This window comes from Lontra canadensis, unplaced genomic scaffold, assembly GCF_010015895.1.
Source record: "Lontra canadensis isolate GAN:19392208 unplaced genomic scaffold, GSC_riverotter_1.0 scaffold24, whole genome shotgun sequence".
NCBI classification, from domain to species: Eukaryota; Metazoa; Chordata; class Mammalia; order Carnivora; family Mustelidae; genus Lontra; species Lontra canadensis.
Window position 1 is genome coordinate 3,483,435 of NW_022631018.1, and position 134,548 is coordinate 3,617,982.

Below are 134,548 nucleotides of genomic sequence, written 5' to 3' on the forward strand. Positions count from 1 at the left end.
CAACACTGTGGGGTCCTTTGGCAACCCAAAGAAGGTGCTAAAATTAAGTGCAAGCCTCCAAAGGTAGGGCTGGGGGACTCTGGAGTTAGTATTTGCTTAAGAGCTAGTTCTTTTAAAAAATATATTTTATTTTTTTATTTGAGTGAGAGAGAGAGTGAGAGCGTGCTGCCACAAGTCGGGAGAAAGGTGGGGGAGAGGGACAGAGGGAGAAACAGACTCTCCACTGAGTGTGGAGCCCCCCTTGGGGTGGGTCCCAGGACCCTGAGACCATGACCTGAGCTGACGTCAGATGCTTAACCAACTGAGTCACCCAGGTGTTCCCAAGAGCTCTAAATAATAATAATAAGGTCTATTAACCATTAGCAGTGGACTAACAATAACACATTTCCATTCACAATGCAGATGTGCTTGCCTTGTTGTCTGGTGCCATGAAAAACGTGGTCAAGAGGATAGTGGTATCTAAAACCACATCTCTCAAAGTTTTAAGTACAATCATGTGTACTGGAGATTGTATAGTGATTTTAAAACACCATAAGGAAATTGATCTCCAAAGGAAGAGTTTATTCCATTTCTCATCCATGACAAATTTTCCCTTCCCTTGGCTTATCTCCTAAAATAGTAAACACTCTGCTTATACAAAAAAAAAAAAGAAAAGAAAAATCAAGAACAAAAACACAACGAAAAAAAGTACAAAAATCTTTCAATACATTTGGAGAAGAACCAAATAAAGTACTATTTTTATACAACTTTAAGCTGGAGAAGAAAGCCAGGAAGTAGCTAATTTTAAATATTTAAGAACTGTCAACATTTATTTCAATGGAAAGCACACCTCTGAGGTTAACAAATGATGAGGTTTCTCAAATTTGGACCACTCTGTCTAAGGATTATGGGATAAGAGGAAGAAAAGACAGTATTAGGTGTGTACAAATTTTCTACATGTATGTCGATATATACAATTGGGTTTCTAGAAAATAAGAATGTCACAGTTGAATAATGACTAAAATCGGCATCACTACAGAAATAGCGAATTTTTAAAAAAAGATTTTATTTATTTGTCAGAGAGAGAAAGCGCTCAAGCAGGGGGAGTAGCAGGCAGAGGGAGAAGCAGGCTCCCTGCTGAGCCAGGAGCCGGATGCGGGACTCAATTCCAGGACCCTGGGATCATGACCTGAGCCTGAGGCAGACCCTGAACCAACTGAGCCACCCAGGCTTTCCAGAAACAGCTAATTTTTAACCCTTGAGTGTCAGAATCCCGAGATGCTTTTTGACCTATTCAAAGAGCCTGGGCCTCTTTCACTTTGATCCTCAATTTCATATATAATTAAATCAGCCTGTACGATTGAGTATGTTTTAAGTCCCATGGAGATTGGAGGTAAAATGCACCTTCATGAAAACAAAGTAAAAAACTGAGCTAAGTCACACAAGAGACTGAAAAGATTTCCGACAAGTCGATTCCACCTATGTAACTCCAATGGCTTTCAGATGAGGCCACTTTTAATTTTAAGAGGGGAGAAAAGTACCTTGTGTTTGTATGTGTGTTTACTCCAAAACATGGATGAAGCTCTCCAGCTTATGCAAGGTCCCTGTGGCAGAAACCAGGCATGCATTCAAGTCTCTTGGGTTGCAGGTCTCGAGAGGTAGATTTTTGGATGGTGAGCCTGCAGTATCAGGACGTGGCCAGGAAGCCAAGGAAGAGGACAAGACTCAGGGCTGAGCAGAATCATGATCCTGTGGGACCAGCGGTACCTACCCCTGAATCCAACGTTCTCAACAATGGTGACTTTTCCTGGACATTCCAGAATGACCAGAATATCAATAGCTACTATTTATTGAGCTCTTTCGAACTGTGCTAAATATTTTACACCCATCATCTCACCACTTTCACAACATCCCTAAGGAGGAAGGTTTTAAAACAAGTAAACCAAATTCTGTTATGCTGGAAAGAAATAAAAAAAAAAAATTAAACCATTTAATCTTTCTTCTTCTTCTTTTTTAAGATTTTACTTATTTGAAAGAGAGAGAGAGCACAGGCGAGAGAGCGCGAGAGAGTGAGAGAGCAGCAGAGGGAGAGGGAGAAGCAGAGGGTCCAATGTAGCTGATCGGAGAACCCAGAATCATGACCTGAGCTGAAGGCAGACACTAAACTTACTGAGCCACCCAGGCACTGCAACCATTTAATCCTCTTAATAAATGCTGGGAGAGGGGGCTGCCTGGGTGGCCCAGTGGGTTAAAGCCTCTACCTTCAGCTCAGGTCATGATCTCAGGGTCCTGGGATCAAGCCCTGCATCAGGCTCTCTGCTCAGCAGGGAACCTGCTCCCCTCCCCAACCGCTGTCTCTGCCTGCCTCTCTGCCTACTTGTGATCTCTGTCAAATAAATAAATAAAATTAAAAAAATAAACAAATGCTGAGAGGCATTCTCATTTTCTAAATGAGAAAACTAAGGCACGAAGAAATTTGGTGATTTGCTTAAGATAACATGGCAAGTAAGTGGCAGAGCTGGCTCAGAACCATTGTTCTTGGTCACCATGTGAAGACAACGCCCTTGAGACACGGAGTGGTGCAGACTTAAACCCCTGTGGCCAGACTAAAATACAAAGTGGGGACTGGGTTGGTAATGCAAAGTGGGGATTTAGGAGAGAGGCCAGAGCAAAATGCACTTGCCTGGAAAGAGCCGTGTGCCTTGGCTTGCTTTGTGATACAGGGGAGTAAGTGGGAAATGGCTATAAAATGAGACACTCAACCACAAGAGTGAGCTTAACATGAAACATGACTCAGGAACAAAATCTCTTATCTAAGACAGCAGGTGTAGGTGTCACGGAGAGAAGTAAGATAATAATCTGAAGCTGAAGTGATTTTTAAGATCTTGAATCATGACTGAGAGGTGGGAAGCCCTGGGGACATCTTAAGCAGCTGTGAATCTTCTGTATTTTCCATCTCTTTCTTGGAATTTGGGTAAGTCAGCCAAGCCTGAAGTCAGCCGCCACATTCACTATCTTCTTCATGGAATCGCCTTTCTAAGGCCTGAAAGTCCCTGGCTGTGAATGTAGACTGAGTATCGTCTCTATTTAATGTTTCTAAGACTGGGTTCTCATGAAGTGTTCTGCAAATTCCACCCGCTATCAAATAATGGGGAAAGCAATTTGAAGAATGACAAAATCACTACTCTCAAATTCCACACTACAGTTTTAGGAGTAATTAGATCTGTTATACTAAAGAATTCAAGTCATTTAGGGGTAATTGCTCCTGTAATGGTCAGTCTCACACAGCTGCGTGTGGCCTCCTGGGACTATTTCCCAGGTGGGATATGGAAGGGGGACCCTTCCTTGTGTTTGCAAATCCACATGATTCTGACCAGGACTTCTCCCACTCCCTAAGTCCTGATCCATCCAAGGAAAAAAGTAAAGAGGACACCAGGTGAGCATACATATTTACATAAGCTACAAGGTTGTGCAAACAAACTCTTAACTGGTAAAAGGGCATTTACAAATGACTCTTACTTCTAACCATTTGCTTTGACAACTTTATTTTCCTAATTCAAGTGCAATTAACACGGTGGTTTTTTTTTTAAGATTTTATTTATTTGAGAGAGAGCAAGCACACTTGCACAAGCAGGAGGAGGGGCAGAGGGAGAGAGAGAAGCAGATTCCCTTCCAAGCAGGGAGCCTGATGTGGGGCTCGATCCCAGGACCCCGGGATCATGACCTAAGGGGAATGCAGACACCCAACCCACTGAGCCACCCAGGTGCCCCAACACAGTATTATATATGAGTTTCAGGTATACATTTTAATGATTCATCGATTCCATGCATTACTCAGTGCTCATCAAGGTAAGTGTGCTCTTAATCCCTTTCACCTATTTTATCCATCCCCCTACCCACCCCACCTGTGGTAACCCCAGTTCTCTATATTTCAGAATCTGGCTTTTTGCTTTTTTTTCCTTGTTCATTTGTTAGCTTCTTAAATTTCATGTGAGTGAAATCATATGGTATTTGTCTTTCTCTGACTTATTTCACTTAGTATGAAACCCTGTAGATCTATCCACATTGTTCCAAATGGCAATGTTTCATTCTATTTTATGGCTGAGTAATATTCCATTATATCTGTATGAGTATATGTGTGTGTGTGTGAGTGTGTGTGTGCGCGTGTGTGTGTGTGTGTGCGTGTCTGTATGCTGCATTTTCTTTATCCATTTCTCTATGGATGGACACTTGAGCTTCCATATTTTGGCTACTGTAAATAATATTGCAATAAGCATAGGGGTGCACATAGTTTTTTGAATTAGTGTTTTCATTTTCTTTGGATAAATGTCATATGATCTTTTTAATTTTTTGAGAAACCTCCATGCTGTTTTCCATAGTGACTGCAGTATCTTTCATTTTCACCAACAGCTCCTTTTTCTCCCTATCTTTTCCATAACTTGTTATTTGCTATCCTTTTTGAGTCTAGCCATTCTGATTGGTATGAGGTGATAGCTCATCATGGTTTTGATTTGCATTTCCCTGTTGCCTGCTGACGTTGAGCACCTCTTCATGTACCTGTTGGCCATCTGTATGTCTTTTTTGGAAAAATGTCAATTCATGTCCCCTGCTCATTTTTATTTGGATTATTTGGTGTTGAGTTGTATAAGTTCTTTATATATTTTGGGTATTAACCCCTTATCAGACACATCAGTTACAAATGTTTCTTCCATTCACCAGGTTGTCTTTTGTTTTGTTGATGGTCTCCTTTGCTATGCAAAACCTTTTTATTTCTGTAGTGTAGTGATTTATAATTTTTTAAAAAAGATTTTACTTATTTATTTGACAGAGTGAGAGAGCGCAAACAGGCAGAGCAGTAGAGGGAGAGGGAGAAGCAGGCTCCCCACTGAGTCAGGAGACTAATGTGGGGCTTGATCCCAGGACTCTGGGATCATGACCTGAGCTGAAGGCAGATGCTCAACCGACCAAGCTACCCAGGCACCCCATGATTTCTTACAATTTTTAATAGTCTTTATACATCTAAAATCTTTTCCATATTGTTTAAAAGTCCTTATCCTTATTCTCCTTAATATTTTCCACCAGCGTGTTTTCCCCCTTTATAACACACCAATTTTCTCTTGTCTAACTCTTATATCCTTTTTAATCACTAAGTGTATAGATTCTAAAATAATGTGTATAGGTTTTAAAACACTGAATGTAAATTATTCCTGGTGTTCCTAACTGGCCAATTAGCTAAGAATTTTTATTATTTCCATCATGGGGTTAAAAATAGAATCTCTTTTGAAATGTACTTCGTGAATATATTTTTCTTTCACTTCCACGGGGTTCCACCTTACCTATGATAACTTGCAATGCTTTTTAGGTCACACAAGATTTTCTACTCAGAGTTTTGCAGAGATTAGTGGCAAATGGACTCAACAACTGGCTAGAAATTGAATTTCAGTAAAAGAGTAAAAAAATGCTTATTACTTAGCAAATCAACAAAAATATGTTCCATGTTCTCATCAGACACTTTTTAAATGTAGTGTTAGCTTGAAAACAAATATATAAGCCAAAGTGGGGGATAGAAAATGCCAAACATTAAAAGCCAGAACTCCTTCTTGAGAACATTGTTTGTTAATGATAGTTACTAGTCAGTTTTTGACTTCTTAAAAAGGCTTGGAACATCATGAAGATAAAGAAAACTTGAGTTACTGCCAATAATCTACTACAAACAATTGATTTGACTAAATTTCAATAAAATCGAAGGTCATTGGCTATGTTTCTCCTCCCCTTTCTCTTCCTCCTCCTCCTCCCCGCTCCTTCTTCTTCTTTTTTAGATTTTGTTTATTTATTTGAGAGAGAAACAGAGAGTGCCCAAGCAGGGGGAGGGGCAGAAGGAGAGTGACAAGCTGACTCCCTGCAGAGCAAGGAGCCCCACATGATATGACTGGGGTGGAGGGGCAAACGTGGCTTATGTCAGCTGACCAGGACCAACATGAGGCCCCATCTGGCTTGATCCCAGGACCCTGAGATCATGGCCTGAGTCAAAGTCAGACACTTAACCGACTGAGCCACCCAAGCATCCTTATTTTTCTATTTTCTTTGTTCCTAGTTTTCAAATACTGGATAGTTGGTATTGACCTTTACCTTGTCATGTTCTCTATGCCAGAGCCAAGAACAATGCACAGGTGTTATTTAGCTAACTTCATCCTTAAAGCTGCCAAAGAGGATCTCGGATGGAATAGATTTGCAAGTGCATAAAAAGAATAAAATTAAATGTTGTACAGAAATGACCTCATGTGTTTTCATAGCCTTCATCTAAGTAGATCAAGGGACTATATTAGTCCTTATTTTATAGATAAAGAAACTGAAGGAAAAAGGAAACAAGTATATTTAACATTTATTAAGCATCTGTAACAGCAGAGGCACAGTGCAGTGTTTTGGAACATACACATAATTAAGCTGAATTCCATACCCTCCAAACAGTCACAATCTAGTGGACATAGGTGACTGTGAAAAATGCCATCATAAACATAGAATACAATGAAAGAACAGGGGGGAATGACTTCTGATGGCTGTAAGCTTTTGAAAGGGTTTTGTAGAGATGGAATCTGAGCTATGATTTAGTGGGTAGAGTGTTCTACAGGCAAAGATGGTGGGATAGCAGAGGTAAGAGCAAAGGCATAAAAGGTAGGACATGTGAATTTGTTAGCTATCACTTGAATCTGAGGGCAGGGCAGGGATAGAAGGGAGATGACATGTTCGGAAGGTCTGTAGCTGTCCTTAATGGCAACTCTGGTAACAATGGGGTAAAAAGTAGGGTGGCAGGGAGATAATTAGGAGACAACAGCAATGGTTCAGGAAAGAGGTAATGAAGCTTGAACGGATCAGAAGTAGGAGTGATGACAGCAGGTAGTGATAGCAGAAGTAAAATCTATATAATTTGGCAACTGAGTGGGCGTGGACCATGAAGGAGGAGGAGGAGTTGTTGAAGATGATTCTAATCCATTAACCTGAACCAGTGAACATACTACATTTGGGCTACGCTGGGCCAGAGAGAAGGGAATTTCTATTAGGAAAGTGGAAATGGGGGTCTAGAGATCAGGACAGATACGGATTAAGAAATCAACCACAAGCATACGCTGGCTGAATCCGTATGAGTGGAAGAAATCACCAAAGAATAACGCACAAAGAGGAAAAACACAAAAAGAAAACCTTAAAATGCAGGGAACACCAGCGTTCTAAGCAAGAGGAGAGTGGGGGGAGTGAAGGAAGAGTTATTGGTGTCACATGAACGGTAGGTCTGAGAGGGAAGTGGATGATGCAAGGTGATAGAAATCAAGGGAGAAAAGTTTCCAGAAATAGAACTGACTGAAACTGAGGGGATCAGTAGGCGATTTCCTGTGGTCACAGAGATCACATCTGCCCGCACCTATCTACCGAATTATCTCTCTCTCTCTCTCTCACACACATACACACACACACACACACACACACAATGTGTTTTTTTTTCTTTCAAGAGGAAACTACTTGTCATTTTATCAATAGTTAATGTGAGACTCCGTGATCAAAATAAATCACAAGTTCAAATTTCCTTCATTAATCTTCTTTGCAGCTCACTCTACTCTCCTTACACTGAGTTTTTAGAGAACTTTTATTAATCAGGTACGTGTCCTTTTTAAGCCTTGCGGATGCGGTTCCATTCAAGGACTCCTCAGTCATTAGAGGTCGGCTGCGCATCTAACCCAGCAGCGGGATGAGGACTTGTTCCCCAACCTCTTCAGCCTCAGTTTCCTCATTTGCAAAATGGGAATGGCGGTACTTACTTCTTAAGAGTCGAGAAGCTTGCATGAGAGAGCGCAAGTAAAACTCTCAGCACATTGCGTCAAAGGTCGTCATTTTTGCTGTGACCGTTTGGTAATCCCCCTGAGAGCAAAAGACAACCCCAATACTAGTCTCTAAAGAGTGTAACACCGAGCTGGGGACGTGTAAGCCTCATTCTGCCAGCCCTCCGGGAAGCGTCAAACACAGGAAGAGTGATACATGGTTGACAGGTTCCCCAGACTCCGCAGCTGACAGCTTGGGAGGAAGGACTGGCCGCAAGACGCAGCGAGAATCAGGGTCTCAGGCACCGCCCGTGACCCTCGGATGACCACATGTCCCAGGGTGCAGCGCGCCCACCCTGGGTGGAAATTTGGGCAGGCGGAGTCGGATTGAGAGCCGCGCCGGAGGAAGCAGTGCACGCTGGGACTTGTAGTCTTCGGGTCACAAGTTCACGGGTCCGAGGAGGGTCGAAGTCAGAGGTCCCGCCCCAGTCCCGCCTTTTGTCCACGTCTCACTTCTCCCGGCCAATGCCCTCTCCTATTCCCGGAGCCTGCCCCTCTCCGATCCGGTTCCCATTGGTCCTGAGCCTCAACGCCTTGTGCCCTACCCGGAAGTAGCGTTGGGGGAGGCGGTTTCCTAGACTACGACACCGGAAAGCTGGGGGAGGTGCTCGGGGCTGCTGAGGGCGGAGGGCGGTGGCAGCGCTGGCGCTAGGGACCGGCTCTGTGGTTTCGGGAAGCAGATCGGCGACGGCTGCCGCTCGCGTAGCTCCGCATCCCGCCCTCGGCACGGCTCGCAGCCCCCTTGCCACCGGCGTCCGGCAATGTGTCCCACCGGCCGGGCGTAGCCGCTGCGCGTGCGCGGAACCGTGGGGCCATGAGCGAAGCCGGCGGCGGCCGGGGCTGTGGGTCCTCGGTCCCCCAGCGAGCGCCATGGAGCCTGGTGGCGGCGACGGCCGCGTTCTGCCTGGTGTCGGCCACGTCCGTTTGGACGGCGGGGGCCGCGCCCATGAGTAGGGAGGAGAGACAGAAGCTTGGGTAAGGGTGCCTGGCAGCCTCGGGTGGGTTTCCTCAGGAGGCGGACCACAGGCGAGGTGCCTGTCATTGCGACCCGGGCGCGCAGTGGCCTCTCTTTTCGCGATTGGGATGGTTCTTGCCCCACGAGGGAAGGACAGGGTCCGGGGAGGTGGGGGCCGTCGCCTGCAGTGCGACCTCGAGGGGCCGTCGGGGTGTCTGTCGCCTGGGCCGTCGGTGACATGTGCAGGCTGCTTGAGGCCATCCGCCGTTTGTCAACGCAGCTGCCTTGTCAGTGGCCCGTGAAGGGGGCTACAGCCCGTGTTACTACGCGACAGAGTCCTGCGGTTGTCTTTAGTCGGAGACATGGTTGATATTTCTCGCACAAGTGAGCTCCCAGCTTGGAAAATGTTGCTGATCTCACAGTAGTTAAGGAAATAGTCTTTACACCTGTTACGGAAAAAGGGGGCGTTCATTGGAATTTGAACTTTACACATTTACCATTTCCTTGCAGTGTTTTCTTGCACTACGTTTTCTAGTAGAACAGTATTTAATGGTATTATTCAGAAGTCTCAATTAAATATACCTGTTCACTTTACTCAAAGTAATTTTTACCAGTTTCGAAAGTGTCATAAAATTATCAGTTATATTTACAGCATTTAGTTGGGAGTCAATATTCCTAATATATGCTGGGTCCCACAAAGGAATAAGAAAAAAATCCAAGAACCAGTAAGAAAATGAGCAAGGAGCATGAAGAGTTCATTTCCTCCACATGGGAGGAAATGCAAATGGTCAATAAACATGAAAAGTTACTCAACCTCTTAAATGTGAGAGATGCAGATTAAAACAATGAGATAGCTGTTTTTCCCATTAGATTAATAAGTACAGGGGGTGCCTGTCTGGTTCAGTCAGTAAAGCCTGTGACTCTTTTTTTTTTTTTTAAGATTTTATTTATTTATTTGACAGACAGAGATCACAAGTAGGCAGAGAGGCAGGCAGAGAGAGAGGGGGAAGCGGGCTCCCCGCTGAGCAGAGAGCGGGATGCGGGATGCAATCCCAGGACCCTGAGATCATGACCTGAGTGGAAGGCAGAGGCTTAACCCACTGAGCCACCCAGGTGTCCAAAGCCTGTGACTCTTGATCTCAGGGTTATAAGTTGGAGTTCCATGTTGGGTGCAGAGATGAATTAATTTTTTTTTTTAATTAAAAAAATTTTTTTAAATTCAGAGATGAATGAAAAATAAAATCTTTTAAAAAAAGGATTAGTAAGTACAAAACACAGAGTACTGACTAGTTGAAATGTGAGAAGAGAGTTGGTGGGAGTGTAAATTGCTGTAACTTATTGACAGTATCTCCTAAAATTTAAATTGTGTGTACTCTTTGATTCAATAATCCCGACTCAGGGAATCAATTTTACAGAAATAAAAGCACTATTGATGTATAGATAGGTGTACAAAGATGTGCGTTTTGAAAGAATGGAACTGTTACTTGGAGCATCCGTATTGTGAAATAATATTCAGACATTAGGGAAGAGGTAGATCATTGGAAGGCTATCCAGGATACATTCCCAAGACCCCCCCCCCCAAAAAAAATGTAAACTGTAGAATAATATGTATAGTGCCATTCTATATCTTTTTTTCTTTTTAAAAGGTTATATTTGTTTGAGAGAGAGGCCAGTGAGAGAGCAGGAACGGGGGTAGGGCAAAGGGAGAAGCAGGCTCCCTACTGATGAGGGAGTGAGATGTGGTGGCTAGATCCCAGGACTCCCGGGATCATGAACATGACCTGAGCCCAAGGCAAACACGTGGCCAACTGAACCACCCAGGTGCCCCACCATCCCATGTTCTTTTAGAAGCAGAAAAGAAATTGTCTAAGCTCGGAAAAACATGGAAGGATGATTACCCCCTGGGTTAGGATGGAGGTGAGATGGAACCATCAGATTTCGTTTTATATATTTCCTTATTGTTTAAATCATTGCAAGAGTATTGTATTAACTTTTAAATAAGGTAACAATAAAAGATGCCTGATGGGAAAAAAAAAGTCAGCTACCCAAAGAAAATGATCAGTAAACTCTTAATTAGTATCTTAAATTTTCTCTCTTTATGAATTTAATGTGTCATTGATAACTGTTTTAATGAATGCCCTGCTCTGTGCCAGGCACTTTATATATGTTATCTCTCTAATCCTCCCTGTTAATGAGGTGGAGGTGATCCCCATTATGCAGAGGAGGAAATTGAGACTCAAGTCAACTTGTGCAAACTCAGAGCTAAATGGTAGACTCAGTGTTCAAGGTTAGGTCTGTATGACCCCAGAGCTGATGTTCTCTCCACTGTGTTGCGCTTCTTAAGACTTGGAAAGAGGAGCTTCAGGTCTGTTAAGGATAGAAAGTATCTTATTTGACTACCACTCTTCTCTCTCTCTTTTTTGTATTAAACAAAAATTTTTATTTGGAGAAAAGTCATTAGTTAAGTCATTTTTGTCCAAAATTAATTTTTAACTGGGAAAGTTTAACGAAAATGACTTGAAGTGTCAGTTTAAATTTTGAGAGTAAGAGTCTGGAACTATAAACCACAAATACACAATTGCTTGACTGCTTTCCCCTTTGGGAATTTTCCTTCCGGAACCTGAACCTGTGTGATTCTTTTAAAAGCCCAAGTGATTTATGATTAAAAAAACCTCAAAAAATGCCTCATCCCTTTTCTTGTCCCCCCAAACCAATGATGATAAAGACTGGAATTATCACAAGTTGGAAGCAGTTGCTCAACTGCTTCCAGTTTGTGGAATTTTTTACTTGATCATATGTAGTCTTACCCTTTCTGGAATGCATTGTTTTTTGCTTTTGTGGTTTAAATGTTACAGCAGTTGTTAATGTTATCTTTTCATTTTAAAACAAGGGAAGTATAAAGTTATCCAATTTCTGTAGGACATTGACAGGCAATGTAGTTTTAGAAAAAGCTGACTTATAAAAATTATTTTAACATAATTAAAAAGACATAATTTTTGAACTGTGGATCTGATTCCCAATACATTTCTGTTCACTGGCTGAATAGAAATAAAACCATCACAGAGACATTTTTTCTGTTAATAGAGTAAGCTACCATTCTGTATTTAAAGATGACTGTGGGGACTTACAGGTTTAGGAGAGAGAGTGTTCAACTGAGTATTAAATATCTCCACTTTGAAGTATGTGTTGTGAAATTTGATGGCCATGTGCTACAGAAATGTAAGGATTGGAAAATAATGTGTCCTCATTTGTAGTTGTGATTTATTCATAATCATGTAAGCTGAATGCTTATGAAGTTTGGGTTAACCAGTTAAAGCTTATGTTATCTGTAATGCGCATGTCTAGGCACTGCCGTTACCAGTTAAAAGAGGTTCTATTTCTTGGCCATACTCTTGTGTTGATTCCATTTCAGTGAAAGGAAGAAGAATTTCCATATTCCATTTATTGATACCAGTGCTTGAAAGGAAAATTTTAACATTGTTTTTGGTGGTTCATTAGCTAATTTGAGAGATCTTTATCATCTGCAATATAATAAATGTGTGGAAGAATTCTTTAAGATACTTCATAGTTTTCTGAGATAACTTGGTCCGTATTCTATCATATATGTACAGATGTAAGAACTCATGTTTTAGCAAAGTGATAAGATCTTGTTTATAAAGATTATTTTAAAATGATTATTCATAAAACGTTTGTCAGGACTTAATATATTCAGTTTACAAGTTTGAGTGTACTTGATTTTGCTGGTCATTATAGCTAGGATCTGGAAATTAATTCTTTTCTGTCTGCTAGCTTTATTATTACCAATATTTCATCATCCATGATTACAGTTTTTATAAAATGACAATTGCAATGTAACAGGAAGTAAAATAGAATTATACCCAGCCATATTCTCTAACACTTTCTTCAGTTCTTGCTATTAGTGACTGGAGCTTTGGGAACAATAGTAAGTGTTAATAGAAGATTACTGAAATACTTTTCCCTTGCTAATTATTGAGATATTTGGCCTTGTCTAACCATAACATTAACTTTGTAGTTTTTCGTGTAGTCCTCAAGCCCCCAAACTTGAGAGTGTTGAACTGAAAGACTGATTTATTGGTCCAGATAATACAGATTTTGACTTAGTAAATCTGGTGTGGGGATCAGAAATCTACATTTTAAATAGTTGTCTTGGGGATTTTAAGAAAGACAGATAGCCAAAACACACAAATCTCTTCTCATTTGAGACATGAATATTATTTATTTGACTTCTGACAGTTTTTTAAAGGAGAAGAGAGTATATCATAAAATCATAAAGTGTATCTTTTGAAAGTGTGAACAAATATATGTTAATAAGTATGTATTAAACTAGGCATTAGTGACTTGATTTAAAATGAAAGAAGCTTGTTAGAGTACTGTTATTTCAAATCATTACATACCCACCCTTGAGAGAATATCCAGCTATATTCTTCCATTTAAGACAGACATATTGAATAGTTTTTTAAGAGGTAATTGTTTTTTAGCATCAGATTTCCTTCTTTCTGCATGGCGTGCATCATTTATCAATTTTTCTTGGGAAACATAAGGTGAATTTTACATAAATTGCTAGGAATAGTAAAAGTTTGGACCAGCTCTATGTGGTTCATGAAAGCTTGTCTACTAACACTGGTGTATTTCTTGACTCTGTTTATTCTTTTCTAATTTTTTCTTTTTTTTTTTTAATGGGTGTATGTTTATGAAGGAGCATTAACTTTTTTAGAAAAACTTCTAGAATGTACTTAACTTTTTTCCGTTTCTGCTCTTTTAAAATTAGGAATCAAGTGCTGGAAATGTTTGATCATGCTTATGGTAACTATATGGTAAGTAGAAGTCTTATCTTAATACATCATTTATGTGAGTGGGTTATATAAAAATAGCTGCAGATTTTGAAACCTGTATTAATAGCACATTCTTTTTAACGGAAGTTTAAAAAAAAAACAATGCAAGCATAAGCTAACAGTGTTTTTGGTAATTGGTTATTAGAGGAGTTTAATTGGATAGCTACGAAACTGCATTAGATTATGTAACTTTGTATTTAAGTAGTTTCCTTTGATGATATCAGCAATGTGAGTGATTAATATGGTTAGATATTGTGGATGTACATGAATAAGATGTTGTCTCCAGCCTTTGGGGAAATTATTCTCTTATTTAAAAATACTGTTTACAATATTGCTTCATATACTCTACGAAGAAAACTGTTGTTGAAAAGAGAAAAAATATGACTTAGTTTCTGTCCAAGTTATGTCTTAATAGTGGGCTTTGATTTGAATATATTCTACTTTCTAAATACACTGATCTGTACTGTTTTAAAATGTCTTAGTGTTCACTTGGGATGAAATTGCAGCTTTAGTTTTGCAAGATGAAAAAGTTATGGAGCTCTCTTGCTCAACGGTGAATATACTTAATGTTGCTGAACTTGAAAATGTTAAAAATGGTAAATTTTATGTTTTTTTTAACCACAATTAAAAATTTAATCCTCCCATAGTACAGGGAGCCGCTTGGGGGATGGCAAGGCTGGGGGTTGTAGGTGCCCCCTATTTCTCCCTGCCTCATGCCCCTTAATAAAATGATCTTAGACTTCAGGAAAAAAAATGTTTAATTTCTAAAAAGATGAACTAGCAACAAATTTTAGAATTCAAAGAAGATTCTCTGTGAATTTCTATAATTTTGAAAAGATTAATCAAATTATTCTGAGAATTCTTATGAATTTTAAAATATGTTTTTAGTTTTTTACATTTTAAAATGTTTGTACATTTTAAAATGTGTCAGATTTTCTTTTATGATGAAAGCCTACAAAATATACTTGGGAAAAGTTTGACAGAGAACTAACTTTAATTGATTCTGCTTTAAGTATATTTCAACTGATTCTGTGAATCCATTTTTCATTATATATAATGCAAATATCTTCATATATTAACATCTTTATAAACATCTAAGTATACGTACTTTGTGTTCTTGTACCTTTTTTTTAGCTTTTTATTTTATCTTATTTTTTAAAAGATGTGTTTGTTTATTTATTTGACAGAGATCACAAGTAGGCAGAGAGGCAGGCAGAGAGCGAGGGGGAAGCAGGCTCCCCACCAAGCAGAGCGCCCAACGTGGGGCTTGATCCCAGGACCCTGGGAATCACGATCTGAGCCGAAGGCAGAGGCTTTAACCCACTGAGCCACCCAGGCACCCCGTTTTTTTAGCTTTTCAAAAAATTTATTTGACACTGAGCAGAGTGAGTGAGAGAACACGGGGGTGGGGGCAAAGGGAGAGGGAGAAGCAGAAAGCAGACTCTCATTTGAGCAGGGAGCTAGACTTAACTCAGGGCTCCATCCCAGGACTCTGAGATCATGACCCGAGCAGAAGGCAGACACTTAACTGACTGAGCCATCCAGGCGCCCTGCATTTTTGTATTGTTTGAACATGTTTTATATTTGATAATTCTTATTCCTTCTTATATTTTGTTTTTCTAGGAGTCTATATTGAGTTCTTAATAAATGTTTTTTGAAAATAATGGTAATGTAACTTGGGGTATTTTTAACCATATTGAAAACACAGTTTTAAATTAATTTCTAAAGACCTTGGCCATTCTCCTAATAATTCCCTTAATCATTCTTTCAAAATTATTTATCTCTGGTTAGTTCATTCCATTTGGGCCAAGCAAAATTGAAAAAATCTAGGCCAATAGTTTTGTGGTGGCCAAGTGGATCCATGCTATATCCTCAAACATTAGCCATCTCATAAATGCATACTTTTACTTCCAAAGTTGAATGAAAGGGTATACAGCTGGATCAGTTCAGTATATTTCACTGTGAATAGGATCCTCTCTTTGTAAAGCACAGTATTTTATTTAATTAATTATTTTTTTTACAAAGATTTTACTTATTCATTAGAGAGAGAAAGCAGTGGGGGACAAAGAGAGACAGAGAAGAAACAGACTCCCTACCAAGCAGGGAACCCAGTGTGGGGCTCGATCCCAGGACACTGGGATTGTGACCTGAGCCGAAGGCAGATGCTTAATCAACTGAGCCACCCAGGTGCCCCTAAAGCACAGTATTTTTAAAATCCCTGTCCCTTTTTAGGTAAACATCAGAACTTTCTATCAATACATTTTTTCCTGTTACAGAGTTCACTTAGTAAATGGATTTATGACAGAGCTCTCTGACAACAGAGTACTGACAACAGCTCTTGGAGGACTTCCTGGGCCAGTTTCTATTTTTTGGACCCTAATTGGGAAGCTTTGTATTACACCTCCCTACCTATATGATTGAAAGGGGAGGGATTTCAACCCCAAAAACTGGGAACTCCTGGAATTAACACGCCCCTTCATTTTTCAGTGGATCCACACCATCTGCATTCCTCTGCAATACATATTTTTAAATGTTCAACTGTTTTACAACACAAGTGACCCTTGCAATGTACTTGTGCTCTGCTTAGTTTATGTGAAGTTTGTAACCCAAGATTTAGTCTGGAATTCTCATTTCCCTTTTTCAAGTTCAGAACTAACCTGAAACAGTTCTAAAATATTAAGCAGAGACCAGGTGCTCTGTATTTGTTATTTGAAGTCACTTGAAAATTTTTTCCAGTTGTAATACTCAGAAACAGTATTAGCTTGCTGTATAGCAAAAGCGTATAGGTTTTGGAGTTAGATGGGTTTGAGTTCAAATTTTGTTTTGTTTATTTAATAGCTTGGACGCTAAACAGTTCATTTAACCCCTCTGAGCACTATCTTATGTAAAATGCGCATAATTGTAAAGGGCTATTGTAGCTTGTAAGATTGTTGAGAACGGGGATCATTTTATTTATTTTTTATTTAGTTTTTAAAAGATTTTATTTATTTATTTTCATAGAGAGAGAGAGAACAAGGAGGGGGAGCAGCAGGCAGATGGAGAAGCAGGCTCTCTGCTGAGCAAGGAGCCTGATGCAGGAGGGACTGGATCCCAAGACCCTGCGATCATGACCTAAGGCAAAGGTAGACGCTTAACTGACTGAGCCACACAGGTGTCCTGAGAACAGGGATCATTTTATTTAATTTTTAATAAATTCATCTTTTATATGTCTTGTGCCTGAAATCATTTGTGGTACACAGACGCTTATTGAATTTTTTTAAAGAGGGGCACCTGGGTGGCTCCATTAAGTGTCCGACTCTTGGTTTCAGCTCAGGTCATGAGATGGAGCCTTGAGTGGGGCTCCATGCTGAGTGTGGGGTCTGCTTAAGATTCTTTCTCTTTCCTTCTGTCTTTGCCCCTCCCCTGCTTGTGCTTGCTCTCTCTGTCTCTTGAAATAAATAAAATATTTAAAAAAAATAAATTTTTTTGAAGCTGAATTGAATTCTTGTGAAGATGTAATCAAATAGTGATTTTTTGCATTTGATTATTATGATATATCTTTACCTTTTAAATTAAAAGAAATCATTTAACAAACTTCATGAAAGATACAAGTTTATGGTGAGTTTTGGGATCTATAAGTCTGCTTGTTTTGTTGTAGTCAGTTGCCTACTATGCTGAAATGTAAGTACCTGGCACATGGTGGGCTTTTAATAAGTGCTGAAAGCTTTTCATTTCTCACTAGTCCTTTTTAATATTATTCTCCATTCTAGTGAGCATTCAGAGCAATTCCTTTTTAACTTTCTTGGTTCCTAGGAGACCAGTGGCTTTCCAAAAATGCAGTATAATATTAAAAGTGAGCAAGAAGTCTAGAAATGGAACAGGGCACCGTGAGCTAGCTGTGTTGCAATGAGAAAGTTACCTAATCTCCCTGAGTCTGTTTCCTCACTGCTGTTGTAAGGATTGAACAAGTTAATATAATTCAAGTATGTGGATCTAGTGTCTGGCAAATAAGAAGCACTATATAAGAGTTTATTGCTTCTGTCATTATTCATTCTCTGCTTGAGATTGAAATTGCCCTTCTAAACTTCATCCAGGCTTTTAACTGAGAACTTATTCTTCCCATTGTACATAGAAACTTCTTAAAACACATTCTTTTCTGTTCTAGGCTTGTACCCTTTGAGCTTATTTTCTCCCTTACCTTTTTTTTTTTGATTCTCCAAAGTTCTGTAAATACTATTTTTCAGTAACAGTGCCCTGTAGGGTACTACAATACTGCCATCCTTTGTTATATCCAGGAATTTTCTGGTTTTATCAATTATTGGCTTAAATATTAACATAACAACTATGTTTGGCAAATCTCTAGCCTTGATCCAACTGCAATTTATCCACAGTAAATTGCACAGATGGCTTTCTTTTTCCCTCAAATAACATGAAATTAAATGTTTGTTTTGGCAGTTCTTGTGTGGCCTTGTTTAACCTCAGACCATAGCCACTTTAGCGCTTTTGTTAGTATGTTTTTAGTACTTATGTTGAGGTTACTTTTCAGATTAATTTAGATGACAAAATGACATGTATTTAGGCCACCAAATGCAGAACCGTTTTAGATCTGCGCTTCCTGACCTGATACTTGTCTCCCAACGTTTTTCCTGTTACTTTAAGCTACCCAAACTGTTATAAGTAAAAACTGTTAAGGTAGAGCCTTAAACATTACAAATAAACTTTAAAAGAGTTGGTAAGCACAGTTTCTTTTACCTAGTAGAATCATACCCAATAACCACTTTTAAGCTTGATTTCATGAGAGCACAGTTCAAAAAACACAGTAGATTAGTCCTTATCGTTCAAACCAAGGGAAAATGTAACTTCCTTATAGATTTCTTGATTTATGTAAGATTTCTTAGAATAACTTTTTTCCCCCCAATGTTACTTTCTTTGAACATTTTTTATTGTGGTAAAAATATATATACACATATATATTTTTTCTTACCATTTCAACCATTTTTAATTTTTTAAAAAAGATTTTATTTGTTTATTTGACAGAGAGAGACACAGTGAGAGAGGGAACTCAAGCAGGGGGAGTGGGAGAGGGAGAAGCAGGCTTCCTGATGAACAGGGAGCCCGATGCTGGGCTCAATCCCATGACCCTGGGATCATGACCTGAGCCGAAGGCAGACGCTTAATGACTGAGCCACCCAGGTGCCCCCATTTTAACCATTTTTAAGTGGACATTTCTGTGGTATTAAGTATATTCACCATGTTGTACAACCATTACCATCTCCAGAACTTTTTCATATTCCCCATTTGATACTCTGTACCTAATGTTTTCTTTTTGCTTGTTCATCAGGAAGTAATTCTGGGGGTTTCTGGTGGCTCAGTGGGTTAAGCCTCTGCCTTCTCTCTCTCTCAAATAAATAAATAAAATCTTTTAAAAAAGAAGAGAGAGTAATTTTGTAAATAAAGTACTTAAAAAGTGGTACTAATCACTGGAAGGAGGGAAGTTATAAATTTATGTCATTTTTTATGTGAATGAGTGTGGGACTATCTTTTCTTAACTGGTGTTCCTTGGCCTGTACTTTTAGAGCATCCTAAACTTTGTACAAATGGTATAAATTCTGTAGTATCCTCTTGTAATATTTTATTATCACACTCTGATACTCTGTATAGGATTTTAACTCAATAGAATAAAGTTTTTGTTTGATTAGGTATAACTTACAGATGAAAAAATTATTTTTTTTTAAAGATTTTTATTTATTTATTTATTTGACAGAGGGAGATCACAAGTAGGCAGAGAGGCAGGCAGAGAGAAAGGGGGAAGCAGGCTCCCTGCTGAGCAGAGAGCCCCATGTGAGGCTCGGTCCTAGGACCCCGAGACCATGACCCAAGCCGAAGGCAGCGGCCCAACCCACTGAGCCACCCAGGTGTCCTGAAAAAATTTTAAAATTTTAAGTGCTTGATTCTGAGTTTTGACAATTGTTTCTATTTGTTTAACTACCACCACAGTCATGACATACTTTTCCATCCAAATGCTTCCTCATGCTCCATAGCAGTCAGTTCCTTTTCCCTACCTCTGACCCCTGGCAACCACTGTAATCTGCTTTTGGCACTAGTTTTTCCTTTTTAGGGTTTCATATAAATGGCATCATACAGTATGTAGTCTTCTAATTCAGATTCTTTAACATGATGGTTTTGGATGTTGTTGGATATATTGTAGTTACTATTAATTGCTTAGTAGTATTCAGTTGGTTTGATAGAACACACTTTATCTGTTCACCAACTGATAAATATTTGGCTTGTTTCTGGTCGTTGCCTATCATTAAAAAGACTTCTGTGAAAATTTGCTGCGAATGCAAATTTTTATGTGGACATACATTTTCATATATTTCCCAACTAGGAACAGGATTGTTAGGTTATATGAGAAGGATAAATTTAACTTTATAAGAAACTGAAAAACTTCCCTCAAGTGTCTGTAATATTTTGTGTTCCCCACCAGCAATGTATGAGTTTTATTTTATTTTTTTTTTTTAAAGATTTTATTTATTTATTTGACAGAGAGAGATCACAAGTAGACAGAGAGGCAGGCAGAGAGAGAGAGAGAGGGAAGCAGGCCCCCTGCTGAGCAGAGATCCCGATGTGGGACTCGATCCCAGGACCCTGAGATCATGACCTGAGCCGAAGGCAGCGGCTTAACCCACTGAGCCACCCAGGCGCCCCAATGTATGAGTTTTAGTTATGCCACATCTTCTCCAGTACTTGGTATTTTTGGTCTTTTTAATTTTAGCTATTCTAATAGGTATGTAGTGGCATTTTGTTGTGACTTTGACTTTTCCCAATAACCAATGATGTTGAAAATCTGTGTGCTTAGTATATCTCTTTTTTAGTGATGCCTGCTCCACATCTCTTGTCTATTTTAAAATCAGGTCATTTATCCTGATTACTGAGTCATAAGAGTTAAATACTCTGGATATCAGTCCTTTATCACATATATCACATAGCACAGATACTTTCTCCCCGTCTGTGCTTTGCCTTTTAATTAACAATGTCTTATGAAGGCAAATGTTTCAAATTGTGATCAAATCCAGTTTATCCTTTTTTATGATTCCTATCTTTTATATTCTACCTAAAAAATATTTCCCTAGCCCCGGCCACAAAGATTTTCTTCTAGGTGTTTTACAATTTTAGCCTGTTTATTTAGGTCTGTCACTCATTTTGTGTTAATCTTTGTATATAGAATGAGGTAAAGATTGATTTATATTTTTTTCTATGTAGATATCCATCTCTATCCAACACTATTTGTTGAAAAGAATATCCTTTTACCACTGAATTACTTTGGTATCTGTGTAAAATTAGTCAACCATCTATGTGTGGGTCTGTTTCTAGACTATTTTTTCCCCATTGATCTGAATATCTATATGTATACTAATATCACACTGTCTTTAGTGTGATATTAAGTTGTGAAATCAGGCAGTGTAAGTCTTTCATTGTTGTTCTTTTTCAAAATTGTTTTGGATATTCTGGGTTATTTGCATTTCTTTTTTTTAAGATTTTATTAGAGAATGCAGGTGTGCACATGGGACATGTGCACATGAGTGGGGGGTGGGGCATGGGGAGAGGAAGAGAGGGAGAAGTGGACTCTCCACTGAGTAGGGACTCCAACATGGGGTTCCAAACAGGATCCTGAGATCATGACCCGAGGCAAAAGTAGATACTTAACCTACTGAGCCATCCAGGTGCCCCGGTTTGCATTTCTCTGTAAATTTTAGAATCGTGGTGTCAGTTTCTACCAGAAAGAGGAGTCTGCTTGGTTTTGTTTTATGCAATTGTTCTTGCTTTTAGGTAGGCACCTGTTCTACTTAATTTGTATAGGACTCTTTTTATTACCTGAGTTTTGTTTCTGAGTAATAATTATTGTGCTTTGGGGTTCTGAGTCATAGCAATATGAATTACTTGTCCCTCATTCTGGCAATGTATTGTGAAGAGACGGTATTACTGTATTACTCTATTACCTCAAGTAGACAGGATATTTGAAGTGTAATATGGGTGTTTATTTGCCACGTAGGCATTGCTCCGGATTTACGCAAACCAGCTGTAGTTCACTTTGTGGTTAGCCCAAAGAAGATGCTGTGGTTTTTGTTTTTATCTGTAATCTTGAATTAGCAGGGCATAAAGTATTTTTATGTCTTGTTCAAAGCTCCCTTATTTGATTATTCTGTTTGTAATTGCTCCGAATATTTTTCTTATCTAGACAAGCCTAGGGTTTGAGTTTCATATTTAATTTCAGACAGAAGTGTTTTTGCATGTGTATATTTTTGCAAAACCCTAGGAATAGTATAAAGTATTCTAAGCGGTGGTGGTTTAAATAGTAAAGAACTCCTTGCAGTCAAATTAACATTTGAATGATACCTTACGAAGTTTCAAAATTCATCAGCAGGCTGAAAATATATCACTTTTCAATTACTTCAGAGTGTTATTTAGATGTGTTAAATACGAAACTTAAGCAATAAAAAATCGTATGCATTCTGGGAAATCACAGTTCTTTTGGAATTAACACAGAAAAAGAAGTTAGGAACTTAAAATGTTAAAAGACAAAATTATTAGGAATTTATGCTAAAAATTGTATATAACATTAAAATCACAGTATGTTCAATTCAGAATTTGATAGCTGCATGTGGATTCTAATTATAGTACAAACAGTTGTCTGGGATCCTTTCCTCAGGAAATGAATCATTTTGGAGCACTGAACTTTTTTAAATATCTGAAGGGTTGTAGGCTTCGGTGCTTTTTGTATTCTTTAGCCTACTTTATTATTATTTTTTTGTCTTTCCTTTTCTGTTTGACCATGTGTTTAGTGTTCCTGTCCTCTATTCTGTTTTTCTGCTGCTGATGTGCTATGGATTTGGCATACAGATCATTGAGCTTAGTGAGAGGCAGTAGGATAGAGCTGGGTATGGATTGGGAGTATTTCTGCTGAACTTCAAGAATTAAGAATCATAGGAACGTACAGGCATAGGTGGTACAAGTCGTTCAAGGTACGAGGGATCAGACTAGTCTTAGAAACTTTGCCATAGTGATTCTCAGTGGATGTAAGGTTGTGGAACAGTATCCTCAAATTTCGGAAGGAAAGAAAATATTGCTCTCAAGCATTTTATAACATTCATTTTATTTTTCAAGTGTAAGACAATAGACACCCTAACCCAGAGATACCAGAGAAATAACAATACTGATGACACTCTAAAAAACCGAGAAACAAAAACATACCTGAGGACAAGTCCAGGCAACCAACAGCTGAATCAAAATAAAAAGTCAGAAATGGAGAAGCCATTAGAAAAATGGTGTGAGTTGACTCTACTTAAGTAAAATTCTGTACTAGCAACTGTGGGAATTAGGGTTCCAGACCAGAATACAAATGTTACAAACCTTTTAAAATCTTTGTCAAAATATTGAAAATTCTCTTTTGGATGGTTATAAATGTACAGAGATTTTAAAATAGCAAAACTAATATTCAAAATATTAGGGACTTTGAAAATTAAAGTGTTATTTCTTTCCAAAAATTCATTAAGATTGGATAGTCTTGTCTCCTTTGCCTTCATTTCAGTTGTGTAACCTAAGATAACAGCACACATCTTTTCTATGCATCTGTGAATTGTCCTCCTGCTTTCAAAATTTGGATCAGCTGAAAAAATGTTACCCTTTTTCCTCTCCTGAAATACCTCTGGGAATTCCTTTAATGGAAAGTGTTTTGCAGGTATCCTTTCCTTTGTGACCTGGTCACTCTATGTTGCAACCACTTTCTTCATCTATGTGGATAATTAGGCCCTCACTCAGTTCCTGTAGATGCGCATCTGCTAGTCTCTGGAGTGTCATTGTGACCAACTGTCCCTGGCCAGCTGCTCTATACAGTGTTTATGTTCAGTTCAAATTGCACTTTCAGTGTCCTCATTTTTCTTTTCTTCACTGAACTTTCATCCTTGTTGGCTAATTTCCTTTTTTGATTATCCATCCTCATAAACTGTCACATTGTCATGTCTGATTATCACTGGCTGACAAGGGGATAACCACACACTTGCTATGTATGAGTTAAAAACTAGACACACGGTAATCAAGACGCTGACTTTGAAAGAAGTGATGCAAGTGATCACTGACCATGATGAGTGTTGGTTATTTATGTAGTGACTTGTGGGTTGAGGAACTGGCACCAAAGTTTGTATTTTATGCGCTCACTTGCAGTTAATACACAGTGGTAACTGAATTTAAGTCGTGTTGTTGAGGATTTATTTAACTAGATTGTAGAAACTCGTATGTAGCGAGACCAGGCAGGTTGAAGACTGTCTGTAGTAGCATAATTGGCAAAAATCTTAAGTTGAATGGGAAATGTTGTGAGTGTATTAATCTTCTTCTTATTATTATTTTTTAAAGGATTTTATTTATTTATTTGACAGAGAGAGACACAGAGGGAGAAGCAGGCTTCCCGCAGAGCAGAGAGCCTGATGCGGGTCTCAATTCCAGGACCCTGGGATCATGACCTGAGCCGAAGGCAGACTTTTAAGGACTGAGCCACCCAAGCGCCCCTAATCTTACCATTATTGACAGGGAATCAGTGAATATTGTCTGAAGTTGAAATATATAAGCACAGTGATTCTAATCTTTAATCATATTCATGTAATTAATTTTAGAGGAATCTTTTAGGGACTGTCCCCTAGTGAAAAAAAATACAAAGTTCAGCAGGACTTTCTTGTTTCTGTCCTTTTCCGCCAGTAGGTGGGGATCCAGTCTAGTTTTACTGAAGCAACTATCCAACTTAAAGAACCTACTTCTCTGGCTTATGGCCATGTATACAAGACAAGTAGCATTAGCTCTTCTACCCTTTGGGCATTAGCATAATTCTCCTGAAGTCTATCTTTATTTCTAACGCCCATACCATTGTCACTGCAGTTTCATCTTCTGTACTCCATTATTCACTTTTGGTACTTAAGAATTTTTTCTTGTTCTTAAGCTCAGCTATGTTTTAAAAATAATTTAATACTGATACAGCAATTCTGTGTATTTGTAATGAATAAGAGGGAAGATTTTTGCATGTGTTTCATTATTATCTGGATTAGAAGTACTCTCTCATGGTCATTCTTAAAAAAAAAAAAAAAAAGAATTCCAGGGGACCCTGGTGACCCAGTCAGTTAAGCATCTGACTCTTGGTTTCACTCAGGTCATGATCTCCGGGTCCTTAGATTGAGCCACATTGAGCCTGGCAGAGGGCTCTGTGCTCAACAGGAAGTCTGCTTCCCCTCTCCTTCTCCCTCTACCCCTACCCCGACGTGTGCATACACACACACTCTCTGTCTCTCTCAAATAAATAAATCTATCTTTAACAGAAAATTCTGCTCAAGATAGTATCCCAAATGATAAAATTCCTATTAATAAATATTAAGAAATTTGTGAGACCTAGAGAAGAAAACCAAATTCATAAAAGAAGATCTGAATTAATGTAGTGATATAGTACATTCCTATATGGGAAGAACCAGTTGGTAATGATGTCATTTCTCCCCAAAGTAGGCTCTTCCAATTAAAATTGCAGTGGAGTTCTAAAGAATATCTAAAGTTATCCAGAGAGCTAAATTTGAAAAAGTAGTTTAAAAATTTTTGAAGAAAAATAATTGGGGGGAGTGAGTTGCTGTCCTAAGTAGGAAGGTATAGTGCAAAGGTAGAATAATTAAGATAATGGTTTGGAGCAGTAACTAGATCTGTAGGGCAGTAGGAATAGGAAATAAGTCTGTCAAGCAGATCGATCTGCAGAACAAAAATGAGGCTACAGGGCGCCTGGGTGGTTCAGTGGGTTAAGCCTCTGCCTTCGGCTCAGGTCATGATCTCAGGGTCCTGGGATCGAGTCCCGCATCGGGCTCTCTGCTCGGCAGGGAGCCTGCTTCCCTCTCTCTCTCTGCCTGCCTCTCTGTCTACTTGTGATCTCTGTCTGTCAAATAAATAAATAAAATCTTAAAAAAAAAATGAGGCTACAGGAATGTGTAGACAATTTTGAACTAATAAAGCTGCATTTCAAGCAATTAGGGAGTGGATGGGTTGTTTACAAAGTGGAATTTAGAAAATTGGCTGTTTTGGGGGCCAAACACAGCTATATCCCTATTTTACATCATAAAGGAAATTAGATTCCAGATGGAGTAAATCTCTAGACAAAATAAGGGTGCTCTTTTCAGAGGCTCAAGGTAGCCTTCTTAACCGTGCCTGAAATCTAGAAACCATAAAGGAAGGGACTCATAGACTTAACTACATATTTAAAGTAAAAAGCACCAAAACAAAGTTATAAGATAAACAAAAGACAGGAGAAATATTTTTACTGTATATAACAAACACAATGTATAGAGAATGTCTTGGCCAATAAGACAACCAATAGAGAATGGACAAAATATATAAACAGACATTTCAAAAAAAAATAGCAATGATGAATAAAAAAAAATGTTTATCCTCATTAATAAAACTTGAGTTACCATTTTTTATGCAAGAGATCGGCAAAATATAAATCATTGGTCATCTCCTGTGTTCGAGTATTGTTGGGATGTAAATTAGTGTCTTCAGTTTGATAGCTATCAGAAATTAAATATCCATACCTGGGACCCACTGGGTGTATTTCTAGGGATTTAATCTGTAGAAATACAAGTGTATGTGCAAAAGATGTAGGCCTATAGATGTCTGTATAGTGAAAAACTGAGTTCAATCTACATATTCCTCAAGAGAGGAGTAAGTGAATTGTAGTGTATCCATACTGTGCAATACTGTGAAGGGCGGGCACCGTGAAGGATAATATGCTCTAGAGTCAGGTCGCCAGGCTTAAATTCTGGATTCGTCATTTACTAGTTAGTTGCATGTCTGGGCTTACTTACCTTCTGTGGGCCTCAGTTTTCTCCTCTGTAAAATAGGGATAATTGAATCTGTTTCAAAGGTGTGATAATGAAATGAACTAAGTACTCGGTAATATTAGCTAGTGTTAAATGACCACTTTGTGGTTAAAAAACACATTTATAAAATTCTAGCGTGGAAAAACCCCATGGTGATTTAAGTAAACGAATTTTAGAGCAATGTGTGCATATGGCATGAGCACCTATTTGTAAATAAAATGTAAATTACGTATGTGCCTGTATTTTAATGTATGTGGATAAATTTGGAAGCATAAATGCCAGTCTTAACAGTAGTTACCTTTGAAGAGTGAGATTTGGTGGAATGGAAGCAGATTATCAGATTTTTAAAGAAATATTTTTTAGCATTTTTTTCTTAGGCACGTATTACTTTATAACTAAATTTTTGAAAAGGTTCCCATAGACTTAAGAGTAGTAGAACTTCTGACTAACTTGCATCTTCCTTTTTTAAAAATAACTGCAAGAAGGTTGTGTCCTCTAGATGATGTTTGCTTTCTCTTATTTTCCTCAGTGACTCACTATAATTTCCCTTGCAGGAACATGCTTACCCAGCTGATGAACTCATGCCTTTAACCTGTAGAGGTCGTGTTAGAGGCCAGGAGCCAAGTCGGGGTGATGTTGATGATGCCTTGGGGAAGTGAGTATTATTAACACGGTGGATGGTGTGGCAGCTCAGGGTTCTGAAGTCATAGACATCCGAGATGCAGCTTACAGTTGTATTTCTGGGGGTTGGTTAAATTTCAAGGACTGCTTTAAGTGAGACTTGAAACTCTTTTATTTCCTTCTGTTATTTTTTATAAAAAATCAGTTTACCTCTTAGATCAGTGAAAAGTTGCTAAGATGAATATAACTTTCGAAATGTATATAAAGTCATTGACACATTATAAAGTGTTCATAGTTTAATATTTTTTATTTTTTAATTATTTGAGAGAGAGAGAGAGTATAAGTGGTGGGAGGGTGGGCAGAGGGAGAGGGAGAAGCAGACTCCCTGCTGAACAGGGAGCCCAACGTAGGACTTGATCGCAGGATCCCAGGATCATGACCTGAGCTGAAGGCAGATGCTTAACTGACTGAGCCACCCAGGCACATTGATGGTTTAATATTTTGATGGTTTAATATTTTTATTTGCTTTAAAAGAGAGTTAATGAACATTTCTATTCATTTTGAAAGATACGTAGATACACTGAATATTAAATATAATGTTTAAGCCTTTTCGGGTGCCTTCGGTGCTTTATAGGTAACATCGTACTATAGATGGCTGGAAGTACTAGCTAATAGAAACTGCCAGTCGATAAGGCATGGATATATCTGCTTATACATTCATGGATAAAATATTCAGACTTCTAATGGTTTGTATCTCATTATACTTGTTTCTTAGATTTTCCCTGACACTGATTGATTCTTTGGACACTCTTGTGGTAGGTTTCAATCCTCTTGAATTTACTTATTTTATAAATTTCATAATTTGCACACTCAGAATATTACGAACACAGTCATGATGCATTAAGTCTGAAGTAGAAGTTTTCAGAATTTAAGGTGTTCTGAGCTTTGCTTCTAAATAGCTCTTTCACAGTATTGAGTTGATTATGTCATGTAAATATCAAGTGAAAGTATGTAGAAGTCATGGAGGTATTAAAATAATTTATAGGTATGTTAGCTTGTGTGATGGCACTTTTAATCAGGAAGGTTGTTTCCCCATTATACAAGGAGGTTGAAGCTATTGGAAGAAATTAATCCTAGAAAATGCCACTGATATTCTTGATCCAGAATGGCATGCCACAATGATACTGAAGTTGTTAAACTAGAATTCTTATGTTCATAAAAATATTTAATTTTTTTTCCCACCAGTGATTTTTAGCACCAAGTGTTCACTTCTTGGCAACCCTTTTTGACCTCATGGGATAAAAATCATTTTAATTAATTCTGGTTGGGATGGTTTGTAATGGCAGAGGAGAAAGATTGAGTTCCAGATGTCATAATTTCTAAATACAGTATCTAATTTTCTACTTTGAGATCACTTACAATATAACAGTAGGCTTGTTTCAGGATTTTCCTTAAGACCTAATTCTCAACTTTGAGTAAATGTCTTGAGGATTGATTAATATTTTAAAAAACAAAACAAAAAAATCTTTGGGATGGCAGGAACTTTTCAGAACCAAGCTTTTCTTTCCAATATTGTTTGTACATTCTTTTTTCACTGGGCATTCTCTTTTTCTTTTCTTTTCCTTTCCTATTCTCTTCTCCCTTTCACTTCCCTTCTCATCGCTCCTTCCTTCTATACCAGCACCTTAGGAGGCTGGCCTATGAAGTTTTATTAAAGAATATCCCCTTCTCGTGAATTACTCTGATTTAATTATTCTGGAGCAGGGCTTTATTACTATTTACGCTCCTAAAGCTTCTCTTCGTTTATAAAATGCAGCCGTGGTTGAGAAGATTTTTGTTGTGAAGCCTGCATTGTTTACAACTTTTACAGTTGGGTCAGGGTTTCAAAAGTTGTGACTTTATTTCTCAGAGATTAAAGAAATGTGGGACCTGTATTATCATGACTATGAGAATGAGAATATTTATATGCCTTATTTTTGGATTAGTGGTCCTATGTGTTCTGCTGTAACAGGGCTTCCTCTACAAATAAAAGGCAAAGGTAAACAAGATATCCCTGGCGGCACAGATTGCCACCCTGGAAGAAGCCAAGTGGTGTCCTTGTAACTGTAGCTAGGTCATACTTCTCAGGTCTACCTTGATGTGGGCGAAGTAAGTGAGGAGCAGTAGCTGTGTGTTAGGAAGGATCACAGCTGAACTTTGTCTCTCATTCTGTCAGCTTGGCTTTATCTTTCCATATAGCACATTCTCCATCATTTCTCTGTAAGTGGATTTTCTTGAACATGGATCTCAGATATCATGTGCTTTCAAAAATCTTAACAGAAATGAAGGTGAAAAGGTAGTATCAGGCTGCATAACTTTCCTAAATTTAGAAATCTGTTGGCTTCTAATTGAGGAGCCATTCATTATTACAAAGGTTCTGTCTTTCATGTTATACCACTTGTATACTTTGGCTTTAATTTGCAAAATATCCCAGGACCGGCAGCAGCAGCAGCACCTCACAACTTGTTAGAAATGGAAAATTCTAGCACTTCATCCCAGACATACTATATCAGACAGTCTGGGAGTGAGGCCCAGCAGTCTGTTTTTTAACAAGCTTCCAGATGATTCTGATATATGCTAAAGTTTGAGAAATACTGTATAATGATGCAGTACTTTTTAAACTTCAATGTATTACAAGTCACCTAGGGATCTTGCTAAAATGCAGATTCTGATTCAATAGACTGAAGGTAGGGTCCAAGAATCTGTGTTTCTAATAAGCTGCCACTTGGTGGTGCTGTTCCTGCTGGTTAGCAGGCCATACTCTCAGTACTGTGTGGTGTAGACTTGAGTTCTGGCTCCTTGTGGCAGGTAGTAATAAGAAGTGATCACATAATACCGATGTGTGCAACCTCGGTCAAATCATTTAACTTGTCTGGGCTCCTGTTTTCACCTTCGAAGGGCCTAAATTAGGTATCTAAGTTTCCTATTAACTATAACATGTTATTTCTTACTTATCTTTGGTTCAGATTCAGATAAATAACTCCTCTATTTGTTGAAATTACCCTCAGGAGGAGTTAAGAAAGATAGATAAAAATCTTACATTTAAAAAATGATACTTAAAAGTGAATTGGGGTAAATGGGAGGGGAAAAAGAAGCACGAGAGACTGTGGACTATGAGAAACAAACTGAGGGTTTGGGAGGAGAGGGGTGTGGGGAGATGGGTGAGCCTGCTGCTAGGTATTGAGGAGGGCACTTATTGCATGGAGCACTGGGTGTGGTACATAAACAATGAATCTTGGAACACTGAAAAAAGAATACTTTATAAACTCTTTAAATTTTAGTCTCTTCAAGTAGGAATAACCTAAGTAATTTACTACATACCATCATAACTTTGAAAGATAAGAATTCATTTTGAATTTTTATTACTATTTGAAACATTTTTTTAAATTGAATTTTCTGTCTAGTTTAAACAGAAAATTAGTTTAGAAAATTTTCCTACATTTAAAAGGAATTGTTTTGGTACATTTTAGTAACACACTTAATAATATTTCTGATTTACCTTACCTTTACATTGTGATTATTTTATTTGACTTATTTGAAAATATTAATAGAACATATCATGTGTGATCCTTATAGTCTATGTTACCATGTAATCTGTAGAAAGATAGATACCAATACAAATTAAGGATGATGAGGAAAGGAAGAGACCTGAATTCCTCTTTGTTATCAGCTAAGAGCTTAAAGAGTTCATTAAGTAATAGAGCAGTTGGAATGAATTTTCTAACTAATTATGGACAAAGAGAATTCTTTCCACTTTTAATCTCCTTTGAAACAAATAACATTGGTATAATTCTTGGGAGTAATTCTCAGGAGATAGACCTAGGAAGAAGAGTAAGATTAACAAAATGATTCTAAAAAGTGTATGTGTGGATGAGTGGGGAGTAGCACAGTTTTGTTTCATTCTAAAAGTGATTCAGGGCTATTTGCATCTGCACTTGTTGCTACAGAATTTACGTGGATTTAGAAGTTGATAAGGAGGAGTTTTTTTTAAATTATTTTTAATTTTTTTTACAATTTTATTTATTTATCAGAGAGAGAGAGAGAGCGTGCACAAGCAGGGGGAGTGGCAGGCAGAGGGAGAAGCAGGCTCCCCCTGAGCAAGGAGCCCAGTGTGGGACTGGATCCCAGGACCTGGGATCATGACCTGAGCCGAAGGCAGATGCTTAACTGATAGAGCCACCCAGGTGTCCCAAGCAGTTTAAGGGCAGGCTTGATAGTATATTTTACTCAGAACTTATCCTGACTTTTACTTTTATTTGAATTTTTATCAAATATTCTTTTTTTTTATTAAAAAATTTTATTTATTTGATAGACCGAGATCACAAGTAGGCAGAGAGGCAGGCAGAGAGAGAGAGAGAGAGGGAAGCAGGCTCCCCGCTGAGCAGAGAGCCCGATGTGGGGCTCAAACCCAGGACCCTGGGATCATGACCTGAGCCGAAGGCAGAGGCTTTAACCCACTGAGCCACCCAGGTGCCCCTTAGTCAAATATTCTTATGGAATGTTTTATACCTAAATTAGAATTTTTAATGAAAGAAATCAAGTGAAAGGCACTCTGAAATATTATCAAATAGAAAGATTAAACAAGCAAGGAAAAGGAGAACTACTTTTAATGGATCTGGGGTCTAAATACCGGGTAATTGTGTAGTTGTTATCGAACAACCTATCATAGCCGCTAACCCAGGAAATGAGCAGGTAAGGCCCGGCACACTGCCTCAGCCAGATGCTCTTTCCCTGGGAATGCCGAGGGAGCTGGACAAATCAGAAGCAGAGCTCCTGGCTGGTTGTGCCAACACTGTTGTTGAAGAGACTCATAAACTTGTGGCAAGAGAAGCCAATAACTCAAGAGAGGAAGGTTTGGAAAAGAGAAGGGGAGAGATTTCTTTTGGGGCCTGGCAGCTGGGGAGGTCGCAGGCATAGGCCTTAATACAGACCTCTCCACAGACAAGGTGGATACCTAGAGTTTTATAAGGCGAGATTGAGGGTGGGGGTACATGCAAGAGAGCAGGCAGGGCACGTGTGATTGGGGGCGGAGGTTGGTAGGTGTTCATCCCATGATCAGGGGCAGGGAAGGGACGTGTAGGCTGTGGTCTTCCAGGCATTCCATTGATATCAGGACTTTTCTGGTCTGGCGGTTGGAATGTTCTGGTCACTGCATAATGTCTTGTCAGTGACTCAGGAAAGTGTGATGAGCAATAGCACAATGGGTTGTAGCTAGAGCATGAGTTAAGTGGCCTTGTCTATTTCTGGTTTTAACTGTTGGGCTTAATCGTTGAGCAAGAAAGCTCTCTGACACAACCTTGATTTTGACTGAAAAATCAAAGCAACTGTGTAATGCATTGACCCCTTCACAGAACTGATCACAAGATTCCACAGAATTTTAACATAGTTAGGATTCTAGACCCTCATGGTGATAATGATAATAGTAATGATGTTAAGCACTTACTAAGTCAGGCACTCGACTGAAAATACTTTACATATATTACCTCATTTAAGAGGGCAATCCTGTAGGAGTAGATATTTCTTTTTAAAAATTTTTTTTAATTTTTTTTGATATTTCTTCTTTTTATGGTCGAAGGAAGAGGCTTAGAGATGGAAGTCACTTGACCAAGATTACTCAGGTAGTGAGTTCAAAACAGGGCTTGCTCTTGATTATAACATTAAACTCCTTTTTAGTTAGGGGTCAGGGTATCCACACGTGAGGATTGCGGGTGGTATGTAGTTTAGGATTAGTCAGTCATTCTCTGAAGGGTGCGCTCTCTTTTGAAAACAAGTAACCTTTAAAATGATGTTTGGTGAGTAGGATGGTTTTTGTGTTATTTTGACTTGGAAACCAAATCCTGGTAGAGCTCATCTCATGTAGCTCTAAGTCATGGGTAATATATTAAGAAACCAGTTAACAGTTCTGATGATGTTTGTTTTAAAGTCTTAATGATTTCTGTGTATCTAAAAGAGAAATACATAAAGATTTCTTATAATGTAGGCATTTAATTTTGGTGGGTTTTAGATACCACGTTTTTATCATTGACTTAAGGGAAACATTTTGTATGTGTCACTTTTTAGAGTCTTACTGTATTAACTTTTAGCATTTCATTCTAATGCTATTTCTCTTTGACTTGATAGAACTTTATTTTCATAATTTTCTTCTCCTAGGTATTAAATAAAACTAAAGAATTTGAAGATGCGGTGAGAAAAGTTTTAAGAGATGTTAATTTAGATAATGATGTAGTTGTATCAGTCTTTGAAACAAACATCAGAGTTCTTGGGTAAGTATGTAAGACACTAAAGCTATAATTTTAATAACAGAAAAGCCAAGGTCTACTGTGTATTTCTTGATGGTAATAAAGCAAGATATTTCTAATGTTTAAAAGATAAAAGTTGGGATATGATGAAACAGGCTCTGGGATGACTGCATTATATTAGGCACAGACAGCTGCAGACATTGGAAATAGTTGCAGACTCTTCCCCTCCCCCCATGTTAAAAAAGGATTAGAGGTTGAACATTTGCATGTCAGCTATAGCTCAGGTTTTTCACTAGTTACCGTAGTTTGCTAATCTTAGCCAGCACCCCTTCAGGCCAAATGAAATTAAATGTATAATACTACCACTCAACAGTTTGAAATGTTTTTAGAACATTTAAAAATATTGAATTACAGGGTTTATTAATTCAAGTTTCAGCATTATTAAATTTTTATATTTAATGGTTAGTTTTATGTTGTAACACATTTCCTTTTGACAGGTAAAGTGAGTCTCTCAGTTTAGGAAATATTTATGTAGCTTTTTACAGACTTTGTTAGTCTTTTTCAGTTTAGAAAGTATTTATGTAGCTTTTCACAGAGTTTGTTAATCTATTTAATACAGAATTGGGGAGGGTTTTTTAGTGCTGTACTGTAAGAGTTAAAGGTTACATGATGATATCATTAAGTTAAATTTTAAAGTTGGTAGAATCAAAAGTTGTCAAGTCTTTTGTTTTTAAGGGTCTTCTTTATTTTAAGAAATTTTAAGGTATTTGAGAATGCCAAATATTTCACAGCAGATAGAACATTTAAAACTTTTTTGTATTGCCTGTGTTTTGTCATAAAATGAGTGGCCAGAGTTAGGTGTAAAAAAGATGATGTTCTGAGGTCTTTCCTTACGTGTGCTAAATTGTCGATAACAAGATACCCACATCTTTTTAGGTGGCGACTTTTAAGTATCTGTAAGAAGTGGATAATATTTCATCTCTGTGCTTGTAGGGGTCTTTTGGGTGGACACTCATTGGCAATCATGCTGAAAGAAAAAGGGGAGTACATGCAGTGGTACAATGATGAACTTCTCCAAATGGCCAAGCAATTGGGTTACAAACTTTTACCAGCTTTCAATACTACCAGTGGCCTTCCTTATCCAAGAGTAAGTAATTCTGAAAAATATGGCAGCCTTTATATTCTTCCTTTGTGGTCTTAAAAAAATGAATTTTTGTAATTGGAGCCATTGTTCATCACGTGCTTAAGGCTGAAGAAAAATACTTCATAGCTATAAAAAACATTTATATTGACATTTCAGTTTTGCATTTGAGTGATATGAGAGTTTAGATTCGTTTAAGGCTTTTATGTGTCACTGTGTAACAGATTAGATTATGCTGCAGAAGGAAGAAACAGATGCCAGACTAGAATTTGGGCACAGAATTACTTGTGCGGAAGATACATTTGAAACAGTGAGAGTGGGTGTTGGCTCTCCAGAAGAGAGGATATGGAGAGAACATAGGACAGAGGGAAATGAGGAGGGGTGCCTGCGTGGCTCAGTGGGTTAAACCCTCAGCCTTCTGCTCAGGTCATGATCCTAGGGTCCTGGGATAGAGCCCTGCATCGCATCGGGCTTTCTGCTCAGCAGGGAACCTGCTTCCTTTCCTTTCTCTCTGCCTGCCTCTCTGCCTACCTGGGATCTCTGTCTGTCAAATAAATAAATAAAATCTTAAAAAATAAATAAATAAAATTAAATTTAAAAAAAGAAGGGAATGAGGAAGTAGAGCAATGGAAAGGAGGGGGTTCAGAGACTCTGGAGGAACCACACAGTGGTAGCCTTATTTTGATGAGATTTAGGTACTTAAGAAAACACCTAAGACAAAAAAGGAGGTGTTTTAGAAAACTATTGGAGAATTAGATGCAAACAGACCCTTAAAGGGTGTAATGTGAGAGAATAGAGGGGAGGGAAGGGTTCAAACTAGGTGAAAACACAGGAATCATTCATTTTGAGATTTTTTTTTTAAGATTTTATTTATTTATTTGACAGAGATCACAAGTAGGCAGAGAGGCAGGCAGAGTGAGAGGGGGGAAGCAGGCTTGCTGCTGAGCAGAGAGCCCGAAGTGGGGCTCGATCCCAGGACCCTGGGATCATGACCTGAGCTGAAGGCAGAGGCTTTAACCTAGGCACCCAGTAAGATTAATTTTTTAAGTTTCTAAAGAATAAGCCAGAGGGAAAAGAGTAAGATAGGAGTACGATAGGTATTTACAGTAGTTTAGGAATTATACACAACTTAGTAATGGCTGAGGTGTCTAACTTGGACAAGAGGGAGAGACCAATAGCATTAATAAATAAGTCAGGGGGGCCTGGGTGGCTTGGTTAATTAAGCAGCTGCTTTTGGCTAAGGTCATGATCCCGAAATCCTGGAGTCCAGGGATGAAGCCCTGCTCCCTGCTCAGCGGGGAGTCTGCTTCTTCCTCTGCCCCTCACCCTGCTCATGCTCTCTATCTCTCTTGCTGTCTCTCTCAAATAAATAAATAAAATTTAAAAAAATAATAAAGAAATAAACCAGCATATAAAGTTCTTTTCATATTCAATGGCTTTTTCCCCTTTGCTTTAAATATAACATTTTCTCTGGGGGAAAACAAAACTCCCTCAATTGACTCTGCAGCCAGCTTTCTTGTACTACCAACCCAGAATCTCAAAATGGGGGCGTCTGGGTGGCTCAGTGGGTTGGGCCTCTGCCTTCAGCCCGGGTGATGATCTCAGAGTCCTGGGATGAAGCCCCGCATCGGGCTCTCTGCTCATCGGGGAGCCTGCTTCCCCCTCTCTCTGTCTGCTGCTCTGCCTACTTGTGATTGTACAGAGTATCTTTTTTTTTTTTTTAAGATTTTATTTATTTATTTGACAGAGATCACAAGTAGGCAGAGAGGCAGGCAGAGAGAGAGGAAGGGAAGCAGGTACTCCCTGCTGAGCAGAGAGCCTGATGCGGGGCTCAATCCCAGGACCCCGGGATCATGACCTGAGCCAAAGGCAGAGGCTTTAACCCCCTGAGCCACCCAGGTGCCCCTGTACAGAGTATCTTTTAACTTTCAGAATTTATTATGGTTTGGCAATAGACTTTCTGCCGTGCTCTCAGAACCTCACATCCCAATACAATGAGTGTTCCATTTCAGCCAGAAGAATCTAATAGTGTCCCCCCCCCACAAACACCTAAGGTCATCTTTTCCTTTGTTTTTTTCTATTTCCATGCTGTTAGGCCTTTCATCTCTCTTACCTGGAATAACTTTTTTCTCTCCCAATATAAATCAAGTAAGACTCACTTTCACCATCAAGAAACCTTTGACTAGAGAGCATAATGTAGAGCAGTGCTTTTCAAACTGGAGGCATAATGCTTTACCCACCAATTTAATGGATCGTGACCAACACTTCTTTTGTTTGTTTAGAGAAACAGACTATTAAATCTCTTATCTAAATTTCTCACTTTTGATATTTTGAATAGCTCTTCTGCAAACATCTTTGTACAGATCTCTTTACTTCTTCCATAGGGTAAGTTACTAGGAGAGGAAATAGTAAGTCCCAGAAATAGGGAATTTTTTTTTTTAAGATTTATTTATTTATTTGACAGAGCGAGAGAGATCACAAGTAGGCAGAGAGGCAGGAAGAGAGAGAGGGGGAAGCAGGCTCCCCGCTGAGCAGAGCCCGACACGGGGCTCGATCCCAGGACTCCGAGATCACGACCTGAGCTGAAGGCAGAGGTTTAACATGCTGAGCCACCCAGGCGCCCCAAATAGGGAATGTTTTTTAAGGCTTTGGGTACTTATTGCCCAGTTGTTCTGCAGGAGGGTTCCACTTTTATAGTTACTCAGTGTTTTATAAAAGTGTATGTGTCGTTGTACTGTTGCCAACAGTGTGTATTGTTATTATTTTCCCAATTGGATGAGAAAAAATGCAGTCTTGTTTTAATTGGAATTTCTTTGCTTTTTGGTGTGGTTAAACTTGTTTGTTGATCTTTTTATTTTCTTAGCATATTAAAATTAAAAACAAAGTTATTTCAAATAACCCAGGTGTTTTTTTAATTGAATTTACCTTTTTTTTTTTTTTCTCTGAGCCACCCAGGCGCCCCCCACCCTTGAATTTACTTTTAGTAAATACTTTTAGTTTTTGTTATAATTGGAGGTGCCACATTTGGGGGAATCTAGCATTTCTTCACTTTTGTCATAACACGAGAAATAGAGGAGGAATTAAAACAATAGCTACTAAGAGTATTAGAGTAAAATAAAGAAAATGTATTGTTTTCTTATTCTCTGAAGTGTCAAGAAAATTATAAAAAATGCTTTTTAGAAAAGGACTGCTGATAGAAACTGTCTTCCTTGCCTTCTTCAGACTTATGAGCTTTTACTCATGAAAATGTGTACAGTGTTTCTTAGGTATGCATACATAATTAAGAGTATAGCATTATTGCTTTTAACTCAAGAATTTGCTGGACAGAAATTATATTTTAGTGGTTTATGGCCATTTGTTACATCTACCTATAAACCCTAGAGGCAGTCCACACTTTGTGATGCCATTTCCTCAAAGTTAATTAAAAGCATTTTGCCAGTTTTTCATTTAAGACCTCATTTCTAGGGGCACCTGGGTGGCTCAGTGGGTTAAAGCCTCTGCCTTTGGCTCAGGTCATGATCCCAGGGTCCTGGGATCGAGCCCCACATCGGGCTCTCTGCTAGGCAGGGAGCCTGCTTCCCTTCCTCTCTCTCTGCCTCTCTCTCTCTGCCTACTTGTGATCTCTCTCTCTCTCTGTCAAATAAATAAATAAATAAAAATTTAAAAAAAACCACCTCATTTCTAAGGTCAGGTAGATGATTATATTCATAAAACATAGGGTTAATGGCAGTTCCATTTTGATTTTGTACATACTTTAGGGGTCTTTAGGGTATAGCAAATATATAACCTAGATAAATTTAGTGTAGGTAATTTAAACTTCTACCTTTCAATAAAAAAAATGTTCCTTTCAAGGACTACTTTGTGATTCCCAGGAACATAGGACGAGGAGGGAGAAAGCAGCTTCCAAATTTCCTTCTAAGTAAAAAACCTTTATTATACTTTTAACCCTTTTTGTCTGAAGCCTTTCAAGTAAAGGGCAATAACCTCCTTGTTTCTAACTTGTACATGACTAAACAGATGCTCCTACCAGTGCCCTCTCTACACTGGTCTTCTGAGATCTAGTCAGGAGGACTGCAGCTTATCTCAACAGCCTCTAGAGCAAAACTCAACCGAGAGGATTAACATAAGCAAAAAACATAAGCACTCAACCCTTTTTCCTTGTCTTATAAAAACCATGATGCCCTCTGGAGGTTTTGCATTTGGAAGTTGTTTAATAATGCGGATCTTCAGCATAGGAGATGGAAATGATATGATACTATAGATAGTTGTATTAAGAAATAAACCTTTTATATCATTAGTACCGACCATCTTGGGATAGTAATGACTATAATGCAGTATACAACCATCTTAAATATTTTTGATGTACAGAACTTCAGTGTGTCAAAGTATTTCCTTTTTTGTGTTAAGAGATACTAAAAATGGAATATAAATGTTTTCTGTCTTGCCTTTGCTTGCTTATGACCACTTCCCTGGACTTTGCCATTGTTAGCTCTCAGCTACTCCTAATCCAGTGATATTTTATCAAATATCTGTGATATTTCTTCTGAGTTTTAGATCTTAGCATTTGTTGTTAGTTCCATTTGTACGGCATTTATATGCCTCAAGTGACATTTTGGAAAGTGAGGTGAACGGCCAGTGCAACAATCCACTCCTCATGTCTCACCTACATTTCACTTTTGTTATTTGTCTATTGGTGGTGAGTGGATATTATCCCTGTCTCCTTGCTTCCTAGAGTGTCAGTTGGACGCTGTTAAGGTAATAGGCTTACCCAGCAGTTGATTTCTGCAGATAAGTTGAAATATGAATTTATTTGAACTTCTCCTAACAGAGTCTGTATTTGTATTTGATGTTTTTGTTTATTGTTATATGAAATCCTTGGTGTATGCTTGCTCTTTTTTATATTTATTTAGACTGCAGAAAACCATTCGAGTTTTAATCAGTTTCTGGTCAGTTTGTTTCTGGTTAATCTAGGTTTATAATGTAATTTGGCTGTCTTTGAATTATTAAGAAAATATTCCTTCGAAAAAATTTTCTTTGTGTTGCTTGATAGCCTGTCAGCAAGGCAATATACTCTACATTTTAAAACTTTTAAAAGCTGTAAACAAAATTTTAATCTCCTTTTGAATACATACCATAACTTAATCAGGTTTTTTTTTTTTTTTTTTTTTTTTTTTTTGGCTGTGAAGGATTAATATAGTATTTTTTTTTTATAAATTTTCAAATTAATTTCTTTTAGAGCTAGTCTAGTTTCATACTGTTCAGAGAATAAAATTGTTATAGAACTGGGTATTTTCCCTATGTAATTCTTTTTTTTTTTTTTAAGATTTTATTTATTTATTTGACAGATAGAGATCACAAGTAGGCAGAGAGGCAGGCAGAGAGAGAGAGAGAAGAGGAAGCAATCTCCCTGCTGAGGAGAGAGCCCGATGTGGGGCTCGATCCCAGGACACTGGGATCATGACCCGAGCCGAAGACAGAGGCTTTAACCCACTGAGCCACCCAGGCGCCCCCCTATGTAATTCTTATATGGGTACTGAATTTTGGTCTCATTAAGGAAGGAAATCAATGAAAACTTTCTTACCCCATGAATATTATATATGTAGAATATTCTTCTCTAGATGTTAAATTGGAAAGTCACAAAGATCATCAAATTTCAGTGTTGAGATATTTTATGATGATTTGATGAAGAATCTTGATTGAAAAGTAATCTCTTATCCAGAAGCCATTTTCTGTTCATAGTTGCTAATGATAATCTTCTGGTTTTATTTAGATTAATTTAAAGTTTGGTATCAGAAAACCAGAAGCTCGGACTGGAACTGAGACAGATACCTGTACAGCTTGTGCAGGTACCTTGATCCTTGAGTTTGCGGCTTTAAGTCGATTCACAGGAGCAACAATATTTGAGGTTTGCTTTTCATAGTCTTTGATCTCTTGGGTATTGGGTGTAACTAACTTTATATCTTTTTTTTCATTGTTCAAGTATGAGGATTATTAGTTGGAGGATTGCTATCATTTTAGTGCACTTTTGTTTAGATTCCATTATACGGTTTTTGTCAAAAACCTAGAAGTCATTGTGAGGTAGATATATATTAATACAACTGCATTTTTCACAAACTATAAATGTTTAGGTTTATTCTTAGGAGATTTCTAGTCATATTATATGAATTTGATATCACAGGTGTCTTACATGGAAAACTATTTGTTATACTTCTAGATGGTCTGTTGCATTTCTGAGAACCTCGCTGAAACAGTGTAAATTTTTGCACTTGTCTTGATAGTCATATCTGTAAGTTTGTTTACCCCCAAGGTTAATGTTATTTTTTATCCAAAAGACTTAATATTCCCCAAGTAATTTGTTGTAGCTATGTCTCACACTTTAATTTTATCTATATGTTTAAGCATGTTATTGTGTGGAGTAGTATCACAAAACACCCTCTTTTTAAAAATATGACTTGGGAAATTTTTTTAAAATTCAGCAAATGACACACATAAAGCAAGCAAAACAAGGGAATATATATTAGCATTAGAGACATTGGATCTGAGTGTAAGTAAAACAAGTCAAGTGGTCTTTGTGTATCTGTATGTTCAGAGTGTCAAGGACAGATTTATCACGTTTGGTTTGATTTTATTCTGTACTTTGCTGATGTATTTTCCTTTCATTGAAAAGTATAGTCACTTTTGCACAGTCTAATTTGAACTACAAACTCTGAGATACTGATGCATTTATAGGTTAGGAAAGTGAGACTCAAAGAGTTTAAGATGCACAGCTATGGATGAATGAGTAGAATTGAAATTAGAATCCAAGCCTTTCTAAATTCAAAGCCCATACTCTTTCCACTGGTCTATTTTGTACTTATGAATAAAGCTATTTGGAAATTATGATGTTTTTAACTTCATGAATATACAGTAATTTATTTTAAGAGAAGCGACATGATGCAGTTGACAGCATCGATCGAATACAGGGTTGGCAAACAACAGCCGCGGGGCCATAGTCAATGCCTATTTTTGTGAATAAAGTTTTATTGAAACACATCCGTGCTTATTTATTTATTTGTATCTATGACTGCATCTGTGCTAAAGTGACAAGAGTTGAGTAATTGTGACAGTGACTATATGGATTCATAATGCCTGAAATACTATCTGGCAAAATGACTTTTGGTCTAACATATAAAGAGCTCTGAATTCTCATATCGTTCTGTAATTCAGTTTTAAACTTCGGTTAAGTCTTTGATTTCACTGGGCCTGTTTTCTTAGCTGTAAGATAGGAACAGGGAAATATAATCTTTATGAAACTTTCTGGCTCTGAAATTAATAGCATTTAATTAAAGCCATAATCTGCTTTGTTTAAAAAAATCAGCATAAATTAATTGACTTAAGAGCAAAGACTATTATTTTATACTCTGTTCTTAAATCTGCAAAGTAGCAAATTGGTTTAATGATTTTTTTTTTCTTTTGTAGAAGTGCTTCTCTGTAGACGTACTTCTCCAGTGCTAAGTAGATTCACGTTCTGAAATTAAGTTTAACTTAGAAACTCTGCTGTACATGTCTTACGCTTTTATGTTTTATAACCACTTTTTATCCAGAGCTAAGAATTTGATCAGAAACTATTTTAATTTAGTGGCCAATGGATAAAAATAAGTGAAAAAGAGAAATGGTGTCATAAGGTTATGTTTGGTATTGTCAAATGAATACTAGTGAATTTATTTACTCTTCACTAACAAACTTGTATGCTGTGTAAAAAGTGGGTTCTTGAAATGCCTGTTTGTGTTTCAGAGATGACATACCAACTTTGGAATTCTCTAAGTAAGAGTCTGTGAGGAGATTTTCACTTTGTATTTAAGTGATAGAAATTATTTTAAGAAGTGCATTTAATTATGGCCGCAATTAATATAATTTTCTAATACATGTATATGAATGTGAACTTGTACTACTAATATAGACGAACATGAAGGTCTCAAACTGAGATCACTGCCACTAAATAGTATTTTTAGACTTATTCTTTTTAACTAGGCTTGATTGGCTGAAAAAGAGCCAAGATTTGACTTGTAAAGAAATTTAATGTATATTATAAATGATTATCATAGGAATTTTATGTAATCCTTAAAATATTCTATGAGCCTTTGACTTTTGTTTCCTGTTTGCCAGAGACATGCAGTTCTTCTAGTATCCTTTTTTCTTTTTTTTAATTATAGGAATACGCAAGAAAAGCTCTTGATTTTCTCTGGGAAAAAAGACAACGAAGTAGTAATTTAGTGGGTGTGACTATAAATATTCATACTGGAGATTGGGTAAGAAAAGGTATGTAAGTTGGGCACTTTCTTTTTTTTTTCATGTAAGTTGGGCTTTTTAAATCAAGCCTTCACATCCTCTGAATGGGGAAGAAATGATTTTCATTTGTTAAAATAATCTTTGGGACAGTATAAAGCATAGTTTTTCACCAGATTGCTGGAATTTTAATTTAACCTGATTTTCTTCTTTGGGACCCAAAAAAAGTACATTTATTCTAGATGGACTTACTGTTTTATTTCATACCTTAATTGATATAGCATTATAGATGTGATATGGATGAAATACTAAAACTAGTTTTCTTAAGAACTAAAGAATCAGAATACCTCAGTTGTCTCACATTAAGTAGAAATCTATATTTAATAATGTTATCACTAGATGTTATCACCAGAATTCTGGTTTCAGAATTTTACCGTTTCTTTTCTGTTTTTTAATCTGCTTGGAACTCAGGTACAAATTAATTAGGCAGAATTAATTTTAAATTAATCCTAATCCTTGTCCTAATCCTAATCCTAATCAAAGATGATGACACACTCATCATTGGTCTATGCATGGCCCATTTTACTTAATTCTTTTTTTTTTTTTTTTTTAAGATTTTATTTGACAGACAGATCACAGGTAGGCAGAGAGGCAGGCAGAGAGAGAGGGGGAGAAGCAGGCTCCCCGTTGAGCAGAGAGCTCAATGCAGGGCTCAATCGTAGGACCCTGAGATCATGACCTGTGCTGAAGGCAGAGGCTTAACCCACTGAGCCGCTCAGACACCCCTACTTAATCATTTCTGCCCAGGTGCCCCTATTTAATCATTTTTAATAATGTAATAAGGACCCACAAGTGGACCATTACTTGATGACAAACACTTGTGCATATGATCCTTGACTCCACTTTTGCAGTCCTATACCTCTGCCTTCTCTAACTGAAATAGCATTCTTATCTTCTACTGATCATTTGCTTTTAATAAAGTTTTATTGCATCAGTATGTATTCTTAAAAAGTATATTTTTTTGTTTTGTTTTAAACCTTATAAAATCATATCACATCATGCATTTGAGACCTTTTTCACATAATATATTGCTAATATTCGTGTATATTGTTGCATGAAGGTGTAGTTGGGTTTTTTTTTTTGACTGCTGTATAATATTTTATTGGATGAATCAATCACAATCTGGGCATTTAGATTGTTTCCTGGATTTTCTCTAATGAAAAGTAGTGCCATGAATATTTGTATATTTCTCCAAGAGTTTTTCTTGGTTATGTATGGAAGAGTAGAATTTTTCTATAGGTTTCCCTTTTTTTATTGATGTTTTTGTATTTTTTCCATTTTCTGTTCAGTTGTACTTTTAAAAAAATACTGTTGATACCTATATGATATTGATTTATATGATAACTATCCATTAAAATTTATTGACGTTTTCTTTTTGGCCTAGAACATGGCCAGGTTTTTTTGTTTTTTTTTCCTTTCCCCAGATTGAGAGAGAGAGAGAGAGAGAAAGGTTGCATGAATGGGGTAGGGGAGGGGCAAAAGGAGGGGAAAAGGGAGAGTGAGACTCTGGCAGACTTCCATGCTCATTGCGGGACCTAGTGCAGGGGCCGATCTCAGGACGTGACCTGAGCTAAAACCAGAGTTGGATGTGCCTAACCAACTGAGCTACCCAGGTGCCCCAAATATGGCTGTTTTTTTTTTTTTTTTTAAAGATTTTATTTATTTATTTGACAGAGAGAGATCACAAGTAGGCAGGGAGGCAGGCAGAGAGAGAGGGGGAAGCAGGCTCCCTGCTCAGCAGGGAGCCCAATGCGGGACTCGATCCCAGGACCCTGAGATCATGACTCGAGCCCAAGGCAGTGGCCCAACCCACTGAGCCACCCAGGCACCATGGCTGGTTTTTATGAACATTTTGCATGTACTTTAAAAAGTATGTATATTCTCATTCTTGGGTATAGATTTCTGTATATGTCAATTTGCTGATTTTCTGTTTGCTTGTCCTACCAAGAATTAAGAAAGGTAGATAAAATTTCTGACAGTGGTAGTGGACTTAATTAATATCTCCCTGTAGTTTTGTTTTGCTTTGTATATATTTTTGGGTGCAATAGTCTGTTTTATTAGGTGCATTCATTTAAAATACCTCTTTCTCCTTAGTTGAGAGAAATATTTTTGTGTCTTTTGTTTTAAACATACAAATGATTTAAAGTATTTCTTCATTATGTAGTGATCATCTCTAATAATGTTCTTTGTCTTACAGTCTATTTAATCTGATAGTAATACAGCTACATCAGCTTTATTTTGCTTAATTGCCTGATAAATTTTCTGTCCTTTTACTTTCAGTCTTTGCAGGTGCCCATGCTCTGAGTGTAACTCTTATGAAATTTACAGATTATTTTAAAAAGCCAATTTGTCAGTCTTTGTCTTTTAATTGGTGATTTCAGTCCATTTACATTTACTTCTATTTTTACTTCTTTTTTTTATGTTTTTCTATTTACTTCTATTTTTAATATATTTGGACTTATACTATCTTAATTGTAATTTCAGTGTGTTCCACCTTTCCTGTTTTCTCTTTAATCCTTTTGTTATTAAATGAAACCTATATTTACCTCCTAGTAAGACATGAACTTTAGCATCTTCTACCTCTTGTCACCCCAACCTCCACCCCTCGTTTTGTTAATATTATGTAGTTATTTAGTTCTTATTCACTGTGAATTTGTTCTTTTTCCTTTTTGGTCTTAGCACAGCCCTCTTTTCCTTTCTTTAAAGGTAACAAACCAAACTGTCAAGGTATTTGGTCACTTGTACCTTGTGTATTTATTGCTAACAACATCTGGTAGATTTGTCTCCCTTCTTACTTATTTATCCCTGTTTTCAGTAGCTTTTAATAGTTTCTGAGGCCTTTTATGCCTAACAACTTTATTTTGCTTTCATATTTGAGTGTTCATTTGGATATATATAATTTTCTATTTAATTTCTTTTCCTTCAAGTCTTTGAAAATACAATTCTGTTGTCTTCATACATCATATTAAAAAATGAGAAATATTCTGATTTTTATGCCCTTATGTGTGTGATCTAGTCTTCCTCTGTGGAAGACTAGGAATATTAAAAGCAAAGAGAAATTTCTAAAAATGTCTCTCTAATTTTAGGTATAGACTTTTCTTTAGCTCTCCTTTTGATAGTCTATGGGTCCTTTCTCCTTAAAATCTTTGTTTTTAATTGCTGAAAACTGGTCTTATTTTTAAAAAAAATTTTTTAAAGATTTTATTTATTTATTTGACAGAGATGACAAGCACGCCGAGAGGCAGGCAGAGAGAGAGGGGGGAAGCAGGCTCCCTGCTGAGGAGAGAGCCCCATGTGGGGCTCGATCCCAGGACCCTGGGATCATGACCTGAGCTGAAGGCAGAGGCTTTAACCCACTGAGCCACCCAGGCGCCCCTGGTCTTATTTTTTAGATATTCTTTTCATTTTTATTAATCTCTCTTTTTGCACTTCCTGTTATCTAAATCAATTCTGTTTCTCTGCTCCATATATCTTATCTTTATATATTTTTTTTTTCCTTCTGCCTTTCTTTCTTCTAGAAAATTGCCACATGTGATCTTCCAATTTGCTGATCTCTGCCTCAGCCTCATCCTTTCTGCTATATGTCCCATCTGCTTTATTGTTTTAACTGTTTCATTTTTTATTCTGTATATTTCTGCCTGGTTAAAACATTTTTCTTGTGTGGCACCTGGCTGGCTCAGTTGATAGAGCGTGAGTTCAATCCCCATGTAAGATGGAGAGCTTACTTGAAATTTTTTTTCTTATTATTTTATATTGTTAGTATCTTCCCTATCTTTAGTATGTCTACTAGGCTAATTTTAAAATTAAATAATTTAAAGTAAGTGTGCCTGTTTTATTATTTCTTCTTCTGATAAATTCTTATTCCAGCACCTTCTTTTTATTTTTAGAAAGTCATGCTGCTTAAATGTTTTTGGCATATAAGTTTATGTTCCTTTTTCACCTATTCTGTGAGAAGGTCAGATTCCAATCCCTGTCATCCCCAGTGATCTTAGGGATGAATTCTAAGAATTTTTTTTAAAAAATATCAATGCTTGGACCCCAGGAGAGTCTGATTTAATTGATGCTGCATGGTCCCTGGGTATAGGGATTTCTAAGATTGTAATTGTAGTTGTAATTTAAATTGTAAACTCACCAACCTCAGGAATTACTGGGAAAGGTAGGGGAAAGAATGTCTAAAATTAGTTCCCACCTCTTTTGTTCAATTCCTTATGCAGGGTTTCAGTGCTGTCCTGATTTTACTCCTGAGGAGACCTGGAGCACAGATCTGAGTTGTAGCAAGTGTAGGAGGAGGTGTGTCTTAAGATAGTGGTTTGGGAGAAGTAAGAGCAAAGCTCTAGCAGTTTCCCTCCTATTTGATTCTTTCTTAGTCATGTCGGGCTGCCTTCTGCTCCAGGCCAAAACCACCCTCTCCCCTACCTGCCCTGCCCATGCTGCCAGGCTTCTTACGGTTTCCTTTGGTCCTCAGTGATGATCTTGGAGGGAAGTTGCAGCAATTAAAATTGGACCCTCCAAACAGCAGCAGTCTTGATTTCATCTCTACTGTAACTTAAAGATTGATGTCTTACTGATTAAGGATCTAAATGTTTTTAAAAACGTCTAATGGTCCTCTCTAAGGTTTCCTTTTTGGAGTTTCTCACTGAGAAAATGAGCTTTAAAAAACTTCTTAGAACTATTATCTCCTGCTTTTAAATAAGACTTATGTAACGAGTTTTGCAAAGTAAGATTCTTTTTTTGTAAATATACAAACATCAGCAAGGAACCATTGTTATTCATCTAGTAGGGTTAATATTTCTATAAATGTTGAACTTTTACTTTAAACAGTTTCATGTTTAGACTGACATTTCATTCTATTTTTTTTTAATTTATTTATTTGATAGAGATCACAAGTAGGCAGAGAGGCAGGCAGAGAGAGAGGGGGAAGCAGGCTCCCCGCTGAGCAGAGAGCTTGACGCAGGGCTCGATCCCACGACTCTGAGATCATGACCCAAGCTGAAGGCAGAGGCTTAACCCACTGAGCCACCCAGGCGCCGCTGAGCTTTCATTCTTAATGTACTCCTACCCTCACTTATACTCTGTCAGGAGGTTTTAAGACTTGTTTAATAAAGAACCATGTTTATATGTATTTTTTTCATAGATAGTGGAGTTGGAGCAGGGATTGATTCATATTATGAATATCTATTGAAAGCCTATGTCTTGCTTGGAGATGACAGTTTTCTGGAAAGATTTAATACAGTAAGTTGATCTAATTTTATAGTAACTTTAGAGCCAATTTTATTTGAGTGCCAGATTTTGATAGAAACTGAACTGAGTGAAAGTTGGAGAAATAATCTTTTTTAAATGTGTATTGGTTTTTTTGTCAGTATTCCTTGATGATGTTGGACAAGGGCAGGACAAAGGCTACATACATTCCAAAAATTAGTTTACAAAGTAATTTTATTTTCATCTCTTTTCAGAAGTTTTTGAGTTCTGCCAGTAAGTCATAAAATAAGTAGATTTGAGTTTACCTAATCTTTTATACAAGGAAGTGAATTTATTGGAATAAATTACTAGTTATCTTTCTCCTTTGGACTCCAATTCTTGTTGAAATCTTGGAAATTTGGCCTAGTCCTTGATCACACCAAGCATGCAGGGCTTTGGAGATTTAGGGAAACTAGTGAGTATTCATTTCAAAAGCAGGTCAATAACTCTTTTTTAAGTCTGGGTCAGAACCACAGGCATATTTTTAGGGGAAAAGGGAAGGGATTACTGAACCTGATCGGTTTGCCTTTGTAACTGAAGCAAATTGAAATCAGTACAGTAAACTCATCAGCTATATCACTGTATTCTTTTCAACATCATTTACAATTTCTTTGTGCACCCATCAGTTCACCCACATTACTGTGAGACAGTATGGTATAGTGGCTAAAGTAGGGGAGTTTGTCCCGCTTGGGTTTAAATCCTGGTGTACCACTGGTTTTGTGACTTTGGGCAAGTAACTTTACACTATTTAATTCTGTTCCTTATCCACAAAATGGGAATATTAGTATTATCATAGAGTTATTGGAAGCATTAAATAAGCTAGTGCATGTGAAGTGTTAGAATAATGCCTTAGCATCTAGCAGATACTCAATAATACTTATTAAATAATAGATGAGCTAGGAAAAACCAGTAAGAGACCTAATAAGTTGCCAGTTGAATACTTAAAAAAAAAAACATGATCACATATTATTAGATTATAACAAGATTTTTTTGAGGTGAACCAGGACAGGTTTTTTTTAATTGGCTCATGGATTGACTAACAGCTCAACCTGTTTTTGTCAAATCTGAGAAATACCTAGAAGGTAAAAGAAGGGGAAAAAGAGTTTTTTTAAGAATATAAAAGATGTAGCAGACTGTAAGAGTGGTAACAGTAACTAGATGCATTAATTTAAGTAGTGGTGAGCTCCACCAGAGTATTACATTAGCTAAGAAGGGACCAAACTTCCTATACACAGGAGAAAAATGCAACTAATTCTGTAATACAGAAGCCTATAACTATATTTCAAGAGGACATAAGAGCATCCTTTGGCCACAGCCATGGGCCATTCCCACAAGACAGCAATAGGATCTCCCCTCAGAAGATTCTATATTAACTATAGTCTTTAATATTCTGCATCAGAATTAACACAGGGGAGTATATATACTATATTTTAGAAAGATTTCCATATAGAATAATTTAAATATTTACATAGTTAATAAGTAAATGTATTTATATATAAATTCAGGTTAACTTTCTTCACAGTGAGATTTAATTACTGTTTTTAGAATAATACATCTTTTTTCATCTACTTTCATGAACACATATTGTGATCTTCTAGCACTACGATGCCATAATGAGGTACATTAGCCAGCCACCTCTTCTGCTTGATGTACACATCCACAAGCCAATGCTGAATGCTCGAACTTGGATGGATGCTTTGCTTGCCTTTTTTCCAGGTTTGCAGGTAAAAAACAAACCAAAAAAAAAACAAACAAAAACCCCACACCAAAATACCTGTGCTTTTTAAGTATTAACATAGAATAATTAAATGCATATGTGATCTCTAAAATTGAGTTACCAAAATGGAGTTACATTTTAAAATTAATATACATTTTTCTGTTTATATAATGACTCTAAAGTCAACTCATATTTTGTTAGGTAATTTTGTTGTTATTATTGACTTCTAGGTCTTAAAGGGGGATATTAGACCTGCTATTGAAACTCATGAAATGTTATATCAGGTGATAAAAAAACATAATTTCCTACCAGAGGTAAGCACATCATCTTGGGAATTCTAATTTACATATATTATAAATTGCTAATTTAAAGATAGCAAATGTTATCTTCAGGATTAGTTTATTCTTTCCTATTTGTTTTTTTCCTGGTTAAATAGTTTATTTAATTAAGTAGTTTTTGGTTTATACAGTACTATGTATGTTTTTCCTTTTTCTCATGTATTAAGAGAAGTCTAATTTAAGGTAATGCTGACCTCTGTGTGAAAAGAAAACAACCCAAATTAGTATTTCTCAGCCTTTCCTAATCTATGCCATTACATACATATTTTCTCATTCTAACTTTTACATATACCCACCAACTAGAGAGATTTTTTTTTTTTAAGATTTTATTTATTTATTGGACAGACAGAGATCACAAGTAGGCAGAGAGGCAGGCAGAGAGAGAGAGAGGAGGAAGCATGCTCCCTGCCAAGCAGAGAGCCCAGTGCGGGGCTCCATCCTAGGACCCTGGGATCATGACCCGAGCCAAAGGCAGAGGCTTTAACCCACTGAGCCACCCAAGCGCCCCTAGAGAGACTTTTTTACTCTTTATTTTCTAAAGATTATTTGATGAAAATGATATGCATTGAACATATACTCTTGCTGATCACATAGACTGCCTAGTTTTTATATATTAGTAATAAATATTCTTGCTAGCTTGATAGGCCAAATCTTAATAGCACACATTTTGGCTTTCCAGAAATGTACCATTAAAAATTCCCAAATTCATGTATGTGTTCTGTCCCTGCTTATTCATTATACTCTGCGAGATACCTAAGCATTTCACCAATTTAGATTGCTTTTTTTTTTTTTTTAAAGATTTTATTTATATATTTGACAGACAGAGATCACAAATAGGCAGAGAGGGAAGCAGAGAGAGATGGGGGAAAACAGGTTCCCCGCCAAGCAGAGAGCCTGATGCGGGGCTCGATTCCAGGACCCTGGGATCATGACCTGAGCCAGAAGCAGAGGCTTTAACCCACTGAGCCACCCAGGTGCCGCTAGATTGCTTCCTTAAGTGTTTGTTTGAGAAAGTATAGTTTTATTAGACTACAGGTAAGTAGGACTGTGCATTGTAGAAAATTCATATTCACTGAGAATAAACCAAGGTTCAACTAAATACATCTTATCACAGATTAAGTTTTATTTGGTTCCCATAAAGGTTTTGGTTTTATTTTAATCTTTTTCTTAAAACCAGTTGGCTCTGTTAGTGAATAATTTCAAGTGAGACTAGTTTTATTTTTAAATAATGCCTTGTCTCACTCTGCAGAGGATTTGAGGTTGTTACAAAAGAAAGAATATACTCAAATGCTAAAATAGAAATAGAACAAGGGACTTAATAATTAAGAGGGAAAAATGGAGATAAGGAAAAAGAAGAAAACACAAAGACCCATTTAGTAGCATTACTGAGTTTCATAGTTTTCTCTAAGCTTCCTAATAGCCAAAATGATCATTTACAAAAATAATTACTTTAATTGCTAAAAATAGCACTAGCAAAAATGAATTATGATTTTAAACAATGAATATTTTCATTTTATTGATGAAAATTGTTACCAATATTTTAATTTTTTACTTTCTTATGGTCTAACTTATGTACTATATACTCTAGAACCGGTTGTTTATTTTTTAATCACATTTCTGTACCTATTTATATGTTGTTTTGTCTAGGCATTTACCACAGATTTCAGGGTACATTGGGCTCAACATCCTTTAAGACCAGAATTTGCAGAAAGTACCTACTTCTTGTATAAAGTAAGCTCTTTTACCTCTCTTTTTGCTGTTTAGTCCCCATTCTCTGTTGGATATCTCACTACCTTATAATAGTTATTGGGTTTTCAAAGTCCTTGCTTAATGTTACCATGATTGGATATGTTACGGTTTTCATTCATCTAGACCATAATTATTGAAAGATAGAAGAATTGACACCCAAGTTTTGTGTCTTTTCAAAATATTTACATAAACATTTCTAAAAAGAGAAATGTTATATTCTAGAGTTGCTTTCTAAAGCATGTCTCTTACCTTTTTGGGCTTTGAAAATTTTATCAAAAGGGCTGAGAGACGTAGTTGGACAGCTTTCCAGTTGTGTGTTTAAGATATTCCATAAAGCAGATCCCTGGCTTATTTTCAGAGCTAAGTTCTGTGTAACATGTACTCCAGTGTCTGATACAATGCCTAAGCACCTAGTAGGTACTCAATAAATCCCTGATAAATGAGTGGGTATATGGTAATATATAAGCTATATATATGTATACATATATTCTCCTTTTTAATAGGCTACAGGAGATCCTTACTACCTTGAAGTAGGGAAAACACTTATTGAAAATTTAAATAAATATGCTAGAGTGCCTTGCGGATTTGCTGCCATGAAGGATGTTCGTACTGGAAGTCATGAGGACAGGTAAAACATTCCTAACATCCCCTTTCCTCAGGGTAACTCTGAAACAACACAAAATACAACTCTTAGAATTCAGATACGCTTAATGCTTTTACAAAAGGTTCTTGAAGATGCAAAAGGTAGTTCATTGTGTTTATATTTTAAACTCTTGAATCGGCTTATTTAAAGTTTGTATTTTTATCATAGTGCCTGGCATATAGTAGGTGCTTAAATGATTTTTAAGTAGATGAATAAACAAATGTTAAATATCAGAACCTTGGTATTAGGAGTATTAGGAATGCGGGGAGGGGGTCCTGTGTTAATAGTTTTTATATTGTGCACAATGTTAGAAATTATCAAGATGATGATGAATGATCTGCATTATGATTTTTGCTGAGTCAAAAATTCCTCAAAGCATATCTTGGTTAATGTGTGTATTCTTTCTTATTCTGTTGCCGATTTGAAGGGCTGGGGAAGACCATTGTCAATTTCTCTTTCGTCGCATATTGGATAGATGTGGATGGCATGAAATACTCAAGCTGTAAAAAGCACACTTTGGTTAATGTGATATTCACTAACATTACAGTTATTCCAGGATTACTTATCTGGTTATTTTAACCATCCAGAACCTAGCAGCACATCTCTAATGAACACTAACGTTTGTTGATTTGGTTACCAAATGTTCATTCCACAGGTGTTTATGAAGTGTTTTATGTGCCAGAGTTATACTAGTTTCTGAGGATTTAAGATAGAAGACATGTCTTTTCCATCTTTGAATCACTGAGAATAGGCAGATAAAGAGATGCTAGCTACTACATTGTATGTGTGCCATGAAACGTATTAAAGATTGGGATATGACAGTCCCTGGAAGGTTTCTGGAGGCTTCTGTATCATCCTTCAAGATAAGGATGAGAAAACAGTAGTAAAAGGAATTTCAGGCAGAGGGGTAGAGGCAGGTGAGATACAGCCCTCATCATCTACTCAGAGCTGTCCTTAGTCCTTCACTCGAGAGTATTTAGATAATAGTTAATGAGGCTTGAGACCTACTTCCCTGATCGTAGCTGATGAGAAATGGATAGGTTTTTGGAAGTAGCCATGTAGATACCAATAAGAAATGAAAGCAGATAGGCTGTGTATTTATTTTTAATATTTATTTACTGCTGTCTACATTTTGGGCATTCTTCTGATTAAGCCCCTTCTTTGTTTAATTCCTTTGATCTTGACAACAACCCTCTGAAGTGTAATTTCTGTTATAATCTTCATTGTATAGGTGAAGAAGCCAAGGCACAGAAAGGTTGGGGAACTTACCGAAGGTCGCACAATTAGTAATTAGAATTCTTATCAAGGCAGATTGGCTCTTGAATGCAATGCTATTCTGGCAACTCATGCAAGGAACAAAATAATTAAGCACCTGCTGTATGCCAGGCACTGCACTTACGTGTGGGGATGGGAAGAGAAATTAGAACCCATTCCTGCCCTCCCTTGACTTGTAGTTAGTGAAGATAAGTATGTAAAGATACAATTAAAACCACGTGATTTATGCTATAGTAGAAAAAAAGAGTAACAGGTTGAGGAATTATAGAGCAAGGCATGATTTACTCTATGTAGAGAGTTCCAGTTTTGTAAATTTAGCAATCTCCTATTTTTCCCTATAAATATTCCTTGTATGACATTGTTTCTAGACCATTCACCGCTGCCTTTGTCCCAGTCTGATTATATTCCAGTATGTAGAGTGTATCTTAAAATGTCATGTCCAGAATTAGCCATCCTCAGGATGTGCCTGGCAAAACATCACTGTTCGAGAACAGTTGTGAGATTGCTAATTTTCCAAGCAGCTGATGGGCTTGCGCCCTCCATCCAGCTGAGGATAGCGGCTTCATCAACTCACTGTTCCTCATGGCAACATCGTATCTCTCCTGCATTTGGCCCAGCCAAAGGTCGAGAACTAGTAATCATCATTCTGTGTTACCAGATAAGCTTTAGATTTTTAGCAGCTTTATTATATTCAGCTCACAGTGAGCTTGTGGCCAGTTCACTTCAGTTACTTAACTGTGGCCTGACAAATGGGTATTCTCCAACCTGCTTTTAAGCAAGTGATTTTTTTTTTTTTTTTGGTGTAAACTTAGAACTTTATCCTTAGCTTAGCAAAATTTGATTTTGTTGGGTTGTGTGTGTGTGTGTGTGTGTGTGTTTAGACCTAAAAGAGAGTTTGAATCTCATCTCAGTCATCTAACATACTACCTAAATTACCTGTTTTCAGTGATCTGCGGTTTAGATAGGCATACCTTAAAAAGTTTCCATCTAAATTGTTGGGGAAGTATTCTGGTTTGGACCATGACTAGTATACCTTGTGGTGTAACATTTGAGGGCTTTCAGGTTGCAAGCTTTTTGCATCTGGTTCCTTATTCCCTTACAGATCTGTCAGTGCTGTCCCCTGGCTCACCAGCATACACACATAAAATTTTCAAAACGGGAATATCTGTATCTTCCTTAATGATCAGTGAAAGAATATAAATGGCAAAAAGAATATCAAAAATCTTTCCTAAGACACTTCCCTGCTTGCCCACCCTAAGATAATCACTGTTGGCAATTTGATAAACAGTCTTCCAGATAGTTTTATTACATATATGTTTGCATTCGTGTATATATTTATGGTTTTATAATACAAATCAGATTATATGATATGATACCCAGTTTGCTAGCCTTACCCAATTTGTACTGTAGTGATTTTACCGTTTCTCTATTCTAAGTGTTTGCTAACCATCTCTTTCATAGTAAGTTCTAGAATTCGCCCAAAAATCAACACCCTGCTCATCAGTCTACGGTTCTCAAGGTAGCATTTGCTCATGATAATAACTATCCCCCAGAGAAGGTTAAATTATCATAAGTATATTGCAGATTGACAGGAAGTGTTTTATCTATTCTGAAAAGATTAACATATAAAATGTTCAAAAAATTTTTGAAAGATTACAGGTGAGTTGTTCTAAAACAAACATCATTGTTGTATAGGAAAAATAATGATAGCTCTGTTTTTGAGCTCCTACATATGCCGGGTGCTGTGCTAAATAATAAATGTGTAGTATCTCATTTAGTCTTTACCCCAGTGTTAGACATAGACATGCATTATTATATACTTTCCAGAAAAATAAACTGAAGCTCACAGTCCTTCTATAATATCCTCATGATTCTACAGCTAGTCAGTGGAAAGTCTTCTCTTTCCAAAGCCCATTTCTTTACCTCTGTGTTCCATTGCCTCTCTAGTTCATTCTTTAGTAATACTGTTAAAACTTGCTTTTGATTTAGTAAATGTTTATTGAGTGCCTACTGTGTGCCAGGACTTGTGCTTGGCTGGAGGTGTGAAACTATGCTGTCTGTCCAGTAAATTACGAGTTATTACTGCCAAAACCTAGGATGCTTTGGGAGGTAGTAAATGTGATAAATTCTATCTTACTATAACTCTATCTAACAGCTATGCTCTTTTTCTGCCACTTTTAATTTTATTAAACATTTTAAATGTTAAAACATTATAACATTAAATAATTTATAAAGTCGCATATATTTTTATCCCCTTTGTTTCTTCTGTATTCCCTTTTTGACAAGTATTTAAATATTTACAAAGTTACAATTGTAGTCCCTGTGATTTATGCTGTACTTTTTTCATGTAATTTTTTGTAAGTGATTTCCTTTACCTTTAAAGCCTTCTTGCTTATCACTTAAATGGCTACATAATGAACTCCATCAAAATTGTTTTACTTTATCCAGCTTAATATTAATTGAATTCTTGTATGGCTCTCAGTGGTAAAGTTTATCTGCATTACCTCCCTGCTGTTGGTTCTCTGTAGAAGAAATGGAAAACTCTCCTTCATTGGAAGGCCAATGGGAAAAATTTTGTCTGTACTATTGACAAGATTTAGTGTACCTGTGTGGTAGGCAGCCCCTCTGGTGTTTTTCATTCCCTTGGAATATGCTTCGAGTCAAGACTGTTCCATTGGGGAACAGATAGATACAATAGTACTTTGGACTTCGGAATTGATATCGACTTGTTTATTGACCTTGACTCTGTCTGTTTCAGATAGTTGGCATTGGATATTTTTATGTTCTTAGATTTATTTGTGACTTTTTATCTCAGGATGGATTCTTTCTTCTTGGCTGAGATGTTTAAGTATCTTTACCTGTTATTTGCTGATAAAGAAGACATTATTTTTGATATAGAAGATTACATCTTTACAACAGAAGCTCATCTGTTACCTCTTTGGCTCTCTACTACAAATCAAAGTATCTCTAAGAAGAATACAGTAGGTTATGTTTTTTAATTAAATGTCTTATTTTCTTTTATGTGGTTATTTTTCCAAGTGAAAAATAATTCATGAATAGAATTCAATAAATATATGTATGGCAGGAGGAAAAGTACACTTGATACTTTATTTTGTTTTCTTACAGTTTTATCTTATATACACTTATTGTATTCTTGTTTTGTTTTATTATATTGTTTATCCTATACATGCTTAGATTTCACTTAATGTTTCATATGAACACGCTATAATGTTTAGTAAAATAATGATTTTTATTTATGTAACATTCTTTTATATTGTAGACTTCAGAATATACAGAACTGGATGACAGTAATTTTGACTGGACTTGTCCAAACACTCAGATTCTCTTTCCTAATGACCCACTGTATGCTCAGAGTATTCGTGAACCCTTGAAAAATGTGGTGGATAAGAGCTGTCCTAGAGGCATCATCAGAGTGTAAGATGTTTTATTTCGTACTTGTTAATAACCAAGTTAATTGTTAGTAAATGACAGAGAGTGTAAGGAACATATAACGGCCAAGAAGATGTTCACTTAGACCAAAAACATACTGAAGTATGTAGTTATCACTAATGAAAAATTATTCATTGGTAAAGTTAGATGGCAAAGTTTATTCTGAAGTAATGTCTTTTTTATTATGGAAATTTATTATGGTGATTATTTTGTTTAATGAACTGTTAATAGTCAGTGGGTGTTATGTAATAGTTAACTTCTGTAGTTCATTTTTACACAAAATAGTTTCTTCAAATACTTCCACATATCTTATTTATGTAGAAAGTATTTTTCCTTTAATCTATAGTTTCTGTGTAGTGAAAATATAGTTTCTTGTTTCATTTGATTTTGTTTTTTGATGAAGTACTGATTCTTAGTTTTTAAATAAAATTTTTTGGCTTAATGAGTTCATTTTTTTCCTAAATAGTTACATTAGAAAGGCCATCAATAAGAAATTAAAAAAAAATTTTTTTTAAGTGAGTGTTATTATGCACAGATAGAAACACTGTTTTGCTTCCTTGAAAAACCCTGTTTTTCAAGGAAGAAGTCAATAATAACAAATCCCCAAGCCAACCTTTTCTGTGCTTTCAGATAGTTTTAAGGCTGTCGACTAATGCAGACTTGTAGATAATATACATGCTTTGGTAACTGTAAAATATATTTGACTATGCCACTTAATAAACTAAGTTATATATGAGAAAATAGCTGTTTCCAGTTTTTCCAGTTCCACTAGTTCTAAAACTAGCAATTTTGCAAGTATCTAAAATTATTTTTATTTGTCTTAGGTTTTCCCCAGTTCTGATTTGTAGTTTTTTAAGCCTTGCCTATAATTACTTTTAGCAGAGAGGAGAGTTTCAGAAGTGGAGCTAAACCCCCTCTGAGAGCCAGAGATTTCATGGCCACTAACCCTGAACATTTAGAAATCTTGAAGAAGATGGGGGTGAGTTTGATTCACCTCAAAGATGGGAGAGTCCAGTTGGTTCAACATGCAATCCAAGTAAGCCATTGCTGTACTAATTAGATACCATCTCTGCCCTTTTTGATCTCGTCAGCTTTCATAAGATAATGACATTTGGCTTTCTAAAAACTTTTAATATGTGATTTAAAGTTAGAGAATCAGAATTTTAGGACGTGAAAGTATCTTGGAAAGCCATGTAATTCGGCCCCTTCCTAGTGTAAATCAAATGAACAATGAATCTCGGAACACCGAAAAAATAAAACTAAATTTAAAAAAATAAAACATCAAAAAAAAATCACGAATAGGTTGGGTAATTTGCTTAAATCAGTAGAGTCAAATGTAGGGCTCAAGTTCAGAGTTTTCTGTTTCTCAGCACCTTGTCTTTCCACCCTTTACAGCAGATCTTAAAAGCTAGTAATTCATTTCAATAACTCTGTAGTTTACAGTATTTTAGTTTCCAAAAATCTTCTGAATCTAAGTATTTTATTCGTTGTGAAAATCAAAATTTGCACGTATTTGTCTATGCCTAGGAAAAATAACATGCCTTTTTGAGAAAATTCTATTGTTTTTTGCTTTAAAAGCTTTCATAATATGAGACCTTTTAATTTTTCAGTTTATTTGCCTTGTTAGTATATTGATTGTGAGAAAAAACACAGTTTGCTAAAGAATTTCAACATGGTATCCCTTAATCTCAAATCCAGCCTTCCCACAACCTTAGTTTTCCCTCTGATTTCTTTTCTCATCTCTGTTGTCATACTGATCCTTTCTTAAAGAGTCTTCTGTCTGCTCCCTTATGTTTCACTTACTGTCACTTCTCAGTAGAGAGAGCAGCATCTGTAGTAACATTATGTTCACTTATGCCACCAATGGCCTAATTACCACCCAGTGACCTCTTAATCCTTATTTTTTTGTAACTGTTGACTGACCCCTTTTTAAAATATACCCCTTTCTTGGCTTTCAGGGCATTCCAGCAACATAGATCTTTTCTACTTTTCTGTCCATTCCTTTGTCCATTCCTTTGGAACTTTCCTTTTTTGCCACAGCCACTCAGTGTAGGCACTACCAGAGAGTCTGGATCGTACCCCTTTCTCTCTGTATTCTTCTTCCGCAGTCACATCTGTTTCTACAAGTTCAGCTGTCGTCTTTGTACATGTGATTTCTTAGATGTACGTAGGTAACCCTGATTCCTACCTATACTCTTAAATTCAGCTTTAATCTGCCGGTCATATGTATGACATGTGTCTGCATCTCAGTCTCTGTCTAAACCTGGATTATCTGTTTGTGCCCCCACCTCAGTCCATTTCTCTTCCTTTTTGTTTGCCATCTCAATAGCCCCTAACATCCTCTCTTAAGTCACCAAACCTGGATATATCTAGATAGGCTTGAACTTGTCTCTGTCTCCAAACTCCTCTCTGTTCTGTCTTATCCTCTAACTCTGTCAAGTACAATTAACTTTTCCTGTTAAGTGTCAGGAATCCACCTTTTTTTTCCACTACAGTAGGCATTCTTCAGCTTTTCCTCTGTTACGACTCAATTCAAATATCATTCTCTAAATATTTTCCAGATCCACACTGGCAGAATCAAACATTCCTTTGTGCTGCTAGTCTAATTTCCCACATGAGAATTTTATTATAGGTAAATTTATATGTCTGTATCCTCTAGATACAAACTTCTTCAAGTGAAAGAATCTGTCCCCAGTTCCTAGTCCATTGCTGGGATCTTAAAAGAAGGCTGATACATATATTTTGAATTTAGTGTGATTATTGGCTCATAATTCCAAAGAAGGGAAATATGGATCAGTATGAGGTTTATTTCTTATAAGGGGAAGCAGTGGAAAAATCAAGCAAAGTAAACATTTCAGCATTTGGTGGAAGTCCTGTTCTCAATTTGTATCAGAAGTGGTTTGTAGAACAGTGAAGGAGATGTTGAAAAAATTACAAATGTACTTTCAGAAAATATTTCCAGAAGTAGTATTTTTAGGACAAATCAGGCCATAAGTATTTGATAGGGACTGAAACCGAAAGGGGAGATTTTAGAGTAGGTTATATAGTGCATTAGTATTTAAGACATCAAAAAGTTGAAAGTTTTCATTTCAAAAGGATAAAATTAATCTGTTTTTTCCGTAGGCTGCTAGTTCAATTGATGCTGAAGATGGGTTGAGGTTTATGCAGGAGATGATTGAACTGTCAAGTCAGCAACAAAAAGAACAGCAGCTTCCTCCACGGGCTGTACAGATTGTTTCCCACCCATTTTTTGGCAGGGTAGTGTTAACTGCTGGACCAGCTCAGTTTGGGCTAGATCTGTCTAAACACAAAGAGGTGTGTACACTTACAATATGCTTGTTGAAATTGAATGTGTTGTGTAAGTATTGCCTCATTGCTTAAGTCTAATTTAGCAGTTTCAGTTTGTTAAACCTAAATATTTAATCTACTAAAACCCAAACATTCATTCTCCCAGATTAAAGCAGATTAAAGTTAAAAGCGTATCTTGAAAATTTTGAGTCATAATTTATGTATACAACATGCTTAAAAAATTTTACTTAAAATGTTTTTCACATATTGTCCGGTTCTTGGCCTGTTCTGTAATTTGGTATCTTTAATTTATCTAAAAACGGTTTTTTGGACTTTCTAGCAACTACTAGAACCTTTCGTTGAACAGAAATCTAACTTGGAGCTTTAAGGTAGAACACAACTAAAAGCAGAGATGCTCTAGCTCAGGTGGCCATAGAGAGCATGACACTGTGGTTCCACCAAGCCAACTTGGAAGGCCACTAAGCTAGCCCAGCCCCTTAGTTTTAACGTAGGAAACAAAGACCTACATTGTTAAACAGTTCACACATTCATCTAACTGGTTGCTGAGTTGGGACCAGACCCAAGTTGCCTGATAATCTAAAGCCAGTGCTCTTTGAACTCCATTCCCCCTAATGGAAACCTTTTTTGTGTGTGTTTTTTAAAGCTCTAAGCCTTTATAGATTGACTCATCCAGTCAGCAGATCTTTTTTGAGTCCAGTACTACTGTATTCTAGGCCCTGTTTTAGATGTTGGCTGTGTATGATGTTTATGAAGCTTGTGCAGATCATGTCCATGTGGAGTTTGCATTCTAGGAGAGAGGGGGATATTAAAGTATCTTTATGTTGGTATCTTTAAAATCAGTTCTCTGATGGATTAATCATTCTAGGAAGAGAACTGCTTGCAGATTCATGTAGATTAAATCCATTTTTCCCCTCTTTCAAAAAATTTTTCTGCCTATAAGTGATGGTTTAAAAGTGGTTCCCAGCTATTTTAAGTGTGGATGTGGGTATGAGGTGAATCTGACTATGAATTCCAACTTTACCACTTACTAACATTGTGTCTTTGAGCAAATTATGTAACCCAAGTCTTAGTTTCCCCATATGTAAAATGGAGATATTCTATGTTTTTTTCTTAGAGTCATTATAAAGATCAGCTTTAGTAATTTATGTTTTATAAACTGTATTTATGCTTTATATACAAATATATATATGCTTTATATGCTTTAAAAAGTATGTTTTAGAAACTGCAGAACGCAGTACAGTGTTGGTTGGGTACTATGATTTGCAAAAGTGTTCAAAACAAAAACTTTTTGCTAAGTTTATACTGGATATGTTATCATTAGAAATGAAGTAAAGCTCTAGACGGTAAATTGTATTGACTAGAGAGTGATTTGAGAAGACAAAAGGATATTTAACTTCCTTATATTTCTGACAGACAAGAGGATTTGTTGCAAGCAGTAAACCATACAATGGTTGTTCAGAGCTTACGAACCCCGAGGCAGTGATGGGAAAAATCGCTTTGATACAAAGAGGACAGTGCATGTTTGCAGAAAAGGCTCGCAACATTCAGAATGCTGGTGCCATTGGTGGCATTGTTATTGGTGAGTATTCCTCTGTGCCATTGGGTTGACTGGGAGGAGATCATTTTTAGAATTTTTCCTTGTGTTTGTCAAAATTTTAGCAGAATTCATCACTTTATTTTTAGTTCACTAGACAGCTTAATGGGTGGGTAATCCAGTGACTCTCTTAAATAATTTCTGTGTCTTGTATATCTTTTTTGAAAGTCTAGATTTGGGTTTCTGTATATTAAGGCCAGTAAAAGTACTTGGGGACAGATAAGAACGTGGGGGTACCCCAAAGCACCCAACAGTATGGATAAGAAAATGTACTTTCAGATCCAAAGCCCTCTAAAGGCAAGAATTACACTCTGCCACCTCCAGTGGGAAGCCATTAAAAATACCCATTCCTCCACAAAGATGCAGGCTTTGGAGTCAAATACATTGGGGTGCAGTTCCTGGCTCTGCCACGAGATCATGTTGTGACCTTGGCCTAGCTTTAGTTTATTGGTTTATTCAGTAGAATATTTTTTGAGCTCTAGTAAAAGTGGTAATAAATATCTTTCAGGTGGTTTTAAGGTTTGACGATAATATATACAAAATTTCTTAGTATAATAGTTTACATATCACAGGTATAAGCACTAGTTCCTAGCAAATTTTTACCTCCTTGGGTCTTTTTCCACTGAAATTACAAACTCAAATCATTTTACCTCCATATTTCAACCAGTGTGTTCTGCTCTTTTATTTTTCATAGAAAATCACTTATAACAAGCAGACCTTGACTGCCAGGGAAAATAGAAATTTTTCTTTCCTTTTTAAAGATGTATTTACTTATTTTTAGAGAGAAGGAGCGGGGTGGAGGGCGCAGAGAGGCAGAGGGCGAGAAAGTGAGTCTCAAGCAGGCTCTCCCCACCAACCAGGGAGCCCCATGCCGTGCTTGATTTCACAACCCTGATACTATGACCTGAGCAGAAATCAAGAGTCAAGACACTTAACTGACTGAGCCACCCAGGTGCCCCAAATTTTTCTTTGCTTTAAGTATATAGTTTATATTCAGAACTACAAGACCTGAGATCACATCCTAATTATGAAGTTAAGTTTTTATAGCTTCTCACACAGGGGAAATTTATTTTGAATTTTTTCCTTCTTTCTGGGATAGATTTCCTTTTCCAATTCAAGGTAAGTAAAAATTAAGGCATTTGAAATAAAATACTAGGATTTATTTCAGTGAAAATAATTATTTACTCTTCCTTTTGCTTATCCTCTACGGGCACTTCAGGGCTGATTTATTGAGTGCAGAGATTTCATTAGTTCATTGAGTATTAGGAGAACTTCTGCTTAATAACTTAAATCAGCAATTGGCACACCACAGCCTATAGGCCAAGTTCACATCACTGCCTGTTTTTGTAAATAAAAGTTTTACTGGAACACAGCCATGCCAGTTTGTTCCATATTGTGTATGCTTACTTCCGAGCAACAGTAAGAGTGGAGAACTGCGTAGCCTAAAATATTCACTCTCCGGCCAATTACAGAAAAAGGCTGCTGCTGCCCAACTTAAATGATCTCTCCATCCTTGGTGATTTTCCACACTGTTAGGTTTCTTTTATTGAAGAATGTAATAACTTGTCATCACTATCATTTTGAACACCTCTTTACCAAGACTTAAAAAATATAAAATATAAAAAATAAGGGCTGGAACACACATGGAGTAGTTTAGGTTTTCACTGTAAGTCTCATTCTCATGGTATTCTATACTCTGCAAGGTTGGTCAAGTTTGTTTTCTTTAATAGCTGTTAATAGCAGAATCTTCTGCTGAGTTCAGTGGGTAAACAAGTAAGAGGCAATGATCCTTACTCTCAGGAAATTTTTTTTTTTAAGATTTTATTTATTCATTTGACAGAGATCACAAATAAGCAGAGAGGCAGGCAGAGAGAGAGGGGAAGCAGGCTCCCCGCTGAGCAGAGAGCCTGATGCGGGGCTCGATCCCAGGATCCCGGAATCATGACCTGAGCCAAAGGCAGGCTTTAACCCACTGAGCCACCCAGGCACCCCAATCTTTTGTATATTTTTTAAAGATTTTATTTATTTATTTGACAGAGAGAGAGATCACAAGTAGGCAGAGAGGCAGGCAGGGAGAGAGAAGAGGAAGCAGGCCCCCCGCTAAGCAGAGAGCCTGATGCGGGGCTCGATCCTAGGACCCTGGGGTCATGACCTGAGCCGAAGGCAGAGGCTTTAACCCACTGAGCCACCCAGGTGCCCCTGGAACTGGATTATTTTAATTGAATGTGAGAGTAAGAAATTCGGCTGAGTAAAAGTCATCAGGAACCGTGATAGCTCCTAGAGTTTTTCACATCTCTCTCTCTTATCTCTGGGTCTTCCTAGACTCTCTTCGCTGCATCTCTTTGCAGTTCTGCTTCATTCTCCAGCTTCTCACCAGCTTGCTCCCTCTTTGTTCATTAGTTCAAAAAAGGTCATTCTAAAATTAGAGCCTCAGCCCTGAGCCTGTGCCCGCTTACTAGATCCCTGTCCATTGCTAACTGAAACCGTCTTGCCGTGTGCCACTTCCGGGGCCTCCTGAGAGCCAGGTGGCCATGCTTTGTCCAATCAGTTATCACTAAGGAGGAGAGTCCTACATGGTTTTCTGCACGTATCAGGGCCTATCACAGCAAGCTGAGAAGGGACAGGCAGGCTTCTCATCTGGCGTGCAATTAGAGGGGGGCGTGACCGCCTCACCAGTAAAACAGTATTTAGCAGTCCTACTGCAGTTACCTCACCCGTGTGAAACAACAGTAGTGTTCACCTCAACTTACAGAGGAAGAACCACGGTCATCATTCTTCTTTGTGAACAGTGTAGAGATAGGAGCTATCATTTAATAGTTTGGTAAATGCCATTAAAGGAAATCTTAAACAGCAATGAAATTTCATTCATAATTCTATCATTGCAAGCCAAGGCTTTGAATATTTCTATTTCTAGGCTTTCTCATAAGCATATGGAAGTTTTTAGTCATAATTATGGATTATTGTGTTCTACTTTTTTTATGTAATAATAATATTCTCTTTTTCTGTGTGTTCCATTAAGTAATTAATTATAATGTGCTTATAATAGGGGTGCTTGGGTGGCTTAGTGGGTTAAAGCCTCTGCCTTTGGCTCAGGTCATGATCTCAGGGTCCTGGGATCGAGCCCCGCATCGGGCGCTCTGCTCTGCAGGGAGCCTGCTTCCCTCTCTCTCTGCCTGCCTCTCTGCCTACTTGTGATCTCTGTCTGTCAAATAAATAAAATCTTTAAAAAAATAATAATTCACAGTTGTTCACAATTACAAATAGTACTCCAGTAAACTACTTTAGGCCTAGATCATTTTGCTTGTTCTGAGTTCTTCCTCAGAATAAATTTCTAGGAATGGAATTAGTGAGCTCTAAAAGTATGTTCATTTTTATGATTCTTGATGCATAAAATAAATGCCTCCAACAGGCAAAAAAAATAATAAAGATTGGTCTATAGATCTTTTTAATGGACAGATGTTTTGATGTTTGCTGTATTCATTTCCTGGCTAGATGACAATGAGGGGAGCAGCAGTGATACTGCCCCTCTGTTCCAGATGGCGGGTGATGGAAAAGACACAGATGACATCAAGATCCCCATGCTGTTCTTATTCAGTAAAGAAGGAAGTATCATACTGGATGCCATCCGGGAGTATGAGGAGGTGGAAGTGCTTCTTTCTGACAAAGCAAAAGATAGAGGTAAGGGTAAAAAATCATGTGTTTTTTAAACAGCTTAGCATTGATATTACTAGTTAGATAATAAAAATGAGTTATAAAAAGTTACTTTTGGTTAACTGGTAAAATAGAAGATGGTTTCGAAAAATATTTTTGGAAATAAGAGTTGTAAAACATTTATTTTGCTTTGTTTGCTGACTTAGGATGTTTTTCGAATTTTATTTTTTATATGACATTTATCACTTCTGCTGTGGTTCTGCCCAGTGATAAAAATATAGCTGATATATCAAGAGAGTCAATTTAAACAGTCTCAAATGTTCACCGTTCAATTATACTGATACTACATCTTACATTTCTTTTATAAGGAATAAAAAGATTGTATGGAATGACATTACATACAATATAATAGTAGTTGAGTTTCAGCAGGCCACCAATAATCAGATGACCACTGTCTTGGTGAAGGCAGCAAAAATCTAGCAGGTTCTGTCCACCGAGCTGTACGTTTATCACATAGGGATTTATAAGTTACAAGAGTTACAACTGGCTGGTGTCTGAAGGACAGGGTAGCATGCCTTAAATCGTGACAATATGTAGTCCTCTCTAGGCCAAAATGTTTGTTAGTAACTTGAAAGCTGTTTGAAACCCAAATAATTGTATAAATGCAAGGTCTCACTAGTACTCTTTTTTAGTTTGATGCCCAGGGATGAGTGAGGGAGTAGAGGAATGAGGGAAAGTGACCCATCAGACATAGACTGCCATCCTGCTTATGGGAGCAGTCTTCCTTATCCACTGGAGGCATCTGCAGAGAGAACTGTATTTCTCTCATTCCCTGTAAATGACTAACTTTGTGGGATTTGTGCAGGGTTCTTGAATCCCTAGGGATGTTTGTCCAACAGCTAGGTAGGTAATTGATTCAATTCAGTGTAACTTCCAAGTGAAACAGTGGGGAAAAAAAAAAAGTTCAGCGGTACTCTGGTACTAGCCAGATCAGTGTTTTATCTTGTCTCCTTGTGTTACTTTATTCTTCTTTGAGGGTCTTCCACGTGTCCACTATTTAAGAACAATGAAGTGAATAGGATAAATATTTGTAAAGATGTATAAATAAAAATAGAACAGAATAGGATTTCTAATCTTCTTAAATCCTCCTGTGTTCCTGACTTTTTTTTTTCTGAGTCTTTTTTCTCAACTCAGATCCTCTCTCCTACATATACGCGTGTAGGCACATCAAACACAGGCAAATTATTATTCCATATAACTCTTTAATGCCTTTGCTTTTCTCCCCCCATTTGTGCTACCATTGGAATTTCAGCAGCAATATTAAAAGGTAAAATGATTCCAAGCTACATTATTAATAGTAGTAAGTATCTTGCATTACTAAGCTTGAAATTATGTATATGTATATATGTATGCGTGTATGTGTATATATACACACACATGCATGTGCAAATATATATATACATATAATTTGTTTCAGTGGATACCATGATAATATCTGGATTAATGTAATTAGATTTTCATGTCTAGTAAGCTCTCCCACAATAATAATTCTTTATTGATCCTGTCCTAACGAATCCTATGAATTACATATCCATATAGTATAGATGAACTCACTAGTCCACGTAAGAGTCAGTCTAACGCAGACGCTGTTGTTTTGGCGTGTATTACTTTTAATCACTTTTATTTGAACATAATGTAAAGTATTTAAAATATCAGCTTGTTTTAAAAATTCATATATGTGTAGGGGTGCATGGGATTAGGACTACGAGGTCATAGTAAAGCATATGCTTTTCATACCAGAGAAAGAATAAGAGAAAAAGATAAATTCTACTATAGATCCTACCCTGCCCCCACATCTTTGGGGGGGTATATTCCAAGATCCCCCAGTAGGTGCCTGGAACTATGGATGATACAGTGTTCTGTATATATACCATGTTTTCCTATACATACATACCTGTGATAAAGTCTAATTTATAAATTAGGCACAATAAAAGGCTGATAACAATAACTACTAATAAAATAGAAACAGTTATAACAATATACTGTAATGAGATTTATGTAAACCTTTCTTAAAATATCTTATGGTACTATACCCATCCTTCTTGTGGTGATATGAGATGATAAAATGCTACTTGATGAGACGAAGCGAGGGGAATTACATGGGCAGTGTGACCCTAGCATTAGGCTACTGTTCACCTTCTGATGCTGGGTCAGGAGGCGGAAGATCATCTGCTTCCTGACCATGGCTGACGGTGGGTAACTGAAATGTCACAAAGGAAAACTGGTGGGGGGTGGGGGGGTGTGCTACTATACAAAAAATACTATCTGAACAGTATTCTCTCTCTTTTTTTAAGATTTTATTTATCTGATGAGAGAGAGAGATCACAAGTAGGCAGAGTTGCAGGCAGAGGGAGAGGGAGCCCAATGTGGGGCTCGATCCCAGAACCCTAGGATCAAGGCCTGAGCTAAAGGCAGCTGTGTAACTGACTGAGCCACTCCTGAAAAGTATTCTTTTAAGGACCGTGCAGTTCAAAGGGCTTTATATAAATGATTTATTTTTAAAGTTTTGCTGGGCTCTAAAGTTAGTGAGCTGTGATTCTGTTACAGAATGATCGTTTGATAAAAAGTCTTTAAAAAAAACCTCCCCTTTTTATGTAGCTCTTTCAAGAACTGTACAACTATGTTAACAAAATCAATATAACAAAATTATTGGTATAACAGAAACTCAGTAATAGTTTTATTAAATCAACTACTTTATTCACTTAGGAAAATATCCTAAGAAGCTGATGTCTCTAGTGTCATTAATTTGTCCTGCGCTATTACCGCATGCCCGCGTTTCTCTTCTGCATCAGTGGATGCTGATGCTACTGTTACAGGTGTAGATTCCTAAGTCTTACTCCAGAATATTGAATCAGACTCTCTGAAGGCAGGGGACTAGAATCTGAAATTGTAAACAAGCATCCCAGGTAATTCCACTCAGCTACACTTTGAGAAGCATTGAACAACACTAAGAAGGCACCTTTTTTTCCTTTTTTTTTTTTTTAGTCTCCCAGTTATGTATGAACCATATTATACCATCAAGGGGGCTAGGTAGGATTATACAAGCACCCCCAGTAATTAGCATCCTTAAAAATCTGCGCGTTAACATGTCCTCCAGATTGCTCTTTAAAAATCTCATTCCACAAATTCATACTTCCTTTATAAAGTCGCACAGTTTTAATTGAGCAGTTCATCCCACATGTTGATACAGAAAATAGAAGCCCAAAGCCCCAGAACAGCCCCTACTCCCACTCTCGCTTTCTTATTCTGATGAGAAGTTCCAGCGATTAATACAGAAATATCTGCAATAGTCTTGTCTGTTAGCAAAAAGATATCTTATTACACGCTCTTCTTCGGAAGTAAAGCATTAATAATTTATGAAGTGGAAATATTGCTTCCTCAGGTCAGACCAGTCCTACTTCTAATAGTTGAGCTCGCCACGGAAGTTCTAATATCTTGTCTCTCATGTGTCCCACCTTTCCAAATTTTAAGAATTATTCCAACCCTGTGCTCACCAACAAATGACACTGTGCTGTTACATTTAGATCCAAATTGATAGTTTATAATTAAGAATCCATTTCCTTTTCTCAATATTATTTTAAAGGGGAAATGAATCAGCATTTTGAAGGTTCCATACATCATCATGCTTTCAGTTTACAGTGTAGGTCTATGGTGCCTTGAGAGCAGTAGACTGATGTTTTCAGTCCTGCTCCTATATGTATATCTACCTGATACAGAGGCGGACAGAGAAAATGGGGGAAAGAAAAGAAAGGTCCCGTGGTTCGAACTGCTCAAGATTTAAGTCTAGCAGTGTTACTTTTCCTAAGATTATCACGCATTGAACTTGATTGGGGTGAATCTACCCTAAAGTTGAACTGCAAAATTTAATATGTACGCAGAAGACCTCTGCCTGGAAAGGAGCTTCTGAAGCATTCTTGTTAAGCCGAATTGATACTTACCTGAACCCTTCTATAGCCAGACATGTTTTCTCATGCATTTTTGCATTTGTACATCTCTTCCTTTTTCTGAGATGCTTATCCATCCTTATCCGCACGCCCATGGCCCATTTCTTCTTGAGGACATTTAGCATCCTGCACACCCATTTAAATACCACCTTCTTAATGGAATTTTCTCTTATTCTCATAGGTGAAATGTAAGGGTGTCTTTTTTTTTTTTAAGATTTATTTACTTGAGAGAGAGAGAATGGGGAGGGGCAGCGGGAGAGGGAGAGAGAGTCTTTTTTTTTTTTTTAAGATTTTATTTATTTATTTGACAGAGATCACAGGTAGGCAGAGAGGCAGGCAGAGAGAAGGAAAGCAGGCTCCCTGCTGAGCAGAGAGCCTGATGTGGGGCTCGATCCCAGTACCCTAAGATCATGAACTGAGCTGAAGGCAGAGGCTTTAACCCACTGAGCCACCCAGGCACCCCAGGGAGAGAGAGTCTTAAGCAGATTCCTTGCTGAGTGCAGAGCTGGACATGGGGCTTGATCTCAGGACCCCGAGATCATGACCTGAGCCGAAACCAAGAGTCAGACACTTAAAGGACTATGCCACCGAGGCGCTCCAAGGGTCTTTTTAATATCGTTCTACTTTGACATTCATATTAAATCCTGCTGCTTTACCTGCTCTCATCTCTATAATCGTGCTTGCAGCAAATGTTGGCCAGACAGACGTATCAATGATTGTAGAACATCCAGTCTCAAGTCTTTGCCAAGGCTCCCTTGTTCTTTTATTATTAAAACTTAATCATTTTCTTGTCGTTGTATCTTGAGATTTTCTTCATTTTTTTGTGTGTGTTTCTGATGCACCATTCCGGAATTTAATGATGTAGTTGTTAATGCTCTGAGGACTCAGCTGCTCCCTACAGGATCCTGACCCGCCCCGTAGAATAAGGCCGTGAGACAGTGCGACACCGACACTAACTCCTTCCTTGCCTTTTCTGTTTCTTCAGCTGCCATCTTTACTTTCCTGATTGCTGCTGCTTTGCTATCTGTCAGATAGTCTTATATATTTTCTCTGTCTGGAAAGTCTGGAAAGACTTGCTCTTCTTTTCAACTAATCTGTTTGTTTACTCCTCTGCCAATAAAAAAGTTTGCTGTTTTGAATGTATTTTGATACCTGATAAGGCAACTCCCTTCTCACTAATTCTTTTCAAAATTTCTTGACTTCTTTTCGATGTATATTCTTCCATAAGAACTTCCAAATAATTCTATCTGGTCCCAAAAGAAAACAAAAAAACAGTAGAAATGGGGTTCATTTTGGAATTGTATAGTTGTATGCTTTACATATAAGTAGAAAGTTTTACTATCTGTAAATGTAATCAGGTCTTATTGTATGTTTTTATTAACATTTTATGTTATTAAGTAATGTAGGTCTCATACCTTTCATAGTAAATTTAATTATTTTATAGTTTTATTTTTATTATGAAAAGGGTACTTAACTTTATTTCTAACTAGTTTTTACTATAGAGAGGTTATTTGCCTATTTTATTTTTACCCTCCTTTTCAAGTTCTTATATTATCTTAATGTTATTTTTAAAAATTTAGAGTTGCTTTGAGTTTAAATATACAACACAGTCTAAAAATACAATTTGATCTATTCTTTTCCTATATTTATACCGACTTCTGTTTTCTTATCCTATTGTTTTAGCTAGATTTCCATAATGTATTGCGTAATCTGTATCCATAGGGTAATTTTTTGCCAAAAGCACAATTTTTATTACTAGACCAGACAGTACTACATCTTTTCCTGTACTTCTAAACCAGATTAATTGATAAGTGCTGTTCTAGAAAAAACCCTGAAAGTTTTTCTTTTTGTTTTCCCTTGAACTTAGGGTGGCCTATTGTAAGTGAGCGGCCAGCTCCTGTTTTCTCTTCTTTGGTCCCCACCGTGATTTTCCTAATTGTTGAATTAAAGTATACCTTTTCCACAGCTTTGAAGAGAGAGAGTGTGGGGACTCCCCAGCCCCCAAGAACTTAAACTTCCTAGTCAGGGAATCCTTCATCAGGGTATACATAAACACACCTGTCTGTACCTTCCCGAATGCCTGTTTCCTTTAGTTTTTCTGGCTTTATAGTATGTCCCTCTTCCCTTCCTTCCTTGACTCATTAACTCTACTTACCTTTTAAATCTCAGCTCAGTGTCACTTTCTGAAGGAAACCCTCAGCTCTCCTTACTCTTTCCTATTCTCTGTAAGCTTTCCTAGCAACATAAAACATGTCATAGTTACGCTTTTCTGTTGATTTTGTGTAATTATTTGTAAATGTTTTCCCCACCTGGACTAAAAGATCTATTAGGGCTTTTGCCTCACGTTATCACCTTGCACAGTGCCTGCCGCACTGAGAGGGGCCCCTCAGGACCCACGAACTCACTGCCTGCAGAGACGGGGAGCACACGGCAGGGGCTATCAGTGTGAGTCACACACTGTCTTGTGGGAGCCCTGAACAGAAGGCCTCTAGAGGTTTCACTGTATCTTCAGTACACGAGGTTTAACCTCCTCTTCAGCCTGCCAGTGGATTTTTAAATGATACCTTCTAATTCATAGACCTGCAATAATGAAATACAATAAATAATCTCAGTTCTTGCTTGTCTTTGTGAAAATACTTTATCTAACCACATTAGCACCCTCAAATCCATAGTTTTGAATTATCTGCATTTTCATGGCTTACTGAGTGGAATTTCACTTTTCAAAAGAATATTATCTTAAAACATAGTGATAAGTGCTATTCAAAATATTTTCTGTTTCATGTGTTCTCATGTACAAGCTTTTCTGAATTTAGATATTTAATAATAAGTTTTAGACATCTAGTGCAAATTTGTATGCATTTTAGCAGTATTATTTAGTGTATTTCTTGGCATAACTGATCCCCATTGAAGGCAGTCTAGATGGATGACTAGAGTCATCCATTAAGTTTGGGAGAATATTAATTTGTACTGTCAAATTTTGCAAAATGCATATAAAGGAAAAATGTGATTACATTATTATTCGAAGGCAGTACTTTTACCCTTCAATGTTAATATTCACTGTTTTAATGCAAAATTTGCTTTAAAATTTTATGATTTTTTAAAATAAAAAAATATGCTTTTCTTTTTCTTTTATTTCTTCATTTTATTGTGAAAACCAGTATGCTCTTAAAACTGCCATAGTAAATATTTTGAGTGGGAAAGTAGCATGAAGCTTGTTTCTTTCACATACAGATCCTGAAATGGAAAGTGAAGAACAACCATCCTCTGAAAACGATTCTCAGGATCAGAGTGCCGAAGAGATTACGCCAAGTTCTCAGGAGGTTGGCTTGGTTGATCAAGAGTCTCCTGAGGAAAGTTCTCTAAACTCAGAACCAGAATCATCATCTCCGGCAGATACGGACAATGCTGCAAGCGTTTCTGCTTCTGAACAGAATTCTGACCCCATGGAGAACCATGAGACTACAAGCCTTGATGGTGAATGTACAGATTTAGATAACCAGCTCCAGGAACAATCAGAAACTGAGGAAGATTCCAATCCTAATGTTAGCTGGGGTAAAAAGGTCCAGCCTATAGACTCCATATTAGCAGACTGGAATGAAGATATAGAAGCATTTGAAATGATGGAGAAAGATGAACTATGACTCACTAAAGAATCCGGTGGTAGGTATTTAAAAAGAAAAGGCAAACTGTGGTTCACAGACACCCTGATACTAAGCAGGCTCTCTAGTGGGAGCCTTTAAGTATGGTGATGAGTAACCACGTTCTGACTGAGATAGCGGTCATAGGAATCTGGAGCATAATGTGTTAGAACTGACCTTGCTTAAAACCGTCCCATCCAGAATGGAAACTCACAGTCCCTCCCCCACCCTGACTCCCACCCTGTGACAGCATCACACCACCCTGCAGCACCTCAGGCCAGGAAAAGATTGCTGGGCATTCCTAGGAGCCAGATTTCTGTGCAGTCTCTGGATAGACAAGAAACAAATTCAGGTGATGGTGGAGTGGAGAATAGGAATTTGTTAGCTTTCTAGTTAAGGGAAGCTTGACTTTCCTCGTTTTGGGGGTTAGAGGCTCTTTTGGGAAAATACATATGATATTGTGGGCATTCTGGTTTTGCTGCCTTCACAAAAACACTCAAAGTGACCCAAGTGGTTATGAAGCAGATGCATTTATGATGAAAACGGGCTTTGCTCATCACTTCCACTTGCTTCATGGTGAAACAAATGATCAAGATGACTTGATTTTTTTCCTCTCTTAACAGTGTCCTTTTTGTTTAAACCAAAGGTGAACCCAGTGTACTTTCTCAGTGAGTTCTCTGCATAAAGGTTAATCATTGGGACCAGGTAAAAAGGTCATATAATATATTATGGAAATTGGTTACTTAATACTTAGGAAAAATGGAACAAGGGAGAAACTATAATGTAATATGAACTTGCCATTGGGCCTTCCGTAGGGAGAGCCATGACTACTCTGAAATGGAACTTAAAGTTCTATCCTTGTCGGGTAAATTATAAATCTTTTCCTGTTCATTTCTCTTAGAGGTGATTACCTCTAGCCATCAGCCTTACTCCATCCCATGTTTAGTATGCAATTTGAGCCACAAGGGCCATACCGCCAATAGCTGAATACATTTTGTTCCATTTTTCTATTTTAGGGAGCCATAATGAAACTGTGGTAGTGATCTAAAAATCCTAGGGAAACTACTATTTTTCTTCTTTGAAACTATGGTTTCTAAAGATGCACCTAAGGAATCTGTCACATTTTCTGTTGAATCATGGTTTTTGAGGTTTGTTTTTTTTTTTAATGTTTTTTTTTTAATAGATATTCCTTTTGATATGGACTTGAAAAGTAATCTATGGTAACCTGTGTAAGAAACATACACGGTGGCAACTAACATATAGCCATATAGCTTAATGAGAATTTATTCCCCCTCCCTTTTTTTTTTTTTTTTTTTTTTTTTGTGGCAGTCTGGTGCTGGCCGCATTTAAGTTTTAAAATCTGTTGTTGATACCCTGTAGACAGCCCTGTAGTTGAAATCATGGTTTTATTCATTTTATTTATTTTTTTTAAACTTACTAAATCAGTTCTAAAGGAGTATTTGTGAGACTTAATTTTCTTTCTCTTTACCGTGACATTACATAATAATCTTTTCTTAAAACACAGTTTTGAGGTACTGATGAACTTAAACTGTATAGGGAGCTGTTAAAAGGAGAGCAGTGCTGTATTGTAGTTATGTATATTCGTGTACAGTATGTCTTAGATCCCAAGTAAACATAATCTTTTCTAAGGGGATAAATAGCTGCTTTCAAAAATTCCAGCCAAATATAATTGGGTCAATGAATAATAAAACTAATAGAGAATTCACGTTTTAGGGGGAGGGCAGGGAAGAGTAGTAGTATAAGACCTTTATTGGCCCTTAATTAAACCTGACACTAAAATGGATATTTTAGTCTTTCTGCATGTGAAATTTGGTGTAAGAAGATAGAACTATAATACATACAGTATACGGAAGGATAGACATAGTGCTTTGTTCATATTAATTGCAAAGCTGCCAAAATAGCTGAAGCTTAATTACTTGACTTGCCTTGATTTATAGGACTGGGGCTTGGAGAAAAGGAGCAGATGTTCCTCTAAGACTTTGATTACAGAAGCCTTATATACATTGATTTGATTTTGTATTTGTAGCTCAGAGCCATTGTTGTCTAAATTCAACTTTTCTAAGTTAACAAAACAACGTGGTTTTTTCCCCCCAGCAAAGATCTCAAGGTATACGAGAGCCCCCTTATTACTTTCCCTGCCGTTGGCCATTAGGGGGAGTTGTTGCCATTCATTGAAGTCTAGAAGCAGATTGTTCGCTTTTTTTTTATAAAAGTGAATCCTTTAAAAAAAAAAAAAATTAACAAGTTATACTTAACACCCAGAAGGAATCATATTTGATTTTTCCCTATTTGAGAAGGTGTAATGTTCAGCTTCAGAACTCCCAACGTTATCATTAACAACACATTCTTATTTGACGTACTGCCATGAAGTTGTTTTTTGAGTTCATTAAAAAATTCCAACAGCATTAGGTGTTTTTTTTTTTAATGTTTTGTTTTTTAAATACCTTTGATAGACGTTTTATTTACTTCCTAAATATTCAGGGGATTCTATGAGACCCTGAATTTTAGAAACATCTGGTCTACCTCAGTTAAATGTTGACTGCATGGAAACAGCTGAAGTGATCGCCACAGCCATAAAATTGTTGGACTAAGAAGGATTTATACAATGTTTACAAACCTGGAATCAAGTAAGGATTTATCTGAAAGTGAAAAGTTAGATATTAGAGCAAGTATTTAATTCAGGTATTTTCAAGTTTTAAAACTTAACTTGTTTACCTAACTAAAAAATAGCTGTAGCTTTTTCTGTTTATGAAAGTCTATTAAAATGATACACCCTAATTTGCAATAATTTTCCCATAAAGTAGGTGTGACAGAATTGTAATTTACTGGATATGTTTAGGATGGGATATTTTGTTGGGTAGGTTTTGTTTTTCTTCTTTTTAACCTTTAATAGGCTTCCAACAAGAATATAACTGTTGTTTCAGATCAAATTGTTTTTTGACATTATACTTTCCCCCTTTTTCTTCACAGTATTAGAGAGTAAAATGAAAAATTGTGCGCTCTCTTGTTTTAATTTCTAATTATTCTTTTGAGAATTTTTAAAAAATTTAAATTACCATCATAGTCCTTTTTACAATAAAACCAGCATTTGTTCTCTCACCAAACCCCATGCCAGATTCATCATAAAGGAAGCTCAGCATAAGTAATTCAGATAGTGCTTATAATTTTGGAAGTGGGGGGTGGGGGGGGAGCTGATTTAGTAAATATTCCAACCGGTCGTTTTATGCACAAGGCTTCAGTCAGAACATAGAAAAAAAAAACATTCTGTGAATGAAATATTGTACGTTCAGATTTTATAAAAGACATTTTTAAAAGCCCAATTTACAGCCGTATATTTTCTTATGATGTAATTTATGAAAAAGATGTCTGTACTAACAGGTGCTGTAACACTACTGTTGTTGGATTTTGTTGTTTGGTGATAAATGTATACAATATTTCTAAGGGAAACTATGTACTGTGATGTAAAAGTCTGGGCAAAATGTATATAATCCTTGTATATAATTGTGTATTTGATTATAATTACTGATTGTAAAGATTTAATAAAATATGTAAATATTCTGGTCTAGTTTTAATTTGGATTTACAGCATCACTTTGCCTATCTTTATACTTTGGTATCTTTTAAAAAATTTTTTTCACTAGTCTGTCTTCCCTTTAATTTTCTTTTTACCCCAGGGGGGTAAATCTGGGGATAGTTTAGGGTATAGAAACAAGCACTGAAGAGTTCCACAACCCAAATAGTGCCAAGGACCCTCAGAGCAGCGATGAGTTAATAACTCACAGTGTCAATATTGGTGACATGTTTATATTTTGAATTTACTTAATAAAATCTTTGGCTCTTGTCATCCAAAGTCAATGTAGCCTCTCCTGTTGATTCCAGTGAGGCCACTTCCTTTTATTTATTTATTTTTTTTAAAGATTTATTTATTTATTTATTTGACAGAGATCGCAATTAGGCAGAGAGGCAGGCAGAGAGAGAGGGGGAAGTAGGCTCCCCGCCAAGCAGAGAGCCCGATGCGGGGCTCGATCCCAGGACCCTGGGATCATAACCTGAGCCGAAGGCAGAGGTTTTAACCCACTGAGCCACCCAGGCGCCCCTGGGGCCACTTCCTTTTAGCAGCCACTTTCAGATCCTGGGATACTGTGCTTCTCATGTGTACCGTTCCAGACTTTCTGAGCACGGACCTCTTGAAAGGCCTAATCATAATTACTATTATCTATTGATAATTGCTTTCTTTAAAGATGAGTAAATTGAGACCCGAAGTTCTAAGCATCTCAAAGTCCCACATTTGGTGACGGGGCAATGGGATGGGATCTCTGGTCTATTTCCTGAGCCCATGCTCCTTTCAGTGCACCTTTTCCATTTCTCTGTCCTTACCCCTTCTCCCACCTCCGTTACAGTTTCGGCTCACCTTTCACTCAGCCACTACCTTCCCACCTGACCACTTTCTTCCCATTTGGGGTTAAAGTTTAGAAATGGTAGCACCCATTCTCGGGGTCTCCGGACATGAACTCTGGTGTCAGCATGCCTCTATTCCCCGAGGACAGTACCACACTATTTCAGCAAGAGTTTAAAGGATCTAATAGTATCTCTTGGAAGATTTCGAAGGGGAGGTTGCCTTTCTTTCCTGGGTAAAGCAAGTTTAAGATTCTCTCTACTAAGAGAAGCTAAGGATTGTGAGGGTTGAGAATAGTGTCAGCATCTACCAGCGAGTAAAGTTTAGATTTCCCAAAGCTTTGCTCTTGATTTACTCTAATAAGCCTGGAGGTCTGTAGTGTTCATCTTCAGTGAAGAAGTAATGATAGACCCTTGAGGATTCTCTTAGTTCATAAAAGAACATACTTGTCATCCCAGATGACCGAAAAATGCTTAAGTCAGTGGCAAGATGGGAATATAATGCTAAATGAAGAAAAACCTGGGACTGTATATATACGATCTCAACTCTGTTGTATATGTAAAGAGAGATTCATTTATTCAGCAAAGACTTACTGAGCACCTCCTGTGTGCTAGACATTGCCTGGGGCAGTGGACAACACATAGAAAAGAAGGTGGGAAATAAAGTAGTAATATGATAATGAGTTTATGAACAAAAACTTACAATGAGAGAGGATAGTGATGGAAATCAGCATAGTAAAAGAATTAACTAGCCAAAATATTAACAGTGGTTGTCTCTGGATTGTAGGCAATTTCTCTTTGTTTACTTATAACTTCCTGTGTTTTCATAAGTTTACAAAATGAGGAGTATGATTTTAAGAATAAAAATGGCCTGGTTCAGTTCAAGGATAAAAGGGAGAAAGAAAAATACCACATCAGAACCCTACCATCTTGAGCTTCTGCACAATTCAAGTCCCTGATGTGCCGTGGAGCTGTCATGGACAGAAGCAATGAAGGATTCCAGAATAGACCACCCGAATTATGTCGCTTTGGCAAATTGATTGTTTTGAATTAAAGTTACTCAAGAAACAGCCAGTGTGAAAGGGACACTCTGACCTTCCTTTGTTCCCTGAAAAGAGGAAATAAACCTGCCACATGAAAGGTACCATCCCTGTCCCAGGAGGCTAGAGGCATCCTTATCACCAGAGAGCCGAAAATTCCGGGCAGAGAGGGCCATTTAGCAAACCTTGTTACTTGTTCACTAATTTGCTACACCAACTCCAAACCCTTTTGTCTTGCTAATTTTTCACAAATGTATTACTTCCTTGTCTGAAAAGTGTGACAAAGCTGCCTGCTTTGGTCTCCTCTTTGAATCTTGTATTTTTATGGGCTCCCTTACGTAGAAAATTAAATTTGCTTTTCTCTTGTTAATCTGTCTTAGGTCAATTTAGTTACTAGATCCACCAAAGAACTCAGAAGGGTGGAAGGGAAAAGCTTTTCTCCTTTACAACAGCATATAGCTGGGACTCAAAAGACTGCTCAGGAGGATTATGTGGAATGGGGAGAAGAGAAGAGGGTCTAAACCAGGGCCCTGAGATTGCTGGTGTTTAAGGCAACAGGAGGAAGGGCTTGTATGGAATGTAAAAGGGCAGGTGGAGAGAGAGGAGGAAAATGAGGACAGAGCAGTGTTACAAAAACCAGAAGAAAAGATGATTTCAAGGAGAAAATTGGCAAATAATCTGAAACCCCCCAAAAAGTTGGTACCAGCAAACTCACTACACAAGAATGTTGGTTCAGTGTGGTCCTGTTGTCTAATATTTTTAAAAAGCCAAGAAAACTAGGTGAGATTTCATCTTAAACGCCATTCAGGTTGAAATGATGAGACAACAAAGACCTCCAGCATGCAACCCCTGAGCTGGCAGAGCCTTGACCTCCAAATGTCAGTGTGGGGAGAAGACTCCTCCATTTTCAAGGTACCATTCACCAAGCTCTAGCTCCAGACTTACTATGGACACCAAAGGCCGCCTTCCAACTGTTGAGATTTTCTGGGTTAATCTTTCAAAGGGTGATGATATGGCTTTCCAAACGGAGATTATTGGTTTAATCAAGCAGGTCAATAGGGAGAAAAAGCCTCATGCATTCACTTTCCTACAATTCTAATGTCAACCATGGACACCTTCTTTGGTGTGAGGCCATGCAAGTTCCTCTTCTGAATCCAGTTCAGATGTCCACTCCATCAACATGTCTGGCCAGACTACTGCCTCAGCTTCACCCCAGCACCTTCCTTCTGTGGTTCTGGGGGTTCCCTGACTCCCACCCAGGATACATCTGTAAGCTTCTGCTCAACCCTACAGTGATTCCTTCAAGTTCCAGCAAAGATCTAAGAGATCTGGTCTAGTTACCTCCTCTTCACAGGCAGGGTAATGCCTAAGGCCCTCTGCAGAGCCAATCATAAAAAGAGCTGCCACTTTCTGAGTCTTCACCGGGCCTCAACAGATACTGGGCACTCTGTATCAGGGAGTCCTTCCCTATAGGACAACCTCGTGAGAGGTCTGTAATTTCATTTTCCAGATCAGGAAGAAGAAGATTCAGCAAAGTGGATCGGCTTGCCAGACAGGAAAGACCCAGTTAGAGGGGGCTGGAATTTGAGTCTAGATTGATCTAAATCAGATTACTGCACAGACGGTTGCCAAACAAGGCTGCATCGGGAATTCTTATAAACAACTAGCCAGCCAACCAGCCAGCCACCACAGGGATCTGGAAATTGAAGGTACGTCGCACTTACCAAAGACGTGGGAATAGGAGAATGGGCTGCTTTCGGATTCAAGCCTTATGGTCTTTGCGCCAGAAGATATTTATTGGAAATGTGTCAAAAGGCTGGGGAGGTGAGTATCCCTCTTTCCAAGGTAATTACCAGTTTCTCTGATCTTTGGCTCAAACATATTATCATCCCTAGTCAGAAGGGCAAGACCTAGGAGACATGTCTGAACCACACCAAAAAGCCACACAAGTGGGTCTACCAGCTCATCACTGGACTGGGAATTCCTGGAGAAAACAGAAAATTTGGCCTATTCCTCTTCTCCTCACCTAGATCAGCACCTGACTGTCGAAAAGCCCTCACTAAACACTTCTGGAGTGAAAGGAAAAAAAACAAAAACAAAAACCAAAAAACTGGTTTTGAACAAAGGGACAAACAAAAAGAGCTAGGATTCGCAATCACCAAGAAATGTCAAAGACACGACGCACAGGCTTTGAAGACGGTGGTATGAAGATAATCCCACACTATTTTTTTGTTGGAAGCAGACATTGTGGGGAACACAACTCATGCAGTGATCTCAGAGTTTTAGGGCCAGAAGAATTCTGTTTCCTTTCCATCACTGATTCTCCCTGCTGGACAGAAAAGAAAAAAGAACCCAGAGGGGGAAGTGACCTGACCAAGGTCACACATACGAGGCTTGATCACCTCTTTAGGGTCTGAGGCACCTGTTTCAAAGTCATTCATTCCCCTGCCTCAGGGCCTTGGTACCTCCATTCCTTTGCAAGTTAACATTTAGCCAGTGGGATGATGACGAACTTCAGAGCTGCTCCTGAGGTGCCTTTGCAAAACTCCAGGACGCCCCTGAACGTGCTTTACAAGCTACTGACTCAGATAATTTATTATTTGTTATTTACACGTTCAGCACGTTCAAGCAAAAGTGTCCTTTAATTCCCTGAAAACGGGCCATTGTCATTGTTAGCGTTTATTCTTCTCTTCCTTTCCCGATGAATAAACCCATTAATGAAAGAATACGCTGTGTACTTTCTTTTGTTCTGTTATTCATCTGAATGAATGTGGGTGGGCAAAGCTCAAACGGTGAGACCAAGATACAGATCTTTTGCCTGGTGGGCCCTCTTGTGGGTCGCAAACCTAGCGGTTCCCCAGGTTTCTTTCTGGGGTTGGCTGAAATGGTTCTCTTTTGACCTAAAATGACTGAACTGAAACTTCTAAATTTGAAACTCTGAGTAAGATACAGAACTACAATGATAAACAACCTGTTAGTATTTGTTCTGGTAAAGCAATAAGGGAGAATTCTAGCCTCATGAAGTCAGAGACATCGCGTCTTCAGGCAGGATTTTCTAAACCCCTGTAAAGTTCGCTAATAGCTTATAGTAAGAATGATCGCTGATTGGATATTTACCATATACTTAGAATTTATAAAGCCATATGAGACAGGTTAACATTGTTATTCCCAATTATTAGTCCCACCAATAGAAGTTGGGGTTTTTAACTCCAAGAAACACACTCTGGCTAAACAAAGCAGGGTGGTGGGGAGGCACTGGCGAGAGTGTTCTCTTGGAGGATTCTAGCTGCAGCAACGAGGGTTGCTGGGGGAGGGAAGAGGTTCTCAACGTGGAAGTTACAAGTACTGACTCTGAAGCCAGACTGCGGAGATTCGAATCCTGGCTCCTCTCCTTGCTCTATGTGACCTTCACCTGGGGGTCTCCATTTCCTCATCTGTAAAGTGGGATTATTGATAAAACCTTTTGTTAGTTCTGTGTAAAGTGCCAGGTAAATGTGCTTTTACGTCCCCTCCTGTCCACCGCTGCCCTCCCCTCCCCTCCCCTTCCCTCCCCATAGACTGCTGTCCTTGAACTTCAACTATAAATTCTAACTATATTAGCTAGTTCAGTGTCATCGCTAGCAGGAGCTTTGGCCATGTGCTCTGTCCTTGGACTTCTGATGGGTCTCCAGATGGAAAAGTGGGGAACTCTCCCCGCTTTTCCAACCAGAAGAGACAGACCTAATCATCTCTTTCTCTCAAGACAGCAGAAAAGTCCCCTTGGAACAATAGCAGCTTTCAAAGGCCATATTTCGGGGAGAAACAAAGGAGTGGCCTGGATTATTTATACAGGTCTTGTGCAACAGGAGACCAGAATAATAAATTAAATCTCGGAATGAAACAAACTACACACAGGAGAGCGGGGCATGTCCTGAGGACATCGGGTTTTGTCACTACCCCAAGAACTCCCAGGGGAAGACCTGCCAAGTGGGGGTGCTCACCAGCTGTCTGACACAGTCCCTAAAGCAGCCTCTGAACAACACAGGTTGGCGTGGCAGGGGGGTGGGGGGGAGGGCCCGGCAGCGCCCAGGCGGCCATTACCGGGGAGGACTTCTACCACACAGAATGTGGGCTCTGGGGAGGGGGGCAGCCCACTGCCAGCAGGTCTGGGCTATGGAGCACCCACGTCTTTGCACAGATTCTAAAGCTAGAAAAAGAGCCCTAAATTGTCAAAAAATTGTATAGGAATGGAGGTGGAAGGCATAGGAGGGATGGAGAGAGGGATGGAGCTAGGGAGGGACAGAGGGAGGGAGGAAGGAAAGAGGGGAGGGAGGGATGAAGGAAGGAAGGAAGAAAGGAAAGAAGAAAGGAAAGAGGAAAGAAAGAAAGAAAAAGAAAGAGAAAGGGAGGGAAGAAGGAAGGAAGGAAGAAGGGAGAAGAGGGAGGGAGGAAGAAAAGAAGAAAAAGAGAAAAGTTGTAAAAGAAAAAGAAAGGCAATTATTTTGGGGCACCTGGGTGGCTCAGTGGGTTAAGCCTCTGCTTCAGCTCAGGTCATGATCTCAGGGTCCTGGGATCAAGCCCTGCATCAGGCTCTCTGCTCAGCGGGGAGCCTGCTTCCTCCTCTCTGCCTGCCTTTCTGCCTACTTGTCTGTCAAATAAATAAATAAAATCTAAAAAAAAAAAAAAAAGAGAGAAAGAAAGGCAATTATTTCAATGAAGTACTGACTTTACAAGGGAAAAAACGCAAAGCCAATTTCCTGGGAATTCTCACATCACTATGAAAAAAGCCCATTGCACAACACATCTCCCTGGAAAAAGTAGGGGAAAGTGTCTCCTTCATGTAGCCTTGGGCCACTCAGAGCCTTATAAATTCAGGCTGGGACATAATTTTTTCTTTGGTTCTTGAGGGTTGCATCCTTTTTATTGTTGTTTCTTTTTCTTTTTCCCCTGCAGAAATTTTCTCTTTCACATATAAGAACCAAAATTTCTTCCCAAAGCCCCTCATTCCCAGAACTTGCTTGGAAAATGTCTGTCTGATCTTGTAATGCAAAACCACTCGCTTGCACTGTGACCTTGGCAAGTTACCTAACTTCTCTAGGACTTGGTTTTCTCCTCCATAGAGTATGGTTTCATCTACCCAGCAAGCTCTCCTCCGTTTTCTCTGTTTGGTGGATCCCCCAGCAGGACTGACGCTATAGAAATAGAGGCTATCAGATACGGTCTTGCTTTGTCAGCCTCTCCCGCAGCCGTGGGGTGAGGTCATAGCTTCAATTCTGTGACCTGGAACTTTGAATTTGGGACAGGATCCCCTGGAATCTGTTCCCATGAGAGTGGTGGCAGCCACTACATTCAACAGAGACATGGTGACAACATTTGGGTCCAGAGACACTGAGAGGTCTATGTCCCGTGTGTGTGTGTGTGTGTGTGTGTGTGTGTGTGTGTGTTGCTGAGGGACATACTTGTTTCCTACCCCTCATGCTTCTATGGGGAAGGTCCTCTCTAACCCTGCTTTGCTTCTCTATCCATTAGCTACTGGGTTGCTGAATTGGAAGCCATCCTGTTTGTGGAAAACATGCTTCTTGGTTTACTTTTGTGCAGTCAAAGGACTCAGCCTCTGAGTGCAAGGGGAAGCCTGGGTTTTCCTGCTCTGCCAGTTCCTGGGCGGGTCAGTCTCCCTAATTCTGTAATGAGGTGTTAGTGTTTCTGCATTAGTCCATTCAGCTATTGCTTTTTTAAAGCTTAAGTTTATTTCAGAAAGAGATTTTTAAAGAGATTTATTTATTTATTTGAGAGAAAGAGAGAGAGAGTACAAGTGAGGGCAGGGGCAGGGGGAGAGGGAGTGGGATCAAGCCCCACATTGGGCTCCCTGTTCAGTGGGGAGTCTGCTTGTCGCTCCCCCTCTGTCCACACCTCCCCAGACCCTCCTCCCCAGGCTTGTGTGCACTCTCTCTCAATAAACAAAATCTTTAAAAAAGAAAAAATCACATGCTTTCGTTTCCTGACTTAGCCAGCCAGATAGTCCTATATGAGCATCTTTTATATATAAAAAAAGTTCTTTAAGCACGGGATGATCTTTAAATGCATGATTATTAAAAAGATCATATATGTGTACTACTTAAAATCACATTCAGACCAGTGATACATGACTTTTACTTTGGAAAATACTGTATTATGCTTTACAGAATCCTTTTTTTTTTTAAGATTTTATTTATTTATTTGGCAGACAGACATCACAAGTAGGCAGAGAGGCAGGCGGCAGGGGGGCGGAGAAGCAGGTTCACCGCTGAGCAGAGAGACCGGGGCTCGATCCAAGGACACTGAGATCATGACCTGAGCCGAAGGCAGAGGCTTTAACCCACTGAGCCACCCAGGTGTCCCATTTTTTTTTTAATTACCATAGCTGTTCTTGTCTGAAAGTAAGAAATGGTAAGCTCCTTTAAAATGAGCCTCAAATAATACTCATGCAGCTACATCATTCAGTAGGTTTGCATGACATTTATGCAAATTTCAATTTCTCTTTATTACTCTAACTTTCTAGTATGTGTTGAACTCAAGTAGTGTGATTCCACCAATTTTGTTATTGTCGAGATTATCTTGGCTATCCTACTCCTTTGCATTTCCACATAAATTTTATTTATTTATTTTTTAAAGATTTTATTTATTTGACAGAGAGAGAGAGAGATCAAAAGTAGGCAGAGAAAGAAGGGAAGCAGGCTCCCCGCTGAGCAGAGAGCCCGATGCAGGACTCGATCCCAGGACCCTGGGATCATGACCTGAGCTGAAGGCAGAGGCTTAACCCACCGAGCCACCCAGGCGCCCTCCAGATAAATTTTAGAATAACTTGTTAATTATTTCAAAAAAGTCTGATGAGATTTTGAGTGGGATTGCATTAAATCTAGAGATCAGATTTGGGAAGAGCAAACATAGTGAGTCATCCGTTCTATGAACATGTCTTTCTACGTAATTGGACCTTCTTTAATTTCTCTTAGCAGTGTTTTATAGCTTTTAATGTAGAGTTTTTTGCATGTCTATTATTATATTCTCAAGTGTTTTGTGTTTATGATTATATGGAGTTCTCAGTTTTTAAAAAAAATTTTATTTAAAATTTTACCTATTGGTGCTAATATGTAGACAAATAATTGATTTTTGTATATTGACCGTATCTCCAACAATCTTGTCAGATTCATTTTTTGGTTGTAGGAACATTTTTTGTAGATTCTGTAGTATTTTGTGTGTAAACAATCATGATGTCTATAAAGAAATGAAAGTTTTACTTTTTCTTTTCCAATCTTGATCCATTTATGTCACTTTTTGGCCATCTAAAACTGGCTAGGACCTTTGGTACAATGGTGAGTGGAAGAAGTGACATTTAACATTCTTGTTTTATTCATGAAATGAGAAAGTATTCAAATCTCATTATTGTATGTGATATTAGTTGTATATTTTTCAGATTGAGTAACTTCCCTCTATTCCTGATTTGCTGGGAATTTTATCATGAATAGCTATTGAATTTTGTCTAACACCTTTTTTTTCATCTATTGAAATGAACATGTGATTTTTCTCCTATATACTACTAATCTTAGATTATATTAATTGGTTTTCAAGTATTTAACCAAACTTGCATTCCTGGGATAAACTCCACATGGTAATGATGTATTTATACTTTTTACATATTGCTGAATTTGACTTGCTAATATTTTGGTAAGAATTTTTGTGTCAGTATTCATGAGGTTGGTTTTATTCTCTTTTCTTTTTTTTTTTTTTTAAGCAGGCTCCATTCCCAGAGTTGAGCCCAACATGGGGCTTGAACTCATGACCCTGAGATTTAGACCTGAGCTGAAATCAACTGTTGGACACCTAACTGACTGAGCTACTCAAGCACCCCTTCTTTTTCTTGTTTAGGATTTTATTTTTAAGTAATCTCTATACACAACATGGGGCTTGAACTTACAACCCCGAGAAAAAGAGTCACATGCTCTGAGCCATCCAGTTGCCCCTATTCTCTTTTCTTAGAGTGTTTTTATCAGGCTTTGGTATTAGTTATACTGGCCTCAAAACAAGCTAGGAAGTATCTCCTCCTCTATTTCTGGAAATGACTTAGGACTGGTGTTATTTCTTCCCTAAATATTTGATTGAATTTACCAGTGAAATCCTTTTGACTTGAAGTTCTTTTTGTGGGAATGTTTTTGATAAGTTCAGTTTAAAAACAGATATATGGATGTTCAGATTTTCCATTTCTTCTTTTGTCAGTTTGGTAAGATATTCTTTAAGGAATTTGTGCATTTCATTTAAGTTGTTGAACTTGACATAAAGTGTTTCACAATAATTCTTTTTTTTTTTTAATTTATTTAACACAGAGAGAGATCACAAGCAGGCAGAGAGGCAGGCAGAGAGACGGGGGAAGCAGACTCCCTGATGAGCAGAGAGCCCGACGTGGGCCTCGATCCCAGGACCCTGAGACCATGACCCAAGCCGAAGGCAAAGGCTTAACCCACTGAGCCACCCAGGTGCCCCTCACAATAATTCTTTATTATTTTTTATCACCTATAAGGTTTGTAATATCTTCTCCTTTCTAAATTTTTTTAGTTTAATTTGCTGTGTTTTTCTAGTTTAAGATAAAACTTAAATTACTGCTTTTAAACATTTTCATTCCAGTTTCTGCCTTCTTCTGGTTGTTTTCTCCTATGTTTTGGACAGCTGGGTAAAATATTTTTCCATACTTTATAAGCATTAACTGGAGGATATTTATTTTAATATAAGTCATTCCACCATTATTGGAACTGGAATCCAGTTGTTGTTGTTGTTGTTTTTAATTTATTTATTTATTTTGGGGGAGGGCATAAGGAGAAAGACTCCCCACTGTCCCCTATGACACAAAATTCTGCAGTTTCTCTACCTTCTCACAACCCCCGCACTGTTTCCACTTCATTGCTAAGAGAGACTCAGGGCTCGATCCCTGGACCCTGGACCTAAGTGAGAATCAAGAGTCAGAAGCTTAACTGACTGAGCCACCCAAGTGCCCCTGCAATTCAGATTCAAGCTTAATCGTCTTGGGTAAGTATTCTTTTTCTTTTTTTAAGAGAGAGAGAGAGAGAGTGCACATGTGTGTGTGGGCGGGGGAGCAGAGAGAAGCTTAAGCAGGTTCCATGCCCAGAGCGGAGCCCTAAGTTGGGCTCAGTCTCAGGACCCTGAGATCATGACCTGAGCCAAAATCGAGTCCGTCACTTAACCAACAGAGCCATTGAGTAAGGATTCTAACCCAAGTGCCAATTTCGTCATCTGTGAAGTGGGAGATAATATGATAACATATACCTTAGAAGATTGCTTGTCATGGAGAGCAAATGAGTTAATGCATAGGGAAACACTTCTGAAAGAATAACATGATATATAAATTTTATTTACTATCATTAGTGCAACAAAAGGAATCACTCCGATGGCATGTCCTTGTATTTGCACTTAAAGTTAAGAAACAATACTAAGTCATTTAATTTTCATAGCCTGGCAGATGAAGAAGATTGTTCTTTACTCTCTTCCAAGATCGTCTAACTTACCTTGTAATTATAGGCAGTTTCATTTTCAACTGATATTGATTAAATACCTATCGTGTATGTATTAAGCATTTTATGTGCACTTTTTCAGTTTATTACTCATAAAAATAGTACCCTCCAACTTATCAACATGTAACAATAACTCAAAATCTCTCATACCTTGATTCTACTCTTAAAACTTTATCCTAAGGAAATCATCAGAGATGGCTCCTAGATTTATGTGTAAAATGCTTTTTGTAACCTTATTCATAATAACAAAATATTGGGAGCAACCAAAATAAACACATTTAAATGATCTGTCAAAAAATTTTGGTGCAAAAACGTAATTCAATACCATTTAGTTGTTAAAAACATTTTCCAAGATTATTTTTCAGAGATTATTTTATCACATGAGAAAATATATATAATATAATGTTGTATCAAGAATAAGATTACTATTTAGACGTCATGATTGCAATTTTGTTTAAAAATCTGAATTAGAGGGACGCCTGGGTGGCTCAGTCGGTTAGGCCACAGCCTTCGGCTGAGGTCATGATCCCAGGATCCTGGGATCGAGTCCACATGGGGCTCCCTGCTCAGCGGGAAGCCTGCTTCTCTCTCCACCTCTGCCTGCTTGTGCGGGCACTCTCTCTCTTTTTGACAAATAAATAAAATCTTAAAAAAAATAAAAATAAAAATCTGAATTAGAAAAAAAACAGCTAGAAGGAAATATACCAAAATGTTGATAATGATTATTTCTGGAATGATACTGTTAGGGATGACTCTTTCTTCATGTACTTTGCTGGGTCCGAAATTGTTCATAATGAATGTGTAATTTTGCTTTCAGTTTTCCCTTTGGATGCCAGAACACATTCTGAATTGGTTTAATCATATACTTCAACTCAACAAATACTCTTCTCATTTATTAATTTAATCTTATTTATTAATTTCTTATAAGTGCTCATAAACCCAATGATCAATATAAAAGCTAGCATTCAAACATGTGGTACTGTTGATATATTATTGCCTTTATAGTCAGGAAAAAAAGAATGTTTCTAAAAACAGGAACAAAACCAAAACTGTCTTGCCTTCCTTTCCCCCAAATTCTGGGAAAGATTTGGGGCACAGGAGGTGGTGTATAAAACAATTCTTCCATCAAGAGCTTTTCAAAACCTTCTAGTTCTAGAAACCCTCTCTTAGCAATGAAGTGGAAACAGTGCGGGGGTTGTGAGAAGGTAGAGAAACTGCAGAATTTTGTGTCATAGGGACTCTTTCCAACAGATGATGAAATTATTCTGTAGGTCTGGATTAGAAATCTCTCTCGTGTTCTCCCTCTCTCTTTCCTCCCTCTCTCCCTCTCCTGAGATGCGTACACTGGACCAGACATAGAATTTTCATCCTCTGTAATATGTTCCCAAGACATTCTCTTTGCAACCGTCTTTGCAAATCTCAAAGACCTGACCCCCTTATCTAATTGTTTCTGTTTCCTGACTGCAAAGTAAGAACCCACCAGATACGCTAACTGGGGCGAGGGGTTCCCTAGACAAGCAACTGCAAAGAAAAAGAGCACCGTTAAGCCTTGGAAAGCCTGTTTCAACAGTAGCACCCTGATTGTCTCCCTTTCAGGGCTCAGCCCTAGTGTGTCTCCCACTGCAGTCTCCTGGAACAGGATTCGGAGCACCGGATGGACATGAGGTCGTGTGAGGATCAATCCTGAGGAAGGTGGGCAGCCCATTCTCAAATCTACACAAAAGAACCAGGATGAGCTTGAGGACCAAATTGGTTGCCAACCTGGGACTGGCATTCAGCCTAGAGGGTGGCTCCTGGAGGTGGAGCTCCAGGGTAATTTCACCAGATAAATCCACCGGCGACCAGACAGTGGTTTTCTCAGTTAGGTTTAGCAAGGTCCTCTCAGGGCTCTGGGGAGAGTAGTAGAGTCAGGGAGGCAGCTGATGTCCCACCTCATTTTTAAACAGAAATGGAGGAGCTTTCCGGATGCCTGGGTGGCTCAGTCGGTTAAGCATCTGCCTTCGGCTCAGGTCACGATCCCAGGGTCCAGGTGTCGAGTCCCCATTGGGTTCTCTGTTCAGCGGGGAGCCTGCTTCTCCCTCTGCCTGCCATCCCCTACAGCTTGTGTGCTCTCCCTTCTCTCTCTCTGACAAATAAGTAAATAAGTAAATAAATAGGAAGGAAGGAAAGAAGGAAGAGAATAAAAGAAAAGAAATGGAGTAGCTTCAAAATAGTCTATTTAATTACTTGATTTCAATGTATTAATGTATTTGGTTTCAAAATTAATTTGCTTGTGAAAGAGTTTCCTCTATTTCAAAGAAAGTGTAGAGGCCACTGGTAGTGTTTAGACCTTGAGCTCTAAGGGAAAAGGAGGTAGAGATTTGAAATAGCCTTTGGGGCAGCAGAGCTGCATGGAGTGAGGTTGGACATGGATTCTGGGTTTCAGGAGGCAGGTCCATGTGGTTTCAAAATCAAGCGAGCACAAAACAAGGCTTGAAGCTTCTAACAAACATTAAGGAGGCAGACCCAAGACTCTTAGTCCAATATGAGGAAGATTAATGAGGGGAAGGAAACATTTTGTTCACCATTGTTATTTTTGTGCCTAGCACAGTGCCTGAAATATATGGGTATGAACAAGTATTTGATGAAGGAAAACAAGAAAGATGGAGGCAACCATGTCATGTGGGCAGGGCCCAGAGCCTCTTTACAAAGTAGTTCTAAGACTTTCCCAAACCATAAACATGCACGAAACATGCATGAACACATGATCATGCACACACAAGCACACACACAAGAACCTCTTATTTTTCACCATAGAGACCAATGAAGAAAACTTCAGAATTCTTCAGAATTCAGAAAACTTCAGTTAACAACCATGAACTTCCTCTAGAGAAAAAACCCCAAGAGCACATCTGTGACACATCCCATTTTAAGCAGCATTGGCTCCTCGAATATTCCAGGAAAAGTTGGTTGTGAAATGAACCTCCAAGAATGGAATGAGCTCACTGGCTATCTAGAGTTGTCAACTGAGAAACTGTGTTTTTGAGAGCATATGCCAAAATGATCTGGGCTTAGCAGTAATTGATTCTAAACCATTCAGTCTGAAGGCAAAGGAGTCCAAGCTCCAGACTTGGTCCCTTGACCATCATCTGAAATCCCCAGTGCACAGGAAGGCGCTCTATGTTCTTACCAGAAGGAACAACTGAGTAGGTGGGAAGGCAGGCATTTTTTGCAAGGATCAAAAAGAGGCCATAAATCAGCATATATTTTAAACAAAGGGCATGAAACATTGCTCCCTTTGGCACCCTCTTTGACTAAAAAAGAAAACTGTCTATTTTCAAGAAACTGTACTTTAACTGACTCCAACTCTGAGCGGGTATAAAATGCTGGTTCGTTACAAGGATCAGTCACTGAGCTTCTATTTTGAGCATAAGCAGCAAAATCCAAAAATTGATTTCAATCCACAGAAGGAAGGGTTGAGGAAAGCTCCACATAGGGACAAGAGACTGTCTCATCTTTTGTTCATGAGAGAATCCTGCCTGAGCTGACAGACAGGCTGTGAATGTTCCATGGGCCTGGAATCAGGCTGAGTGGCCCTGGAAATTTCAGGTTGGCCCTCACCAGGAAGGCCATAAGCACAGTGTTTACACAATGTGTTTAGTAAACCAATCGGGTAACAGTTTGAATCAGGGAGTCACCTACATTCACGGTGCTTTCCAGTGGGTTTTAACTGGTGACTTGCCTTGGACCCTACAGGCTAGAGCAAACCGCAAACAGTCCTTCAGGGAAAGAAACCTTTATTCAATTATTACAATTTTTTGAGGTTTTAAGATAAACTAAACTCTCTGAGAAGACAGGACCAAAATCCAATCAGAGAGAAGCCTGTGATCTGCAAATCTTAAGACATTTGTGCTGAAGGAGAAGAGTTGGAAAGAGAGAGGAGTGGATCTGGATTTAAGCTTCCGTGTTCACACTCAGCCAGTTCGTGCCTGGCTGATTCTGTTCCCACATCTTAGCTCCTTCATGACTGTAACTGCCAAACCCTGGGCCTCCCACGAAGATTTGAGTCTTTTGGATGCAGTCATAAGTTTATGTAAGGTAGGAAGCCAATACATTCTAAAGCTGACCCCTTCCAAATTCTATTAGTCCATGGTCTCAGCAGCTTAGAAAAAGTTCCTGTTACAGCTGTTTTCCCTGCTTCAGCAAACCAGGAGCGCAGGGTATGATGGCATCCCCCCAAACACGAAACTGATGGAACTCCTCACTATTTATGAGTCCCCGGTCTGTGCCAGGCCCTTTCCTGGGTCCTGGGGAAACGGCAATGAACTCAATCAAGTTCCACCCCCCATGAAGCCTCTCTTCTAGTTTTAGGCACTAATTCACCGAAACGGAGATGAAAGAGGAGCAGAAGACTTCCTGAGGGACGGGAAAGGACCCAGAGATCATGTTTGGAAAAAGTCACCCAGAAGATTAGATATTCTCTTTCTTTGTCTCGTTCTTCTTATGCCGTCAATCCACTAGCTCAACGGTGGGCACAAACCAGCCCCAGCACAGTTTCGAGAGGTGCAAAGAGGAGGGGGACATGACTTACCTGACCCCAAATCTTCGTCTTAAGATAGATAAGTGGAGATGAATTCATTACAATACAATGCTGACACCTCCCCTAGACCGTCCTTAGTTTCGGATTCTCCTTATCCAGAGACTTTCTGCAGAAGGGGGTTTTAGCTGTAGAAGTAGCAAAGAAGGAAGATATTTCCCAGGGAGAGCTTCAGTCTAGAACAGGGCAAAAGATGTGCCTTAAGGACACCGGTACTCCTTGATGGGCAGTGGTGAAAAGTCCGGATCAGAGAAACAGCCATGGGAGTGGGAAGAGCTACAGACAGCAAGCGTTGCATTTCAGAGGAACGTTTCCAGCTCAAGGTAGTGTCTTCACCCTGCGAGTGGAATTGAGAGGTCCATGGGACCTGTAGGGCTAAACCTTACAGTCTTTTGTTCTTTGGGCAGTAGATGTTCATTCGTGACAGGAAAGGATAGTTTCAGCCAACAGGTGGGGAGGAAAAGCCTGGATGCCATGGATGGAGGGGGAAATTGGTGACAAGGTAGCAAGGAACCCTGAGAGTAGATTCCATGAAAAATGGTTGCACTCACCTCCCACCTGGCCCCTGCCTCTTACTCCCTCCTGCGCACCATTCAGGGCTAGTACGACACTCCCGGGCTTAACATCCGCTCATAACACCATTATCACCTGCACAGTAAATGTCATACTTTTTAGCACAGACATCCCATCCTACCCTGAGTTCCATTTATCTGCATAACTGCCACTCTTTGCCCCTGGGTTAGTCTCTAACGGACACCATCCCTTGAAGGAATGTGCCATTTCTTTCTTTTCTTGTTTTAAAGATTTTATTTATTTATCTGACAGACAGAGATCCCAAGTAGGCAGAGAGGCAGTCAGAGGGAGAGAGAGAGAGGGAAGCAGGCTCTCTGCCAATGCGGGGCTTGATCCCAGGACCCTGAGATCATGACCTGAGCCGAAGGCAGAGGCTTTAACCCACTGAGCCACCCAGGCACCCCTACAATTTCTTATTTGATATTTTATGTCACCCCAACTTCTATCAATTCAGCTCATTGAGTAGCATGCACGGAAAAATAAGTTAAGGGAGCAATGGATGAATGAACCAAGGAATGACATCAATCTTGTCTTTGTAACAAAGGATTTCTGGGTCCCAATATGGCACTTGAAGATAATCTATAATCTTCCTCTGCGAAGTGTCTTGTCAAGTTGAAAGAATCTCTAAGTCCAAGAGCCTGTTGTTGGTCGGGCATCATCGAAGTGTTTATTTTTTGTACTTTGAGTTACTTTGGTGTTTCCTCATTAGAACTAGACGAGTTCAAGGGTCATGAAGACCTCTGATGGGAACACGTCTTCCTCAGTGATGTGACAAGGGTGTCTGGAAGTGCTACTGGATAGCACGGCCCTAAGTCACTACCCATGTGTCCAGTTCTGTCAAAGCTCTGGGTCATGCTTGTGGAGTCAACAGGGTGACCGGGATGACAATTGACTTTGCTCTGTGATTCCCCCGTTTGGCACATTTATTTGAACTCTCCCGGCGGAGCTGGAGACTTGCTCTAATTCCCTAGGACATCGTTTTCCAGTCGTTTTCTAACCAGGTGTCTTGACACAGCAGGCCTTTCGGTCTTGAACATTTCCTGTGTTGCTTCAAGGTGCCAGCAAGCTGTCTGACTTTGAGCTGCCTGATCTCTGGGATGTGTTACCTGTGGTGTGAGATGAGAACACAGGTGATCGCCTAGCCCAGGGTGTGGCACCTGGGGGGGGGTGTCTTTGAGAGATGTTTGTCACACTCCCCTCATCCTCTGTGTCTTATACCCTTTAAATAGTACCTTGGGAAGGCTGACATTTTTCTTCATCCCAGAAGAGAGTCTGGTAATTCTACAAACAGGCTTTATGTGGATTCCGTAAGTAATAACGGCCCCCATGGAACGAATGCTTTCTGTGTGCCTGGTCTTCCAGTCCCTTCCCTTTCATCCTCACGGTAACCCTTGGGGGTGGACATTTTTACTCTCACTTTTCCAGAGGAAGAAACTTCCACGGAGGACTGAGGTTACACAGCGGGGGAGGAAGAGCGGTGGACCAGAACCCATGTCTGCTTCTCTCCGAAACTCTTCGTCTTCAACCACCACACCTGCTGCCCCCCTCCACCCCCGCCACAAGCAGGCTCTGAGCGGCCAGCGCGCCCAGGGGACACAAGGTTGGGCAAGCCACAGCCCTGTCCTAAAGGGTTACCTAAAAGGTAACCCCAGGTGTTAAGAGCCCGGGGAGACTCCAGTCCCAGAGCCGGGCCCTTCCTCAGCCCTTTCTTTGGGCCGTCCCACCCCCCAGCCCCTACGCATCTGGCACGTGGAGGAGGGGCTTCCTGCAGCAGGTGCAGACGGCTCCGCCCCCAGCCACGCCCCTCCTCCAGCTCCGCTCCCAGTTTGGGCCCAGAAGGGAGAGAACAGCAGGTGCTCCTGCCTCCTCCGCGTTCCAGGAGCCGGTTGTCTAATCGGGCTTCGGCCCGGCCTGCTTCCCTGTCAGCCCCGGGCATGCGGGCAGCACAGAGCTGACCGGCAGGGAAGGATGCGGGGCTGCCTGTTCACCCGCGGGAGGCCGTGTTCCCAGCTTGCGCTCTGACATTTTCTGGGGCCTGGGCCACCTGCCAGCAGAAGTGGAAGAGGGAAGTGTAGACAGGGAAAATCAGGTCCTGACAGCTGGGCAGAGAGAATCCCTAGAGGAAGGGACGCGGCTGAAATCCAGGGTCCACAAGGAGGAGACCCGGCCTGGGGAGAGGAAGGTCCCAGCAGCGTCCAAGGCGAGCTCATCCATCCTCCGTCCACCTGCCAGGCCCCAGGAGTCCGATCCCCCAGGTTCCCCGGGGACACAACGGGGCCGAGGAAGAGGCTGCGGAAAGGTCTCCAAGCCCCGTGACTGTTGGGTGTCTGGAGGCCAAGTTCCCTGACCTGGAGAAACCCCTCGCAGACGGGGGCCCTGGAGGAGAACAGAGCTTTGGCATCGTGGAGAAGCTGTGGCCTGGGGAGCCAGACAGATCTGGGTTCAAATCTCAGCTCTCGGCTGACGGGAGTCACCGCACTGTCGCCGTACTGTTCAGTCATAACACTCACAGCGACCCTTTAAGGGAGATTATCCTTCAGTCCTTATAAGGAACAGGAGCTTCGTTCAACTCCTTGCCCGTTGAGACGTGCTCAGGGTGGACAGGTGCCCTGCCCGGAACTTGGGGCTGCCCGACAGACATACGAGCTCCTCTGCCAGGCCTCCCGGGGAAAGATGCTTTGAGTGGGACCATGATCTATGGGACCGTGCGTGTCCGCATAGACAGTGAGTTTCTTAGTTTCGTCATCCCCAACATGGGACTAATAATATGCATTTTGGGTTTTTTTTGCGAAAATTAGCATGGGAGAGGTCCTTGAGAATGAGGGTGGTGGGAGCCGGGGTGGGGGGGTGCGGGGGGGGGGGGGGGAGGCCCCAACCCTCTCTGGGCTAGAACTGAAGGCCCAGGCTTGTTGCTGCTGCTCTTTTACACCAAACAACTTTCAAAAACGACACATTACATCAAAACGTAGCAATTGTGGGGGCTGAATGATGAGGTTACGGTTTTGTTTTCCTTTTTATATTTTTCCAAATACAAATCGTATGTATTACATTGTCTCATTATAATTGGAAAACATGCTGATGCATTATTATGGAAAATACAGAAACTATAAGAAAGAAAAATCTTTACTTTCCATTGTTCAGAGAGGACTATTGTCAAAACATTTTTTTCTGTTTTTGTTTTTTCCAGTATTTCATTTTTGTTGTTGTTGTTGTTTTACAGAATTGGCATCATACTGTCCTTTTCACTTTTTAAAAAAAATTAATTTTTTGAGAGAGAGAGAAAGAGTGTACACATGCCTGCACAAGCTGGGGGGGAGGGCAGGTCGTGGGCAGAGGGAGAAACAGATTCCCTGCTGAGCAGGGAGCTTGACAAGGGCCTGGATCCCAGGACCCGGGGATCATGACCTGAGCAAGGAGGCAGCTGCTTAACGGACTGAGCCACCCAGGCCCCTCTGTATTTTTCCACTTGTAAAGTGTAATGTATCATGAACATTTTACCATGACATCAAATAACTCTTAATCCATATGAGAGTTAATGGTCGTCTTTAGATTTTCTTTGCAAGGTGGTTCATTACTTTTGTAGTGGAAAAACCAATTTTACTTAAAAGAATTTAACTGGGCCCCTGGGTGGCTCAGTTGTTAAGTGCCTGCCTTGGGTTCAAGTGATGATCCCAGGGTCCTGGGATCCAGCCCCAAATCGGGCTCCCTGCCTGGCCGGAAACCTGCTTTTCTCCCTATCCTACTCCCCCTGCTTGTGTTCTCTCTCTCGCTGTCTCTCTTCTCTTTGTTAAATAAATAAATAAATAAATAAATAAATAAATAAATAAATATCTTTAAAAATAAATAAATAGAAGAACTTCACTGTTAGAAAGACATTCATGCCCTGCTTCTGGGGGGTGGGGGGGGGTGCACTACTTTGCCTAAGAGGTGTTGCGTCCTATGTTTTATGTGTAGCTCAGGCCAAATGGAGGGTGACAGTCTCCCCATAGTAATCATGACGTATGAAATGGAGATGGGGAGAGCTGGTTTTGTTAGGATTATTTGCAATCGGGTGTGTGATGTCCCCAGGAGAGCATGGGCCATATTGAGTGCTCAGTAGTGACCAAATTGTGTTGGGCAATGACAGTGCAAGGAGAACAAGACGGGTGTTGGTTGGGGGTGCCTTGGAGAATTAGAGGGTAGCCCTGCCCGTGTGGGGCTAGATCCGGCTCTTACAAGCCAATTGTTAAATACTCAAGGACTTTCAAGCTGGTTATAAAGGTTATGAAGCCATCCGTAGGTTGAAATCTATTGTAGTGGGAATATTTACACCACCAAAATGGCAAAACAGCAAATGTTACAAACCAGGATTACTTATTTGCTGATTTATTTATGTCTTTTTCCAGCACACCATTGGTAGAGACAATCTGAAGACAGGCTGTGCTGCTGCTGCTGCTGCTTCTTTTTCTTCTTCTTTTAAGATTTATTTATGTATTTTGAGAGAGAGCATGAGCAGGGGAGGGGCAGAGGGAGAGATTTTCCAGCAGACTCCCTGCTGAGCTCGGAGCCCCACGTGGGACTCGATCCCAGGACCCTGAGATCATGGCCCGAGCGGAAATCAAGAGTCAGATACTGAACCTACTGAGCCACCCGGGTTCCCCAGGCAGTGCTTCTGAGAGCGGCTGAAGACCTGTAGACCATGCTTCTGAGGGCTGGCGTAGCGTTAATCGATGTTGTAAAGATGGCATGTGAAGAAAATGAGCTGAAATTCCTGGTCCGATTTGGTGTCTGGTGAGGGCCTATATCCTGTCTCAGAGACAGCGTCTTTATGTTGGTTTCTCCCATGGTGGAGGGACTAGGGATTTTTCTAGGGTCTCTCTTCGAATCTCATTCCTGAGGGCTCCACCCTCATAACCTAATCCCCTCTCCAAAGCCCCCTTTCCCAGTTCCATCACGTTCAGGGTATAGGATTTCAACATATGAGTTTGGGTTGGCAGAAACAGGCCTTGCCCTACGGGACTGTGGACATGGAATGGGGGGAGGAACAGGTGAAAGGGAGACTAGTATCTTTCACTTTCCAAAGTTCAAGCTTTACCACGTCGCTTTTACCCAAGACCTACGCTGGTACCGTAATGGCTTTTTCCTATAAATTTTCTTCGTGTTTCTTTCAGTTGGTTAAAACACGTTCTAAGGGACGTTTTTCGCAAAAGCGAAGTGGCCCAATTCGAAATTTCAGAGAGCGGAGAATACTGATCACGTTGCCTCATTTCACTTGTGAAGGTTTTCATGGGAAGGCTCTACTTTCCCGTACTGTGGAAAGAAGGAACGAACAAGAGAAGGAAAATGAGGTTTTTAGATATTAATGAGAACCCAGTTTGTGCTTGGAAATGGAAACTCAGGCCAGGCCTACCAAATACTATTAATACCCGAATGAAGAAGAACTTCAGCCTCCCGCCTCATGACAGGAACTTGGCCCCATCCTCATGAGGGGACCCCCTCACCCCCCAGGTGTGATAATCCTCTCCCACCCAATGTCGGCGACTTCTGCCCTCCACCCCGGCAGTCTGGGTTCTCTGGAAGCAGAAGGGAGGACAGAGTTTGGGCTTCAGGATGTTTATTTGAGAGCAACACTGTGAAGGGGGGTGGGGAGGGCACGGGAAGAACGTCAATGCACACCCTGTAAGGGCTCCCCCAACCAGGTGGAAAAACTCTACAGGAGGTTTGTATCCAGGTGTGCTGTGTCACTTGGCAGGGTTCTTAGAAGCTGCCTCACTCAGACCCCAGATCAGAGATGCCCAGAGAGGGAATGACCAGGCGGGTATGTCCTCTGCAGACGAGGTGGACCTCTGGTGGCTGGGGCTGGCTGCACCCCCACAGGAAGGTTTTCTGCTCCATCCCCATCGGGGAGCAGCTTCCTTAATTCTCCCTTCAGCCCTGCTGCTTTTAAGAGGAACTTTTTTTTTTTTTTTTAAGATTTTGTTTATTTACTTGACAGACAGAGATCACAAGTAGGCAGAGAGGGAGGCAGAGAGAGAGAGGAGGAAGCAGGCTCCCCGCTGAGCAGAGAGCTCAATGTGGGGCTCGATCCCAGAACCCTGAGATCATGACCTGAGGCTTTAACCTACTGAGCCACCCAGGTGCCCCAGGCATAGCCCATTTTACTTTTTTACCTTTTTTATCTTTTACAGACTTGCAATTTGCTCTTATAAGCCCCTCTCCTCTCTGCCCTCCAGCTCTGGATGTCTTGCAAACAATGCTTAAAAAGTCCCCAGCAGTTTGCCACTGTAATACATGCAGTACATTGTAGCACAGGAATTTTTAAAAATCAATAAAATCCCTGGAACAGCAGAAAGAGCCCAGAAATAGATCTCAGTAAACATAACCATATAATATACGATATGAAAAGGTAGTATTTTAATCCAGTAGGGAAAGGAAGGTTGATATACTGTAATAAATGGTGCTGGCACCATGTGGTTAAATCTAGAAAAAAGGAGAGCTGGATCCCTCCCTCACACCGTATTCAAAAATGAAGTTTTGGGGCATCTGGGTGCCTCAGTGGGTTAAAGCCTCTGCCTTTGGCTCAGGTCATGATCCCAGGGTCCTGGGACCGAGCCCCACATTGGGCTCTCTGCTCAGCAGGGACCCTGCTTCCCCCTCTCTCTCTGCCTGCCTCTCTGCCTACTTGTGATCTCTGTCTATCAAATAAATAATAAATAAAATCTTTTAAAAAAAATGAAGTTTTGATTTTATGAAGACCTAAAACAATAAAAAGAAAGCTTAAGTAGAGCTTTCACCGTGTATATTAAAACCTGCCTATTTGGGAGAATATTTTTATTAAGACAGGAAAACCAGAAGCCATATATACGTATATATGAATGATTGACACATTAGATAAATTTGTATATTGGGATCCACCAAATGGAACACCCCCCGCCCCAGCCCTCAGTGGCCCACCCAGCCCATGTCACAAATTTAAACCTAAGTCAGCCTGCACTTTCTGGGAGATTATTTATTTATTTATTTATTTACTATTTTCTGTCGAGGAAATCTAACGCGCTAATCACAATCCTCCAACTCAGCACTGGCCAGCTTACTTTACCCTAGAAAATAGGACCTGCTGGCCTTATCAGGAAATCCCCAAGCTTTTAGTCAGTCATGCTGTGTCCAAGTTTCTCTTTTGATGCTAAACTTTGCTCTCGCCCAAAATTCCTTAGGAAGATGCTCCCGTGTTTGTGACGCACTGCCTCTAAGCTATGGGTCATTTTCCCTTGAACAAAGGACATCAAACTCCTAACTAAATTGTTCTTGCTTTGTCATTTGACAAAGTTTTAAAACCGTTGCATGGTAAAAAAAAAAAAAAATAGAAAAACAATAGAAAATGGGTTAGAGATACAAATACGTAGTTTCTGGAAAAGCGATTCCAAAAATCCATATATGCATGAGATACTGGAGACTAGTGTAGAGGTTGGAGTAATTAAGTTCTTCTAGAGACAGATTAGCTGGTAGTGACCTTGGCCAAGTTACTGAACTTTCCCGTGCCCCAGTTAGATCATAAGTGGAGATGCTCAAGGTACCTATCTCACAGGATTGTTGTTAAGGATTAAGAGCGATTCTCTGTAAAATGTTCCATGCAGTGTGTGACACATAGTAATCCCAGTGCAGAGTAAAACATTGGGCACGTATTGGCTACTATTACAAGTTAGGGAAATGCAAATTGGAATAACAGAGCAATAGCACTCCTTACCGATCAGGCTGGCAAACATGACAAGTGTGCCTACATTGCTGGTGGGAATTCATTGGAATTCATCAGAAGAGAGTTTATTACTAGTGGAAACGTGGAATGTCGTGATCATTTTTGGAGGGCCTTTGACGATATCTCTAAACATTTTATGAGTCCATCTACTGCTTTATGACTCAGCAGTTCAACTGCTGGGAGTCTATCCTGTAGAAATAAAGCCACTAGTATAAAGATATTCACTGCAGCCTGGTTTGTATGAAACAAAATGAGGACCTATCAAAAGGGAAGGATTGAGTCAAATCATGGCATATTCCCAACCTGGTAATATTATGCAATCTATAAATAGAATGACTTTGAGCTTTGCCAGTTGACTTGGAGAGATTTTCACAATATGTTTTCAAGTGACAAAGGCAAACTTTAGAGAAAGTATGGGGGGAAAGCATTTTTGTAAAGCAAATATTGGCACCCTTATATACATTTATATGTGTTTGTATATTGTCATATGAACATGAGAATGTTAGAAAGATCACACACAAGGTTGTTAATTGAGTGTCTGCCTTTATTGGATGTTATGTTATGTGAAATATATATATTCAAAGAAGTATGAGGAAGAAGATTGAAAATATCTGAAATCCCACCATCTGGAGATAATTTCCATTAATGTTTTAGAGATCATCTTTCATGCATCTCTTTGCACATATTTACAATTTTATGTAGATGGGTGTGTGATATTTTGATATAAGAAATCCATATTTGGAGACCCCTCGGTGGCTCAGTGGGTTGAGCATCCGACTCTTGATTTCAAGTCAGGTCATGATCTTGGTGTCATGGGATCCGCCCTGTGTCGGCTCCAGGTTGAGTGTGGAGTCTGCTTGGGGTTCTCTCTCTCCTTCAGCCCCTCCCCCCGCTCACATGCTCTCTTCTTCCCTCCATAAATAAATAAATAAATAAATAAGTAAAATCTTTTTAAAAAATTTATATTTGGTCTACAACCAGGTTATTAGAGCAAGAGATTCTAAAAGTTTTATTTCCAGAGTGGCAAGGGTGAGAGGGGCAACTTTTGTTATTCATAATAAGCTTCTTTCAACCTACCTAAGTGTATGCTAATGAAGTGACCTAAGCGGGGGGGCCCCTAGATAGTTTTGGGGTGGGGGCTGGTTGCCAGAGGAATCAAGTGGTGATTCCCGTGATTCTGGGGTTGGAAGTTTCAGTCCTTCCCCACCCACAACTCTAGGGAGGAGAGAGAATCTAGAATTAAGAGAATTAACTAATTGCCAATGATTTAATCAATCATGGCTCAGTAATGAAACCTTTATAGAAACCCTAAACAATGAGGTTCAGAAAAAGTTCCTGGATTGGTGATCGCATCCCTATGCCAAGAGGGTAGTACACCCCAAAATCCACGGAGACAGAAGTTCCTGAGCTCAGGACCCTTATAGACCTTGTCCTATGTACGTCTTGACTTCATCTGGTTGCTCATTTATATCCTTTATAACATCCTTTATCATACACTGATAGTAGTAAGTTAAGTGTTTTCTTGAATTCTGTGAGCCATAAACAGCAGATTATCAAGCTGAGGCGGAGGGGGTCATGGGAACCCCCAATTTGTAACCAGGTTGGACTTCAAGTGTGGATGACCTGGGACTCACCACTTAAGATTGGTGTCTGAAGTTGGGGACAGTCTTGTGGAATTGAGCCCTTAACCAATGGGGTCTGCTCTAACCAGGTAGTGTCAGGATTAAGTTAAATGCTAGGATACCCAGTTGATGTCTGCAGAGAATTGGAGAACTGTTTGGTGTGGAAACCCCACACATTTGCCAGTGTTATGTGTCAAAACAGATCCTAGTAGGGCGAACGCTCTTTTCTCATGTGTTCCTTTGTAGGGGGATTCCCAGCAAAATCTCACACCCGAGTCTTACCGTCCAGGAAGAGACCCAGAGTCAGGAGATGCTGAGAAGTGACAATGCTTGTCACCTAATTAGCTCCATGAATGAGAGCAAGTCATTTCACTTCTCTGGGTCCAATTCCTGCCATGGAATGGAGTTGATGGAGTTGTTGGTAGATGATGTCTGAGGCTTCTTTCTGGAATTTATGGAATTCCTTGCTCCTGTTCTGTTGGCTGTGAGAAAGTCAGTATGATGTACAGGAGACTTTAGAATCAGACAGCCCTAAAGGGGGAGCTCTCACCCACGTGCGGCTCCTTGCCACCTCAGAACCAGCAGCAGGAGCTAAGAATTATTTCCACAAGGGAAGAAATGTCTCACATAGGAATTCAAGCTCCAGCCCCCCACTTTTATAATAAGTTTGTTTGTTTATTTATTTGTTTGTTTGTTTTAGGTAATCTCTTCACCCAAGTGGGGTTCGAACTTAGGACCCTGAGGTCCCAATGCTCTTCAGACTGAGCCAGCCACTTGTCCCTCTCCTGCTTGTTAAGAAAAGGAAAGTCCTGGGTGGCTCAGTGGGTTAAGCCTCTGCCTTCGGCTCAGGTCATGATCCCAGGGTCCTGGGATCGAGTCCCACATCGGGCTCTCTGCTCGGCAGGGAGCCTGCTTCTCCCTCTCTCTCTCTTTGCCTGCCTCTCTGCCTACTTGTGATCTCTCTCAAATAAATAAATAAAGTCTTTAAAAAAAAAAAAAAGAAAAGGAAAGTCCTTCCCTGCACTGGCAAGGAGCTACAACGTATATCTCGTTTCTTTTGTTTAAAACAACCCACCCCGGTTTCCTCCCCAAACCGAGTAAAAAGCTGACCTTCCTTGTGTCTCTTCGGACCAGCCTGCGGTTCTCCATTGCTTGCTTGTCCTCTGCTATGCCCAAACAAATTCATTTTTTAGCTTAAATAAAATCTCTTTTAGCTCTGTTTAAACTTAACAAACCTCTCTTCGTTTTGTTTATTTACCATATTTTATTTACCATATTTTCTGGGTTATTTGTCATAACCCAGAAAGGCTTATGACAGTAGCACCTGTAGACTTGGGTAGACTTGGACAAACCTCTCCAAAATAGAAAATTCCATCGGTAAATTGTTTTGACATGTGCTCTCTGAAGAAACTGCAAAGGCCTTCTGTTTCATCATTGGGTGATTTTCCCCCATCGAAACTCATATCCAATTTATTTTAAACTCAAAATGGATGAAAGACCTAAGTGTGAGGCAGGAATCCTTCAAAATCCTAGAGGAGAACACAGGCAGCAAACTCTGTACAGAAGGCAGGAGGTATAGTCTGGGTCAGGATTACTCTTTGTCACCAGGTATCAGCATGAGATGTGAAAAAGCACCGTTTTTTTCTATTTAGGAAGAGACCTGCTCTGGAAAGACCAGGACGACTTTTCTCCTGAGGAGCTGTGTCTTAGGACTGTCTGTGTGGGACTTGCTGTAGTGGAATTCAGCTCTCTCTGAGGGATTTCTTCTAAGAGTCTCCCTTTGCCTTCTGTTCTGTTTCCAGTTGGACCACCAGGCTTTGGTCTTGAATGAAAAGCACCAAGCAGAGGAACTCATCAACCAGAGTGTTGCTGGGTAGAAGAATAAATCATTTGTTTGTTTTTAATTCATTTCACTTCCTGACACACATATACTAAGTTGAAATGACATCGAAAGTATCCATCTGAGGGACACCTGGGTGGCTCAGTTGGTTGAGTGTCTGCCTTCGGCTCAGGTTATGATCACGGGGTCCTGGGATGGAGCCCCACATGGGGGGTCCATGCTCAGCGGGAAGCCTGCTTCTCCCTCTCCCTCTAGCCCTCCCCCCTCCTAGTGCTCTTGTGAGCTTTCTCTCTCAGTTTTTCTCAAATGAATAAATTAAAATAAAAAAAAAATCAATCTGAAAAAGAGGAAGAGAATTTGTAGGATTTGCTCTCTTTTAAAAATACACATCTTTGGGGCACCTGGGTGGCTCAGTGGGTTAAGCCTCTGCCTTCAGTTCAGGTCATGATCTCAGGGTCCTGGGATCGAGTCCCGCATTGGGCTCTCTGCTCAGCAGGGAGTCTGCTTCCCCCTCTCTCTCGGCCTGCCTCTCTGCCTGCTTGTGATCTCTCTGACTGTCAAATAAATAAATAAAAATCCTTAAGAAAATACCCATCTCTACTTTAGGGACACCTGGGTGGCTCAGTCATTAAGCGTCTGCCTTCGACTCAGGTCATGATCCCAGGGTCCTGGGATTGAGCCCTGCCTCGGGCTCCCTGCTCGGCAGGAAGCCTGCTTCTCCCTCTCCTACTCCCCCTGCTTGTGTGCCCTCTTGCTGTGTCTCTCTCTGTCAAATAAATAAATAAATAATCTTTAAAAAAATATCTTTACCCTGGAGTATTAAGAATAGGCAGGGCCATAGGAAAGCGGTTCCCAGCAGATGACTTGGTGAGATGAAACCGATCAAGTTTCATTTCTAGTTTCGTTTCATTTTTAATTTATCATAGTAACAGCTAATATGAGTAGGCCATGTCCAGTGTGTAAGTTGCTTTCACAGCATTTAGACCTATTGTGATCCTCACAGCAGCATAATGACACAGATCACATAATGATCCCCATTCCGCAGATAAGAAGACTGAGGGTCTGAGACACTGACTATCCCCAGGTTTTCCAGTGAGCAAGAGGCAGAGTTTGAAATCAAGTTTAGACATTCTGGCTTCAAAGTTGCCTTTTTAAAGACCTGAAACCATGGAATCCTTGAGCTGGAAGGGATCTTAGAGACAGGCTGGGCCAGCATTTGCTTAGTCCTGCAGGATGTTAACCCAGGTTCCAACAAACAAAGTTGGGGAACTGGCAGATTAAAGGCTGTGAAATGGATTTCTTGACCACAGAATATCCCAGAGCCTTTATTAAGCTAATGGATCTTGATGATTTTGCTAATCTTATTTGGAGACCGATTTCTTCTAGGGCAGCATCTACCTAAGACCCACAACCTGGGTCGCTAGCCTGTTCAGGCTCCCGGGTGCTGTGTTGTCCGAGTCCCACAGTGAGCAGAACAAGGGCAACACCATAGTTTTCAACCAAACTATGAAGAGTGATGGAGTTTGCTCTGGCTCTTGGATTGCCTCCTTCCTTGTTAATGTTGCGTGTCATCCTAGAGCCACCCAAACCACACTCCATGAGCCGCGGTCCCCACTGGAGGGCCTCACCTTGGCCCCACCTCACCCCCTGGAAGGAAATCTTCCAGGTTTCCTCATGGATACCTGCTCCCATCTCAGCTCCTCGTATTCCGGGTTCCATCCTGAGGTGTCTCGGAAGGTAGGCTCTGATTGCCCAGGTGTAGATTCTGACCCTCCTGTTCACTCTCTGTGTTGTCCCTTGTCTCTGTGCATCAGTTTGCCTATCAGCAAAAGGGGGTGAAACCTATCGGTTTCATAGGTCTTGTAAAGATTCAATGAGATCATACATGTAAAGCTCTCCGCTTGCTGCCCGGTCCCTAGGCGGTATTCAGAAAACTCACACTATGGTTATTATCCTCTTCGTCTGGTCACTGTGTATTTGCAGAAGATGGGCAGGCCACCTTCCATTAATTTCCCCAGACGTGCCAGGCAGTTGTGACCCCTGCAGAGTTGCCATTACTGAGTGGTGCCTTGAGGTCATGCCCTCTATATGTTGGCGGGATGCCGCAGGTTCATGACAGTCGTTAGGTACCTCCCTCTGGGATGGTCCTACATCCCTGTGTGCTCTATGGTGACTTCCTCATGAGACATTCCTTTCAGAATCAAGTTCTAGGAAAGATGTTTTGTATCTCCTTATGACCTTGACAGTTCTTCCCTCATTTTGGCTTAGAGCTAAATTTTGCCTCAAATTTTTATTTCACTCCCTCATTTTAGCTTTTTTTTTTTTTTTTTGCTCTTTTGATTTGTGCTTGCATATTCCCGAGTTTCTGTTTGTTTCCTTTCGTGTTTTTAAAAATGTCATTTTCTAAAGATCTTATTTATTTATTTGAGAGAGAGAGGGAGAAAAAAATGGTGGGGGGAGGGGCAGAGGAAGAGGGAGAAGCAGACTCCCCACTGAGCAGGGAGCCTGACATGGGCTCGTTCATAGGACCCTGAGATCATGACTGGAGCCGAAGGCAGATGCTTAACCAACTGTGCCACCCTGGTGCCTTAAAATTTCATTTTTAATGTATTCATTTTGCAATTGATATTTTGTTAGCCTTGAGCCTTTGGAGAATTAGGCAGGGTACACACACACACACACACACACACACATACACACACACACAAATATCCCAGAAGGAGGAGCTGAGTATGAAACCAAAATCATGGTATTGGACAGTAGCAAATATATGATGTATCTTAAGTAATTCTTTTCAATTAAGTAATTCATTTTCTGTACTGTACAGTGTACCAATTCATAGTTCTTCAAAAACTGAAGAAGTGTCTCAGTATAATTGAATAACACCTGTCATTTCACGAATAGTTACTGTGTGTCCAAAAGAGACTGACATGCATTTTCTCCATTTCTCATGCCATGCCAGCATATTAGGTAACAGCATCTCCATTTTATTTATTTATTTATTTATTTATTTATTAAAAAGATTTTATTTATTTATTTATTTGACAGAGAGAGATCACAAGAGGCAGAGAGGCAGGCAGAGAGAGAGGAAGGGAAGCAGCTCCCTGCTGAGCAGAGTGCCCAATGCGGGACTCGATCCCAGGACCCTGAAATCATGACCTGAGCCGAAGGCAGCGGCTTAACTCACTGAGCCACCCAGGTGCCCGCATCTCCATTTTAAACAAAAGAAAATGAAAGCTCTGAGAAGGTAAGAGTCTTCTTCAGATTCATTCGGCTGGTATGTGGTGGGTTAGAGATTTGAGTTCTGGAAGGCCTAATTACTATTCATGATCTCTTCAGGACACTGTGGTCCCTCTCACGCAATCAACAACTTCTCTGGTTGGTAATGGCTGTCGTATCTATTTCTCTGGCTGAGGCTATTTTGTGCACGTCCGATGATGCAGTGGTTTCACTCCCCTCCCTTTAAGAAGTGGAGCTTAATTCCCCTTCCCTTGAGTATGGCCTGAACTTGGTGACTTACTTCCAAAAATAGAATATGGTGGAAGTAAAAGTGTATATCAGTGAGACTAGGTAGTAGAATTCACTGAGTCTTCCTTTTTGTTTTCTGTCTTGGGTCACTTGCTGTAGAAGAAGCCAGCTAGCATGCCATGTAGACCTTCAAGGGGTCCTGTGGAGAGATCCTGTGGGAAAGAACTGAGGCTCTCTGCCAATAGCCATGTTTCTGCTGAAGATGGTTGACTTTTCTGCGGATGAGACTGTAAGTGCAGCCCTTATACTTGCAGGTGAATGGGAATTTGCCTCGTTGTCTGACAGTCTAGAAGGCTCTCACTTTAGGCAAATTTGAAGAGTTCTATTAGAATACTTGTCAGAGGCCAATGAGGAGCTGATTTTGGGTGTGGTGGTGGCACCTGTGGTCGCAGCTCCTTGAAAGGCAGAGGCAGAAGGACCACCTGAGCTCAGGAGTGCCGGCATAGAGAGCATCGTTCCAGTTGGGGTCCACATGAAGTCTGGCATCAAGATGGTGCCCTCCTGGGAGTAGGTGACCACCAGGTTGTCTAAGGAAAGGTGAACCAGCCTACACCGGAAACAGAACAGGTCAAAACTCCCAGGCTAATCAGTTGTGAGAACGTGCCTGTGACTCGTCACTGCACTCCAGCCTGGGCAACACAGTGCAACCCTTTCTATAGAATATATCCATATATGTGGGGGGAAAAAAAAAAAGAACTGACCTTGAGTGAAGATTTGTCAAAGCTCATCTTGGGCCCCTGATGTGTGAGGCAGATGACAAGAAGCCATTGATGTTATCCATTTATAGATCCTCTGTGTTCTATCTCTGCATGAAATTATTACAAGAAAGCAGAGTCTGGAACATGTTATCTCATATTTGTCAGAGGGTGTCCAAAACTAGAGTCTCCTTTTTTTAAAACAATGTTTCTGTGCTTCCCTCAAACCCTGGTTGAGACTATGTCTCAATTCAGTCCGGATTCAGACAATATATATTTAAAGGCTGCTAGGTCCCAAGGGCTACTGGAGGGGCTTGGGGTACAGCAATGAACAAAACAGACAAAATTCCTGCCCTCGTGAAGCTTACAGTCTTTTGAGGGAGACAGACGACAAGTAAGCAGGCTAAGAAGTAAGATGGTTTTGAAGGGGTAAGTGCACGGCAGAGAAATAAAAAAGGGGGCCCATGGGGAACCCCAGGGGAGAAGAGGCGGGGATGGCTGCTCTGAGGGGCACTTGAGCAGCAAGGCGCGTGTGGAAAAGCTCCGGGCCAACATTCCAGGCAGCAGGACAAGTCCTGTGGCAGGAACGAGCGCGACTTACGTGAGAAACAGCACAATGACACTTAGGGATTTCTGTGTAAAGATTCACATAACAAATCCCCCTTGAGGGGCAGAATTTCAGGAAAAGTTTCTCCCTACTGACCAATCTGTGTTCTTTCAGGCGAGAAATAACTAACATTTTCTCCCTTTCAGCCTGGGCTTCCAGAAAGCTCAGAGACAAAATCCGTACCTTCTACCGTCACTCAGATGCCACCTCAAGTCGAGCTGGAAGGGGGTAGAAAAGTTAAGCTATTAATAATTGTCATTGGACAGATTTTCATTAGAAACAAGGAAGCATAACAAAGTGGCAGATTTCATTGCCCTGTTGATTCCCTGCAGAGAGATTTATTAATTGCGTACCAGTTTCTAGAAACTGGGTGGGGATCTGTGTGGAAAGATGAAGAGAATGGGCCCTGCTCTTAGTCCCTCACATTCTAGGATGCAGCGCAAACACAACAAGCAAATCCTTACAAACGTCTGAGGCAACTGGCAGCAGATGGGAGTCCCGAGAGTGGCAGCTTGTCCTGAGGAAGACTTTGATGGAGGAGGCCACTGTGCAAGGGGTCCCTGCCCCTCCTGGTAGGAGAAAGGTCACATGAGCCCCTTTACCCGCAACCATCTGAGGAGGGTAGTAGTGACGGGCTGCCCCACTGGCAGAACCTATGGGCACCTTCTAGGATCAATCCCCACCTCAGGGCCCTGGCGTTTGAGCTCCCTGGCCAGAGCTTCCCTGACAGGAAGGAAAAATAGATTGAAAATGTCTCAGCTCCACAAGTCCTATTTTTAATTGATTTGCACAGACTCTTCAATCACGGTATTAATATTTAATTGGCCTGTCAGGTCAGATCCTTCCCGGTCAGACAGTTAAAAATGGCCTAGGACAGAAGGGGAAATGAGGTGACAGTGGCATGTGGTGAGGTAGGTGAGGCGCTGCCTTGGGGGAGGGGCGATCAGGATCTGAGGGCCCAGGAGGAGCCTGCCTGGCCCTACGTTCCTGACAGGAGGGACATCTGGCTCACTTTCCCCTGTCACTATCCCTTCGGTGCCTACATCTGTGAGCACAGCAGTACTTATCCGCAAGGCCATTTAGGGAGCCATATAGGAGTTCCACAAGCCTCAGAGGACCTGAGGAGCCATATAGGAGTCCACAAGCCTCAGATACCTGTGGAGAAAATGGGGGTTCCTTTGATGAGGGGAAGCTGAGAGGCTGGTCTCTTTGAAAGGATCCAGAAGACCAAGCACTCAAGCCCCCCAGTTTCCTAAATTGGAGGAGGGCTGACTGGTGTTTTGGGCCCCACCGCAGCCCAGGTGAAACCTGATTTACAGGCGTGTTTCTTTGAGAAATGGGGTCCATCTTGGCTGCCTGGCATCACAGAAACATGGAAAAATGGCATTTTAGGTGAACGCACTCTCAGAAGCAGTCAATGTCTCCATGCGACTCATTCCAAGACACTATTAATAGGCAGGAGATGAGAGGGATGTGAGAACTGGTTTTCAGTTTCAGGCTCTGGCTTCATTCATATGTCCTTTTTAAACACAGAGGCTGGGAGGTAAGGTGTCTACCCCAGAGCCACGGAAGGGAGGGGTGCGGGGGGAGGGGAGAGACGAGCACCACCCGAAACCTGGAGGCCCCCACGGTCTCTTCTGAACACTGCCGATTCCTTCTCTGAACAAACGTCTAGCAAGTCCAGATAGTCACAGAAAATCGAGATGAGGTGATGCCTCACTTCCAGCAAGCTGTGAAGAAAAACACTCAAGTCATCTTCAGGAAAAGCTTCAATATTGCCTTCACCTCTCTTTGCGTCTTCTCGGTTTGAGCCAATGGTTCTCGTGGGGGAGGAAGCATCTGCCTGAAGGGGGCCTTTAGAAATGTGTGGGTATGTTGGGTTGTCTTAAGGGTTGGGTTGGGACGCTCTCAGCACTCAGTGGGGGAAGGGGCAGAGACGCTAGACAGGCTGAAATCCTCCAGATGGTGCCCCAACTGAGAACTCTCTATCCTCTGGCCTGCACGACTGCTGGGTGCCTGTTTTGTGTGGCGGAGGGGAGAACGTGTTTGAGCCTAAAACTGATCTCTGTTTTACTCATAAAGTATTTGTTGCACATTTTCAAATGCACAGGGTTGTCCAGGAAGGCGACTGTTGTGGAAATCAAGGAAAGACTGGATTTGGAGGTGGGGGGAACATTCCTAAGAGCTATTCACCTTTCAAAAAGATCAGATCCCTAATGGCAATGCCGCCTGTGGCCGTGAGCTTCCAGAATCCCACAGCTGTACCAGTCTGCATTCGAAGCTGTCAGATTCGAGGGGGATGGAGGGGATGGGGTGGGGGGGCTCTGCTCCAGGCCGGGAGCAACTCATACTTCCCGCTGGCTCCTAAAGTGGTACCACCAAACCTCTCTGTATTGAAACATGTGCTGCTATCACAAGCGACCCTCATTTTATTTCTCCTTGATATTTCCATTAGGGCATGATACTGCTTTTCAGAATCGTGTGTCAGTGGGTAATACTAATTTAATTTCAGGAACACAAAGGGGACAATATAGGATATTTGTTTTTGGCGGGAGGCATTGGGTCTGATCCAGGTCCTAAATCAGGGTTGAGATGACTGGGTTTAGGGTTTTGTTTTGTTTTTTTTTACTTTGTTTTTTTTAAAAGATTTTATTTATTTATTTGACAGACAGAGATCACAGGTAGGCGGAGAGGCAAGCAGAGAGAGAGGAAGGGAAGCAGGCTCCCTGCTGAGCAGGGAGCCCGATGTGTGACTCAATCCCAGGACCCTGGGATCAGGACCTGAGCCGAAGGCAGAGGCTTTAACCCACTGAGCCACCCAGGCGCCCCTGGGTTTGGGTTTTAAAACAGCAAAAACTCTTGAGAGAAGAGTCAAGCCTGGGAATCCTCAGGAATTGTATCCCCTGAGTCACGCTCTACTCGGAGGCTCCATGTTTCTGAGAACACACCTGTCCGCAAGCCTCAGGCAGCGCCTGGAGAAGAGGGAAGGTCGGAAAAGCAAGTGCAAAGGTCCTGCGGGATATTGGCTCTCAGCCTCCCTGGGGCAGCTTTGCAGCTGTGGCAAAGGGGGACTTAGCTCCTGCGGATGGCAGCACCATGTTGCTAGAAATCCACCCAGCCCCCCGACCTTGGCAACTGGAAGCTGACATGCTGGCAGGAGCATCAGCTGGGGTAAAGCTAGTCAGCTCTAACAAAGGGAGCCAACACTGCAGTGGTTTAAGGAACCGGGATGTTGATTTCTTTTGCAAGTCACGGTCAAGGCGGGGCTGCAGCCACATCTGGGTGTTCGCCAGAAGAGGGAAGAGGGCGTGGGCGAGAGTGAGAGCGGTATTGTTAAGGTCCAGGCCAGAAAGTGGCCACCAGTTCCACTGGCGCACGTCCTCCGATTGGTGGGGAAATGTCACCTTTAGGAGGGCCACCTTCACCCCACCCCGCTGTAACACGGAGGGGCTCTGCCAGAATGCCTAATTCGAACATTTACAACGCATCTCGTGGACCAGTGCAGTGTGGACCGTGGGGCTGGGCTGGGCTCAGAGACAGCCGGTCCTGCCCTGCTGGAATTTTCTCATTTGGTTGGGGATTTGCATTCCACATGCGGACCAACAACTCACAATGGAGGAGGAAGGAGGAAGGTGGGAGGGGCGGGGTGTTTGAGCTGGTGGAGGAGTGACAGACTCAAAGCAAACATTCTCAGCTCGGGGACAAGAACAGACCCTGAACGGGGTCAAGGGAGTTTTTATTCGGGTTACCTGTCCCGCCTCTCTGGGAAACCTTTCCTGACAGACCCCTCCAGGGCCCAGCTCAGCGCTGCTGTGAAACACTCCCCAACCAGTGCCAGTCACCCTTACTGCATTCCTGGCCCGTGTTATCTTTCTGCCAAGACGGCATTTATATTTTGTTAGAGCCTCAGCGGCCTTGCAGAGTCATTGGAATATGGCAGGTGCTCAATAAATATTTGTTAAATGACTGAAAAAAATCCTCCAAGCAGCAGACATGAATGCACATTAGAGTCCACACAAGGCATGACCTTGGTGCTTTGCGGGGAGGATGAATCCGGTTATCCAGCTGAGAAGGCCAGAGTAGCAGGACACAGACAGTCTGGACTGCTAATGAGGTACATGATGAGCGAGGGCAGAGGTGTCCTGTCGGAAAGGATGGACTTGGAAAGGGTGATGGATCCAGGGGTCTGGAGAATAAGAAATTCTGACTGTGGGTGTTTCCCTCCCAGCCTGGAGCAGCACTGACAGGAACCACAGGAAGCCTGGGAAGGCCTGAGTGCTGGGGACAGCAGGTGTAGCGAGGGTTAGAAGGTTCTGCTACGAAGCGGAATTAAAATAGCAACGCTAGGAGGACTGTGGTGTTTGAGGATGCATACGGGGTTTGAGGCATGGGGAACAGGAGAGCTCTGAAAAGGTAGTCGGCCTCATCAGTTCTCCAGGAAGAGTCCAGTAAATATTTTTACGAATGAAAGAATAGATGAAAATGGATGGATGGCGGGATGGAGTGGCTTGTGTTAGACTCACTGGGAAAATGATGAAGAGGACAATCGGGGATTCTTCCCATCAGAAAATTTTTGGTGTTGATGTCAGGCCGTGGCCTCTCCCTCTCGAGACAGTTGAAGAAAGCTGGGATCTCTGAGGAACAGGCTGCTTCTTCTGGATGTGAGGGTGAAGTTCTGGAAAAGTCCGGTCACTTCTTCCCTGAGCCAGCGGTCTCGCTGGATGTAGGCCTGTGACCCAGGGTCAACCCAAATGCTGACCTTGTCAGCAACGGGAGTCCGTGTGCGAAGGTTTCCACAGCCCCGAGGGTTGGCAGCCGCTCTGGTGGCCGCTGTAACAGCCTTGTGGTGGTGAGAGAAAGACACAGGCCTTCCATTGTGTGCAGGAGAGGGAGGCTGCGGGTGGGGGCCCCAGACAGAGCACAGATACACGTGAGGGGAGCCAGCCTCCGCCATCAGACAAAGGCCTGGCTGTGTTAGAGGCTCCCTCAGGGAGTCTGATGATCAGGCTTGAGTTAAGGCAAGAGCTTTCTCTGCAAATAGAGCAGGTGCCCGGAAGCCAGAGTGCCAACTCAAGAGGCTGCGGGAAGCAAAATAGAAAGGCCTGGAGTGGCTGGTGGTCAAGGTCACGGTGTCACGAAGGAGGCCTTGGGAACTAACGGTGAGGAAGTCTTGGGCTTGATTTTAGTCCCCTGGACAAGGAGGCTCTGAATGTGGTTGGAGGTGAAGAGGAGGCAGGGGATAATGGTGTTGAAAGAGAACGTGGAGACCAGAAGTCAGACGTCTTGGGTTTTGAATTCAAGCTTTCCCAACTAGCAGTTGACTGTGAGCCCATTCTCCTTCTCTGTGCCGGGCTCTGGCCCAGGACTGTTGGAGACGGGGGAGGGACAAGTGGACGGGCTTGGAAGAGGAGCAGGGTTTGGGAGCGGTGAAGGGCTGGTGCATCCGCGATCGACATTTCCCTGCGCCTCATTGTGGAGCTCAATGAATATAGAGCAGCGAAGCTTCCAGGCTCAGAGGACCCCCTTTGAAATATTCCCCAAATAACACGAAGGTCAGATGGGTCCCACATAACATGAAGGAGCAATGATTTCCTTTCCTGCAGCTCCCAGCATCAATTAGAAAATAATACAAGTTTGGGGCCCCAGCATGATAAATTGGGGTCATTGAAAGCCCTTCACCGCCAAATATCTCATTCTTTCCAAGGTGATGATTCAAATAACCAACATTCTGAAGGAGACTGAAAAATGTGCTTTGGGAAAAAGATTAGATTCCTTTGCTGAACAATAGATCTGGTATTTTTGAAATGACTGAGAACAGCAAAGATAAAACATCCAAACCTACCTCATGAGTTAATCCAGCAAAAAACCAGACATTGCCAATATCCAAGTGAAGTGAGCAAGACTTTAAACGTAAATAAACATCTCAGAACGACATATTTGGAAGGGACCTTTGAGGATGGCTATAGCCCAACATACTCATTCTACAGAGGGAGAAACTAAGGCCTGGAGAAGAAGTTACAGTCAGCCACAAAAGAGGCCATATTCAGAGTTTACTTTCTTCCATGCTGAATGAGGCCCTGACTGCCAGGGGTCCACACGTGGCAGCTGGCCGGCTGCCTGACACCTGGCAGGCCATGGACTAATCTTACCTAGCATTGGGAGCAACATTCCTCTCCTTCTCCTGGGTCCATCATGGGAGGGCACATGATGCCTGCCAGCCCATTCAAGGGGCTGGTCTGGGGTGAGCATATGACTTAGATAAACCCATCGAGTCTCTTCTTGGGATTTTTATATGGGTGGTTCCAGAGCTGCTGAGGTCATAAACAGATGTCTCTCTCCCTGCAAACAGGAAGCTGTTTGAGATAGGAGAGAATGGGACTACTCTATCTGGAAGGTAGAAGATCCAAGGTTAGATAGCTGATAGACAGACAGAAAGATAGATACATACACACATAGAATGAAAGAACCCTACACTTGCTAGTTCTTTTGCTTGAGCTAGCTTGAATTAAATTTCTGTCACTTGCAGACAAAAAAATTGTGATTGATATAGTGGAAAAACCCAAGGCTCTGTGACTGTGTTAACGATCTCAAGCAGATACTTTGGTGGTAGAAGGTAAAGAAATGACAAAGCCTAGCTGGTCTTCTACCACTTTTCTATCACACTTTAGTTAAAATAATTTTCAGATAAATATTGAGCCACTTCTAACAAGTCTCTATTCGCTGGAAGTTCAGGTTTCGTTTGCTTTTGTAAATCTCATCCTCTGTGCCCTTGAAATCTCCTGTCCCTTTGTTTTATTAATTTTTATTAAAAATTTTTTTAAAGATTTTATTTATTTATTTGACAGAGAGAAAGATCACAAGTAGGCAGAGAGGCAGGCAGAGAGAGGGGGAAAGCAGGCTCCCCGCTGAGCAGAGAGCCCGATGTGGGGCTCGATCCCAGGACCCTGAGATCATGACCTGAGCCGAAGGCAGAGGCTTAACCCACTGAGCCACCCAGGTGCCCCTAAAATTTTTTTTTTTTTTTTAGTGTAAACCCTATGCCCAGTGTGGGGCTCAAACTCATGATCCTGAGATCTAGAATTGCATGCTCTACCCACTGAGCCAGCCAGGTGCCCCCCCCCACCTGCCCCTCTCTTTTTATGTTCTTTGGCTCATTAACTCCTACTCATCCTTCAAAGCCCTGCCCTGCTTCTCCCTCATTTATTCATTCACTCTTTTAGCAAGAATTTATTAAACCAAGTTTTGCTCTAAGAGCTGGGGATATGACAAGGAACAAAACACACTTTCATTCAACAGATTCCTCTTGAATGTGCGGATCACAGCACGCAGGTAATCCAGTGGTGAGCACGCAAGACAAGGTCTCCGTCCTTGTGGAACTTGTATAGCATTGGGAGATAAAAGATAGAACTAATTTAAGATTAGGATGTGTACTCCTTTTATCACCATCCTCCTCAATAGCTCTTACCTGTGTTTCCTACAAGTCTCCCAGGAACTTGGGGAGACTGTGTCCTTCAATTCCTCTCTTTACCGGTAGGGGGCCCAGGGGCACCTCAGTGCCTGGTCTGCGCCCAGCGGTGCTTCCTTATTCATTGAGGATGTCGCCCAGTTAGTGGGGGATAGCTGCTGTGGGAGGAGGACTGTGCCTCCCCAAGCTCTGGTGGCTTCCTCTCCAACAGCGGGGGGAAAGAGGAATTTAATGAGGCTTTAAAGAAGACAATAAAGAATGCTCAGAGGCATGGCCTTTGGACTCAGCAGTTTATGAGAAGTGAGCCCAGTCTCTTCAAACAGCTGTGTAATCTCTGAAGAGAAGCAGAGTTTAATCCCCAGCAAAAGCTGTTGGGGGAGTCCACGGGCCAGGCTGTGACTGTCACCATTATCTAAAGAGGCTGTCATGGGGGCGCCTGGGTGGCTCAGTGGGTTAAAGCCTCTGCCTTCAGCTCAGGTCATGATCCCAGGGTCCTGGGATCGAGCCCCACATTGGGCTCTCTGCTCGGCGGGGAGTCTGCTTCCTCCTCTCTCTGACTGCCTCTCTGCCTACTTGTAATCTCTGTCAAATAAATAAATAAAATCTTTAAAAATAATAATAATAAAGAGGCTGTCATGGTTTCTTGCCAGCTTTGAATGAGGGAGGTCCAGGGACCGGACCGGGGGCGGGAGGGGGGGGGCACAGGCAGGGCCAATGCTGGAGGTTCCTGGGTGCTGAGAGGGGGCTGGACCTGTAGTGCCCCTGGAATGAGGGCTGGAAAGGCTGTGGAGTTCATCTGGACCAACCCCCTAATCTTAGTGAGAAGACTGAGGCCAGAGACATGAGGCAGCCTGACCAGCGTCCACCAGTGAAGCGCTGGCAAAGCTAGGAGTTCCCATGGGTCCTGCCTCAGCAGCAGACAGGGCCCCTTCTGGTCAGATGTGGGAATCTTGGCTGATTGCTTACCATACATAGACAGTTTTCAAGATTAGTATCTGGCCATCTTTCTTCTTCCTTTCTTTCTTTTTTAAAGTTTTTTATGATTTTATCCATTTATTTTAGAGAGAGAGAGAGTACAAGCCATGGGAGGAACTGAGGGGGAGGGAGAAGGAAGAGGAGAGAATCTGGAGCAGACTCTGTGCTGAGTGTGGGGCCTGATGTGGGGCTCGACCCCGCAACCCTGAGATCATGACCTGAGCCAAAACCAAGAGTCAGACACTCAACCGACTGAGCCACGCAGGCGCCCCTGGGCCTCTTTTTTCGCCCTCTCCTCCTCCTTCCCAAGACGACCATATACCTGTGTGTGCTGGGCTGAGTGCTGGGGAGCGGCCACTAGGTACTTGCCGCTCAGTGGGGTCTGGCAGGCTGCACCGTGTGCTCTGAGTGCACAGGGGTCACGGTCACCCAGCTTATCGTGGGGGCATCAGGGACCGTGTTCTGGAGGAGAGGATGCTCGTGCTGAGTGTTGAGGAACGAGATGGGGACAGGCATTCAGGAAGTTTTAAGCGGGAAAGGGAGGTGCTGGGAATTTTGTTTCAGGTGAACGCTCTGGTGCTGATGTGAAGGGTGCACTTAAGGGGGCAGAGACTGGCAGGGGACACCTGAGAGAAGCGAGAGCTTATGAGGGCCCGGAGTTGTATATGGGAGGCAGGCAGGCAGGGAAAAGTCAAGAAATATTTAAAAGCTAACACCAGCAAACCTGTCGGTTAGTGGTGGGGTGAGGGGTGGTGGGACGTGGACCGAGGGGTGAGGCTGAGCGCTCAAGGTGACCTTGACCATCCCTTGTCGAGTGGCTCTTCCCCAACCTCCAGGCTGCTGGCGGGAGGTCTCTCTACCGACAAACACTGTCCTGTCAAACCCAAAGCCCCCTTGATCCTCTACAAAAATGTCTCCGCCTTTTCATTTTCAGGTTTCGGTCCGTGGTCCCCTACCTGCCCTGTCTTCAGGCTCCAGTTTCAGCCTTTTCTGCCGGAGCCACTCTGGTCCTTACCTTGGCCGAGCGCATGACTTCCCTTAGAGCAAATGCAACTCACCTGACTTTTCCTGAAGCTTAATTTAAAAAGTGCGTTTAGTCATTTCCCTGGGACTGGTTGTTTTTCAGCCCGAGCAGTTGAATCATTTAAAATTTAGTGAAGTTCAACGAACATTTACCCAAAAATTCATTATTTGCTAAGACCCCGGAATCCAGCAAGAGCAGGTCAGTTTCTGCCCTCGAGGAGATCCCCGAGCGTGAGGGAGGCCTTCTCTGTTTCTGAACGGCAGGCCCCGCCATTCTGGGTTTTCGTCCCCTTCCTCTCGTGAACAGAATGGGGGGGAAAAAAGTGGGTTCAGAAAACAAAACTAACAAACAACAGAACTCTTAATTATTTGTTCTCATGGGTCAAAGGTCAACACGATCTAGGCTCTGACAATAAGTCTGTTGTAGAAAAAATATTTTCAAATTTGACTTTTGGTTTTATTGTAGGTTCTCGATAAGTATTTGTGGGATGAGTGAACGTCTAAGCTAAGAAAGCATTCATTGCAATAGGTCCTGTAAGACATGATTGGAAGCAAGGGCTGGGAGGCACCCCTTGGCGTCCCTGGCACCTGTCACTGGGTCCTGAGCTCACAAAAATTCAGGGCATGCTGGGTGGGGAAAGGATCAATTATTATGATCACATTCTCCATTTATAAAAATCAACATTACTTTGTCCTGAGTATTTAAAGTAGGTCTCTCCTGCGTCCTGAAATCTTGTTACTGTAATTATTCAAATCAATTCAGCATTACTGAGAAAAAGTACAGATTGTTCAAGGAGGAGAGGGAGCTATTCCTAATTTCCTAAGTGTTGCAGTCTAGGGGGTGGTAAAATTGGGGCCAGGGGGCTGAAGGGTAGCAGTAGTGTGGGCTCTGGGTGTCAAACAGGCCTGACACTCACCCCAGGGTGCTACTTCTTTCAATCACTAGTTCATCTGCGTTGCTGCCTGTATCAGTAGTCAGCCAAGTAGTATCCAGCGTACGGATATCTTGCATTATGTGAAACTGTCTGCTGTTTGCTGCACATTGGAGTGCTTTCTACTTTTCAGAGATTAGGAACAGAGCTCCAGTGAACATTAAAAGTGCAAGTCCTGGGGCCCCTGGTTGGCTGCGTCAGTTAAGGAGCTGACCCCTGATTTCGGCTCAAGTCATGATCTCAGGGGCCTGGGATCAAGCCCCATGTTGGGCCCCACGCTCAGCAGGGAATCTGCTTAAGGATTCTCTCTCTCTCCTTCCCTCTGCCCCTCCCCTGGCATGCTCTCCCTCTCAAATTAAAAAATAAATCTTGAAAAAACAGTGCAAGTCTTTTTGTGGGCATATGCTTTTTTTTCTCTTGGGTAAAATACCTAAGAATGGGATTGTTGAAGGAAATGATAAGTGGATGCTTATCTTTATGAAATTCTGCAAAGTGTGCCCCCTACCATTTTTGTACCCTCAGTGGCGACGTGTGGCTGTTCCAGCTGTTCCGCACTCTTGCGAACACTTGGTATTGTCCGCTTTTAAAATTTAGTTTTAGCCATTCTGGTGGATATGTAGTGGTTTTTCATTGCAGTTTTAACTTGTATTTTCCTAATGACTAATGACATTGAGCATAGCTATCAAATGTGCGCATATATTACGTTCATCTTTATCAGATTATATGTACTTTACACACATTTATCACAGTCTGTACTTTTTTTTTAATATTTTATTTACTTATTTGACAGAAATCACAAGTAGGCAGAGAGGCAGGCACAGAGAGAGGGGGAGGCAGGCTCCCTGACGAGCAGAGAGCCCGATGTGGGGCTCGATTCCAGGACCCTGGGATCACGACCTGAGCCAAAGGCAGACGCTTAATGACTGAGTCACCCAGGTGCCCCTAAACATCTTTATTTAATCCAAAGCTGTAAAGGTTTTATCCTTCAGTTTTCTTTCAGAAGCTTTATAATTTTAGTTCTTACATTTAGTACTATGATCCATTTCAAGTTCATTGTTGGGTGTGGTTTGCAGGAAGGGCCAAAGTTCATTTTATGCACTTGAATGTCCAATTATACCAGCACAACTTATTAACCATATATGTGTGGACCACTGCTGAACTCGTATTCTGTTCCATTGACCTATCTGTTTGTACTTGTGTGTCTGTACTCTGTGTGTCCAGGACCACACTGTCTATTTTTGTAGCTTTACATTCATTAAGTCTTCAAATCGGGTAGTATTAGTTAAAAAACACCTTTGTTCTTTTTTCAAAATTGTTTTTCCTATTCTAGATCCCTTGCATTTCTATGTAAATTTTATAATAAGGTTGTGAATTTCTAAACAAAATCTACCAGGATTTTGATTGAGATTACTTGTACCTATATAGAAATTCCTTTCAACAAATTAGAGGAATACCATTCCTAATTGCCATTGATTTTTGAAAGAAGCTTTGGCGTTTCAGTAAACTGCCCATTTTTCTCTTGGCTGAGTGTTTAGAAGCCCATGCTTCTCACCTTCTCTTCCGATCCTAGGATGCAATGAAATGAAGCCTCGCTCTGGTGATAGAAACACCTGGGAATGTACCCAAGGCTCCAGGGGCCACCATTTTGTCCTGAGAGGAAAATCAGTTTCCTCCTCCAGGTGAACTCTGTATCTGTGATGTGAGGTAAAACCTCACAACTTAGGCCCAAGAGAAGCTGTTTTAGGCATTTCCAAACAGCCACCCTTCTTTGTTTGTCCAGAGCAAAGTTCATGTGGTTTTGGAAAAGTCCTCTTACTCATAGCCCAAGAACACCACAGGCCCCAGGAAGAGAGCATTCTGGGAGGGGGTTGAAGAGAGGCCCAGAAAAAGCAGAGGCAGAGGCACAATCTTCTGGAAGTGTTGCCACCACCGGCAAGGGTGGTCTTCCAGATGGAAAATCCAGAGTTGGGGCCATGTTGGCCACACAGCCAGCTCCCCTGGGAGTGGTACCCTCAGAAAGTCGAATTTCAGCAGCAGAATTGTTGCCTGTTCTTTATACTGCGAATTGTTAGCAGGTTCTAAATAGACCATTCATCTCTCCTTTCAGCACAGAAGGGTCTCACAACTCCAACTACCACCACTGGCTTGAATGTTTCAAGTCAAAACATTCCCGAACCACAGCCCTCGGGTGAGATGCAGGGCTCGCCAGGAGTTTGGAGGGAAAAAAAGCGGCCTGGGGCCGCTACCACCTCGTTGGATGCCAGAACCTGTCCGGAAACTGGGTTCATCCTCGGGACCTCAAGCTGGGCTAACTCTTACTCGGTGAGGATCTGGAGGAGGAACCCGGGGATTCTGATTAGCAACCAAAATCGAGTATAGCAAAGAGAGGAAGAAGCCCCTAATAACAGAGCTCCAGAAGTGCCTAGCAAGAGGGCACGGTTTGGAATGCGTGAGTCATGTGTACCTCGTCAGTGGGCAAACCACCTTTTGAGTTGTGTTGCCTCAAAGACGCCTAGGAAAAATGAATGGTGTATTCCAAGCACATCAACCCCATGGCCGCCTCCCAAGTTCACAAGATGCTTCAGACAAAATCCCACTGCCTGTCAGACCACACATGAGCTGTTCAATGACAAGTTCTTTACTTCTGGCCACATCCCTGCCCTTGTCCCTGCACCTGCCTCACCATTCCACGAGGTTTTCCATCGTTCCCAGCAGCCTGGACCCCAGCATCCAGAAGCCTCTCATAATCCTCAGTAAAGACAACAAGAACCCCCAGCTCCAGCCCCCAGGGAAAGAGGAATCAGAGGTCCAGGAGACCAGTGAGGTGGTAGACAGCCCCCTTGGGGACATGCTGTGACAGGGTGTTAATGCCTCCAAGACCTAGGAGCAGAGACTGGTGAGGCAGGACAAGGCTGAGGATCCTGCATCCCCATCTTCTGCAGCAGTAAGGTGGGGGACTCCTTGGACAAGGACAGCCTGGGGCATCAACTGTGTGACCACAGTGTGGGGGTGTGTTTCGATTGCATGACTCATTCTCTGCAAGGACGCCGGCAGCCTGGAAAACGGAGTGCATGAGGACATAGAGTCCTCCCTCGCCGTGGGCTCCCATCTCAACTCCTCGATGAGGAAGATCCCCCACTTTAAGGGTTTCTGAAACCATGGGGTCGAAGACCTGCTGAAGGCAGACCCCGAGATCGCGCCCTGCGATCTGCCCCACCTGCTAGTTCATCGTCGTGCGCCTCAGGCTGGCTGTGCGCTCATCAGCTCCCAGGGCCAGGCCGGACTCACCCTGTTCCCACTCACGGCAGCCACGACCCACCTCAACGAGAAGTGGGACTTTCTTAGGCACCACCTCAGCACGCCCGCAGGGGTACCCCTGCCCCCAGGGCTGGCCAGCCTGTCCCATTGCGCCTGCGCGATGGCGGACAAGCGTCGGAGCTCATGCCCAGCGGCCAGCAGCCTCAGCGCCTTCTTACTAGTCCTCCCTCTGGACTAGTGCCCCCCTTACCCCCGCCAGCACCTTGGGCCCATATGGGTTAGCTCTCACCATGCTTTTTTGGTAGTGTGCCCCTTGGCCGCGATCGGGAGAAAGCGACATCATCCTGCAGGTGGGGGGTGCTCTGGACGTGGTTCTTTTTGAACGTGTCGGGGTGTGGCTCGTATGGCCTCTTCCCCTTGCCTCTAAACCCCATCCTGTGATTGTAGAGAACATTGCTCCTGAACCCGGACTATTCTTTCCTTGACTTTATATGCATTAAACCCCTGTGAAGCTTTAAAAGTTTAGGGGGTATTGATTGGCTTCTAGCAGTCGTGTGGTCTCAGCCAATAGGTGCAGGAATGAAGCTCTCTGGGGGTGCGGGCTCAGGAGGCTTCTGGGTGCAGGGATGCCCACCCTCACCGTTCCTTGGTCCGATGAGACATGTAGCAAATATAAACAAATCTGGTGACAGCAGAGCTCCTTTGACAAAAGGCAGTGTTCTGTTGAGAGCTGTGGTTGGTCCTGGGCTGCCAGGGCTCAGAGGATGCTACAGGGATCCCGCCATGGGGACAAATCTCTGGGGTGTGGTCTGAGGGGAAGGGGGCCAAACTTGTGAGACCTCCTTTGAAGACTCACTCTCTCCAGGTCATCCAGCTGAGGAGTCAAGGAGCTAAAACAGCAAGCCAAAATCTTGGAAACACAGTGAATGAGAAGGAAAGGTAGGAAGGAATGCCAGGAACTCCCAAGTGGTAAGTTCTGTGAGCGGTCCCCACTCATGGGCCTCACATTAGTGTTTGTCCACAGGTGGTTGGTCCAAGAGGGACAAAGGGTAGACAGGAAGGCTCAGGGATCATGGAGGGAAGCTGGAGGAGTTAGGCAAGGAACACAGCCAAACCAAGAAGACGACAGCACAGAGACCCAAGGCACACATGTGAGCAGCATTATGGCCCAATGGTTGTTGGCCAGACCTCTGGGTCATGGGCCCTGATCCTGCCTCTACCACTTATTGCTGTGTGACCTTGAGCGAGTTACTCAGTCTCCCTGATGCTCAGCTTCCCCAACTGTAAAATGAAGATTCAGCAGTTATTTTATAGGGGTTATTGGAAGGTTTTCTGAGATACATTTAGTCACTGCTTCATAAATGGCAGTGACAGTTATGAAGATGGAACACTTGGGACCCAAGGGACAGCTTTCATGCCACACTTGCCCAGAATGATGTAGACTCTGCTGGAGTCTGGCAGACTTGGTGTCCACCAGGAAGCTAATCTCACCTGGGACTTGAGGGTGGGTCTGCACTGACCACAGCCAAGTTTTAATGCAGGAAGAGGATCAGTTTGCGCTGGGGGCTTCCTACGTATCCCGATGACCCTATCTATTCACTTATATTTCAGAAGATCCTCAAGCTTTTGCCTTCCAATTGCTTGTGTTTCTGCAGTGGGGAAGGGAGGGAGCAGAAGAGGCAAAATGTTTGAGGCCAAAGCCACCTCTGTGGCCCCTGGGACAGGAGCCAGAGAGGGGCCTGGGGCACCCGAATCCCACTGCATCAGCAGAGGCACAAATACCAGATGATTATCTCAAGGATAAAAGAGGATTTAGGGTGACTTGATTCAAAGCTCCCCTTTCTCCTTTTTTGGGCACAGGCCTGGGAGTAGGGGTGGGACGGAAAACGGACAGGGCCTTGTTAGGGACTTGAATTTTCAATGTAGAATGACAGAGTTTGGGAAAGCGCTTTCTCCTTCATGTGCCCCTCCCATCACGTGTCATCTAACCTGCTCTTTATTTTTATTTTTTAATTTAATTTAATTTAAAATTTTTTTAATAGAGAGAGAGAGAGAGAGAAAGCAAGAGACAGAACACAAGTGGATGGGGAGGGACAGAGGGAGAAGTAGATTTCCCCCTGAGCAGGGAGAGCCCTGAGCCCCTGATCGGAGCTCGATCCCGGGACCCCAGGATCACGATCTGAACGAAAAGCAGACACTTAACCAACTGAGCCACCCAGGTGCCCTCACCTGATCTTTATTTTATTTATTTATTTTAAAGATTTATTTATTTATTTGACAGAGATCACAAGTAGGCAGAGAGGCAGGCGGCGCGGTGGCGGGGTGGGGGTGGGGTGGAAGCAGGCTCCCTGCTGAGCAGAGAGCCCGATGTAGGGCTCAATCCTAGGACCCTGGGACCATGACCTGAGCTGAAGGCAGAGACTTTAACCCACTGAGCCACCCAGTCCCCCCTATTTTATTTTAAAGATTTTATTTATTTATATGCCAGAGAGAGCGAGAGCGTACAAGTAGGCAGAGGGACAAGCAGACTCCCTGCTGAGCAGGGAGCATGACTTGGGGCTCGATCCCAGGACCCCAGGATCATGATCTGAGCCAAAGGCAGAGGCCTAATGGACTGAACCACCCAGGCGCCCTCACCTGATCTTTAAATGTAAAAGTCCATCTGTATTCCAGTGTGATCGTGGGAGACTCATCTCCTGGGACCTTAGCTGGGTTTGTACCTATGAGAAATGGGCAGGGCAGCCTTCAGCTGACACCAAAACTGTGGGGAGACCAGCCGGCATCCCTCTCAGCATCCTCACCACCTGGCTGGGTCCCCCGGGGAGCAGGGTGAGAGCCTTTCCAACCACCTGTCACTGGCTCTTTTCTGTGTTGTGGTATTCAAGGCTCTCAGTCCCCCGGAGGACAGTAAAGCATGAGAGCCCAGTGTCAGGTCAGAGGCCGAGTGTCCAGCGCACTGACGACCAGACCCGTGTGAACAATTGCCAGTGAGTGTTTGCGTTCTGGCCATGAGCCTGGCTGCTCCGGCGGGGGAGGCGGGGAGAGATGCATATGTCTTGGGTCACATCCCGGCAGGCAGTTTCCAAATTCACCAGGAATTCAGCCACCGCAGCCCCTGACTATAACACTGATATTAACACCCCTGCCCCCACCCCAAAGGCGCTGGGTGCGTAAATCCTACTTTTCTGTTTATTCAGCTCAGGGGCTCTGCGGAGGACAAGCAGCCACTGCCCTTACTCCCCTGAAACCGGGGACCCCTCCTTCACTCGCACAAAGGCTTTGCTGGGGGGGTCCAGGGTTCTGCCTTCCCGGAGACTGGTCAGTTTAGGGACGCAGGGGTGCGTTTCTGAACGCTGTGTTCCAGCCTGAACGCGCCTCCCACAAGGAGGGCTGTCCTGAAGGCTGAGGGGCAACCGGCCGAGGAACAGGGTGAAGCAGGGGCTGGCCTAGGCTGCTGCTTGCGGTGAACCATGGAGGCTAAGCCTCCCGCCCGGGCGGGCCGAGCTGCCAGCGGGAGCAGCAGGCTTCCCATCGGGGTGTCTTCATGAAATTCTCCATCTTTGGAATGATGGAGGGAAATCGTGCCTGGCAAGCAGATGGTGCCTGGAGGCCTCACCTGAGCCTCAACCCCTAGACTTGCAGAAGTTGACTCATTCTCTTGTCCCATATCCACAAGAGGGACGCCCCTCCGCGGGTCCCTGGGGAGTCCCTGCTCATTGCCCTCCTTCCCCTGCTCGCTCCTCATTTCACTCCCTGCTCATTCTCTCCATCAGCAATGAGGACCCGGTTGTTTCTTTTCCGAGTGCTCTCGGCCCCGTGAGCGTGTGTACAAACCTACAGCCTGCTGTTCTTAACTCCCGAGGGCCCGGGTCTGTTGTGTTCAGTTGTGTTTGCGGTGCCCGGGGTCCACGGCATGCGGTGTAGACGCGTGGTTCTGAAATTTTCCCTGGGCCTCACCGTTGCCTGGGGAGGGATTTAGAAAGGCCCGGTCCCACTCCTGGAGACCCCGAGTTAACTGCCTGATGTCCCGATGGGGACGGGCTGGAAAGGTCCCCAGGGGGCCCCAGGGCGCTGTCATCATTAGGAGGCCTCCAGAACCTTGTCTCAGAATGAGCCAATCAGGCAGCTTTGCCCCAGTGGCCCTTTCTCTTTTATTTATTTATTTACTGGAGGGAGCTGGATTCTCAGCGCCTGTGGACATCATGAAAGCTAGGACATTTGAAGGTGCCCCGCCGGGAATGTGTGCAGGCTGGGCCGGAGGGCTCGGGAGGGAGCTGGCGTCATTTCTGGGGCAAGGAGAAATTAAGTCAGACATGTCCATCCCAGACACCTGGCCTTCAGAGCCTGCAATAAGAAACCAGCAAAGGGAAGCAAATGGCTGGGGCATCTGGTGGGGGCACAGTGTCTCTTCACCCGTCATCCCCGTCTGCTCTGTGCGTGGTTGGGGCATGTGCTTCCTGTGCTCTCGTGTGTGGGGAATGGACTTTCGGAAATCCAGTGGGCTCCTCCTCTGTGCGTTTTTAATTCACCGTGGGTTTTTTTTTTTTTTTTAAGATTTTATTTATTGGGGCACCTGGGCGGCTCAGTCGGTAAAGCATGCTCTCTCTCTATCTCAAACAAATGAATAAAATCTTTTTTAAAAAAGTATTTTATTCGTTTATTGGAGTGAGAAAGAGAGCAGGAACAGGGGGAGTGGCAGAGGAGGGGAGCAGGGAGCCCGACCCAGGGCTCCATCCAGGACCCTGAGACCATGACCTGAGCCGAAGGCAGATGCTTAACTGACTGAGCCACCCAGGTATATCCCATTTATTGTTTTTGAGGCTAATCCCTGTTGACACAAGATTGACTGCATTACTATTTAATCATCCCTTCTCTTTTTGATGGTCACGTAAGACTGTGTCTAATTCTTTCCCGTCAGAAATAATGCTATAACCTGATGCAGAATGTCTATTACGGCACAAGTGTCCTTGCGCACAGGTGTTCCTCTCTCTCCCCGACCATTGCCACTTTCAGACCGTACTGGGCTCTGCCACCGTCACCGTCCTCGGCACTGGCAATCTGGCTCTCAGTCAGTCAGTGTTTGCCCTTAGCCTGGTCGCCTGGTGTCTGATGACCTAGTCTGACACCAGAACTGCCCCGTGGCTCGAGTCTCAGGGCTTCTACTACCCCAACCCCCGCCACCTTCTGGCCCCTCCTGTAAGGGAGGTTCTTTTTGTCAGGAGAGACTGGTGAGTCTTGGAGCCATACGGCGGGGTCCCATGCAAGTGGTCAGTTTTAACAGGACTCCAATGGAAGTTCAGTTTATGGTGATGAGGAGACATGGAGGGTTTTCCTGATGAGGGGACAGCGGGAACCAGAGTAGAATAAACATGGCAGAGCAGTGTGGGGCGAGGACTGGCTGAAGAGCCAGTTGCCCAATGGAGGCTGGTTCTGGTGGGAGCAGGCAGCACTTTTGTTACACGAGGTGAGTGGAGGAAGTGAAAGCCTCATGTCCGCCTCCTTTGCTTGAGCGTTCTGGCAGGACGAGGTGGATCGACATCGGCAGCGGCAGGGTCATGGTGGCTGGGGGAGCTCTGGGAAGAAGCACCGGCCCCCACAGCTGTCCCAGGGACCTGGCTCTGAGCTTTGGGATTACTCACTCCTAGGACTTGCGGTCGGCAACCTCATTTTCCTCCAACCCACTGGGAGCTGAGGCTCCAGGAGGCTGGGCGTTCTTCTCCCTCCAGGGCTCACAGGCTGCTTCTTGGCCCTCCAGCCTCCAGGCGAAGGAACTTGGGCAGCCCCGTGCAGGCTTCAGCCCAGAGATGACCAGGGACCTGGAAGCTGATGTCACTGCCATGGGCTTGGGGAGCTGACACCAAGGGGCCGTCCAGCGTCCTCTCAACTCCTCTTTGGCCTGAGGTTAAAGGAAGCTCCCAGAGCGCTGATCGAGGGAACAGGAGACCAGCATGTGTGTCGGCGGGGGGTGGTTTGGGGTGAGGGAACTCTTCAAGCTTGGCCAGCCTTGTGCTTTCAAGTGAGCTTCTGTTGGGAGAAACAGGCTTACTGTTTTTGAAAGAATTCACTCTGGGCAGAAGCTTGGGCTTTTGCCTTGTTTGACAGCCTGTAAAACTCAACTGCAAATCTAGACTTCCAGCTCTACTGTTTCCAGGATAAGACCTGGAGGCAGTTATCCACTCCTTCCCCTTGGCTGGCCGTCCCCCCACATTCCCGTGTCCACCCTGGATCCCCACCTCTCAGCTCCACACCGTTGGGAAATCACGAGGAAAATGTTCTCAAGGGCAAGGGTGGAGGGCAGAAGGCTGGCTGGGCTGGCGGATGGACCAACAGATGTCAGATGTGGACAGGCTGATACGGCAGGGAAGACAGAGTCAAGGGATAGTGCTTCGACGTCATGCTTTGAGGCTGTGTGTGTGTGTGTGTGTGTGTGTGTAATTTCTCTTTGGTAGATCCTGGAAGCCCAGTGCAGTGGGAGAATCCATTATTCTGAGCCTTCAACAGGTACCAGGTCTTTACTGTGTTGGAGTTGGGCAGGGGACAGACTGTAAGGCACGTGCCTCGTTTTTTATGCTGCTGCTTCTGCATTTGACTTTGCAGAGCGGCATTCCTTAAGTCCTGCCCCTGTTTGGGAGACTCCAGGGCCTGGCGTACACCGTGGAATGAATAAATGTCACTGCGTGAGTGACTGCCTTCATGAAGCTGGTGGCTGTTTATTGAGCATTTACTATGGGGTTTCCTCATGTCCAACCTATGGAAAAATGTATTGTTTTTTTTACTGATGGGTAGGTACCCTCTAGGCTCAGGAAGCTTAAGTGACTTGTTCCAGGTCTGACAGCTAGGACCGTGTGTGTGTGTGTGTGTGTGTGTGTGTGTGTGTGTTTTGGGGAGGGTGGGTGGAGATTTACAAGAGATTTAAAAGGCTCATGGCATCATTTTTTATTATTGCTCATTCTTGCAACGTCAGCAAGTCTGTGAATTTGTGCATTTGTAGAGCTGATGGGATTGAGTGGGCCGCCCCTGGAAACTGGGGACAATGAAAACAAAGTTGGGGGTTTTCCAAGAGGGTGTCTGATGCAATAGTTGTCTCTAAAAACAGAACTTAAAAGAGTGGAGAATAGGGAATATTCTCTGTACTGAGAATAGGGAAGAGAGACAACAAGAGAGACAAGTGGAGGGACCAGAGCGACCAGAGGGACGAGACCTTCTGCGACATTTAAACAGCCCCCTCTCTCAGACTCAGGAAAGAAGAAAGGCACAAAAAAGAACAAAGCCAGGTCAACTGTTAAAAATTATTTAATAGAAAGTCCAATGTCAAAATGTAACAATAAACAAAAATACACATGTATAAATATGTATATATAATTAGACCTGTATACTTTCTCAGACCCTTTTCAAAATGGAACGGAATCATCATTACATCTTGGTGGTCAAATCAACAAGAATATTCAAGCGACGTGGCCCAGCGACGTGGCCCCACTGGTGCGCTGGGGAACATCCCACTGAAGCAGTTGGAGGGTTCAAAGAATTCCAATCACGCAAGAGCCGGGAAGGTTGCCAAATGTCCTCTTCGGGAGACCCAGAGAGGCGAGATGAACAATTCCACGGCTCCCGACATCGTACCGGATCTTTTCTTAGCACCTGTAGCCACCACTGTCCAGGGATAGCTTTCCTGTCGGGCAGGTTTTCATTATTGAAATTTAGGTTGTTTGAAGAGTTTGTTTGCCCTGTCTCCCAGATGAGAAACTCCTGGGATTTTGATCTTAAGACCTTCTTATTCTGCAGGCCAAGTGCCAGCACAGTGGTTTGGGGATGGATGCCATGAAAGTGTGCCGATTTGCTCTTAAAAGAGTAGTGTCCAAAGTGGGTGTGTGCAGACCAGCGGGTACTCAAGGATCCCCCTGGAGATGTTCAGAGAGAAGATACCAGAACCTCTGTTTATAATATTTTGTGTCTTATTCTTTTAAAATGGTTACATTGTGTACTTTTTTTTTTTTTACAATGCGTCAAATAGAATAGTCCAGGAGTAGGTGAATATGGGCTTTAAATAAATTAATAAACATCCAGATGGGGTGCATCTCACAGAGGTTTTGCCGAGAGGCGTGTGCGGTAGAAATAAACGGGCACCCACTGCTTGGTAGAGTTTCCGTGCATGCAGAGTGTGGGGGAGCCTGCCCTGGGGGGCTCCCGTGCCCACCCGAGGAAGTGTGCAGGGGCTCAGAAGAACACCGCCCCAAGATACCTCTCAGACCCAACTGAAAGCAGATGCCTCCTAATCCTGCCACGGTATTTCACTTGAATGTAAGGCCTTATTCCTAAGTTAAAAACCACAGCACACAGAGCAAATACACAGCCACTGGCAACGGGCAAGGAGGCATTTTGATCCTTTCCTGGTGACACTGAGGGAAAGGGACCAGAGCAGACAATGGGGAGAGGGTGCCCTAGGGCGAAGCCCACCGTATTCCATGAACACCCCCTGCTGCCACCAAGGGGACCCCACGGACCTTAATTTTCAGGTAGGTGTGTGTGAGACCGAATGCTCTGTCAGTTTCCAGCATGGCGACTGCCACAGGCCTAACTCTAATGGAAAGGACTAGGCTGGTGAGATATTTGAGTGAGAACCACAAGACGCAGAATTAGAAATTCCTCACCAGGGAGCCAGAGGAAGATCTGGGAAAAGGGTGTGTGTTTGAGCTAAATTCTTTCCAAGGGTTCAGAAGGCTGGTGTTGCTTTTGAATAAGCCAGGCTGCACCCAGGAGGGTGGGTGTGGGGGTCTTGCAAAAGAGGTCAGCCCCAAGGAATATTCAGGGCCCTTGGGGATCCCTGGAGACCCAACCACTCAGCTAAGAAAAGTGTCTTTAGCGCCTAATCCCTCCAACCTCTCACTTGTTTGAGCCTTTTCTTAAGTTTCTAGAAACCATGCTTCCTCACAGCTAGTATTTTTGATTCATTGAATTCTTTTTCTTCTCTTTATAAAATTTCCAATTATTTGTGGGGGTGGGGGGAGGGAAGAACCCACTGCTCTGAACTCGGAATAGGTTCTCTGGAAAACCTAAAAAGGCACTGTGAGGTGTCTCCACAGAGAGCCTGCTTCTCCCCCAGCCTCCCTGCCTCATGACCTGAGGGTGCAGAGCTGAGCTCGGGGGGGCCCCCCCCGTCCCCATGAGGCCCCTGCTGGCTGTCTAAGTTGGCAGGTTTTTGCCATGTGCCTACAATCCATTTGTGCTTTTTTTTTTTTTTTTTTTAAATTTTTTACTATCCCTTTTCTTTGGCAGGATTCAGGTGTACACGTGGGACGGAGCAGAGGCTTGGCCACAGGGCATGACCGAACCCGGGGAAGGGCTGTCCCAGGGCAGGCTGAAGGAAGGCATCACACAAGCCAGCAGGCTGTCGGCTGTTTCCTGGGAATTCATCTTAGGGCATCCCCTCATCCTGGGGTCTAGGCCAGCCTCGTACCAGGGGTATTTTAGCCTTGATGGCTCTATGGACAGGTCAAGATGACCAGGCACTGCCCCTTGTATGTCTCTAAGCCAGGTCTAGCCCCTGTTAAAGCCCCTGAATTCGAACAGCGTTTGGCGGGAGGATAAGGTGCTGGGTGGGTGGGTGGTTGGGGGCAGAGGAGACATGGGGACAAATCATCTCAGCTAGCAAGTGTGTGGTCTCACAGTAAGCGGGCAAGTCTGGGCCCCGATGCGGACCGCACTTATCTCCCTGGGGGACCTCAGCAGTGACCTCTGCTTCCGAGGGCAGAGCATGGCCTATAGCTCTTTTTCAGCCCTCCCCTCCCCAGTCTAGGGCGAAGCCCCCGTGGCCCTCTGGGACCAGCCAGCTGACTGCTTGCCCTCATCCCCTGTCCTATCCTCCCGACAGCCTGCACTGTCCCTTCGTTGGGCTGAGTCCCAGACTGTCCTCTCAGCCCCCTACGCCCTTTGTAACCTTCTCCCTCAGTCCTCTGACACACTTGAGCCTGGATGTCTCCTCTTTCTGGAAGCCTCGATTCTCCAGGCTGGGCAGCTGCCACTTTGAGATGCTCCCACAGCCCCCAGGACTGACCCTTACGGTTTCCACACTGTCTCCCTGACTGATGCTAGGCTCCTTGAGGGCAGCAGCCGTGTGCGGCTTAACTGGGCATTCTGGTGCCTACACTAGGTGCTCTACACCCAATCTGCTGCACGAATGAGTCCTCAACCCTGGAGAGGGCAACGCTAACGATGCCCCCTCTGGGACAACCCAGATGATGGGGCCCCAGATCCACACCTCGGGGGCAGAACGTCGCTGTGGAATGGCTGGGCTGCCGGTCAAGGCCATGCTGGACAAGTAGACGAGAGTGAGGGACACTGGTTTAGATGGCTGCACCTGGCTCGGGTCCCGAGGGACGAGCCCTTTCCGCACCAGGGCTTGGGACCGGATGCTGGCCCCCGTGTCCAGGTCAGAGGTCCAGGTGAGGCAAACGTGCCAGTGGCAGGGCATCCTGGTCCAGAGAGGGCATGAGGCCGGGTGGCCAACAGACCTCCACCCCCCTCATTGAGTCTAACTCAAAGTTTCACAAGAGAGATCACAAAGCGTTTTCTATTTGGGCATTATTAGAGTTATGCTAATACCTTCCTAGATGTTCTCCTAGAGAGTATGAAAAGCAAAGTACAGCTCTTCCTTGGAATATTTCAATGATAAAGTAGATACGTATTTTTTTTCTCTAAGTACCTGTGTCTGTGTGTGTGTTAAGAAAAATAGATAGATCCGAATTTAGAGTCCTAATAAGGCAGCTGCCTGGTTCTGATCCCAGAAAATAGACATGAATTTTAAAAAATAAATTTGCATCTTGTTTTGAATGGAAAAGCTGGCTTGAAATCTATAACGAAGCTTTCCTTCCCTTGCTCACTTGACGGTCGAGAAAGAACAGTCCCTGAAGGTCAGGACTGAAATGCCCCCAAACAGTGGCTCTTCTATTTCCTCTGGGTCTAGGCCGAGTGGCCCCTAAGGTTCTAGAACTATTTGCAACCCTGGAGACCCTCCGGCAGTTCTGGCTGAGTTTACCGTGTTCTTTTTATTGCTTTTAAGTCTTACTCAATCATGTTCAAAGCCTTGGGCTAAAAATAACTCCCGGAAAGGGAAAAGGGGAGAATTCTGGGTAGAGGAGGAAGACGGTATTAGAATGAGGCCTTTGGTTTAGGAACGATCTTGTTGAATTAAAGCCACTTCTCTGGCTTACGGGAGACGAGAGCCATTTCCCAC

General features: G+C 41.4%; 1 protein-coding gene across 9 annotated transcripts; it reads left to right on the forward strand.

Moving 5' to 3' along the window:
* The first annotated feature begins 8,443 nt into the window (after nt 1-8,443).
* Nucleotides 8,444-79,376, forward strand: EDEM3 (ER degradation enhancing alpha-mannosidase like protein 3). 9 transcript variants are annotated; one of them, XM_032862642.1, is made up of 22 exons: nt 8,444-8,822; nt 13,592-13,637; nt 27,085-27,185; nt 27,927-27,966; nt 33,341-33,453; nt 34,423-34,576; nt 40,341-40,475; nt 42,763-42,868; nt 48,030-48,127; nt 49,732-49,857; nt 50,081-50,164; nt 51,836-51,919; nt 52,441-52,565; nt 56,671-56,836; nt 57,136-57,290; nt 58,185-58,341; nt 60,429-60,620; nt 62,028-62,193; nt 65,701-65,886; nt 67,172-67,219; nt 73,095-73,523; nt 74,685-74,792. In XM_032862642.1, the coding sequence occupies exons 1-21, from the start codon at nt 8,662-8,664 to the stop codon at nt 73,502-73,504; spliced, it is 2,853 nt and encodes a 950-aa protein (XP_032718533.1). In that variant the 5' UTR covers nt 8,444-8,661; the 3' UTR covers nt 73,505-73,523; nt 74,685-74,792. The 9 variants fall into 9 exon arrangements, with proteins under 9 accessions (XP_032718533.1, XP_032718532.1, XP_032718537.1 ...); XM_032862641.1 differs by lacking the exon at nt 74,685-74,792 and having other exon boundaries at nt 73,095-74,677; XM_032862646.1 differs by lacking the exon at nt 74,685-74,792 and having other exon boundaries at nt 58,185-58,284; nt 73,095-74,677.
* Nucleotides 79,377-134,548: the final 55,172 nt, after the last annotated feature.

What these genes read in the sequence shown, in the direction of transcription:
- EDEM3 (XM_032862642.1), top strand. Translation starts at nt 8,662, where the DNA reads ATGAGCGAAGCCGGCGGCGGCCGGGGCTGTGGGTCCTCGGTCCCCCAG. An exon ending in ATTCTTTGGACACTCTTGTG is followed by an intron (nt 27,967 to 33,340) that starts GTAGGTTTCAAT and finishes TTCTTCTCCTAG; the next exon opens with GTATTAAATAAAACTAAAGA. An exon ending in ACAAACATCAGAGTTCTTGG is followed by an intron (nt 33,454 to 34,422) that starts GTAAGTATGTAA and finishes CTGTGCTTGTAG; the next exon opens with GGGTCTTTTGGGTGGACACT.